The sequence below is a fragment of the Melitaea cinxia genome, chromosome 15, assembly GCF_905220565.1.
Source record: "Melitaea cinxia chromosome 15, ilMelCinx1.1, whole genome shotgun sequence".
Classification (NCBI taxonomy): Eukaryota; Metazoa; Arthropoda; class Insecta; order Lepidoptera; family Nymphalidae; genus Melitaea; species Melitaea cinxia.
In genome coordinates, this window is record NC_059408.1 from 4071640 (window position 1) to 4177229 (window position 105590).

The 105590-nt window shown below is 33.2% G+C and overlaps 5 protein-coding genes and 1 long non-coding RNA gene across 7 annotated transcripts; 3 read left to right on the plus strand and 3 right to left on the minus strand.

Moving 5' to 3' along the window:
* Positions 1 to 18825: 18825 nt before the first annotated feature.
* On the minus strand, positions 18826 to 19162 carry LOC123660447. 2 transcript variants are annotated; one of them, XR_006744193.1, is made up of 2 exons: positions 19074 to 19162; positions 18826 to 18933 (listed from the first exon to the last, which is right to left on the minus strand). It is a non-coding gene; the product is annotated as an uncharacterized LOC123660447 (long non-coding RNA). The 2 variants fall into 2 exon arrangements; XR_006744192.1 differs by having other exon boundaries at positions 19069 to 19162.
* A 3172-nt stretch (positions 19163 to 22334) lies between these two features.
* LOC123660445 lies at positions 22335 to 35938 on the minus strand. Its single transcript, XM_045595526.1, has 7 exons — positions 35863 to 35938; positions 35569 to 35715; positions 35013 to 35151; positions 34042 to 34202; positions 33353 to 33427; positions 24731 to 24887; positions 22335 to 23579 (listed from the first exon to the last, which is right to left on the minus strand). Exons 1-7 carry the CDS (start codon positions 35936 to 35938, stop codon positions 22418 to 22420), a joined length of 1917 nt encoding a protein of 638 aa, XP_045451482.1. The 3' UTR covers positions 22335 to 22417.
* A 934-nt stretch (positions 35939 to 36872) lies between these two features.
* LOC123660143 (X-ray repair cross-complementing protein 5-like) lies at positions 36873 to 39667 on the plus strand. Its single transcript, XM_045595246.1, has 3 exons — positions 36873 to 37351; positions 37487 to 37642; positions 37751 to 39667. Exons 1-3 carry the CDS (start codon positions 37061 to 37063, stop codon positions 39422 to 39424), a joined length of 2121 nt encoding a protein of 706 aa, XP_045451202.1. The 5' UTR covers positions 36873 to 37060; the 3' UTR covers positions 39425 to 39667.
* A 1883-nt stretch (positions 39668 to 41550) lies between these two features.
* Positions 41551 to 47414, minus strand: LOC123660699. The gene is made up of 6 exons (XM_045595750.1): positions 47393 to 47414; positions 45796 to 45989; positions 43049 to 43218; positions 42515 to 42605; positions 42027 to 42200; positions 41551 to 41949 (listed from the first exon to the last, which is right to left on the minus strand). Exons 1-6 carry the CDS (start codon positions 47412 to 47414, stop codon positions 41803 to 41805), a joined length of 798 nt encoding a protein of 265 aa, XP_045451706.1. The 3' UTR covers positions 41551 to 41802.
* A 3935-nt stretch (positions 47415 to 51349) lies between these two features.
* LOC123660622 (tudor and KH domain-containing protein homolog) lies at positions 51350 to 67099 on the plus strand. Its single transcript, XM_045595678.1, has 14 exons — positions 51350 to 51660; positions 51823 to 52009; positions 56466 to 56684; positions 57764 to 57921; positions 58525 to 58651; positions 61126 to 61286; positions 61660 to 61773; positions 62694 to 62792; positions 63128 to 63220; positions 63637 to 63751; positions 64681 to 64798; positions 65517 to 65578; positions 65780 to 65788; positions 65994 to 67099. The coding sequence occupies exons 2-14, from the start codon at positions 51826 to 51828 to the stop codon at positions 66239 to 66241; spliced, it is 1707 nt and encodes a 568-aa protein (XP_045451634.1). The 5' UTR covers positions 51350 to 51660; positions 51823 to 51825; the 3' UTR covers positions 66242 to 67099.
* A 26340-nt stretch (positions 67100 to 93439) lies between these two features.
* On the plus strand, positions 93440 to 99019 carry LOC123660672. Its single transcript, XM_045595725.1, has 3 exons — positions 93440 to 93484; positions 97407 to 97617; positions 98713 to 99019. The coding sequence occupies exons 1-3, from the start codon at positions 93482 to 93484 to the stop codon at positions 98940 to 98942; spliced, it is 444 nt and encodes a 147-aa protein (XP_045451681.1). The 5' UTR covers positions 93440 to 93481; the 3' UTR covers positions 98943 to 99019.
* Positions 99020 to 105590: the final 6571 nt, after the last annotated feature.

A 105590-nucleotide genomic window follows, 5' to 3' on the forward strand; every position in this document is an offset into this window, starting at 1 on the left:
TAAATATGAATTGTTTAATTTATAATGAATCAGTCATATTTTCATTCCCTCAATGAAAACTGACGTTTCTTTACCCATGCTCACCTGATGGTAAGCGATTCCCGTTGCTTATAGACGTCTGCAATACCAGAAGACTCCATCCCAAGTTCCCCCCAAGAGCTCTGGTCATCTTACTCACCAAAAGGAACACAACACTGCTTGAAAACATTTTTATTTAGCTGTGTTCTCCTGTAAGGTCGAGGCACTACCCACTCGGAATGCTCCATATTTTGAGCAGGAAATTGCATGCTGTACCTCAGTTAAACATTACGTTAGTAGTGCCAGACTACGCCAATAGCGCTTTACAACATTCAAGCTTTTTCAATATTAGTATGATAAACTTATTAAAAAATTCTACTTCTATAATACTACCTGTACCTATTTTATATATTATTATCTTGAAAATTGTAAATGTACCTAATGTTATATAAATTAAACATAGTACGCTTGTATTATGTCTTACGCAATACATTCAATATTTTTCAACCTTCAGAAATTTGCACACAAACAATAACAAGTAATTCTGTAAACGATAATGAATCATTTCTAATCTAACGTCAATGTTCGTTTAGCTATCATTGTTATGAGAATCCGTTTGCAATTGTACTTATCCCAAATGACAAAGTGGTTTTCATTATCAACGCACAAGATATAGGAATCTCAATTCAATTGTATATATTTGTAAACACTTTTTTTAATAAAGCTATTTATTATATAACGTCATTGAAACCATCGAGTATAATACATAATAGTAGTTTATCTAATATTTAAATTCTCGTGTCGCGGTGTTTGTAGTTAAACTCCTCCGAAACGGCTTGACCAATTCTCATTAAAATTTTGTATACATATTGGGTAGGTCTGAGAATCGAACCACATCTATTTTTCATACCCCTAAGTTACAGGGGAGGGGGGAGAATTAAGTGGGTTAATAATCTATATGGCAAAACAACGTTTGCTGGGTCAGCTAGTATTAGATTAAATCGACACGACTAATGTGGAAAACAAGCGTAGATACGGTTCGCTTGATGGTAAGTGGACGGTAACCAATAGACGTCTGCAACACCAGAAGTATTACAAGCGTGATCCTTGATCCTACATCCATTATTATATGATGTCAATACAGCACATCCCTAGAGTCCAGGGCACCTCACTACTTTGTTTACTACAGGAACATAACACTACTAATTCTTGCTTCTACTTCCAAAAGGTTGAATTAGGGTCTTCTCCAATTAGGTGACTATCGCTAGCGCGACTCCGTCTCGCCCCACCCAGGTGGACGACTGCTCACACGTGGTGGTGCTTTAGTCAGTAGGAGTCTGGCATAACCCTCTGGCGACCCCGCGCTGGAGGGTATCCATGATGGATTTTCCCCACGTTAAAAAAAGGGTCTTCTCCAATCAGGCTGCACCAGATTTTGAGCCGGAAGTTTACTGCTATACTAAATATACCTAAATAAAATATCCTAGCCTATCACTTATTACTATACTTCTTATATAAAACTTATAAATAATCTATTTATATATTATATTGTTTATCAAATAGCCATAACAATCGAAGTTGAATACCCTCAGACGGTTTGTCTCGTTATCGTATTTTTATGACGTTTTTCAATGCTCCCTTTGTAGAAAATCTTACATTATTTAATTATTTTTATTCTTGTAACCAATTTGAAGTTTCCAAAAAATATTTAAGAAATAGAAAATTTGAAAAAACTTTGTCATGGATTTGTAACGTAAAAGAAAAAAAAAACACTTCCAGATGTTGAAATCACTAAAAATTATTTTATATTTATTTTAAAATATATTAATATTAAGAATAAAAATCTCACATCATTGAGTTATTTTCTTAGAACGCTAGAAACTAAACTATCAAAAATAATAATATCAAAATCTATTATCCAGGATAGATACGCAATACCTACTTATTGACATTGAAAAAACGATAAACTTGCTATTTCGCTCGATAATACATATCTACTGTACTATTTGAATACGTAACGTAGTTAGGTAAGTTACACTATTTTAACCGACTTCCAAAAAAGAAGGAAAGAATTGAGAACTCAATTCAATTGTTTTTTTTTTTTATGTTACCTCAGAATTCATGAACCGATTTTGATATTTTTTTTTTCAATAGAAAGGTGTGTCTTGTGGTTCCATTTAAATTTAATTGAGATCTAATAATTACTTTTCGAGCTATATCTAATAATGTGTATTTACTTGATATTTTTTCGTCGACCTACTTTGTATTATAGCGCATAGCTTTTCACTGGGTATACCGATTTTGATAATTCTTATTTTAATCGAAAGCTATGCCCATTAAAACTGATTGAGATCTGATCACTACTTTTTGAGTAATCTTTGATACCGCTTATTTACTTGACTATTTTTTCGTCTACGTACGTGGTATTACTTATCGATATGATTGAAGTTAGCTTTTTTTTTTGTTTGCGTCTTTATTAATTATCTTTGTAAATGTTGACGGAAAAACGGCAACTCAAACAGCTTTAAAATGCCTAGGCGATCAATATAATACTGAGTAGTTCTAGGTAACGCACGAAATATTGTTTCTATTGTTCTTAACTATTCGCATCATCGGCTTGTCGATCAATACAACTCTTACACTTTACTTATTCTCTCTCACCTATAGGTGTACAAGTAAAGTGTGATTTTTTAATTTTTGGTAATTTACCTTATTTTCTTTTAGTCTTTTAAACATTGCTTGCTACACATTTTGCTTTCTCTACAATGCCTAGATTATGCATGAATTAAGAAACTTTTCTTTAATACTCGATTTGAACGTTTTAGATCTTCTATAATATATCTAATTCTATTAAATCCCAGATTATAATTATGGCAGTGCACATACACACACACATACTCACATACACACGCACACGTGTAGCTGTCATACACATTTGTGTAATACTAACTGTATTCACACAAATAGATATTACACATTTGTATAATATCTATTTGTGTGAATACACAACATAGACCCAGTCAGTCAGTCAGCTCAGCCTATTGCTGTCGACTGCTGGATATAGGCCTCCCCGCGTTCGCGCCAGACATCCCGGTTTTCCGTAATCCTCATCCAGCCTACACCGGCAATCTTACGTAGATCGTCGGTCCAACGAGCCGGAGGACGTCCCACGCTGCAACGCAGTGTTGGACATAGACCCATTTGGGTGAAATATCACCTGCCTGCGTATCTATTTAGAAAGTGTCTTATCTTGTTTCTATTATTAATATTGAAATTAGTTAGTTATAAATATCAAATTATATATTTTTCACTATTTTCCCCGTATATGAAAGACATTTAAATTATGGTCCACAAAACTCACGTGACAATTGCTTACAATTTTATTTCAAATTGTGTGAAAGATTTTATCTTTCTTAAACTTTTTGATTAAGACAAATTTGGGTGAATAAAAAAGTCTCTTTTTTTCTAAAAAAAAGACAAAGTATTATTTTTTTTTCACAACTATAAAATTTAACCTAATCCTTTTATCTTATGATTTTTATATGTTATCTAAGTGACAATGATATCTCACTGTCGTTTAGTTAGATAACAACAATTTACCAGTAGCAGATATATATATATATATATATATATATATCTGCTGCTGTAGATATATATATATATATATATATATATATATATCACTTTGTGATAGCCTAGTGACAAACAATATATAACATGTATAATTACAATGGGAAGTCAAAGAAAATAAAGCATAGAAAAACCTAGAAACAGACTGAGATCCTAACTAAAGTAAAACTGGAACAAGGGTAAGAATAACTCAATAGAGTAGTACCAAATTCTCACAGGCAGCTTAGATACTGCAGATGCTCTTTGAATAATGATGAAGAAAGACGGAAACCAATTTATTTGCTGCACCATTGGCTGGTCCATTGACGCTGTTTGCAGTGGCAGATTCGATTCCCGTCTTGACTATATGTGTAATGTCTTTTTTTTAAATTATTAATTACCCAGATAAAACATGACAGGTTACAGTTACCTACAATAAACAAGAGTATATGTAAACTTTAACAACTCAAGACTTCCTTATTTTCTGTTATATCTTTAAAAAGAAGAAAAAATACAACATTCAGTCGGTTTTAAATTATTAATTAATTTCAGTACTTTTCTTTATTTCGACCACGTGTTTGTAAATTTTAAACATAACCTATAGACGCATCGATGGTCGCTCCGATTATATAAAGTTCTTGAATAAGCTAAACGTGTTTTTGTACACGTAATATATGTATGTCACGGTGTCATATATTTTTATCTTGTTAGTCACGTGTTTTGAGCGACGACCGATAACGTAAACTACACATTGTTTCTAGTCTAGATGACAAGAAATGGCGTGAAATTGATTAATTTGTATTTACTTTTATTATTTTTTAAAAGTAGATGAACTGGTGAACTTCGTATCACTTACTTATTGTGAAATTTTTATTATTTATTGTTATTTGTGAAAAATATGAACAAAACACTTTCTGAACTTTTTTTTTTGGCAAAGGCATCAAATCACCACAAGACGCAAGGAACATTTTGTATAGGAAAATATAATTATCGTTTTCAGTAATTTCTGTTACTTATTATTTGTGTTTCTTAACGTTAAAACCTTCCCTGAACTTCCACAGATATTTCAAGATCAAAATTAGCGAAATCGGTCCAACCATTCTTGAGTTTTAGCGAGAAAATCGAACAGCAATTGATTTTTATACATTTATATAGACTAGCTAGGGTGTTTCGTACTACTATTTTTTTACTGTGAACTAGCAACTCGCCCCAAGCGGCTTTGCATGGGTGCAAAAACTATTAATTTTCCTCTACTACGAGTATATTACTGAGGTAGGGCACAGCAGGAATTTCCTGCTCAAAATATGGAGCAGCCCGACTGGGGTAGTTACTCGACCTTACAGAAGTAAATAATACTGTAAAGAACTCACTATAGACGGCGCCACGGTTCGCTTAAACCGAAAATAAAAATCATCATATCAAAAATTTCGCTCTAGCGGGTACATCGTTCCATAGCTTAATTGGCTAGAGCGCCGACACGGTCAGTCGGAGACGCGGGTTCGAACCCCGCTGGAGCGGTCAATTTTTGATATGATATTCAAAAATGTTTAGAATTCTTATGTGTGGGTAACACAAAAATAAAATCGTACATATTAAATAATACTGTTTTTAAGCAATATTGTGTTTCTGTTGATGAGTAAGGAGCTCCTTGAGGATTAGGGATTGGGGGTCGGCAACGCGCTTGCGATGCTTCTAGTGTTGCTGCAGGGCTATTCTGTAAATATCCATTTCGATATCGAGCTTCACCTGAGTGACAGCGCTCACTTCGAAAGCGAAACCACTTCACCTTGGTTTGGAATTCTGTAAACATTCGGTACGCACAAGTGAAGTGAAGTGAGTGTCGAATCGAAGTGCGGCAATCTAGAGTTGTGTTTGTTTTATCGATATTCTTTTCTTATAGCTTTATTTTAGAATATGTGCATGAAGTAAATGTCGAATCAAGTGTCGAATTGAGATGAGTGAAGCAGTAAATCACCTTACAGAATACCGAATTCATATTATTAATGCCAACGTTCTCACGCAACAGGGTTCGATTCGTCGCCGCACTCACAAGTGTGGCGCTACGGGACTGTCGAGTTTTAATGAATACGAATTTGATATCTCACCGCGGATTCCACTGTCGAGACACGAAAATGTTCTTACAGAATAGCACTACAGGCGTCTATAAGCTACTGTAATCTCTTACTATCAGGTGAGCCGTACGCTTGTTTGCCGGGCTAGTGTTATAAAAAAAAAATAAGAAATATTACGCATGTATTATACATATAAACCTCCCTTTGGAATCACTCTATTTACTAAAGAAACCCGGATCAAAATCCGTTGCGTAGTTTTAAAGATCTAAGCATACAGACAGCGGGAAGTGACTTTGTTTTATACTATGTAGTGATATATATTTCCCTTTTTTTTATGCAATTATTTATCCATTATAAACAATCGTGTTTGCTCGCAAACAAAAAAAAAACTAGTTACTTTTATTTACATTGACAAGTAATACGACGGAGTTATTTGAAAAAATCATTAAACAAATTCGAATTTTTTGGAATAACTCAAAAAGTAATTTTCAAGTCTCGTCCAATTTTAAACGGGGAACATACGAAAATTACCAGCTTTTAATTTAAAAAAAATATCAAAATTAGTAGACACACATAGGTAAACATTAGTACACACATAAAAATACAGTCGAATTGAGAACCTCCTCCTTTTTTAAGGACAGTTAATAAACAATAAACCAAATCTTTCATTATATAATATTATATGTATATGCTGAAAAGCGTTAGTCAAGTGACTTGAGAGTTGAAATAAAATAAATTTCATAAAAGATTGCTTTTTATCAATGTACGGTGTATTGTTTTTATTTTCAGCGGCAACTGCGCACAAAAAAAATATATTTAAAAAAAAAACGCAATATCTCAAGGTCAGTCGTTTTATTCGTTTCAAATATTTTTTACACACGATTAGTCTTTAGTTGACATTTTTAGCTCGTGTCTATAAAATAAGAATCCTTCTAGATTATATAGTTTTCCAATGATAAATAAATTAAAATCATTTTCACACTCACATATTTTATCAAATACAAATAAAACTAACAAAGATTTGCTATTATATAGTTATAAATTCTTCTCTGTAATTATTGCGTCACTAATCAAAATAGTTTTATCAAGAAAAAAATACTAGACAAAATTATGTAACACCCAACAAGTTTACTTACAAACGAAACAAACTGAATGCAAATGACCTTTTGATTGGGTACCTACGTGTATTATATTTTGCATTTCTATCACGTGTTTGCATTATTTTTTACTGGTCACTTAACATTTAATACTTTTAGTGTTGATTCAAATCTATTCATGCCCGATGCCTAATTTCAGTAAAAATTGTTTATCACTTCCAACGATAAAACAAAGTTATTTTATGGAAGTGCTGTGTACTTCTTTAAGAGACAAATTCACCATAAACTATTTCCTTTTTAACCGACTTCCAAAAAAGGAGGAGGTTCTCAATTCGACTGTACTTTTTTTTTTTTTTTTTTATGTATGTTACATCAGAACTTTTGATCGGGTAGACCGATTTCAACAAATTTTGTTTTAATCGAAAGGTGGTGTGTGCCAATTGGTCCCATTTAAATTTATTTGAGATCTAACAACTACTTTTCGAGTTATATCTAATAATGCGTTTTTACTTGACGCTTTTTTCGTCGACCTACGTTGTATTATACCGCATAACTTTCTACTGGATGTACCGATTTTGATAATTCTTTTTTTGTTGGAAAGGGGATATCCCTAGTTTGGTACCGTGATAAGGAAACCAGGATCTGATCATGGGATCCCAGAGAAATCGAGGGAAACTCTCGAAAATCCGTAATAACTTTTTACTGGGTATACCGATTTTGATAATTTTTAATTTAATCGAAAGCTGATGTTTATCATGTGGTCACATATAAATCTTATCGAGATCTGATAACTACTTTTTGAGTAATCTTTGATAACGCGTAGTTGCTTGACTATTTTTTCGTCGATCTACGTTGTATTACTTGTCGATGTAATTGAAGTCGGTTTTTTTTTCGTTTGCGAGCAAACATAATTTATCTATCTTCTATATTGTTCTTAGTAAATAAATCTTTGGATGAACCGTTCTTTTTAGAACACAACCTCTTTGAATTTGAATTCATAAACAGAACGAGTTGTTTTAAGAATATAGAAACCAGACTTAATGATTAGATAGGTTTATAACTGTTTTTTAGCGGACCAAAGGACCGAGCTTAACCTATTCAATAACCACTGATTCTCTACCCAGTAATCTTTGGTAAATCTAATTTTATCTATAAAAGATAGAAAACTTTATTTGTTAACAATTTTTATACGAATAATTGTCTGAAGTGCACGAGAAGTATAAGCTTGCCTACATTGATATTCCCCACTGGAATTATGAATACAAAACAGCTGTCAAATTAACATCGAACAAGTTAAATAGACCTTGAAAATTTTCCATCGCAAGTAATGATATAGATATTATAAAATATTTTTTGATTACTAATTTATCTATCTTAAGAACTGTTGATATATTAAAAAATTGACATTAATTTAATAAAGTAATAAGTAATAAATAAAATTAGTATTTTGAAGTATATTTTAGTAGTAGGTAGATAGGTATAGTTTGTATTGTGAAATTGAAATGATCGTTACGTTTTCTTAAATTTTCTAACTAAAATGCCAATTTCTTTACTTTTTCCTTCCGTAAGAATCTTCTACAACGTATAAGAAAACTTTAAAGGAAAAAAGCGAAACGTTCCAGCCGGAGGTCAGGGATTTTATATACCTATATATAGGTATATGTAGGACTGGTTAAGTTACAGTAAAACTAAACTTAATTTATTTGTAATCGTCAGTTGAATTCTAATCCACTTAAAGACGGACATGTATATTTTACAACGCAGTAAATGAAAGGTATTCTAACGATAAAGAAGATAATACTCCGGTACAATATTTGCTTTAAAAACGAATTTTTGAACAAAAAAAAAATCTATAGCTATCTAAAATATTACCTACACTTCTAACAAGTTTTATTAAACTCGAATAATTTGCTGCTAGCTTCAATGCATCACCGTATGTTTTTAATTTTTATAATTAACCAACTTTTAGCGATTATGTTGAAATATTTTAAATATTACTAGCTAATAAGGCAGATTTTCTTCTGTCTTTTTCTATCAAACGCGATATGATGAAATAATGGTTACGTTTATTAAAATTGTCTATGCATTTTTCTTATTTGTTCGTTCTGTAAGAACATTCTACAAACTATTAGAAAAGCTAAAAAAATCCTAGTTGGTCCAGGAGATCTTTAATCTTGTGCTTAGCACCACATTTAGCACTTTGTTAAATGGATTGTAAATATATGCTTATAACCATAAAAAGTCTGACATCACTAATGTTTATTTTTATTCGTAAACAGGACAAGATATTCATTTAACTTATCTATTAATAACTGTAACATTGAAATTAAAATACAATTTATTAACGTACGTTAGTTTAACGTTGATGGGAATTGCCTGCCCCATAAATAAATCCATCAACTTACTAAAAAATTAGGACAAATTTCGGCGCCAGCGCGTCGCCTTTGACACGTGCTTCATGTTTAATGTTTTTCCTCCATACTAATACTAATATTATCCAGAAATTTCTGTTTGTATACATAACTGATAATCTTTAGTAAACAATATATCTAGCGATAATCTAATATCTGACATTGTATGTTCGGATCTAATATTGGTTCAATTTTGGATATACTGCAGTTCTTGAAATTGTTACACTATTAGCCTTTTTTTGTTTCATGAACCGGGTAGTTCGAATAATTGCTTCATTGGCAATTTTAACTAAAAGACATAATTTTTTACAGTATTTGGAATAGGATAAACATGATTATTTATTTTTATTTGCTATCGTTTTCTGCCTGTCGTTTTAGGATTTAAAAAATTCAAGTAAAATTAACGAATCATAATAATTTATAGCTATCATTAAAATAATAAAACGATACAAGTAGGTACGGAGACCAACGCTATACAAAATTATGATATCACCAAAGTCAAGGTCTAACCTACTTTCTTTGTTTTTTGTTTATACAATACAAAGGAATGTCGGACAGAAATTATTAAACAGAAGTAATGGCGCCTATGTATAAACGGGCAATAAAATATTATAACATTAATAAATGAAACAGTCAATAAATGTATTATTTGTTACTTATATCTCAGCCATTTTATTAAATGAAATTGATTTTCAGCAGACGATAAGGACTTTGTGATTTACTGAGACTTTTTCAAATAACTAAAGACGATTCTTCATTCTTCTTTGACAATGTTCTTTAAGGAAAGAAATATTAATATTTATCACATTTTTTGACCCAAATTTATAACGATGCTTGCTAATATTTGCGATCTATAAGTAACTATTAGGCTTTGATTAATCCTATTATCTATTAAGTATCTTTGTTATTATATATAGATAAATTATTAATTATTACAATAACAGCTTCGATTTTAGATTGCATCTTATTATAATATACAGTAACCATCACATGCCATTTTGTGTCAACTATTGACGTGACGTGGTAGCAAACATATAAACAGCCAGTCAGAGGAACTTGCTAAGCTTTAAGATATTATTATGCTCATATAAATTCCTGATACTTGTATTTATTTATTTTTGTTTATTAGAGAGACATACAGTTTTTATACGCAAAATTAGAATTGGAAAATGGTAAAAAAAGGTCATGAGTGTAATGATAAGTTCCAAACAACGTTAAAGACAACGTTTAAAATAAATACAAACAAGAGGGACAGTCGAAACTTTGTTCCAATAAAACGACTGTAATTATTAATTAACTTCCTAATAAAGTTAAGCTTGTTTTAAATGTTACAATTTGAATATTTATGGGCTGTATTAATTTGCATATAATAACTTGTAGGTTTTTACTACACTATTCATAATATTTTTAATATATTTAAGAGATAATTAGCTTAAATATGAAACGATTTATCAGAAACTCGTTAGTCTTAGGATTCAAAATAAATTGAGTTTGAGCATTTTGGAATCGTCGTTTGTAATTAGTTTATTATAAAGTAAAACGATGCTGCTGATGGTGAACGAATGCTGTTGGTATAATTTATAAGGATAATATGAAGCGATCAGACCACGTGACTGATAGAATAATGCCGAAACTAGTCTGACTTTACGATTACGAGTATAATATATACTCTAAATAGAAACTGAAAACTCACATTTTATTTATTACTAGCAACCGCACGGTCGCAAAAACTATCAGTTTTCGTCTACTAGGTATATTATGCATGTATTATACATACAAACCCTCCTCTGGCCTCATTTCAATCACTCTATTTACTAAAAAAAACCGCATCAAAATCTGTTGAGTAGTTTTAAAGATTTAAGCATACAGACAGCGGGAAGCGACTTTGTTTTTTATTATGTAATTATTACATTGCAGTAAATATTAAATTAATAAGTTTGAACACCTGTAGCATTGTTCCAAACAAAACGTTAAAAACATTAGTCTGTTAAATGGCTACAATAATATTCTGACAGAGCATTATTAATATCAGTAAGTCGTGGAACCCATACTAGAAAATTTGCACAGCTAGGACTTGGAAAAGATGGCATTCGCAGAATTTAATATTTTTTGTACACAGTATTTTTTAATAACAACATTATACACCGTCTCATTTTGCAAGGTTTTGCCCAATAATGAATGACAACGCTGGGAAAGCGGGTTTTTCATTGCTGTAGTAGACTGGTCGCGCTGGTGTATGGCACCATCCTGTGTTACTTACTCATTAGCCTAGAGTTATAGGAATGGTTATGTAGACATCCATCATCACCCGACCGACATCCAGCGGTCGTCAGATTCTCGTTATAGTTAGTGGCAAGAGTTCTGTTGAAATGAGAAGATAGGAGGAACAGCCGCTGGATACAAGCGGCGTTAGACCGCCAAAGAAGGAAGACTTTATAAAGAGGAACCTATTTCCAGCAGTGGATGTCCATCTGTTCAAAATTATGATGATAATGAATCTCAAAATCAAATTATTAGAAATAATCTATGCCAACTCTAAGTAACAACAATACTTAGCTTTATTCTCAAACAACATAATTCCACAAATACGAAACAGTAAAAAAAATACCTAAAATATACCCTCGAGAAACACTTAAAAAATCTAATTTTCTCGCCTCTCCTTTTTGAGAACTTCGTTCCGTTTAACAAATTTAATACCAGTGACTCTTTATAGTACAATGACATTTTATAGTAATCATCGTAATTCAGTTCCTATGAGACTATTTCACACAAGATATAATCAAACTCATTAATAGTTTTAGAAACAAACACGCTAAGAAAATTTTAGGTTTCTAATATTCACAGGGCTTACATCCTTTCCAATGTCGCCGACAAATTAATTTTCAAATGTAATAATTATCATTGAAATCATTTCGGTATCAACGTTGAAAATAAAAGATTTTGAAAAAATGTGCACATTTTTGAAGAAGCTCTAAGACGTAGAGATACAGTCCCCATTGACGTAGCCTGGTAAATTCAGCTCTAATATTTCCCTTTAAGTGAACACAAGGTCTTTCCCTAGTAGTTAAACATTTTTAGGTTTTTATTCGACACTCTTAGACACTGTAAACGTGAGTGTTTTGCAAACAAACTTTAGAGGCATATTAAGACAAAACCATTAAATTTTGAATGAATAAAAGTAAATTCCGAAGCAAAAGTTTTATACAGAACAGTAACGCTGCCAATTTTCATTCGTATTATTTATAAACATCGCAGTAATTTTAGCCCATTGAAGACGCTCCTTAAACATAAATTCCTCTTCCGCTAGTCCGTGACGACCTTGACTTTATGAAAACAAGCCACCGAGCGATGTTATGTCATATAACGTACAGATAAAAATAAAATATAGATATTTAAAAAGCAGATGTACGTTACTCGTTTTTGTCATTAAAGTTATTTTTCGAGGTATTTTATGAAAACAAAACCGTAAATTTATTATGTCTCTGGAATAAATAGATATTTCTCAAAGTAGTATAATAAAAGAATGTATGACTTAATAAGTAGGAAAATCTAAAAGTGCTCGTCACCATGTTGTATATATTAGATAATTAATTATTGAGTCTACCACTCATATAAATCCCGTCGGTCCCAGTTAACATCTACGCCTGATAGCGATCGTTACTCATAGTAGGGAATATATCCGCAAACCCGCATTGGAGCAGCGTGGTGGATTAAGCTCTGATCCTTCCCCAACATGGGGAAAGAGGCCTATGCCCAGTAGTGGGATATTACGGGCTGAAGCGTAGTTTTTATTAAGTGAAAATAAAGCACAACCTCTTGGAGGCGTACAAAACTATAAGATATCTCCTTACATAAAATAAATATTAAGGGTTTTTAAAAAAAAATGTCTGACCCATTTAAAATCGTAAATGTTATAAGTAAAACTTTCTTTAGTTTCATTTAATTAGTCGATTGAATTATAAGCACTTATAATTTGAAGTAGCCAGTAATTTGATAAAAAAACGTGCTGAAGATGCAAAATTTAGTTCAATAGGTAAGTAAGTCATATAGCTTAGTCAATAACGAGTAAGCTCAAACGCTTCTTAAGTTCATTGACTGCTAAAAAATGTATCCTACATTTTATTTATGTATAAGTATTCGATAGACGTGTGAACAATTTTGAGATTGTGGCTATTATTTTAGTTACTCCACTAAATTGTTCGAGTATTTGATTAAATCCACTAAATTATTAGCGTTATGTGTACAAGCCAGAACGGTTTTTTTTAACTTAATTCAAACGATCATAAATTAATGCTATTAGTATGCTCTCTGAATAGTCTGTCTATTCAGCAGAGCAGAGCAGACAATTAAAAATAAATACTTAATAGCCTTTGTTCCTTTAGAATATACTTTAGCAGATTTAAAAAAAAAGGAAGATGTTCCCAATTCGCCTGTATTTTTTATTTTTTTGACTCTTTCTTCTAATGTGAGAGAGGACGAACAGTTTTTGAGTTATGCGTTAATGCGTATTTAATTGATTATTTTTTTTCGAATACCTATGTTGTATTAAGTTATTTTTTTTCGAATACCTATGTTGTATTTGTAACGGTAAGCCGTTATCAATTGAAGTCGGTTTTTTTTCGTTTGTGAGCAAACACAATTTTGCTATTAAATATTTATTATTTTATATTCATATTGCACATGTGTGTACTTTCATTAATCCAGACGTATACCAACTGTATCAATAGCTACATACATAATCATTAAATTTAATGTATATTTTTTATAAATTAATAAATTTATTGTGTCAGCAGTTTATGCTGTGTCAATAGTCCAAAAACACACACAGCAGACAAAAATGCCTGATGCGCCAATACTATGACAAACAATATTACGTATATGATTATATTTTATTATTTATTTTTATTATTCTTAATCCTTTCAAATTTCAAACACATATTGCGAATGAATTATGCATTCATTAACTTTAAAAACTTTTTAAATTCACTTTAAAAAACAAAAGCTCGCTCACATGTGCGAGGCTTTTGATGTAATATACATATACCTAATTGATATAATGATATCGTAAACATGAAGTTTGTTTGTATCTCATATTTAGTGGTTCTTATCTAAAAACTACTTTTGTTTGAATTTCTTGCTAAGTAAACGCAGCCACGCTTAAACTATATCCAATGTTAAAAGGATATAGGCGAACGTTAAGGTTGGGAAAAAGGTATAGATTTTCGCTTCCAGCTCATTGACTGTATGAAACTCAACTTTTGTACTATATATTTAACGCTTCACACTCAACGGCCCCCAGTAGGATTATCTCCTGTGTCAGGGGTCCGGAAACACACAATACACAAGCACAAATGTCCAGACCACGGCAAATATCTGTACAGCCAATACAAATGTATGCCGTGTGCGGGGATCGAACCCGCAACCGATAACGCAACAGCCACAAACCAGTGCTGTGACCGTTGCGCCAACGCGTCGTCATATTGTATCAGAATATTTATTTTAGGCCAATATTCTAGTAAAGTGTTCTAGTATACTGCTTGAGCCAGCTGTCTACATAGATATACTAAAATAACGTTACCAAAATAATAACAAACGGGAAATGGTCCAAGCATCTCAGACGAGCTAGACAGCTGTCTACAATCTGTACTAAATATTCTAATAGCTCTGTATTACTAACTAAACAAAACCATTGCTATTCATAAAAGTTTTACAAAGTTGCGATAAAAACTTCAAGCGTCGTTTATTCTCTAGCCAATACTAATAAATTACGGGAAACAATATCAAACATTTTGTTTACATCGGAAGAATACTAACCATTCTCTCGTTTGATATTCATAATACATTATATCAATTGTTCTCTGTATTTAGACTGGTTGAATTTAAAACAGTTCCATGTATTGAATCGCGTTTGTTAAAAGTAAAAGACAATTACCTTTTGTATGAATAAATAGCATTTATTAACGACTTCAAAAAAGGAGGGGTTACTTAATTCGACCGATGAACCGATGAATCGATTTGGATAATTCTTTTTTTGGTGGAAAGGAGATATTCTAAGTGTGGTACCATGACAAGGAAACCAGGATCTAATGATGGGATCGCAGAGAAATCGAGGGAAACTCTCGAAAATCCACATAACTTTTTACTGGGTGAACCGATTTTGATGATTTTTAATTTAATTGAAAGCCGATGTTTATCATGTGGTCACATTTAAATTTCATCAAGATCTGATTACGACTTTTGGAGTAATCTTTGATAATGCGTATTTACTTGACTATTTTTTCGTCTACCTACGTTGTATTACTTGTCAATGTAAGTGAATTCGGTTTTTTTTCGTTTGCCAGCAAACACATATGATATATATGATATGTGGTGACTATGGGCAAAACACATGAGTTCACGTTATTTTTGGCGTAAACTTGTGGAGGCCTATGTCCAGCAGTAGACTGTATAGGCTGTAATGATTATGATGAATGACAGCAAACACAATTATTGATTTTATCATTCAACTTATGTCTAATGTCAAAACTACTTCCATCATTATCTCATCATCATTTCGGCCTATCGCAGTCCACTGCTGGACTTAGGCCTCCACAAGTTCGTGCCAAAAATGGCGTGAAGTCATGTGTTTTGCCCATAGTCACGTTTCTCATAGTCGCAGCGAAGACGCTGCTGCCCGTTTTCGGTCTGTGTATTTCAAAACCAGCAGTTGGATGGTTATCCTGCCGATCGGTAGGCTTTTTAAGTTCCAAGGTGGTAGTGGAACTGTGTTATTCTCTTACGACTCCCACGGGAAGATAGGGGAATATAACCATATTCTTTACTGCCGTAGCCACACAGCGAAACAGCTACTAAACCGTATACAATAAAAGTGCTTCTAGAATCAGCGGTAAGTATTTAGATGAGGAGTCGTCGAATTATATTCTAAGCTCAAAATTTGACTGTTTATCGGCACAATTTCGTTACAGAAAAAAATCGCCCTAACCTATGTAACTTCAAAATTAGACCGTTTATCGACATAATTTTGTTACAAAAAAAAAAATAACCCTAACCTATCTAACTTTAAAATGATGGCTCTTAATATAAAGACTAGCCGGATCAGCTTCCTCGGTCAGTGGTAAAGTTTGTCTGGCATATAAAATATTGAGACGCTTTATGAGCATCTTTTTTTTCTGTGGGTAAGCCTGACATTCTTGGGACAATTAACTGGTAATGTGACCACAAAGGTACCACGAGCAATGAAACAGGCAACAAAATGAATAAGAACGTAACTCATCAATTAAGTACACAACAAACCTTGAACATGTTTACTTTTACTGTTTTCTGAGTAATTCTGACTCAACGCATACGCAGAGACACACCTCCCGTTTGAAAACACGTCTCGTTATTACGCAACGTACTACAAGCATGACAAATATGTTTGTCTATACATCGTGTTAATTAATGTAAATTGTATTTCATGCCCTTTAATTGATATTTTAATGATCCTATTCGCAGTATGAATACGCCACAGGATGACGCCGTATTGTTTATATTGTTAGAAGTACCTCGTTAGTTTTTAATTATACTTATAAAAAATTGTTATACATACTTTTAAACGATGGATAGATAAAATCTAAAACTATTAAAATTGTTGTATCCATGAAGGATTTTCCCCACGTAAAAAAAGGGTGCAAAGTTAGACTAAAATAAACAATTTAGGTACACCCTTGCCTCAATACACATAATATAACATACATAAAAAAAATACAGTCGAATTGAGAACCTCCTCCTTTTTTGGAAGTCGGTTAAAAATTTTATACTCACAATTAGTGATTGACATATTTTTGAGAATTCTCGTTTCATCGTAGACAAGCATAAACTATACACAAACAGCTAAATTAATTGAAATATTTCTGTCCTTATTATAGACCAGTAAGTATTATACATACGAAATATAAAAACTCAATAACCCTACAAACGGTCGTGTCAGTTAAAATTCGATATAGACAAGTTATTTTACTCTTTGTTCGATATTAAGTACTTATGTACATTTAGTTTAAGAATATAGGTAGGTATTTCCCATTGTGAGGTTTCTACGAACTCCTTTTTTGTACACGTCGTAATTGAATGTGATACTTCAATTCGTTTCATTTTCTTTTTAATTAACAATAAGCAATAATAATAAGCTTTTTTTTTAAATAATAGTATTTTCTTAGTAGGTTATCGTTTTTTACTATTCTTTTGTACCTACCTATGTAGTAAGGCTGTAAATATTTAAAACGTTATATACTATACTGTGTTATGAAATAGAACAAAAAAGTAGAACAAAACCCCGTCAAAATTGTATCCGAGCTATTAAATACAATTTTTCAATTATCTAATAAATTGAAAATTGCGTACTACTATTTACTTATATATTATATACTACATTATGTTATTAACGAATTCCTTAAATCTAAATAGATTATTAACAATAAAACACAAATTAATAATTTAAGAGAACATATTTTTTGGAATATTTAAACTATATATTTGTACTTTATAATTAATTCAAACACTACATTGTGAAACAAAAGTGAGAAAGAGACAAAAGACGTTTAGAGCGAGATGCAATGAGTGGCGTGATGTACCTGTTTACGTTTTCTATTAATATATATTCATAAGTATTCGCATTCAGATGCGCATACGCAAGTCAGTCACACCTACCGTAAACAAGGCTATCAATAACTATACGTAACCTTTCTAGCACATATACTTATATTACATATGCCTAACGTGACCAGACGTCCCGTTTTAACCGGGACCGTTCTGTTTTGCGGTTGTGTCCCGGTATCGTGAAAGATATGCCCGGGATACGAACATGTCCCGTTTTTTGAAATGACGCGAAAATGTTGTGTATTTAATAGGCCAAATTTAAAGTGTAGTACTAAACAGATAGATAACTCAAAAACTACTTGTCCAATCTTGCTCAAATTTAAATAGGCCTACACTCACCTGATAGCGATGAGAAGCGATTACCGTAGCATATAGACATCTTCAACATCAGAAGCTTCGCAAGCGCGTTGCCGACCCTATCCCCAATTTACCCCAGGAGCTCTGGTCTCCCCACTCACTAAAAGGGACACAGCACTGCTTGAAATCAGTAGGTATTATTTAGCTGTGATCATCTGTGAGGACGAGATACTACCTCAGTCGGGCTGCTCCATATTTTGAGCACGAAATTTCCTGCTATGCCCTAACGAACTTAACTAGTTACTTACTTGAACGTAACTTTAATGAAAATAACATTATCTATTATATAAAACAAGTACAAACATGATACTAAGTAATGTATATAATATTGGAGTAACTACAATTTAATAATTTCAGTAGATGCATATGTTATTAACACATAATAAAAACGTAGCAAGGTCTATGTCTGTATTACATAGTATAAAACAAATTCGCTGTCCGCTATCTGAATGCTTTAGATCTTTAAAACTACGCAACAGATTTTGATACGGTTTTTTTAGTAAATATAGAGGAAGGTTTATATGTATAATACACGCATAATATAGTAGAGAAACACTGATAGTTTAAGCGGTTTCTAATGTGATGTCGTAAATAAACACGTTTTTTTTGCGCTTACATTGAAAATATTTATTTTATATTTATTATCAGCATTGCACCCGTGCGAAGCCGGGGTGGGCCGCTAGTATTGAATAATCTTCAAATAATAGTTGCTAGGTACTCGTTGTAGTTTTGCTACTTGTGAACAAAATAATTGTTAAAAATGTTCTGTACGACCGCTCACATATCAAATCTCAAATTAATTTTAATATAATTTGGTATGAATATAGCATATTTTCCTAGTAATCTCATAACTTATACTAATATACTAACTTAACTTATAGCTGTACTAACTTGTAATAACTTAATTTATATGAACATAAGATGTGGACGATGTGGTGACAACGTAGGTATAACCGCAAGGGATTATAAATTTCCAGAAACGCGCAAAATAAAAACACGAATGCGTGTTTTTCCTGAAACCCGTTTTAATAATCTTTGTTTTTATATTAAAACTACGTTATTTGATACGTTTCCGTATTTCCCAAGGCATTTAACTTTCGTTATAATTTTATGAATATTAAGAAGTAGTATTAGCAACATTTTAACCACATACTTTGTATTTTATCAATTCTCGGTTAAGGCGTAACGCATTAGCAATGCGGGGCGAATGATTACAAACTTGGTCACTGCCAAGGTCATCATCTTATATTGAAATGTAGTAATAACTAACATAGTATGATATTTTGATAATATGTTTTTTACTACGCAATCACAGAGTTTTTAACCAACTTCAAAAAAGGAGGAGGTTATCATTTCGCATGGATTTTTTAAAGTGTACTATACTGTGCGTGTGGTTGGACCGATTTTGATGATTTGTCTTTTAATCGAAAGCTGGTACATGTCATGTGGTCCTATTTAAATTTTATTGATATATGACGCGTACTTTTTGAGTTATCCCTAATAATTAGTATTTGTTAGAAATTTTATTCGATTACCTACTACTAATTACAAAGTTTACTATACAACTAGGTCGGCATACAAGCGTACAACCCACATGATCGTAAGCAATTAATACACGCTTGCAACACCAGAAGCAAGCGCCTTGCCAACCCTTCCCACAACTATTCCCAGGAGCTCTGGCTATCTTAACACAGTAACGTGTCACTAAAATTTGAGAGCAGTGTTATTTAGCCGTGATCTTCTATAAGGTTGAGGTACTTCCTCAATCGGGCTGCTACCGATTTTAAGTGGTTATATTTCGCTGTGCCCTATCTCAATACTATACATTACTATTACGTATTAATCGTCGACGAAAATTGAAGTAGATTTTTTTGTTTGCGAGCAAACAACAAACATTCAATGAAACTGTTACGAATTGGTTACGCAATAACATGCGCTTATGTTTATATTATTATTTATCTGTGTATAAATATATTTTATCTGCAACAATCACCCTTGGCCAGCTATCTATTCTGATCTCTTCCTTTATTTATATTTAACTTTGCGGTTTTAATTTAGATAAATTCATACTAATCTTAGAAATCTAAAAAATTTGTTTGTTTTAACGCGCTAATCTTAGGAACTACTGTTTCGAAACGTAAAATTGTTTTCGTCTTGGATAGCCTTCTTACCGTGGAAGGCTAGTCTGTATGTTTCTTACAAATTAACGTGTGTGAAGCCGCGGGGCACGGCTAGTAAACTAACATGCAATAATTTACTTAATATAAATACATACATAATAAAAGAAAACATTTGGTTTTTATATCTATTCATGTTGACTATTTCTTGCGAGATTTAAGAATCCAAGCAAAACATTAATTCCGACACTACGGCTCTTAAGTTTAAAATTATGTTACTTATTGCTTCACACGAAAGCTCATTGCAATGAAACTTGATACGTAGGTAGCCGGAGACCCAGAATAACAAAAAGACAATTTAATCTTAACATTTTCACCTGATCGGTATCCGGAAACTATGGACAAAGTTAAATGTTTAGCCATTTGAAAGTAACTGAGGGATAATTAACAAAAACATTTTTTTACATTAAAAGTCAACGATTTATTAAGTCACTGTATTTAACCCAAAAAACTTTAAACAAAACAAAATAATATATAACGTCTTAAAAAAGTTATCTATCAAAATAATGGACGATGTGCGTTTCTTTACAGATAATTAATTCACAACATCACACATTCGCAACAGATAAAATAATTAAAAATATACAACTGACAAAATACTTCATAAACTTCATACATTATCTACACGCTATTTTTCAACATATAAGAACTTTCGTGCAGTATTTTTAATATAAATAACCATAAGGTTGTTAGGTTAATTATCAAGTCAATAAACACAATAGGAGTTATTAAACACTCCTAATTATAAAATTATTTCTATACCTTCAAAATTTCAATATTGTAAAGAAATTAAACTACCCTCAATACATATACAATAGTTATTCAAATTTCTTAATATTTTACTGAGATCAAAATTTGAAATATGGATTTTTTTCTTAAAATAAAATAACTATTAATAATATTTCAGCTCAGATCAGATCTCAAGTGCTATATTACTAGTACTAAGTACTAGTAATATAGCACTTGAGATCTTATTGTTATACAATAGTCAGTGGGTAAAAAAACTATTCGTTAAAAATTAAATTAATAATAAATATAGCTTCTATTGTAATTAGATCATTAAATAAAGACATTATATAAATTCTGGGAATTAAACATACTAAATCTGTTACTTGCATTACTCAATTCCTACTATAAGTCCACACTCTCTCTATGTGTAATTTTATATAATTTGTTCAAATTTTCAATCATTAATATGTCAATTTTTATCATTAAATCATTCACTTAAGATCAAAAACAATTTGAGAAGATTCCAAATTTTCAAATATTCTTTTTTTCAAAAAAATTATTTATTAATTAATTTTATTTTTGTACAGGAGAAATGACTTAGTAGGGCTGTATTTTTTTTTTATAAATGATCTGTTTTTAACCGTCCTTGTCAGGAATTAGTAGCGTACAAGCAATACAGAAATTGTTATAAAACCGATATTTTATGACAATACAAAGTTATCTCACAAAATAAAATAACGTTAGGATATTAATACAGATAACATAAGAATTAAATAAGAAAAAAAAATAATTTAATTTAAAATCAGTCTCCGGGTAATCTCATTAGTTAAAGTACATAAATAATTACACATTTTATTTAATAAATTACTTATTATTTAATATTTCGATATGCCTTTTTTGTGATTAAAATGTTTTATCTCTATCAATATTATTAATTAAAAATTGTTTAATTGTTTTGATTAAAAACATTAAATAACGATTAGGAGTGATATCTCTTTATTTATTGTGATGCTTTTTAATATTAGTTTTATTAATAAGTGTTTACCCGTTTTAAGACAATTAAGAATACCTTATGGCTGATTGGTTTTCATTCACATAACAGGCAAAAAACTTAATTGTGACATTTTTTGTGCTACATTTTCTATGATATCCAAAATAGTACATGTTATATTAAAATGGGACACCTAACAGTACTATAACAATTATCTTACCGCCAGTAATTAAATACTCTTTAATATATACTACTATTTTATTATTACTTAATGTGATATGATTACTTGTATCAAGTTATAAAGTCTAATTGTCAACTTGGTCTAGACGATGTGTTTACTGTTACCGTATGTAGCGCACGCATCTTTAAAGTTACTTACGTTGAAACCGGAAAAAAAATCGTCGTGTATGAACCTGACGATATTTTCTATCGGACATAGATATGTGTTATACGTTTTGAGATCGTCGATTGGGTCGTTGACCTTCATCACGATATTTTGACGATTCTTACAAAAACTCAATTTATTTGTTACATCCTCGCCGTTATAAACGGCGCGGAAATAAAAATCTTGAGCAACTGCTTTCCTTTTCGTAAATTTAAACTCGTCCCGCAAATCTTTTTTCCTGTAAACCTCGAAGATCATTCTAGATGCGTAATGAATATTATAATGCTTATGGCTATTTAGACCTAGAGCTAACATTAGCGCTTGCAACGTTTTATCATGTCCTGAGTAGACTACAAATTTTGGTCTGTTCTCTGATATTATCCTGATCATATTTTGAACAATATTGTGAATCAAACCGTACGCTATTAAAAGTCCACGTCTCCTGTTATAGATATTTTTAAATTCTTGCCTGTAGCTCCATTCCAAGTAAGCGAAAACAGACATGACATGTTCCTTCTTAATACAGAACTCCTCTTTATTCTCCGGCGTCGGATCTTTATAGTCTTCCTCGAAATCAGTTTCTCGAGCGTCATTTGGAAAATTAAAATCCGCGTCTAAATTCTTTTTAACAATCACAACGTCATCATAAGAATCCGCATTGTCCATATATCTCTGTTGGTAGTACAGAAGCTTCTCTCTTTCCATTTGAGCGTCAAAATCTAAAGGTGCTTTTTGCTTATCGTACCTACCGATAATATCTCTCGCCTTTCTACCAATTTCATTATTAAAATCTAGCTGATTGTTTATATAATCTAATTCCATATTCAGGGTGTCAATATCAACGTCTAGAAGGTGTCTGTTGGGAAGGGTTTCTGAGCGTAGTTTTCTCCTCTTCTTGATTGACTGTTTTGGCTTTGTTTTTAGTTTTTCTGTACATGGTAGAGGAGCGTCGTGACACATGTACGCTAGTAATGCGTCTCTAACAACATCCGCGTCTACGTATTCTTGAGATTCGAATAATACGTTCGAAAGTTTTCGTATCAATTCCTTGATGGCTGGATGAGATTCTAACCTACTTTTTGCTTGTAGACCGATTTTTCTGGAAAAGAAATTTGAATTATATTAAAAATAAGATTTTAATTTTTTTCAAATGGTTAGCAATACAACGAACTAAATATAGCCTAGTATTCCAAATATAGTTGCATATAAATATAAAATTGAGATAGGGCACAACACAAAGTATGGAGCAATACAACTGAGGACCTCAACTTTCCAGATTTTCGCTGCCAAATAATACGAGGGTGGATCAAAAAGTTCGTGGCCCGACGAGCAAAAACGATTTTATCTAGCAATTTTATCGACCGTTTGGATATGTTTTTGAACCGTTTTGTTACTATTGACGGAACCTGAGTCCATCACTATACATCAGAGAATGAACAACCGTCCAAGCAACGGAAAAAATCCGATGAACCGACCCCAAAGAAAGCCAAGGCAATTTCATTAGCTGGCAAGGTGATGGCATCAGTTTTTGAGATCCTCGTGGAGGCATAATGGTAGAATATTTTTCAAAAGGCCAAAAAATAAACTCAGTATACTATTGCGCCTACTGCGTCGTTTGCGTGAATAACTTAAAAAACCTTCCAGGGTTACTAATAAAGTGTTGATTCACCGGGATAACGCACGTGTCTACCCATCTGTCGAAAGTATGACTCAAATAGTCTAGTCGACAAGTTGAAAATGGTCGAAAATAGAGATACTGATCTTAAAATTATGTGTGATAGCACATTGGATCCGGAAAGACGCCTAGAAAATGTTCTAAGAGAGAGTATTACACACACACACATTAGAGTGTATAAGCACATAAAAAATTGCAAAAATTATAAACAATCAAAGATGAAAAAAAATGGCATTTCGTTTTAGCCAATATTTCATAAACTATTAATATTTGAGAAATTAAAAAAAAATCTGAAGGAGAAGGAAATTTCCAATAAAAAACTTCTAACTCTAGGAACTCTATTTCCATTATTTATAATTTTAATTTAGCAAATGTCTATAAGCTACGGAAGTAGCTTACCGTCAGGTGGGCCGAACGTTTGTTAGCTAACCTAGTTATATAAAAAAAAATCAGGTGAACCGTTTGCCTCCATAGTAAAAGTTTATTCAAATATTGGCGGAAGCAGAACGCCCCACGTGCTATACACCGAGCGAGCTACATAAGGGCGCACGTCAGGGGTAAGTTAGTGCACGTACTTGGCGAGCGCGTGGTGTGCGGCGCATGCGCAGTGCCGGAAGCAGAAGGCCACGCTGTGAGCCTCGCGCGCCGCCGCCGCCGCGCGCGTGCTGCCCCACGCCAGCGCCTGCGCCGACTGGAACGTGCGCCGGTACCGGGTGCTGTACAAGACGCCACCTGACGACAAGCAACGAGTAACCGATCAAATACGCTTCAGCTTGTAACATCCCACTGCTATACGCCTCTTTCCCCGTGCAGGAGAAGGATCAGAGCTTAATCCACCACGCTGCTCCAATGCGGTTTGGCGGATAAACAATAAGTGGACCGATCAAGTGTGTTAGTTATATAGATAAATAATTTTGTGTCACGATGTTGTCCGATGTTTGTCCGGGCTAATCTTAGTCCAGTAGGGACTGATTTTAATGAAATTTCGGTACAGATATGTCATTTTGTCCAACTTAAAATATAGGCTATATTTTATTTCGATTAATGACTGTGATATTTTTATTGCAAAATTAAAAAATGTACCGGTACGAAGTTCGCCAGGTCAGCTGGTATGTATATATATATTTTATCATTGGTCAGTTCTGGACTCACAACCAAACTAGAGACTTGTTTTCTAGTTTTTGAGAATGTAGCATGTGTAAAAAAATACAGATCACACATTAATGTTTGTTACGTCCGACCTGGAGTATATTGAAAACGAGTGGAAGCGTGATCTCAGGTACGAACGGGACGAACAATTGTCTGCAGTACGCAGAGCTAACACTCAATGTCTTAAATAAAAATCCTACCTTAGTTTCACTGAATACTGTTCGGTGAAGCCTCGCCAGGTATAACTTAATTAACATCAAACTATAATTGGCCAATCATTACGTCTAATGCTAATCAATTATACTTAACTGAAGTGGCGGGCTGAAGCAGGAACCAGCAATCAAAATGGCCGTTGTTCGGCGTAGTTCACTCACGTTTTTCACAATAATTCAACAAGGAATACAAGGAATACAATTTGCTATTAACAATTAAATTACTTCAAACAACAAAGGATGGTTCGATCAACAAAAGGCGATAATTTTTCGCGAGAACGAACAAGTAAAAACAAAAGCGTAACTTTTATACGGAGACCGGAAAAACGATGCAAATTTTTAAATTCAAAAGCGACGAATGACAGCTCATAGATAAAAACCATTTCGTAAACTATACTAACTGTCATAGATAATATAATAGTTTAGTGTTGCTACATTTGGTTCATAACATCTACCCGCCTCGGCCAGGACTACCTGGCCGCTAATCAATTGGCAGTCGTGACAAGGTTGATACCGCTCTCTTCAGAACAGAACCGTCCACCCGAACCTCAGCAAAACGGGGCACTCCATCTGCTCCAAAGACGAGGTTAAGAATGCGCCCTCTGCGCCAACACAGTGGCGGTGAGTTAGCGTCCTTAACCAGAACGAGGTCACCAACATGCGGTGGATCAGTCTTGTCAGTCCACTTAACGCGCTGCTGGAGAATATGCAAATATTCCAAATTCCAACGTTTCCAAAAGCTCTGAGTGAGTTGTTGGATCAATTCAAACCGCGAGAGACGATTGAGTTTCACATCAACATAGGGGTATTCCGGCAGGGCGTTCAGCGGCCGTCCAATCAAAAAATGGCCCGGTGTGAGGGCTTCCAAATCGTTAGGGTCTGAAGAGATCGGGCACAACGGGCGTGAATTCAACATGGCTTCAATTTTGCAAAACACAGTTGCGAGCTCCTCAAATGTTAATACGGACTCGCCAATTACTCGTCGCAAATGTGTTTTGGCAACCTTTACAACACTTTCAAAAATTCCTCCCCAGTGGGGGCATGACGCGGGACTGAACTTCCAAGTTATTCTGCGACTAGCTAGTCTAGACGCAATCTCAGTCTCATTAGACGCCAAAAATTCATATATCTCTTTTAAATAGTTATTTGTGCCTTTGAAGTTGGTACCGCAATCCGACCGAATCAAGGACGGTAGTCCTCGTCGTGACACGAATCTATCTAACGTCGCAACAAAGGCCTCTGTCGAGAGGGCTGAGACTAGTTCTAAGTGTACCGCCTTGGTGGACAGGCAAACAAAGACGCACAGGTAGGACTTGACCGTTTTACTGTTCCTGAGGGTCGAGGTCTTAACCGAAAAGGGACCTGCAAAGTCCGTCCCAACTCCAGCAAAGGGCCTTGTCTCTGTGACCCGATCCGACGGCAGGTCACCCATGATAGGCTGCATGGTAGAGGCCTTGAGTCTATAACAAGACATGCAGCGAAAGACCACACTACGGATCGTCCTTCGGGCCGATAAAATCCAAAATTCTCGTTGTAAAATGGCCAATAAGGCATTACAGCCGGCGTGGGAGTTCTTGATGTGACGATCAGTCACTAACAAACTCACTAAGTGGCCACTTTTGGGCAACAGGAGGGGATGACGAGCTCCATACGGGAGGTTTGCGTTCCTTAGACGCCCTCCGACTCGCAAAAGACCCGCACTGTCCAAAAAGGGGTTCAGTTTGCAAATGGCTCCAGACAGCTTACATTTGCCTTTTCTCAAAATATCAATCTCATTTTCAAAGTTCTCTTCTTGCACAGAACGAACCCAATGAAGAAGAGCATCCTGGAGCTCTTGTGGCGATAAGAACGCCTCCAAGCATTTGTTCTGTGGGTGTCTACAATTTCTGGTGAAGCGCTTGATCCAAGCGGTGACCCCCAGTAATTTGTCTAATGAGCTGTAGCGATTCATTAGGAAATCTGGGTCGAACGGATGGTCCCGCCGTTCAATCGCAAGGGTTCGCAACCCAGGCAATGTGACAGTATCCAAGGCCGGTGTTCGCGGCCAATTAGATTCTGACCTGGTCAACCACTCAGGTCCCCACCACAGGGAGTGCTCAACCAAAAAGGGGGCCATACATCCCCGTGATGCGCAATCAGCAGGGTTGACTTCGCCAGGCACATGCCTCCAGATTAACGGGGTTTCCGATTTCTGGATCTGAGAGACCCGATTTGCAACAAACACCTCTAAGGTGTGGACTGACGTCTTCAGCCAACATAGGACAATTTGACTGTCAGTCCATGCATAGACTGTCTCAATGTTAACTGACGGGCACAAGGTGGACATGACGTGATTCAAGAGGCGAGCAAGAAGGGCCGCCCCTGACAACTCTAGCTTGGGAATTGTCAAGGTAGTTCGAAGAGGCGCGACCTTGCTCTTCGCCATGACCAATGACACCTTCACTTGACCATCCATGGTCACGGTGCGCAAATATACGGCTGCTGCGTACCCACGTTCCGAAGCGTCCGAAAACCCATGAAGGGACGCTGTATGCTTCCCTGGTGGAAGCATAGCACGGGGCAACGATATCATATTGATAGCAGGCAATGAGGAAGCAAACAGGAGCCAGTCCTTCAAAATAGCTTCGCGGAGTGGCTCGTCCCATCCAAGACCTGCAGTCCAAAGTCTCTGCAGGAAGCATTTGGCCCAGAATATGACTGGGCATATCCAACCATTGGGATCAAACGTTCTCGCGACAGTCGACAGAACCAGCCGTTTCGTCCAAGTGCGAGGCGAATCCAAATCGACGTTGAACGTGAAGATGTCCTGGACTGGTCTGTACTGTATTCCAAGGACTGTCATCATGGTAGGATTGTCACGGTTCTCAAATAGGTGAGGATCCTGCTGGTGGTCATCAGGTAGCCCATCCAAGAGCGCAGGTAAGTTGGAGATCCATTTACGCAATTCATATCCTGCGGAGGCTAGGATGCCAATCAATTCGTCACGCAAAAGGAGAGCCTCTCTCTCCGTGGACGCACCAGTACATATGTCATCAACATATAGGTCCTCCTTCAAAATGGCGGCTGCGCGAGGAAACGACATACGCTCTCGATCTGCGAGCTCCCAAAGCGAACGTATGGCCAAAAAGGGGCTAGACCGCAGCCCGTATGTGTTCGTGTTGAGTTCGTAGACAAGTATGGGATCTTGCGGGTTTTCCCGCCACAATATCAGCTGGTATCGACGATCATCAGGGTGGATTACCGTTTGCCTGAACATCATCTTGATGTCAGCTACGAAAACGAATTGGTGACGCCGAAACCGCGTGATGACGTCACAAAGGTCCTTAAGCAATTTGGGACCAGAATGAAGACACTGGTTCAAGGACACTCCCGATGTGGTCTGCGCAGAACCATCAAATACTGTGCGCAGCTTGCCACTTGACGGCTTTATCACAGCATGATGCGGGAGGAAAAAATGCTCCGTCGAGCGCCAGTCAAGTTTTGACACAGACATGTGTCCCAAATCTTCATACTCCCGCATGAAGTCAATATACTTCTCTTTGAGTAGCGGGTCCCTGCTCATGCGGCGTTCCATTGCCAACAAACGCTTCTCTGCAGTAGGCCGCGAGTCGCCAAGGGGCGGTCGTACGGCAAGAAATGGCAATCTTGTCATGATCCGGCCAGAACGAAGATAACTAGTGTTGCTCTTGTAGAACCGTTCACACTCCTCGTGTTCCGGATCAGAGCGGGGTGCTTGTGGTGGCTCTTCCACTTCCCAAAATCTCTGCACGGCGTCAGAGAGGGCGGAGCCCACCATCAAAGCCGTTCCAGGTTCAGCAGGAGGGGGAGCCCTCAATACAGGCCCCATCAATGCGAACCCAAATATGGTCCGGAGGGCTACTAAGCCACCTGGCTGCAAAACACGATCCTTACCGAGTAATATTTTGCCCAGTACATCGGCGCCAAGCAACAAATCGACCGTGCCAGGTAGGTCGAATTTAGGGTCAGCCAAGTCCAAATCGGCGGTCAATTTTACCGCATCCGCAGACAACCGAACTTGCGGGTGACTGCCCAAGATGTTCTCCATCACAATGGCCGACGATCTCAGCGTCGGGCGTGGAGAATTTGAAGGCGAGAACTCAAACGAAACGTGGCCCTCAACCGTGGTTACAGGGGCGTTCCCGACACCTCTTATTACATCTGAATACTTTTTAATATTCAGGCCAGTCTGCCCCACCAACCAAGACGAGGCTATGCACCCTTGTGAGCCTGTGTCCAATATTGCTCGGACTACAACCGAGGCGCCCGTCCGTCCCCAGACCCGGACATAGGCCGTGGGCAAGAGGACGGTCTCAAAAGGGGGTGGTGCATAGCGGGGGCAGACGCCAACATCCTAATGTTGGCGTGGCGGCGATCTATCGCCGCTGTCCCGGGACGGCACGTCAAAACGAGGGAGTGGTTTAAACTCGCCCTCCTCTCGATGGCGACTGCCACGAGCCATAGTCGGCAGTTCGTAGCGCCGGGAGCGTCCGTACCGAGGGTTGCGCGGTTCCAAACGGGGACGCTTCGCCAAAGGGGGAGACAGCAAACGTACCGGACGTGCATCACGATAGTCGCGGTACATGACCGGAGGTGACCTTATTTGGCCACGCGGGGAAAGTGGGGGCGAGGGGGACACAAAGGTACGGGTTTGAACCCGAGGCCCTCTTTCATACCCGCCCGTGGGGCTGCGCACCGAGCCATGCTGGCGATTTACGGCAGCACAATCTGCGCGGCGGGGTGGAGGTGAGCCGGACTCCAAAATGCGGGACTGTTCCCGGCGTCCACTCACATACCCGCCCGAAGGCGACCCCGGGTGGTCGCGACGGCCATTCGCGTTGGCGCACAGCACCTTCAGATGCTGCCCTCCACAAATAGGACACGGGTGCGTGTCGGGGCAGGCGCGCTGGTAGTGGTCCCCCAGGCAGGAGAAACACCAGCCTCGGGCCTTAGCAATCCGCCTACGAGAGGCCACATGCAACGCTACAAAGTCCGGGCACTGCATCGTTCGGTGCCCCCGGGACTTACAGAACCGGCAGACCGGTCGCGCAGCCTGCGCGACTGCAAAGCGGGGGGACGCCCTTCCCTTTGGCGCCATTTGAGCAGTGCGCCGTTTGTTGGTGGGTCCGGAGCTTGATAGTCCCACCGGCGCATCCATAACGTCGCCCATGCGACACTCATTCTCCAGGAACGCCAACAATTGCTCATAACTAGGGAGAGGAGATGCCTCATCCCTAGTGTGCGCCTGTTCAAAACGTGCTCTCAGGGACACCGGCAACCGCTTGAGCATAATACGCACCAACCAGTATGACGACTGGTCAACCGGCAGGCCCAAGCGGCTAAGAGCATTGGTAGCTGCAACGAGGGGGTTAAGCATCTTGGTCCTCAACTGGGCGGTATTACTCACGACAGGAATGTCCATTATCTGGTCGATATGAGCATCGGCCAGACAGCGCTGGTTTTGGTAGCGCTTGGTGAGTAATGACCGTGCGACCGCATAGCTCCCTTCACAAATCGGGAGGTGCTGCACCAATTCTCTTGCCTCTCCATCCAGCACTGAGAGCAGGTAGGCCAGCTTTTGGGACAGGCTCAAATCCTCCCTAGAGTCCACAAGGCTTTCGAACAGGCCGATGAAACCCATCCACGCGTCGAGTCGACCATCGAAACGGGGGAGATCCAGGTTAGGCAGTCGGGTCAAAAGGCCCACGGGAGTCTTCAAAGAGGCCCTTGTAGGCGGTACTCCGGCGCGCGAGGCTAAGATCTCCCGGGCGCGTTGGGAGATTTCATCGGCGAGGCCCAAAATTTGGACGTAGTCCTCGTGGACTTGCTCCCGTCGCTCCTTCGGAAGCGACTCCATTGGCACATCGTCAAGGTGCAGAAGGAGGCGCTGGTACAGAGTCTCGACCTGTTCAAGTCGAGCCGGGCATTTCTCGTACCTGTCTATTAAGGCCTCCGTGCGGTCTTCCCTATTCACCAAGGCGACCGCTGAACTGAACCATCTCAGTTGAGCTGTGATTCCTGAACAAGATTCACGGACCATGGTGACCGCGGTCGAAGTCATCTTCAAAGGCACAGATATAACAACAGTAACAACAAACAATAATCAAATTAATTCCAATGAAACAACTGCTATCACTGAATTGAAATCAAGTATCAAATCTTAAATAACTTCAGTAATAATACAAGAAAAAATTAAAACTAAGTTTTTTAATCTAATATTTCAACAAACTAGATTCAAAGCAATAACACAATTTACTCAACAAATTAATGAATTTACTGATAAATACCCATTTAAACAGCTATTTCTAATCTTATACTAACAAACAAGAGTATTTATAAGAAATTAACCTTCAATAAAGCATAAGACAACAGCTGTTATTAACTCAAATCAAAATATTAGACCTTAAGTATCTAAATATAATATTTTAATAAAGAAAGAATTAAACAAATTGTGACCTAACTTATTCATACAATATAATAAACTGAGCAACAATAAGTTAACCACGCTCTGCTACCAAAACTTGTTACGTCCGACCTGGAGTATATTGAAAACGAGTGGAAGCGTGATCTCAGGTACGAACGGGACGAACAATTGTCTGCAGTACGCAGAGCTAACACTCAATGTCTTAAATAAAAATCCTACCTTAGTTTCACTGAATACTGTTCGGTGAAGCCTCGCCAGGTATAACTTAATTAACATCAAACTATAATTGGCCAATCATTACGTCTAATGCTAATCAATTATACTTAACTGAAGTGGCGGGCTGAAGCAGGAACCAGCAATCAAAATGGCCGTTGTTCGGCGTAGTTCACTCACGTTTTTCACAATAATTCAACAAGGAATACAAGGAATACAATTTGCTATTAACAATTAAATTACTTCAAACAACAAAGGATGGTTCGATCAACAAAAGGCGATAATTTTTCGCGAGAACGAACAAGTAAAAACAAAAGCGTAACTTTTATACGGAGACCGGAAAAACGATGCAAATTTTTAAATTCAAAAGCGACGAATGACAGCTCATAGATAAAAACCATTTCGTAAACTATACTAACTGTCATAGATAATATAATAGTTTAGTGTTGCTACATTTGGTTCATAACAATGTTACTATTTGAATAATTTTGGAAAACACAAACACAACATAGCCTAAAAGATCCAGCAACAAAATCATTAGGTTCATCATGTAGATAATCAAACTCTAATTTCTACAAAACTTAAACTTAGAATAGACGATTACATTGATAGCTGGGTGCTAGTCAAAAAGTGCGTTAAAATCATCATCATTAATTCAGAATATCGCAGTCCACTGCTGGGTCCACTGTGGCCTGGGCCACTGATAGGCCTCCACAAGTTCGCGCCAAAAATGGGGCGAACTCATGTGTGTTACCCATAGTCACCACGCTGGGCAGGCGGGTTGGTGACCGCAGGGCTGGCTTTGTCGCATCGAAGACGCTGCTACCCGTCCTTGGCCTGTGTATTTCAAAGCCAGCAGTTGGATGGTTATCCCGCCATCGGTCGGCTCTTTAAGTTCCTCTTAAGGTGGTGGTGGAACTGTGTTATCCCTTAATCGCTTCTTACGACACCCACGGGAACATAAGGGATGGCTATATTCTTTACTGCCGTAGTAATTCATTCACTTCTTGATTAAAACGTAAAGATTTAGCAATGGGATCTTAGACTAACACAACACATTTAGAGAGAAGATGCCTTGAAAATCATTATAAATTTGATCAAAATTTTCTTCGTGGTTATGAGTTTTAAATGTTATTGACAAAATTAGAAATTAAGAAATCAAATAATAAATAGACGCTTACCTGTATCACGTTTTCCCGTCAAATCCATATATTCGGGCCCAAGCTTATCAGCATATGCCTCTCTAAGAATGTTACCTAGAAAAAAATATATTATGTACCTATTTAATTTTCAAAAACATAAGATTGTTGTCAGAAGAAAAATAAACTACAAGTAAATAAATATAATAAATAAAATCTATAAGGTTATCAAAAGCAATTTTATTATTACAGGAGAAACTTTATATTTAACTTTTTTTTAAACGTGTACGCAATTTAATTTTGTTTTCCTGCTCCAAGAATGGTAAAAACCCATTTTATTTCATGTCCTCATGTCCATGTCATGTCATTTCATAAGGCAAGAATTATTTCCCGCATTATGAATAACTTTGCTGCTCAAGAAAAAAAAAACAGTTATCCCAAACAATGTAAATAATCTTACCAACACAATTTAGAAAATTTAAACAGATCAACCATATCTGTGCAAATATGTAAACCACAAAGATTAAAACATCGAAAGAAAACCATTATTTTTTGTTAAATATCTATAGAAGTTTAGCCAAGATTTTTTTTAATTATTTAAAAATTAACCAGACGGACTTTTGGAACTATTGGAAATCATAAATATTTCAAACTCAAAAATTTATAAATTTCAAACAAATTTTTCCAGAAGAATCTATTCACTTATCAAAATAGTAAAATGGAAATCTTACCAACAGTTATCATCTGCAGGACCCCAGTTGGTGTTAACTGACCCAATGCACAGTGAGTAGCGGCAGCACGGGGCAAAGAGGGGAAATTATGAAATGGCCCTGGACCGGCTACCCACCATGCACGACCTGACGCGCTTGCATTTAATACAAATTCTTCATAACTGCAACAAATTGTAATATATGAACTACATTAGATTTATTACTCTGGTTTCCCTTCAAAACGCATAAATCTTTCGCCTTTTACATTAGATTTATTGGCTAACTAGCCGGCCCGTGCCCACTTCGTTGGCCATTAATTATTTTTGTGATGCAAATATATACTCATATCATATCATACAGTTTTCATCTTGCTCGCATTTCTCTGACTTGATTTATGTATATTATTTTTTTTACTGAATTTTTTGTTTAATACCAATAAAATATGGCTATATTACTACATATAGCCTATATCACTCCGGAATAGTGTAGCTTTCTGTTAGTGAAAGAATTTTCATAATTGGATCAGTATTTGCGAAGATTGCCCCCTACAAACAAACGAAAGTTAAAATCTTTACCTCTTTATAATATGTTATAGATTAAAAATGTAAAAATCATTTTTATTTTTTATCAAACAAGTATGGTAAAGCAGTTACCGTAGCCTATGAACAGGAGCAGACTTTCAAAAAGCTCTGACTATCTTACTCAACACATGATCACAAAAACCAATTTAGAGCACTATTATTTAGCTGTGTTCTGTTCACTGATTGACTCCAGATTTTAACTAGGGTACTTTCTGCTGTGTCTTCAATAACCTATTGTGTTGTTTTTTTTTTGTTACAAAAAAAAAATATTATAGCTACACTAATGTGTTGTCAGAAATAGTAAAGTGGTTCTATAGTGGTTCTCAGGTTACGACGTGACATGAAATAAGGGAAGGGAAGGAAATATGGATTAATTTTATAAATAATAGATGATAATAAAGAAAATGATACCCTTTAAGTAGAGGAGACACAGGTACAGTGTCACAAGGCAGTTTATCCCCCCCTCTTAAGTGAGTGAGGGGTCCTCGGTCTCCATGTCTAGTTACCACCAGAACTCCTTGCAATAGCCATGTATCTGTGTCTACAGCGGCTGATAACAAATACCCATAGCATATTTTACAACTAATCTTATTTTTAAGGGAAAAACATTATTAAAAAAGGGTTAAAATAAACAGAATCATAATTTTAATTTCATAGTCTGCTTATGTTTTTAATATATATAATAACTAAATTAAATAATGAAAATACAAAAAACAACAATTTTAGTATACAAACTTTATTCCTAACTTTTACTTATAAATAAATTCAAAATTATAAAAATTGAAACAATGAATTATCATTATATAATCATATAGCTCATAAATATATTTACTGCCAAATTATATTAAATCTTATGATTAAAACTAGCCATGATTGTTGCATATAGGTTTCTAGAAGATTTATTTTTAAAACTTTAAATTTATTGTAAAAACTTTGAATTTAACACTAGTCATTAGTATTATATTACCTTCTGATCCTCTAACAATACTATCAGGGGGATTGCAGACTCGGAGAAATAGTTTTCGGTACTTTGAGTCACTTCTTGATATATATTCGTTTTGTGGTACCTTTAATGCGACTGTATCCTCCGCCACTGACATATATTTGTAAACAACTGAAATATTTATTTATATTTATTTTTTTTTAAATGTTAAAAATTTATCAATACCTCTTATAAACATAAAAGTACAAAAAACAACATTTTAATGTGATTCCGCTTTTACTTTTTTTTATTTTTTAAGTTCATTGTTTAAAAACATACCTGTAATTAGAAAAAAAATCCATACACTCATTCCTAAATAACAATAAAATGCTCTATGTTGAAAAGAAAACTTCATCATTTTAAATTTTACACGCGCCCAAGTCGGATTAAAATAATATCAAAGATTCTAGCAAAGGTCATGTTTATTTTAAAAATATTTTATCATATTTCATTGTAATTATCTAGCTATATTTTTTATCAATGAGCTATATTGATCAACAAATAGTTGACAGCTGTCAGTGTCAAAAATTAGTGACGTCTAAAGCGCTGCTTTTAAATCAGTGTTTTAAATTCTTTTAATATTTTGCAATAAAATTTAATAATAAATTAATTGTAATATAGAGAAGATATAAAATTCAGTTTCATTATTATTAAAATAAATGGCATTTAGTAGAAAAGTAGTTATACGGCCTTTTTCACCGGTTATGAATAAAGCTTATTTTTAGGACCTGTTTGTCCTCAATCAATAAACTACGACTATTAGATTTAGATTTACGATTAAAATATTACTATCTTGAAAATATTGTGAAATTCGTAGATATAAGAGAATAATATATCAATAACTTTTGTGTTGGATAATAATATACCGTCATCAGTCAAATAGCGTTTTCCACACGATCATACACGATATACGGGTCATGAAATTAAGTCCAATTTCAATGGAATTGAAAAAAAGAGAAATAGGCTCACTGAATTTGGCCCTTCTTTTTTCGATTTACGGTTGTTTTTTTAATTATTTGTTCTTCATTTGTTCGTTATTGTTCGATTGTAAAAATTGTTTGTTCGTCTTTTATTTATTTATAATTAATTAAACAAATGTTCACCCTTAAGTTGGCCCACCTAACTAAATATCGTGTGTAAATAAAGAATCTTTATTTTTGTCACTCAAATTAATTAATTTTGAACAAACAATTTTTACAATTGAACAATAACGAACAAACAATTAAAAGTAAAAAAAAATCAAAAATCGTAAAAAGTGGGCCAAATTCAATTTGCCCCACTATAGTTTTCGACCTATAGACTGCGATTGTTTTGGTTGTTGACATTGACAGTTAGTGTGGCTCAAACTCAAATCAATTTTAAACTTGTTGAAACTTGTAATAGTAATTAATTTTTTTTATTTCATGTTAGAAAGTAATACTGTTTTCTGATATACTATAGTCTCAAACTCGTCTAATATACAAAAATAGTTGTAAAAATGGCTCCTAAAAGAATAGAAAATGGTACAGTGATCATTTTAGACATAGGAAGAAACGTTTCGGAACCAGATGAAAAGAACGGGAAAAGTTTTTTTGAATTGGCTAGAGAGTGCACTATACATATAATAGAAAGAAAAATAATAAGCCAAGGCAGTAATTTACTCGGTATCATCTTATTAGGGTCAAAAAACACTAAAAATAATTTAGCTGCATCAGGTTGTAAATATATAGAAACATACGCTGACTTACAATATCCTACTTGGCAAATGATTCGTGACTTACCTGAGAAGGTATGTATTTTTATTATTTCTGATAACAATGAAGGTTCCTACATAGTGTACCAAAACCTTATAAAAATATTTATTTCCTTATGGCATAATTTTAGAACATATTGAATCTCCGTACATTATGCAATTTTTTTTCAGCCTTCAAAAGCAAGAGGAAATTGGTTTGATGCACTACTGGTAGCTGTTGATAATTTTAAAAGTGAAATAAGTGCTATGAAGATTATTAATAAGCAAATAATATTTATGACAAATTTCCAAAAACCATCTGGCATAGAGGACAGTGAATTGGAGCAGGTATTATTGTTAATCATTCAATTTTAATTTGTGTACCTATATTCTATGTTTATGTAGTTAAGTGTATAATATTAAAAAATCTCAATTTTGATTCTAAATTCTTTACAGATTCTAGCTGGCTTACAAGAAGAAGAATTTCAAATTGACGTAATTGGTCTAAATGTATATTCAAATGAATACAAAAATGAGGAAATAGAACTTGTAAAAAAAATTGTGGAATTGACAAATGGAGTCTCGGTAACATTCGAATTTACCATGAGATACTTACTATTTCATAAGAAGAAGGCTGTAAATGCGGTACCCTGGAATGTAGATTTAAATATTGGCCCCTCAATAAAAATACCAGTATCATCATATATCAGATTAAAAGATGAAGCAGTTGTAAAAAAATGGATTATGGCAATAAAAGACCCAGTCACAAATACTAAAAGTGCCACAGAATACATGCAGAAAAGTAAAATTTTCCTTAACCCTGAAAATCAAACTGTGATCGATAAGGATAAAAGCATCAAGGGCTATCAATATGGACAACAAGTCATACCATTCTCTGACTGTGATGAAGCTATGTTGTACGATTCTGGTCCAAAATCCTTATCAGTGTATGGTTTTACAAAGGCTTCAAATATAACATGGCAATGTCTAAATGGTGATGGTTTGTCGTATGTTTTTGGTCGAAAAGGTGATAAAAAAGCACAATATGCTGTCAGATGTTTAGTCGAGTGTCTTCATGAATTGAACTTAGTTGGAATAGTGAGGAGAGTGTATAACAATGGAAATGCACCAAAAATGTATGCTCTTATGCCTGTTCTTGATTCTAATAACTTTTTTTGTCTATCCATGGTTGGCATATGTTATAAAGACGAAATAAAGAATATGTCATTTCCCCCAACAGATATTAAAAAGTATGCATGCTCTGATGAACAGGTTAATGCTTTTGTTAATTTAATTAAAGCAATGGATTTAATGAAAGCATATGAAGAGAGTGACTTTGATGAAACAGAAGCATTTCCAATTGCAAGAATAGTTAGTCCATCGGCTCAGTATGTTTTAGACTGCATAGCTTTTAGAGCCATGAATCCAGGAAAACCTCTACCGCAACCAAGAGAAGATATAAAAATGCTGTTCAAAGTACCCCCATTAGTAGAAAAAAGGAGTAAACAGTCCCTGGAAAAATTAAAAAGTTTATTTGTTTTAAATAAAGTTGAAATAAAAAAGAAGGAAAAGAAGACAAGTGATGCAATGGATGTAGACCAGTTTGATGATGCCTCTACCTCGAAATCATTTGATAAAGATATGAAGAATATTCCTAAAATTGACCTTAACGCATTTAAGAAACCTAATTATCATATAAAGAAGATTGGAACTCAAAATCCACTTGATGATTTCGACACCCTCAAAAAAGAAGGTATCAGCATGAAAGACCTTGCTACCCAAATAACAGCAGTAATCGAAAGTATGGTTTATGGAAATATTGATGGAGACCTCACAAAAGTTATGGAAGTAATGTCACATTTTAGACAAGAATGTATTAAATCAGAACCTTCACATTACAACGATTGGCTAAAGAATTTCAGAATGGAATTAATAGATCGTAATAGAGACGATGTTATCAAAATAATTCATGATAATAAACTTAATTATATTTTAAAGAGCGAAAACATTCTAAGTAACACTGAGTCTGACTCATGTGATGATAGTCAAGTATATGAAACTGATACAATACCTAACTTGACAGAAGTCACTATAAGTTCAGAAGTTAACGATCTTTTTGATAACATGTAGTATTAATATAATTATATTGTTTGTATTTTTATTGTTTGCTTTTTGAATAATTGTTTGTGATATTTATAGTTACTTGACTTTTTAGAATTGTTAATGTTGTAAACTAATTTTCTAAAAAGTAGTACACTTATTATTACTTATTAAATAAGCAAAATAAGAAATTAATAATTAAAAAATATTATAGTTTTGGTATATCCATAAAGTAAAGCATAACTTGTCAAGATTTATTAAATATTTTATATAGTGTCTATTTTTAAATTTACCCTTTTTACACAAAACAAAACAAATAATTAAGTCTAAAACATTTAATAATTTCATAATATGTTCTAATCTCAATTTTGCACACAATAAATTCATTTTATCTTACAATTAAAAATCATTTAAGAAATCATTGTACGCCACTGGGGGATATTTTATTCTGCGAGTTTAAAAGTTCGAGAAATTCTTGCAACGAAAGGTCCTCTTGGCAGTCTGTATCAAGATCGTGTTCAAGTTGCGCTTCCATCGAGTTTGCTTCCGGACTAAGGACGATATTTTCATCAAGCACGACATGATTAAGACGTGACTTGAGGCTTTGAAGTATTTCCTCGAGTTCTAAACATTTGTTTCGAATCGAAGTGCCGAGGTCTGACGCCGGATCGATGTCATCGATGGTAGCGTTCTCTGATAAAGAATTGGCTGGCGTACGCGTCCGAGGCGGCTGTATCATGTCAACCGAATTGTCTGGTATACCGTTTGTATTGAATCCGTTTCTAATTTCTTCGGGTGATCGAGCATCTGTAAGCCCTGCGAGTATCTCGCCAATAACGTCTTCAGCGTTTTGTCGGGGATCAACGACGTCGTCGGTTGTCTCTTCGCCATTATCGTCATTAATCATCTTATTATTCGAGTCTAGTTTCATGATTAGAAGTTTATTTTGATAAAATATTGATTTGTTATCAAAATAATTCTTGTTTATATCATAGTACTCTGTGTAAATAACAAATAAGACCCAAAGAACACTTGTTATTGCAGTCAGATGATTTATGATTACAAAATGCTATGTTGCTAGTTTTAAAAATCCTTAGTAGTAAAAGCTTAAAGGCAATGTTATAATATATTTATTAAGATAATTTAATACTAATTTTTTGACAAAATATATTGTAAAATATTTGGAATATATAGTTTTTATAAAAAGGCATGGGAAAAAGTAATGACGAAAAGTAATCCTAAAATACGATAATTTCGAACACGAATACTGAACCTGATAAAGTGCAGGAAATGACAAAAAAACTTCGTACGGTATTTCTAAATTATCGTTACACCTGTAGATTCTGCTAAAAAGTTGTATTTTTATTAGTCTAAGATCCGAACTAGACCATTAGACATGGTCATCACCCATCTGCTTAATAATTAAAAATTAAATAATTATCTTCTTTGTTAAAGTAAAAAAAGTATGTTACAGATAAATCGCGAAAGGGTTGGATGGAAAATTCATCAATCAAAATTATTAAACAACTAGTTGTACCCGTGACTTTATCCGCGTGGAATTTAACAAAAAAGGTCAAAAAAGGTATTGTGCAGTCTGTTAGCACAGTTATAAAATAAATAAATTTCAAAAATAAAAGTAGCCTAAGTTACTCCTTACTATATCTGCCATTGAAAGTCCCGCCAAAATCGGTCCAGCCGTTTCTTTTGTTGTAAAAAAATCTTATTTTGGTAAATGTACCGTGTATATAAGTACATCCATATAGGTACATTTAGTAAAATAACGGTTATTTTAATATTACAAACAGACACTCCAATTTATATACTAATATAGATGGGCTAAATACAAGAAGCATTATACTAAAATTAAGCTTTTCGATAATTTTTTAAATGATTATAATTGTGTTCGTTTCCTCCAAGTAGAAAACAATCTTTAAAAATTTTATTTGTATGTTTTTTTAACATTTACTTTGCAATTCACATGTATGTCACAGCTTTGACCATGAAGATCATTACTATGGCCGCTTTCCACTAAGCGTCCGCAACGATTGCGGCGCCCATTCTATCGTTCCACCTAAGGCCCGCGGTCATAGTCATGATATTTGCTATAATAATGTGTCGTGAGATCTTTTTTTGAGAACCAATCTTAAATCAACAAATTATGTTGTTACGTTTTATTTTGTAGGTACCTACTAGTTTCATATAATTAAAACTAACTATACACACTTTTGTATTTAAAAACATAAGTTTTGCTGATTAATTGATATGTTTAACGCTTTCAGTTGTGGCAATGAAGCGTCATGTTATATAATGAAGAAAAGTTCCGTTACGTACTGTTCCGTTAAGTACGACTCTGTGACAGTGTTTTAATGTGTCATAATTATAAAATATTCCTAATTAAACAAGGATTGTTAATTGTTACAAAATCTCCGCTGCGGAAAATATAAGTCAAGATAGGCTTCTTTTCGAAGTTTCTTTTCTATTTCTTCAATTTTCATTATTTTTAAAGCAGCTTTGCAACTATTATGTGCGTGTGCGAAGAAGCAATCTCTCACCGACTGAAATTAATTCAAAAGTTTTGCATTATTTTGTAAAAAAAAAATTTAATAAAAATTAAAATTATAGCACTATATACCTTAAATTCAGCTAATTTTGCACCCTGAAATTTAGCCAAACAATGCTTAAACAATCGCGAATAATGTTTTCGACATAAAAATATTCTATTTTCGTAATGCCAATAGTCGCCCTGTGCAGAACATGAACAGCCGCAAAAACCACAAACATCCAAATTGTATGGTACGCATTTTATCTGTTGAAAAAAAAACATTAAGCAGAAGATTTTTATATCGAAGAATTTGTTATTAATATTTGAATTTTTTTATTAAATTGACAGATGTATAAAGTTCAGGAAATAGTGTATAGACTTGTAACATTGACTGTTACAAGGAAAAGTAACAATATATTTCTACTACTTCCTCCGTTCCTAATAGAAATAGTTATTATTCTACAAAGTAGAAATATTATTCTGAACAAGCAAATAAGCACACGGATTTTGAATCAGGTCCTACAACATTTTCTTGCAATGATATGTCGATAATTATATCAGTAAAAAAGTACACTTACCTCAACAGCGCACTTTAGAACCTTTTTACCGGAGAAACTATACGAAAATTTCATTTGTCTCTTCTTGTACTCCGGATAATAATCACAAGGCCTAGAAGAAATAAAACCTGTATAATATGTGCACTACTACTGAGGTTAAGGGGTCGTGTCCACTGAAGCAATTTTATTTCAGTCGTGTGGTCTAAAGCACACTCGTTTTTATTTATTTATAGAGAACGGTTTCTTAATTGTGTTATCGTATTGAGCTTCTCACAGACTGGTGACCCTCTGCAACGATTTTATTATGTAAAAAGCTTCTTTGTAATAATATAAATTAGAATTCAAAAAAATGGAACTCATTACAACGAAATTTGTTACACAGTAGTTACAGAGCCATATTCATAAATCATGTAGAGGTACGTACATATACCATTTGTGTCTCAAAATTTTCATTATATTATAATTATTTGAGTTAATATGCGAGGCGAAAGAACAGGCAAATAAATTATAATTATCGTAAAATAGCATATTTTATAATAAAATAATTTCACTTACGCTGGAACATCTCCTGATTGGAACAACGCTTTTCTCTTTGACGTGGAGTTAAAAGGTGCACAGTTTTGAGGTATTGGCTCCATTGGTGTAGGTTCTTTAGGAGGAGGCTGATATTCGTGCTTTACCTTCCATCTAGGTGACTTCGGGCCGTAATAACACTTGCTGTAAATCTAGACGGATATTTAAAGTATGTAATATAACACAGGCTTCACCTTCTAGTAAATAATGCTCATTATTTTTTTTCTTCAAGAAGGTAGACCTTAATTTTGACAACGTTTTTACTCAGAATTTATCAGTAGGCATTCCGTGTTCATTAGAAATCTGTCTAATATTTTATTTTATTACTAGCTGACCCTGCAAACGTTGTTTTGCCATATATGTTATAAGACCACTTAATCCCCCCCCCCACATTATAATCTAGGGGTATGAAAAATAGATGTTGGCCGATTTTCGAACTTAGCCAATATTCACACAAAATTTCATAAAAATCGGTCCAGCCGTTTCGGAGGAGTATGGTAACTAATATTGTGACACCAAAATTTTTTATATAAGATTATGAAGTTAATTTTATTAAACAAAAGAACTAAAATGACAATATCGAAATATTATTTTTTGATACTATTAAACTACTTGTAGATTAAAATCTTTTTAAGGGTAAAATCATCCGCCAATCCGCAGTGGAGCAGCGTGGTGGATTAAGCTCTGATCTCTATCTTAAATGGTAAAAGAGGCATATGCTCGACAGTGAACAATATGGTTTCACTAGAGGTCGCTCTACGACAGATGCTGGTGTGGCACTTCTCAAACATATATATGACGCCTAGGAGAGATCACAAAATGCTATTGGTATATTTTGTGACCTATCAAAGGCATTCGATTGCGTGGACTACGGGATCTTATTAAGTAAACATGAGTATTACGGCGTTAATGGTAGAGCTCTTAATCTAATTGCTTCATATCTATCTAATAGAATTCAACACGTATCAATAAACGGAACGAAGTCTTCTGGATCTGTGCTAAAAAAGGGCGTTCCACAGGGGTCGATTCTGGCTCCATTTCTTTTTTTAATATATATAAATGATCTGCCATTTTATGTTAAATATATTTGTGATATAGTCCTATTTGCAGATGATACTTCTCTAATATTTAAAGTTGATAGGAAAAAAGTAAATTATGATGACGTGAACGCTTTTTTGTCGCGAATTCAAGATTGGCTTAAAATAAACAACTTGGTTTTGAACGCCAAAAAAACCAAGTGCGTTGTGTTTTCGTTACCTAATGTTAAGCATCCAAATTATAATTTTATAATAAATAACGAGAGGCTTATTGTCAATGATACTACAGTTTTCTTAGGGATACATTTGGACTCAAAACTTCAGTGGAATTCCCATTTGTCATCCTTGAATGGTCGACTCAGCTCCGCGGCATTCGCAGTTAGAAAAGTACGACAACTGACCGACGTTGCAACTGCACGCTTAATATATTTTAGCTATTTCCATAGTGTTATGTCTTACGGCCTGTTACTGTGGGGTAATGCTGCAGATACTGAGACTCTATTTATCTTGCAAAAAAGGGCTATTCGCGGCATTTACGCTCTTGGAGCTCGAGTGTCCCTACGCGATGTTTTCCAAAAGGTGGACATATTAACGATCGCGTCGCAGTATATTTATAACAATATTATGTATATCCACCAAAATAATCATTGTTTTGAAATAAATAGTAATAATCGCATTGTAAACACGAGAAGAAATAACAAAATTGTAACTCCAAGTTTCCGACTGCGAAAAGTAAACGTTTCCTTTCTGGGTCATGGTATTCGCATGTATAATAAAATACCACAAACGATTTTGGAATTGTCTCAACATAAATTTAAAGTTTTTATAAAAAAAAAAAGATAAAGGTTATTACTCGGTGCAGGATTACATAGTTGATAAAGATGTGTGGACTTAGTGACGCTGCATTTCATGCAACATGTTTCTAATTTTGTACTAAAACACAGTTTATATATTATTTTCAAAAGAGTAACTGCGGAGTTTTTTGCCGATTCTTCTCTCCAGAATCTACATTCCGAATCGGTGGTAGCTTCACTTTTACAAAAATAATAATTTATTTTTAAAGTTTTAATTTGTAAAATGACGATTCGAAAGTGCTCTTGGAGCCTACTTGAATAAAGCTATTTTTGATTTTGATTTTGATTTTGAGTGGGGTATTTAGGACTCAAGTGAAAGGGTAATTCACAAAATAAAAATTATGTATTTTTTATACAACTAGGTCGGCAAACAAAGGTACGGCTAACCTATTGATAAGTGATTGCCGCAGCTTATAGACGCCTGCTTCATCAGAAGCATCGCAAACGCGTTGCCGATCCTACCCGCAATCCCAACAGGAACACAAGACTGTTTGGAAGTAGGATAATTTAGCTGTGTCTGTGTCGCGAGGTACTACCCCAGTCGGGCTGCTCCAGATTATGAACAGGATATTTCCGGCTATGCCCTACCTCAGTTATCCAGCTGATAGTAATACGCATGATTGCATTGTACAAATATGTAAACTTGTCTTGTAAGCTAACTTTTTTTCAACTTACGTTCTTTGAAAGAATTTTCAATATTACACTAAGCCTCCCAGTACTATACAGTTACCCTCATCATCTTAATTAGATATAATATTTTTCAATATAGAACTTCGCTCCTTTGTTATGCTTTGATAACATGCAAACAACTACAAATATACTCATTTTTGATAAGTACCCTGTGGGCAAGGTCGTAAAAGGCGTCACGATTATTGTCATAGCTGCCAGGGCCCAGGTTTGGTTTCACTTCGGGTGCATTCCGTCTCATAAAAGGACTAAGCATAGGTCCCTTTTGTGGTAATACTTCACGGTCTAGACCAGTACCAAAACATATACGAGGCGGTTTCTTCTTTGTTACAACATATTCAAAATCTGTGCATAAAATATAATTCATAATTATCAATATTTGTTAAGATTAATGGTTTTAATAGTGCCAAGATAGCACAAATAATTTCTCATGCATTTCATAAAAAGCTACTTTATATTTATTATCATAATTTTAAAATAAGATTATTTTTTTTGGTATCCTGTGTGTACCCTTTAAATTAAATATTGACATACGAATATATCTCAAGAATCTTTCTTCTGAAAAAGAAGTGAAAAAAAATTAAATAATTCTTTTTTACCACCATGAAACGCCTCGTGCATATTATTAGGTCGCAGATACTGACGCTTGTACGGTCGTTGCATGATCGCTAAGTTCACCGAACAACTGACAGTAGGATGAATCGGAAGGCTTTCGTGATATTAGCGACAGTTAGCGACAATAAAAAATATGATAAATATGGTTATTACGCTTTATTGGGTCGCACGCTCGCTTCGTTTGTAGGGTGCATATTTTTTTTGTTCAGGACAAAGTATTCAACCGGTGGGTAGATATTTTAAATATTTTTAAACGTGATATGCAAAATGTGTTTTTATTAATCACAAATGAATTTAGGATGCAATCAAAAACGAAGAGTTTTCCTAATCAAATGTAAATAGCAAAGGCAAGAAAAAGTCATGGAATATAAAAAAGTAAACAGATATACTCAAAACCAAGCAGGACTCAAAGCCCTTTGACCCGACTATAATTATTTTTTTTTTTTTTAATATTCTATTTAAGAGTATGTATTAAGTAATTAGTATAAGAATGTACATTTTATATAAATGTGATAATTTTATTTTGGTTTTAACGATAAAATATCATTTGTTGCATTGCTGATTGCAGAATTGTAAGATAAAAACGATTGTAGATTATATTACGTATTACACGCAGAAGCATGAAGTACAAGTTTTGATTTATACTTTCACTACTTTCAGTCGTTAGTTTTGTTCTAACTAAATCCTCAATTAAGTTCACGAAATGAAAAAATATAATATTTTTAATTAAATGTTCTACCAATATTACAGTGAAAAAAGTAAAATAAAAAATACGTAGATTATAATATTAATGCTGTTTAAATATAAATGTTTTTGTGTGTGTGTGTGTGTGTGTGTGTGCACTGTTTTAATTTAGGTAAATTTTTATCACTAATACATCAATTTTATATTTCTTAGACATCTAGTCATTATTAATAATTTGTTATTTGTATTTTACGTTACGTAGTACAGTAGTTGTTTATATTTCTGTGTCAAAATTTTAGAAAGTACATAAACATATTTAATAATTCTATCTTTTCCTTACAAGTGTGGTCAACATAAAGCGACTTTGATATAATCAAAATGGACGAAATGAAAAATGGCGAAGGTCATGAACGCAAAATAAAAAGAAAAAATACTAAATAATACCTTACCTAACGTTACATCCCACGTCATTGCTTTCAATAATAAATTAAAGTTAAAATATTATCAGTATTAATACGTCTGCATTAAAAAATAACAAAATCTGAAAATAAAAATATCATAATTTTTTCTAAGTGTACTAATTGCTAAATTGTTCATGTATTGCAGTCTAATTGGTACAAATCTTACGTTTTTAATTCATCAATTAGAAACTGTTTATCAATAAATGAATGTACTCAAAATCAATAGGTCGTTACCTTTTTTTTATGTCACTAGGTCGGCAAACAAGCGTACGGCTCACTTGATGATAAGCGATTACCGTAGCTTATAGACGCCTGCATACCGGAATCATTGCAAGCGCGTTGCCGACCCAATCCCCAATCCCCCCAGGAGCTCTGGTCACCTTACTCACCAACAGGAACACAATACTGCTTGAAAACAGTATTATTTTGCTGTGATCTTCTGTAAGGTCGAGGTACTACCGCAGTCGGGCTGCTCCATATTTTGAGACAGAAATTCCTGCTGTGCCCTACCTCAGGAATAATATAACCTATTGATTTTGAGCACATTTTGTTCTAATTTATTGGTTACAAAATCAAATTATATAGGTACCTACTAAAAAATACTTATTTATATTTAAAAAAATGAAATTAACTGATCAAATACAAGCTACTAAATTTTAATCGAAGTTATAGTAGTAGTTATAAGTAAGTAATAAGTAGACTTAATTGAATATTTATAATATGGTGGTTCGATAAATATTAATTAGAAAGCATAAAATTCATGGGTTTAAATCATGTCCAAAATTGAACCGAGCCTGCACTTCTCGGAAGAAATCCTGATGAATGTATATCTATCGATATTTTTTGCTTTTAAATTTAATAGAGGAGTTAGCCCAATGAATAAGGATGAATCATGGTGTAAAACTCATTATAAAAAAATCTGGAGGAAAACTCATAACCGGGTGTTAGGGGCAGCGATTAAGTTACAAACCAGAGCTGATATAAGAGAGGGTGACCTGCTTTAATACGCTTACAGGAAAGTATGCTACGGTCGGTATGTATATTATTCAACTTTAAAAAATCATTGTGTTATTACCTTCCATATTTAATTAGTATAAACTTCTTGATAACAAAAATTTAAATAATAACATACAAAAAATATTTCAAATAACCTTTAAGTATTTAGTTCACATCAACAGTTTGGAGTTTTCTTTTTGACATTTGAATTTAATTAAAAAAGACTAGACTGTAACCAACGGAGGATACATGGTGTTAAATGTTATACATATTTTTAATCAAGTCGAGATATACCTAGGTATATTAACGTCAATTGAAAGATAATTGCGATTGTAAATCGTAAAGGAACTCAGCAAAAAATATTCCTCTCAGAATAGGTATTTATTACAAGTTCAAATGCTGAATAATCACAACCATGTTACGTGTGGCGGATTTATAAATCTGCCTTCAGTAGGCAGTATTCAATTTTTACCGCCCCTAGTGACCACTGAAATTCAATATTTTATTTCCTGTAGGAGTAAAATCAGGCGCAGACTCATTCCTCAAAAAGGTTACACCACCCGTTGGTCACCACAAAACGGCCAGTTGCTAGTCGCAATTATTTCGGCTGACCTTGTTTTCTTAGGCCGTCCATTCCATAATTCCTTAAAATAATCGAATCTATTGCTGTCCAACGATTATAGGCATGCCCAATCATTATGTAGATCTATATAATAAAGTTTCAAAAATAAAATTCAGGCAAAATTTGCCGCCCTAGGCTTTAGCCTACTCAACCTGCATGTAAATCCGTCACTGATGTTACGTTATAATTCTTCTCTTTTCTTCTCTGCGCATATACTCTGTTAATCTTCTAAGGTAGTTACACATTACTGATAAGAACAGCAGTCGCAATGTCAAGCCGCGCCGACACGCGGTGTGGCGATTCCCACGCATGGAGTTGATTTTTTTTTACCCGGAGCAGAATGTCTAAGAGGTGCCAGTAAAAACATCTTTATTTAGTGACGTCAGAGGTAACGTTATCGGTATCATTACTAATCTCTGCTTATCACAAATTGTCTTGATATCTAAAAATAGAATTACGTGCTCTGAAAAATTACTCTTAACCCAAAAAATGTAACAATTAATGAACTAATCAGGATGTTATAGTTACTGTTAGATACTGGGTTTGAAATAATAAACTTGTGCGCTTTTAAGACTATATTAGCGTTTTAAAAAACAATTTGAAATTACATAAACTATATTAACGATTGGAGGAGTAGATTCAAAATTTTAAATTTTTAAAAGGGTATGGCGACAGTCATTGCGAAAGCCGCTGATTGGTCGAATTTGCATCCACACGACCCTCAATGTTGCCAAGTAATTTGGACAGTTATAAAAAGTAAAAACCTGATAGCGCTCTTTTTAAATATCTTAAGATAATTTCAATTTATTTATAAAGAATTCCCAGTTCCCACATTTTTGCGTCATATTCTAGACATTCTAGTAACAATTACCTACCGTCAGGCGTCAACTTCGATTCTGCAGAGATTCTGAGAGGTCTTGCAACAACAGCGGTGGGGTTACGTCGGCTTAATGGTTACGGTTTTTTTATAATTTACAGCCGCCAGAGGCATGATGATAGATGGGTATGCTGTGTAACAAAAAACAGAATAGCATTCTGTCTCTTTTTCTATCATACGTAACGCATTTATGTTTTAAAATATAACCAACTACAATGTAACGTCACTCAACTGGTATGCACAGTGTGCACCGTGCACCGCACCTCGTGACCGCACCCATCGAAAGCAGTGATGTACAGCGGCATTGACGCGAACGAAAATTTATGACACTGTCGTACTAATCTCTCATCATTGTAATTGTGCTCTGTTGCAAGACTTATATATAAGACCGTGATTATAAGAACATTGACAAGAACAACTAACAAAAATATTATCTGTGGATAAAATTGTGGTGCAGCGTTGCAAAAGCTACCGATTTATCGGTAGATCTACCGATTTTGGCCCTTGTCTACCGATATACCGATTTAGCTGTGCGATCTACCGAATTTTTGAATTTTCAACTAATGTAAAATAACTTTCTAAAAAAAAGGTAAAATAATATTCTCAATACGGTAACACTAAAAGAAAACGGTAACACAAAATCAATGCACGGGGACTTCCCGAAATTCTTCCCACTACGTCGAATATGACTGTTCAAATCCGCGGTGTGTTAAAACAAATTGTACTAACACGTCATATAATAGAGTTTATTATTGTCTGGTATACTAGGGAAAATCCCTGAAGATAGCTTTCTTCGGGTTTGTTTCTTGAATTAGGTATAGGACTAGTGATGGATTATTTTTGGATTATATAGATGGCTTAGGATTAGTATTCGGATTCATTATTGACATGGGAAGATTCAATTCGCATTTAACAAATTAAACATAGTTGCGAAATTTTGTGAGGTGTTATGCGAATTCATCGCTAATTTATACTTCTTTCGTGGCAGAGCTGCGGCTTTCGCTGTAGAGTGAGTGTGTGAGTGAGAGAAGTGATATGTTTAGTAAATAAGGCTGTTGGTTTTGTAAACAAAATAAATAAATTACTTCTTTCTGTCTCCATTGTATGGACTACTTCTATAATTAATGTTTCTTAGTGATAAAACGTATTGCTTTTGAGTACTTTCTTTTTCTGTAATGTAAAATAATTATAATTATAAATGGAACAAAAATTTGCACGCCGTTTAAGGTAGATTATATGAGACATTGTAACTAATAACACCTTATGTATTAATATATTCATGCAAATAAAGAATTTGATTTAATTTAAGGGAAAAAAATTAAATAAATGAACGCATTATTGACTTAAAATACTTTTGTTTTACTCCGAGTAAAAATCTACCGATTTCTACCGATTTTTCGGAGCCAAATATACCGATTTTTTATTTTACACTTTTGCAACACTGTTGTGGTGATCTTTGAATATACACGAAATAAATGCTAATAATATTTTGTTTCCAAAAATATTTAAAATAAAACGAACTGATAACTGTTTGTTATATCATTTGTAATTCATAACAAATTGCTGAGGTAAATTCGTATTTAGTTCTATTTTGTGCGTAACAGGTGTCATATTACATGTGAAGCAACTTTAATTATGTCATATCTGATAATAGATTATTATATCATTATCACAGTGTATTTATTTACATTTAAGATTATTTGATTACCTACTTTATAAAGAATAAAACCTATATCTTTGAAAAAACTTACGAGCTCTTTGGTGCATCTTTTCTGTGATAAACTTTACATATTGAGTCAGATTATTTTTGATAATAACATTATTTAAAAAAAATGCTATTTAATCAATTCAATAGTTTATGTAATTATTTTTAATATTCCAAATATTATTTTTCATAAACAAAAATAAACATTTTTATTCCAGAAAATGCCATTGAATACTAAGATACTGGTACCAGTAGCCCTTGGGTTCTCACTGGTGACAGTCACAGCATTTGTGGTGTATTATGTCTTTAAAAAAGATGAAGCAAATGAAGACAAAATAGTTAGATCTACAAGGATGGACATTATTGAGGTGCAAGTACCAAAGAGTATTGTTCCTGCTTTAATTGGTGAGTTTCTTCTTTCTATATACAATTAAACATTGAATGTATTTGCTTATTGGTATTTGCGCTGCCAGTCGTGGTTTCTAACCCTGCTCATGACAAATATAAGTAAATGCTTGCAGTAGTCTGAGTGTTTGCATTTGTATATTGTTCTTCTATCTAGACCCCAGACACAGGAATAAATTCTGAGACCGTTGAGTGTGAGGCATTATTTTTATTTATATTTAATCTGGAAATATCTTTAATAAATTCTTTAAATTTTTATTGTTAAAACTAGCTGACCCAACTTGTCCTGTCCTGCAAACTTACGAATGTATGAACATAAAATATTCACTACTTTCTCTCGAAATTTTCGACTTTTCTACACAATTTTTCATCCCGTAAAAACCTTATACAAAGTCAAAGTATCAGTCAGCTCTTATTAATGCATCAGGTCTGAAGTTTACATCTTGGCAACAAATATAGTGGTTCATTTTTGTTTATATATTTTATTGTTTTAATGTATGTATCGTTTTCCGTCAATAGTTGCAGGATCTGTGGGGATTTTGGGTTCGATTCCCAGTGCAAGTCTAGATGAAAATATATCTTTGAATATGTGTTATGTATTTGAACATTTATAACAAATAAAAAATGTATCCTATATATCGGTATTATCAAAAACATAGGAATTAAATTTCTAGCTTAGAACTTGATAATGATGATAAGATGATGAAATTTTGTGTGAAAAAAAAAGTTTTGACTATTGTTCTTTAAATTACTGACATAAAAAGTTTTATAGTAGATTTCAAAAGCTTACTATATAAACTTGGCAAAGATCTGAGTAATTTTTAGGTTGATTCTTGGCAATCTATTTTTAAGCACATCAGCTTAAAATTAAAAAAGTGTCTACAGTTTGACCTGTTTATTTCATTGCATGAGTCAGTGAGGTTTTTATATAGTTGGATTTTTTGAAACAGAGTTGGAAAAAATATTTACCAACTTTCATTTACAATGTGATATTGCTATTATTATACTAATCTTTTGATGTGGTTAATAAAATTATATTTCTTAAAACACGTCCCTAATTCTTTCATATATAACTGGCAAATATTAGTCAAATTTTCAATGACAAACTCTGTAATATTAGGATGTTTTGAAGTTAAATTTGCAGACATATTTCATGAAGATTCCCTTAGTTTGCTTAACTTTTGCCATTGTTTTGTATCATCTTAGATTTAGTTGGAGTAATGAGTAGGACCAATTGAGGCAGAGTATAACATGATATATCATGCTCAACGTCTGGAGCAGCCCGACAGGGGAAGTACCTCAACTCAATACTCCTCTCGAGTATTGTTGTGTTACTAAGGCTGGATTTAGGGGAGGGCAACCAGGCCTACAGCCCCGGGGCCTCCACGAGGGACGAGGAGGAAATTTTTAGTTTGACTGTATTTTTTTTCTGTGTGTCACCTCATAACTTTTATTGGGGGTACCGATTTAGGTGATTCTTTTTCTAATCAAAAACTGGTGCTTGTCATGCAGTCCTATGTAAATTTGAAGACGAATTTGAAGCAAGAAAGATAGAAATGTAAGGAGTCACATTTTGAGTTATCCCTAATAATAATTATTAATTGACAGTTTTATTGACTTCTTATGTTCTATTAGTTGCCAAAGTAATTGAAGTTGGTTTTTTGTTCGTTTGCGAGCAAATACCATCATATTTTATTACGCTTTCCACTTAATTTCGTATTATAATAACATAATCTTAATATCTGTGCTATAAGTGTTATGTACAATTTGTGATAATGTGTTGTCGTAATTGTAAAATGTTACTTAAATATATATAATGATGTCATTTTTAAATATTGTGTTCAGAATAAATATTATAAAAATGTCTACATTCTGAGATCATGTTTGCACAATCTTTTTAACTCATTTCATAGAAGGTCGTTACCATTTTACTTGTCAAGCATGATATTGTATACTTGATATGTTTTGCTTGACCTTAAATATTAAGTTACAGTAAAAATGATATCTAAAAGCAATTCTTGCTTATTCAGTGTCTAAGAATATTTATGTGAGTAATTTGATATAATGATGATGGTTAATTACAATAACAATTGACCATTGTTTATTAGTCGACATTAAAAAAAGGAGGTTCTCCATTCCATTTTTCAATTTGTGTTATGTCATGATTATTTAGTGGGTGTACCGATTTTGATGTTTTTTTTTTTAATCAAAGGTGTTGCCCCTGTGGTCCCATTTAAATTTGATCGAGATCTTACGAGTACATTTTGAGTTACTCATAATAATGTTTATTTAATTAATTTTTTTTTAGACTACCCACGTGTTACTTATCGATGTAGTTAGTCGTTTTTTTTCGTTTTTGGCGATTAAGATAGTTGCAACGTCTTTATGCCTATCGTGTTTATTTATATTGATAACAGTAGGATACACAGAACTTCTGAAAAATATATACGCGATAACGCTTTAGTGCAACGGTCGTAGCACTGGCGTATGTTATGGCTGTTGTACTGGCGGTTGCAGGTTCGTTCCCCGCACGTGGCATACATTTGTATTGATCATACAGTTGTTCGCCGTGGTCCGGGAATTTGGGCCTGTGTATTGGGTGTTTCAGGACTCCCGACACTGGAGTGCCCACCTAAATCCTAGTTCTATCCTAGCGTTTAATTTGTTATATTTTTATTCATACGGGTTGATTTACTCTGTAATGTGAATAAAACATATTTTTATCCACATCTTAATTTCTTTCCTGAATATCAATCCATAATATTGTAAGCAATATGTGTATTTAAAATGAACGTTAAATCAAATGAATGAATAGGGATTCACTTTCAACTAAATCTCAATTTGTATGCAAGTTGTTCTAGATCCTACAAGCAGAGATATTTTTAGCGTAGTGTTATTTTCTATTGTGACGTCCGTTTGCCTGTAATGATCATCAGACGTCAGAATTTTCAAATAGAAACATCATACAATATGAGTAATGTAAAACCAATTTAAACCCTTGAGAACTCGGACTTCAAATTTAATGCTGTATACGCTGTAAATTTATTATTGTAAACTACTTGAAATTTTATTAATATTTCAAATCACAATTGGTGTATATGTAAGCGAATTGAAAGTAAGTAAAGCACGTTTCAGCTCCCACACGCGACTGCAGTTTACACTATATATCACTCCCTCAATACTTTTCATATCACGGACCTTATACCGCTTCTAACTCCAATGAAATAATGAACGCTTCACGCTCAACGGCCCTCAGTAGGATTATCTCCTGTATCGGTGGTCCGAAAACACACAAGTACAAACGCCCAGACCACGACAAACATCTATAGGGCCAATACAAACGTCTGACGTGAGCCAGTGCTGTGATTGCTGCGCCAACGCGTCGTCAAATAGAAGTTTTTCTCTTATCTATACATATAATAAAATGGTAGGAAAGTTATAACTGTATACTGAATATTTTTTTAAAAGAATACTTGGGGTGTGATCTGCAATCGATACCGAAGCCAAAAATATAGTTTTTAGAATTTTTGTCTGTTTGTCTGTATGTATGTCCGGGATAAACTCAAAAAGTACTGCATGGATTTACTTCAAATTTGGCACGAATATTATTAAGGAGTCGGGTCAACATAAAGGCTACATACTATCACGCTATCACCTACAGGGAACGAGCAGAGAACCTTTATTTCTTCAACGCATTCTGTAACAACGTGTAATCTAACGACGCATATTTGAATGTTGTTGTTATTATGTTAATAACCATGTCATAAGCTAGCTACACACTATAAATAAAGACATTCTGTAGTATATTTAGTATCAACATTGCACCTGTGCGAAGCCGGGGCGGGTCGCTAGTAGTTAAATATAAATACAAAGTCCCATGTACGATAGGATTTTGTCTGGTTATGAAAACACCCACAAAGCATGCAAATCTTTAAACTTTACAAATATCTGTAATCAAAATAGCGCACCAGCAAGTTGTATCTGGTCGCGTCAGATCCATCTCTGATTTTTTAGAGAATTTTGTTGAGAATTATTTAACCGTCTGGTATGTCAAACCTATCGCATCTTAAACTCTTCAGATAGGGCACAGCCTACATCTTACTTATATCTTGGAGTAGCCTGAATGGGGAAACAATAAACCTTGCAGAAGAACACAGCTAAATAATACTGCTTTCAAGTTGTGTTGAGTTCCTGTGGACCCTGGTGGTGAATGAAGTAGCCAGAGCTCTGGGAGAGGGTTGGCAAAATGCTTGGAATGATTCTGGTGTTTCAGGCGTTCATAGCCTACGGTTTACGCTTACCATTATACCGTACGCTTGTTTGGTATCTTACTACTATAAATAGTATATAAAATGTGACATCTCAAAATATAAATTAATAAATGTACATTAAATCTCTTAATATTTAAATGTTTTTTTTTTTTTTAATTTAATCTCGTTATAATTTTCATTTTCAGGTCGAAGTGGATCAAACATTAAGCAAATAGAAGAGAAGTCAGGTGCAAATATACATTTCAAGAAGTTCGGCGAAGAAGATTACGGTGTCTGCATCATTCGAGGTCGCAGTCACACCACACAAATAGCCGAAACATTAGTTCACGATTTTATAAAACAACAACCAGTTATTGTCGAAGATGCGATGCCCGTACCGGGGTGGGCTTGTGGCAAAATTATCGGTGAGACTTTATTTTGAGTATATATTTTTAAATAGGCCATCAAAAGGTGAATTTCGCAAACTGCAGAATTTTTCGGGTTTTGAACGATTTTGTGGTCCTTGTTGTGATTGGTGTTTCCGAACCATTCAAGCTAAACCTATTTATAAATTTTTATTTATTTTTGAAGTAAAACTTCTTTACGCTCTCTTGACTTGGGGGGTAAGCTTGTGAATGCGTGTTGCGAGCATTACGAAAGGTTGTGTTCATACACATTTTCTTTCTTTTTCTCATAGCCAGTTACGTTTCGTATATCTAAAACACATTATTGTGGAGGCCTATTGCTAAAGAAGTTTTACTTCAGTCGTGTGGTCTAAAGCACACTCGTTTTTTTTATAGTACTAAATAGATTGTCCCTAGTATTTGTTAATATATTATGTATTTATCTAAGTGGTTAATTTTTCTCATAATTTATATGTATTTCTTCATAAAAAAGTTTCTTAAATATCATTCCGTTTCATGGATCAACTAACGTCATCAATCAATCAACAACACACGCATGCGCAAGCACGCCCGCACGCCCGCACGCCTGCACGCCCGCACGCCCGTACGCCCGCACGCCCGCACGCCCGCACGCCCGCACGCCCGCACGCCCGCACGCCCGCACGCACGCACGCACGCACGCACGCACGCACGCACACACGCACGCACGCACGCACGCACGCACGCACGCACGCAAGCAAGCAAGAAACCACGCGCAAATACAAACACACACACACACACACACACACACACACGCGCGCGCGCACACGCACACCACACACACACACACACACACACACACACACACACACACACACACACACACACACACACACACACACACACACACACACACACACACACACACACACACACACACTTGGGCAGGCGGGTTGGTGACCGCAGGGCTGGCTTTGACGCACAAACAAAAAAAAACAGGCAAACAAAAGCTTGACAAACCTGACTGAAACTTGATCAAATTATTGACTTCTATACCCACACGAATGGCGCAGGTGAAATGAAAACAACTATTTTAAATTAATTTTTTATTTCATTTCTAGGTACGGGTGGTGAAAATATAAACGATATAAGTCACCGCAGCGGTGCTAGAGTTAGGCTAGAAGGGCAGAGGGATGCCGATTTGAGTATTCAGAGGCAGGTCAAATTCCGGGGCACTGTGGAACAGATAGCTATTGCTAAGAAACTCATCGAGGAATGCGTAAGTTTCTTTTGCAAGAGTAACTCCGTGGCTACTTGCCGATTCTTCTCTGCAGAATATATATTATCCCAAATGGTGGTAGTCAAAAAAGAATAAAGTTTTAGTTAGTAAAATGACAATTCAAAATTGCGCTTTTGAAGTCTACTTGAATAACATAATTTCTATTTCTGATTTTGATTTTATATATCACTGAGTGACCGTTTTGATGTATTGGTGCCAGTAGGTGGCTCAATACCGCCGGTTTTTTGGGTACTGGTTTGATTCCAACGTCAGATGTATATGTAGTTGTATTTGTACAAATATGTTTCTTGTCTAGATGTATGTACTTTATAGGTAATCAAATTGTTCCATTGTGTCAGCAACTTTAACTAATTTTAGTAGTAATTGTTTTTTAGTCTTATCATAAAAATAGGTTTTCCTACATTTTCTACTCTGTTTCTTTGTATTATGAAATGAGGTTTTGTAGCCTATCGTAATTTCTGACTAGGAATACTCAAAAAAAAGAAAGAATAAACAATATTCATTCTTTATTATCGCTATGTGTGTAATGGGGCATATTGTGTTATTTTACAAATGTTTATTAAGTTAATATAAATCCGCAAGGTTGAACACGAGAGGTGTAGACGTGAAGTAGAGCAGGCTAAACGGAGTCCTCGAGTGGCGACGCCACCAACGACCCCGGCAGAGCAACCGGACACAGGTGACTCCAAGCATGCCAAGTACAGGACTGGTAAGATAACAGCATGCTTGCATTGATTTTGTTTTTACTTATCTATAATTCGGGAGGTCATTTTCAAAATTAAGTCATTCTTGTCTGGTAAGAAGATTTGTCTCCTCTTCCGTGATAATTGGAATTATTCTACCTAAAACAGCATTTGAAAGTACAATTATTGTCTAATAGGCATTTTTTTAAAGTAGGTACTAACTAAGGTTTACATTGTATTGAACTTGGTTTGAAAGGAAATATTTCTATTCCAATACTGATGCTGACTGATCTGAAAAATGTTGTTCAAAAAATCTAAATTTGGTGATGATCGCTTTTGAAAGTTACCTTCTGAATTATAAAATAACACGTGCTGACTGACTGACATTTGTCTACTAAGATATTTTCATAATCAAAACACATCAAAGAAAGAATTTTGGCTAGATTTATATTAGATAAAAGTATAGAGGAAATCTCATACAGGAGTTTTTTCAAGTTTTAAATATGAAAGTTTGTTTTAAGGACTTTAAATTTATTTTTACATAGGATTGTATTTTTAACCGACTAGTTCAAAAAAAGAGAGGGTTACTCAATTCGACCGTGTGTATATATATATATATATATATATATATATATATTAGATTACTTTTTGAACTTTATACTTAGTAACAAATAAACCTCTTTTTTTTTGTAACATGTTAAATAAATAACTTGGTGTGTACCGTGGTGTTTTGCAGCGTACAGATAGGATATAAGAAAATTGTTAGAGCACAAAATGTGATAATTATATTGAATTTTACTATATGCCATAAGTATGTAATGGTACAAATCTTTATTTAAAATGAAATATCCATTGAACGTATCAACAGGAATATAATATGCCCCTGGCGGCCCCTGGGCAAGCCATCTATATATATGCCATAAGTATGTAATGGTACAAATCTTTATTTAAAATGAAACATCCATTGAACGTATCAACAGGAATATAATATGCCCCTGGCGGCCCCTGGGCAAGCCATCTATATATATGCCATAAGTAATAAAGGTACAAATCTTTAATTAAAATGAAATATCCATTAAACGTATTAACAGAAATATAATATGCCCCTGGGCAAGCAATCTATATACTTCTTGGTAACTACTAAGGTATCCCATGTGAGTATGCTGTCTACTGTAATACGAGGATAAAAAAACTACTTAAAAAGTATGTAAAACTGTTTGTGATAATATAATACATATAGGGTTGAGTTATGGGATTGTAGTTGGGGCACTTGAGTCAGATATATTTAGGATTTTGTCTGAGTTTTGGTTCAACTCATTTTAGGCAAAAATTGAACTTATTCACTAACAAAACATAATATTTTTCTAACGACCAATTAATTACCTAATATTTTGTTTCTGGATAAAATTACCTAAATATCTTAAACATATAATGTTATTATTAATTGATTGATTGATTTATAATTTTATTGTTAATTTAGCCAATTCTAAGACTATTTTATACCTTGTAAATATTTTTTTATAACAAATTTTATAAAGTTTCCACTATCTGCCCCATCTACTATTTCAGAGTATGGTGAACGTCATTTTGATTATTTGATTTTTGTGTACTAACTGTGTGAATTTGCAAATAACATAATTAACAATATCATTATATTAAGTTGTGTATTTTAAAATAGTTTTTATTTTATTTCTAAATAAAAAAATAATAATAAGTCTTCGTAGTTTGACGAGTTAGGTTTTTTAAACGTTTAATGTAAAATCAAAATCAATATATTGTTTATAATTATTGATTTTAGGCTATTTCTGTCACAGTAAAGTTCAAAGAGTTTTTATGTTGCTACGTCAACAACATTACAAGTTAAATAAGTTTTTTTTGTTTCGTTATCTTGTTGGTGACGGGTGTTTATGAGTGTTTGTGTGTAGTCGTGTTTGTCCTTGGGGTATTTTGGTTGTGGCGGTTGTATTATTAAATTAGATAGCGGATGAGGTTTATTTATCTACCGTAAAGTAAAATGAAAAAAAAAATACAATGAAAAAATATAATATTAATTACATTGCATAAATGCAGGCTCTGAATAATATGATAGCTACTTCTATATTATTTTTGTAGATTTATGAAAATTATAGCTATACTTGAGTAAATAAAGAATTACATTATAAATGAGATCATCTCGAAACTAAAGATCCACCCAGTTTTACCACTTTTTAGTTTAGTGCCTTGCTTACAAGTCATACCCTGTATTTATACTGGTACCTTACTACTTTGTAAACAGCCGTTAACAAAGAAGTTATAAAATTAATAAGTAAAGAAACAATATCTAAAGTTAACAATATTATTAAGACATTCTATTTGTTGGACTTGTATAAGAAATAAAGGAAAGAATGATTTGAATCAAAAGTATTAGACTAAAGTGTTTCAATTAAATTATAACTTTAATAGTATAAATGTATATTTGTTTCCAATATGGTCTAAAATTTATAATATTAATATTCCACAGCGGAACCATCAAATTCATCGATCGAAGTATACGTCTCGGCATCGTCATCACCGTCTCGATTTTGGGTTCAGTTCGTCGGGCCACAAGTTGCGCAACTGGACGATTTAGTCGATCATATGACCGAGTATTATGGCAATAAAGAGAATCGTGCTAATCACGCTGTAAGTTATAATACATCTAATAACGTTGTTAGAAAGTTTTTTCTATATGAAATTTTTACAGTGTCTAAAATGTAAAAAAAAGCTAATTTTAAATATGATTATAAAAGTAGAACAGGTATCAGAACGAATATTGAGCGCTCGGCGGCAGAGTTGCAATCGCTTTGCATACCATCACACACAACACACACACAACAACACACACAACAACACACACAAAGACAAAATTATTTTGTTTGGTACAAAAATAAAAACAAAGTCCAGAATTTGTTCAGATATACTGATTTATAAGTGTGCATATAAAACACCTTGAATAAAAATTAAAAAAAAAAAATTACGCATGTGTAAAATTAAATTGGTATTTTTATTTGACCAGTTGGAGAAAGTGACGGTGGGGCAGGTGGTGGCGGCCGTGTTCCGGCACGACGGGCGCTGGTACCGCGCGCGCGTGCACGACCTGCGCCCCAACGAGTTCGACGCCACGCAGCAGGTACTGCGGTCACGGAGTGTTAGCTACTGGGGCACAGCAGCACCAGCCCGACTGGGGCAGTACCTCGACCTTATAGAAGATCACAGCTAAATAAAGCCTTCCAGTAGTGTTGTGTTCCTGTTGGTGACTAAGGTGACCAGAGCTCCTGAGAGGGTTGGAAGTAGGGTCGGCGCCGCGCTTGAGATGTTTCTGGTTTTGCATGCGTCTATAAGCTGTGGTGTTCGCTTACCATCAGGTTGAGACGTACGCTTGTTTGCCCAGTTGACCCAGTTGTATAAATTATAATATATTATTAAAATATTGTATATATGTGCAAAAGTATTTGTTTTATGTAATGCCAGGTGTATACTTCTGTATATACGTTGTATATTTGATTGCTCCATTTTTTCTTCACATTCTAGTTAATGCTGCCGATATTTATTCTCCTATCAAATGGTTATCGGTGATATATAAATAATCAGGAAAAACATTAGCACAGTCGAAGCGATGGTATTAATCTGTAGTGTGTACTATGTCCCGTAGAGTAATCTGTCGTGGGGCAGGTTGTGGCAACTAGTACCGGCTGCGTACTATCGAGTAGACACTATGGTGCATTTACCCTCACGTAAACGACTACTCTCGTGTATGTTTACGTAACTTAGACTTCTATATAAATAAAACTAAGTCGCTATATGTTTTGCCATGCGCTAAAATTTAGAGGTTTTTCATAGAATGAAATTAAGAAATTAACGCAGAATATTGGAAAAAAATTGTGAATATTTCAAGTTAATGCGTTTGGCAGATAACAGAACAAGACCACGTCGGTTGAGACAACTTATAATAAATAAACATTAAAATATGCTCATAACTAAGCATTAATGGAGAACGGCTTTTTCATATGGCTGGTATATGTAAATCAAAATTTCTTATTTGGTTTTTAGGTTGCCGATTTATTCTTCTTGGACTATGGTGATAGCGAATATGTAGCGACACACGAGTTATGCGAACTTCGAGCGGATTTACTACGTCTTCGCTTTCAGGTATTCCATTCAGAAATAATTTATTGTTTTAAAACTTTCTATTACATGGTTTATGTACATCTTACCTTTGAGGAAGAAACTCGGTTAGCTAATACTCTAGTGGGATTAATACTCTTCTTATCAATTATCGCTACGTTTCCATTTGTGATTGCATTTGCTATTATATTGCTATTTTACGACGGAGTTTCTTACCGATTCTTTTTTGTACATTTCGGTTCTGTGGTACTTATAACCATAATAAAATTAATTTAATAAAGACTAACTTAATATACTTTTGAAGCCTACTTGGGTTAAGAAATTTCAGATTTTGATTTTATTTCGTTTCTGGGTCGCAGGCGATGGAGTGTTTCCTGGCAGGCGTACGTCCAGCTAACGGTCAAACGCGTTGGCATCCACACGCCGTCGAACGTTTTGAAGATCTCACACAGGTAGGGGGGGGGGGGAGAATAAATTGAAAATACTCGCAATGTAAAAGTGACTTCTTTAATATTAGAACTTTAATTAGCTGTATAGAGTTTGTTATGAATTATATAGTAGTTTTTTTGACAAAGAAATTACACCAGTATTATATAAATTTTTAATTTTTTTTTTTTTTTTTTTTTTTGTAGTAAAACTAAGATTCATACATTAAATTGGCTTAGTCGAAAATTTCAATTATTTTTACGTTCATTGTTAAAGGTGCATTCTGTGTAAAAAAAGAATAATTGATTGAGTTTCAAGAATACCTTTTTTTATAGTATAGCGTCGGATTTACACTAACTGCCCCAATAAAAAAAAATCTGTACAAAAAAAAATGTTTTTGACAATAAATATTTGCATTAAAATATAAATAAATGATCTCTAGGTAGCAAGATGGAAACCATTAGTATCTCGTACGTGTACATATAGGAAGTCTTCAATTGGAATTAGAGATGAAGGGAAAGAGGTGCCCGGTATCAAACTGTATGACGTCAATGATGGTATGTTAATATCAATAATACACACGATATATACATAAGTTTTAGGGTTCACGGGGAAAGGGTAAAATGGGACCCTATTAGTAAGACACCACTATCTGGCCGTCTGTCACCAGGCTGTATCTCATGAACCGTGATAGTTAGACGGTATTTCTATTGCCGCTATAACAACAAATACTAAAAAAACTGAATAAAATAAATATTTAAAGGGGCTCCCATACAACAAACGTGATTTTGTGCTCATTTTTGCTCGATGTTGATAACGGTAATAGGGAGATGCTTGAAATATGTAGTTTAGTGGCATATTTTTGTAATAGATAATATATTTTATGCTTTGTGATTACGGTGTTAAAGAATATAGCCACCCCCTCTCTTCCTGTGGGTGTTGTAAGAGGCGACTAAGGGATAACACAGTTCCACTACCACCTTGGAACTTAAAAAGCCGACCGATGGCGGGATAACTATCCAACTGCTGGCTTTGAAACACACAGACCGAAGACAGGCAGCAGCGTCTTCCGTGCGATAAAGCCAGCTCTGTGATCACCAACCCGCCTGCCCAGCGTGGTGACTATGGGCAAAACACATGAGTTCACGCCATTTTTGGTGTGAACTTGTGGAGGCCTATGTCCAGCAGTGAACTGCGATAGGCTGAAGTGATAATATATTTTATACGTAAGTATTATTACTTTAGAAATACAGTGCACTGTTAAACTGTTAATTGTTTTTTTCTGCACTGTTTATTACATAAATTGTATTTTTTCTGTAAATAAATAATAATAATAATAATAATAACGAACGGAGAATGAATCTATCCTACATTGCTTCATCACTTAGCCAATTTTATTGAGGCACTACTTATGTCCAAATAAGGCTGGATATATGTTACTTATCTTATATATATACTTTTTAATAAAAAATAAAAACAATTCTAGAAGGTTCAGTCGACATCGGCGAGGTCTTAATAGCGGAGGGCTGGGCGGAGGCTTGCGAGACTAAGAACTCTCCCCCTCCTACCCCCCAAACGCCCTTCGGAGACCTCAGCAACTCTAGGTAAAATATTATTACGATTATTATATTTATTAATTTACTAACCAATTATTTATTATTTTTTAACCGACCCGACAGACTTTGTCCTGTCAAACGCAAAAACATGTCACAGCCATGGTTTGTACCTGTTGCGCTGGCGGTTGCGGGTTCGATCCTCACACATGACAAACATTTGTATTGGCCATACAGGTGTTGGCCGTGGTCTGGGTGTTTGTGCAGTCCTTGTGGGTCTCCCCACCGTGCCTCGGAGAGCACGTTAAGCCGTCGGTCCCGGTTGTCATCATGTACACCTGATAGCGATCGTTACTCGTAGTAGGGAATATATCCGCCAACCCCCATTGGAGCAGCGTGGTGGATTAAGCTCTGATCCTACATGACTGATGATCGGAGACTACATGGGGAAAGAGGCCTATGGCCAGCAGTGGGATATAACAGGCTGAAGCAATATAATTTAAATTATTATGGTCGACCATAATTAATGTGCGACCACTAGTCTGAATTAATTTTTATTAAAGTTGCAGAGTTTTTGTTGGTTGTTTTATTGGTTTAGAAATCGTGCGTTAAACATCTCAATCAGTAATATCTGACTACACCCCTCCTCTTTTCGTCATATTCTCTACTAACACCGGTAAATCATCTCATATCCGTGTTAAATCTGTTACTACTTGTATGATTAAGCTTATTACCCACAAGGTATAAACGATTCTTTATGGTTTCCCAGGGTGTTGGGTATGATGGTGGGGGGTACTCGGGCGTCTTCTATGCCCAAGGATGGTGGAGTTGGTATAGCTGGAGATGCTCTTAAGGGTAAGAAATTGATAATATTTATCAGCTGTGTACAAAAACGGGTCGATACAATATATTTAACAGATGCAGTAATCAGATACTTTGACAGTATATTCGTTGCAAGAACCTTAAAAAAATACTATTTACTATATAAAAATACTTTGTAAGACAAAAACTGTTGATGACTCAGAATGACAGACTTATCAGGTTCAAAAAATCTTTCAAACTATTTAGTTTTGTTATATAGATTTTACAATAGTGGAGAACTTTAAAATATCACATTTTTAAATGATACAGCGGATATTATGCTACGGGCAACAAAATTCTTTTAAATTTACCTTTTTATAAATTTCTTTAGATTTAATATTTATATTGTATTTTACTAGCATAATACTTTTCTTCTATTCCACAGATAACAACACAACATCGAGATCACTAGCGTCCGGTCTAGAATCTTCGGACAAGATAAAGTCTATCTCAAATTTCGATTTATCTTATCCGGATATGAACCAGCCGAGCAATGAAAACGGATCAAACGATTTTATATCCTCTGAAAGACAGCATTTAGAGCATGAAAGCCATTTGGGCGATGATTTAAAAGCAAATATGAACAGGATCGATTCACATCATGATAACTTGGAAGCGTTAGGAAGACAATAATAGGTACCTTAGTTTAAATTTATAGTGTATCCATATCAAGGAAATAGTGACTCAACAGTGCAACTGACAGATCCTAACGTTTGGTTAAAAATTAAACCATTAATAACAAAATTTTTATTACGTAATATAAACGGTAGTAGTAAACGGAATCGTCAGAATTTAGATCGATATTTGTAATAAAATGATTCTGTTCCGCGATTTCTATTACATCGCCTTAAGTTTCTTATTTTTTTTTTTTTTTTCACTAACCATTGGTCACAAAATCTCTTCAATTTGTAGTTCTGGTATTAATTGATTGGTTCATTTATACATTTACGAACAGGTGTAGTATTAGGCTTACTTTAACTTATCAATGTAAACATGGCTTTCTGATTTTCTTTGAAATAATTGGTAATTGGCGTGGCTGAGCTGAGTGATTTGTAGTTCTGATTTAATTTATTGATTATTTTTAAAAGATTGGTCAATTATCTTAATACTGTCGAGATGTTTTTGGTAATATTATGATCTTTGCAATATATCTTCAATACACCTTAAGCCAAAGCAAAAAGATATATATTTTGTGGAATCATTCTAAATGAATTATTATTGGCGCAAGTTTTAACATGTTCAAATTTGTTTAGAGCTTAGCAACGATCTTGATCTGTGTCTTAAAGGCGTTGAAAGTATAAGTAAATGAGTCATCTCGAATAAAATCTTTTTGATCTTCGTATTTTTACTTTTTCCTATTATTAATGTAAATGTAGTAAAAATTTTGTTGTTGTATTAACGCATAATACTTTTTTTGTGTATGTCTTAAAAATTACTATACCAATTTTGAGAGATATATTTTTGTACAAATAAAAATCTTTGTTATACCAACGATTTTGTTCCTATTTCCATATAAAAAATATACTATATATGTATGTTTTTTTTTCAAAACCGTAACCGTAATTATATATCTATCTTGGGGTCTATTTCACCGGCTGATAAAGTCTCTTGATAGTCTATTGTCATTTATGTGCGAGAAAACAACAAATTGACAGAATAAAATATTTCTATTAAAAAAAAAAATTATCATACATACTATATACATTCATCTGTCAAATAACTATCTGAACTATATCAGTGACTTGTGAAATTTAGCTCGTATATTTGTACTTATATTGTCTGTGGCTAATCTCCCACCTAATGATATTCTTCGATGTTTTAACACTATTGTGTATTTATATTGTTGTATAGTTTTATCTGTAAGCGTAATTAGATGTTATATATAATCTGTGATTGTCGGTAGAGGTTAGGCTTTGATGTTATCGCTTATTAGTTGCCAGTTAAAAAAAAAAACCATACGAATGGTATTGAACTGTTTAGATTTGAATGATTGTTAAGTAAATATTTTATGCGTTATATATGCGAAGATATTAATGCGGGAATATTTTTTTTTTGTTTGGTTTATATTATAAAACTCTTAAATACTGAACTTCTTATTTGAAATATTGAAGTTACTACCTTATGATATTTGGACAATAATATTTTAATTAAATAAAAAATGATTATGACGTCATAAAATAATACTGTTTTAGACTGCATACGAAGCCGAAAGTATAGATAGTGATAAAACTAAAAAATGTAACAACCCTAAAAATTAAAAAGGTTCTACTGCTTAACAAAAGCCTCTTCCTTCTTTTATGACATTAAAATTGATTGATTGATTGAATGATTGATTCAGCATTGAACATCCCACTGCTGAGCATATGATAATTAAATTATCATTAATATGTAAACTAGAAATAAATACAAGTTTCGCAAAAATTTTGCAGTGATTTTAGTCTTTAATCAAAATTTTTGAGAAAATTGTAAAATACGTGATATTTCAAGGTTGTAAAAAAAATTTAAAAGTAATATTTACATATATACATTTGCTATACACGTCGAATAGACAAACGTGAAAATAATAATAAGTCAGTTTTGATTTCTTACTTTGTCAGTGTTATTTTTTATATATTTTTTTTTAATTTAAATTATATATTTTATACATAAATAATTGCTTAAAAGCAGGAAAGAAAGTACCCATGGTAATAGTCCCTTAAAAATAATAATAAATGCAGACCGAAAATTCTCATAGAGTTATCTCGAGTTATGAGAGGCTATGAGATGTATGATAATTTGGTCTGCGTTTGTCCATGTTTCATGAAGTTTTTGATATTTTTTTCTATAGGGTAACGCTTACTTTTCTTTAAAGACATAGTATTATAAAAGACATTATTACGATTGCCGAAGATTGCTGTATAAAAAAATTTTAATATTCTATTTGTTTACTAATACTTAATATACAAAAAGAATTCTGTGTGTAACATTCAAATAGGTTTCCTAATTATTCTTAATATGAAGATACTTCAATAATTAAAACACTGACTTATAGGAGAAAAACTTAAGTTATAGATAAGGATCAATGCTCTGAAATTATATTTAAAAAAAATTGCTTCGTCGAAACTTAAAGACCAATCGTAACAACTGAAACAAAAGTGAACAAAAGATTCAATCTAAACTTAAATTCCCTCGTGCCTTTTATTTATCTAGGCTCAAAGTTTTAGCAAAAACCTAATAGAAAACTGATTATGTTGTGAAATCATTAAAATCAAAACACCCGTTTTATTGAATACCAATTTCTAATTACTACGGTCTACTAAATGTGTACAGTAATAACAGAAAAAAAAAATTAAAGTCAATATTGCTAGTATAAGTAGTAAATGTAATATTTCACCCGTCCAATCAATACACAAGTTCAATCATTCATTTGCTTATATTATAACGAAATAAAATAAAAATGAAACAGAGATTTCCTTTTTATTATTAATACACTAAAAATCGGGCCGTTAAACTTTTTAAAAATATATCGAATTCCCAATTTTTTTTAACCTTTTTTTTAAATTATCGTTTATAAATATATTAATATGTAAATTTATATGCACACGTATAGCTGTTCCTTATAAATATTGATGTCTCTAGATGTGTCTAAATGTAAAATTACCAACATGTTATATTAGTGTGAGCAGTTATCCGTACCAAATAAAAATTAATAAACACGTAACATTAATTGTAAAATATGAAATTAAGAAAATGCTGATTGTAAAAATTTCTATAAACTCAAAATAAGTATTAAAAAAAGGCTATAAATTTGATTGTTATTTTTAATAATTTCTATTGTATTTTTATAATTTGCAATAGGTTTATAATTATTGTAAAAATATTTGATAGAAACTGAAAGACCCCTTGGTGCTACATGAAAATAGGGTAGCGTTGTGTATGTACTTACTTTTTGTTATTTATATCCCGCATAATACAGACTTATGATTCAGAGATAATTTGTTTAGGTACATAATTTGTATGAAAATGTATGTAGACTATAGGGTGTCCCCCTAACCTAAAGGAGTCTATCGTATTGGATGAATGATAAATCTTTAGTATGTGTATATTGACACAAAATATTATGATATTTCTATTATCATTCAGGCACAGATAGTTTCATATACCTGCACAAACTTGTAAAAACTTGCACAATAATGTATAAAGTTAATTAAGTCGGTAAGTAGTTTTTGTCAATTTTGTATATACATACGATTTTGATGTGCCTGAATTTATTTAATAATAAAAATATCTTCCCATAATATGAAGCCCATCGAAATGGACACTGTTAATATACAATATACCTATTATTAATGTTATAAACGTCTTATATGTCGAGGGTGGCAAAAAATCTCATTCATTTCAGAGGTTAGAAGAACCGTCCCTGTATAGCAGAGTTCCCAAACTTATTTTGTCTACTACCCACTTGGAGAATAAATTATTTTACAGTGCCCCCATTTTTTCACCAACTTAAAACCACTATAACTTCAAATTAAATTAATTATTGCGAGCTATATTAGCGGAGATTAAACATCAATTCGAAACGAGACTTACTATTACCCACAAGAGTTAACTTGAGACGTGAGCGCAGTACACAGCGGCGCTCGGGTTTCAAGTTAACTCTTACGGGCTACACCTGCCAATGAGAATGATTATTGAAACGTAACTTTATATTATTTAGACAGTATCTTTTTTTTCAAAATAAAACAAACGAGACGATCGATTCTAACATAAAAACTAATGTAAAGGGTGATTTAAATCGTCACTCAAGCCTCTACACAACGCCACCATTTTTTTCTGGGTCTTTTACCGCCCCGCTTTAGGCCTGCAGCGCCCACAAGGGGGCGTTATCGCCCACTTTGGGAAAGGCTGCTGTATAGTATTGTCCATTGGAACGCGTCCGTAAAGGTGGCGTTGCCGTAGATTAGGATAAACTTGATTTAAAATTTTACAACTGGCGCTTCTACCGTAAACGGTAAATTTAAATTATTCAAAAAAAAAAATATTTACAACAAAAAATATTTTCAAAAGTTTTTTAAGATCCAAAAAATGTTAAATTTTCCAAATTACCGCTGAAAAACTTCAACTATACCTCTACTATAATCTATAATTCGTCAATTTGTATTAATGGCTTCCATATATTGGATGTCTCAAATTTAAATGCGTATGGTGCCATTCTAAAAGTACAAAAATAATTATATCAGCGTCTTTACAAATACTCCGATTATTGCGTTTTATTTTCTAATTTTTTTATCTTTTTATTTTAAGATTTTTATTGTAATCTCAAAAGTCGATGATGTTTTGTTAAATTTGTTTTCAATAAACACATTGAACATTGTACTGTGTTTCCTTTTAATAACTGTCAATAATTTATAAATTAAATATTACGTAATTCTAATAAATGTAATATGTGATTGACGACCGCCCTGGTGTGGTGAATGTTGTGGTACGTGAAAATAAAAGCGACGATCATCGGTTCGACGACGGCTAGTTACTTAACCAGTGATTTTTGATATTTTGATACACAGTGTATTGTTTTCATTTTTTTTACACATACAAATAGGTCATCTGATAAATTGTCTCACCTGATGGTCAGCGATTACCGTAGCCTATAGACGTCTGGAACACTACAAGCATCGTAAGTGCGTTGCTGACCCTACCCCCAATCCCCTCCAGAAACTTACTCATCACAGGAACACAATATTGCTTGAAAGCTTTATTTAGCTGTGATCTTCTGTAAGGTCGAAGTACTTCCCCAGTCGGGCTGCTCCAGATTTTGAGCAGGATATTTCCTGCTGTGCCCTACCTCAGTTAAAATAACAACCTGAGAGAAGTAGGACATAAATTTTTACCGAAAATGCTTGAATGATTTTTAAAGTATCTATACACCAATCCACATAGTGCATAGTCAATTTAATAAACCAATTAAAATGAAATATGAAAGATTGTTTCTGTAATTATTTTTTATATTTGTAAAATAAATATAGGCGTATAGATATGTCATTAAAGTAAGTACGTAAAAAACGAATAATAATAATTATGTTTCTTATATTACATAATTTTGTGGGTAATATTTAATTTTATCTTATAGTTTGAATTACATAATACTTGGCATTAGTACCTAGATAAGTTATTTATTCAGTACTTGCATATAAGTTCTGTATTTCATAATAAAAACCATTTCTCTCTTTCTATCTTCACTAACATAATATATCTCTCTCTTAACTTCCGATCGCCTCGCCCGATCACACTCGTAACCAGGGCTGCCAGATGTACGATTTAAATCGTACTCATACGATTTTTTTGCATTTTTACATGTACGATCCCTAGACAAAGATCGTACACAAAATGTACGATTTTTATATTCCTATTACCTGGAAGCATTTCATAATTAAAAAAACGTCATCCACCGGCAAGCATGAATTTAGGAGAACTATCCCAACTACCTAACGCGTGCCTAGATCTTTTACTTGATTGAAGTATCTTTGAATTATCATATAAGAGCTGTATTTGTTTGCTTTCTAACAAAACTAATATCACTACATAGTATAAAACAAAGTCGCTTTTTCTGTCCCTGCACATGTATGTACGCTTAAATCTTTAAAACTACACAACGGATTTTGATGCGGTTCTTTTTAATAGATAGATTGATTCAAGAGGAAGGTTTATATGTATAATAACATCCATTAAATATTGGAGAAATACTGTTATTTTTGAGTTTTCTAATGTTATGTCGTAAATAATTATTATTTTTTTCGCTTAAATTGCAAACGCAGGCTGAACCCTACGAAATTTATCAAAATAATGTACTAAGTATTGTACACATTGAAAAGGTCTACAGAAAACTCCGCGATAGTATATACCTATCTCTTATGGATATCCCACAATAACATTTTTTTGTCATTTACTTTTTACGACAAATAATGGCTAATTTTCGAAGCGATTTTAACCAATACAGCATTAATCCTTATCCAATTAAATACCTTAAATACATTGTTAATTGAATATAGATCTATATGGCCCTTTACAGCATATGATTTAAATGAATATTTTCGAAGATATCACAGATTTAAAAATTGCGGGACGTAGCGTTTGCGGCGGTACCGGCCGGCGGGCGGTGGCGGCAACGTGCCTATAAATAGCGCGTCGGAGGCTGCGATTCTCCCGATAGCATTTTGAATTTAGCAGCGATTGGATGCGTTTATTATCGGAGCTCTCTAGCGAGGAAAATAACAATACTTAATAAAACAGTGCTTTTCAGGGCGACAACGTATCAGTAATTATAAGTAACTTACGATAAGTAATTGTATGATAGTATTTTTAAAATATAAATTACATTTTATTGTAAGGTTAATTTTTAAATCGTACTTATAGTAATAATTAGTATAAGTACATACGGCTGGATAAGCTTAACCATAATTTTTGTATTGGAATTTTCTATTATGATCTTGGTTAAAATTTAGAGTTAGATCAATTTAATATTAGGGAAATTATTTTCAAAAATCGTAATTTAAGTTGAGGTATGTAAGTTCAGAAAAAGAACTTAATAGAATAGGTATCTTTTGTTGTTGATGATTGTTGATTATCTTTTGTTTTTAGTCGAACGAATAGCAAAGTATTTTTAATTAAATTAAAATCGTAGTTTAAGTTGAGGTATTTCAGTTAAAAAAAAAACTGAATAGAATAGGTATCTTTTGTTTTTCATGATCGTTGATTATCTTTTGTTTCTAAAGTAAAAAACGTAGTGTATATTCCAAAGATATATTGTATTTCTGTAGTGTATTTAGCATCAGCAATGCACCCGTGCGAAGCCGGGGCGGGTCGCTAGTATATAATATAGATATTTTCTCTTTCGGTATTAATTGCGACTTGAAAAAAAAAATTTGAAATAAAAATTGAACATTTTGAAATAAAAAACAATTTGAAAATTATAAAACACTGGCTCAATTTGCTTCAAATTTGTTATGTTTTCCCCATTACTGTGCAGATTGTGAACGAGCATTCAGCGAAGTTTATTTAATCAAAACAAAACTAAGAAACAGTTTATCCAATGATACACGTAAGTGCAAATTATTAGTTAAGCAATCAATTAAGAAGAAACGAAAATATTACGAAGTTTAACCCAACAAATTCTTTTATTAAAAAATATGACCACAGAAAATTTTGTATGACTGTAACAAATAGTTTTATTACATTTATTTTCTAAAACTAAACGAATTTTGATAGTTTATAATAAAAAATTAGTACTTAGTCTTAAAGGGCTGTACGATCTTTTTATTTCAAAATTTCCTTGGTATACGATTTTTTTTGTAGTTGACGTACGATCACACTTTTTGTGCACCTGGCAGCCCTGCTCGTAACGCTCTCGTCACGTATTCACCAGCTAACTCCCCAAAGTCAAGCGTGCGTAAAGAAGTTTTACTTCAAAAATAATAAGCTTGTTATACTAATCATCATAGCCTAACCTAGTATCGCATCTACCGAAACACCATACATTACACATAATAACAGTCATTAGTTTAAACTTTAAAACATAGACAATGGTCAACAAACCGACGCAGAAAGCGAGCTCTCTCCGCAAATTGTTATCTATCCGCTTCGGAAACGGTCTCGGACCGTCGCGAAGCGTCGACCCGTGGAAATAATACAGGCGTGTGGTTTAAGTTACAAAATATTAGATAATTACGCTCTGAATATTTTGTTTTTATTATATTTATAATATTAACATAATAAGATTTGATTGTTAGAAAATATTTGAGTAGTTAGTACAAACCCTACCAAGCTTTTTTTCTATACAATTTTAACAGATGAATAACTATTTTAAATAGTAAAGAATGACTTTACTTTGTCTAGTTTTTGCTTAAATATGTAATTTTCTTGGTGTGCATAAGTAATTGTTTGAAAAATTAAAGAGATTTTTTAGTAAAGCTTAGATGGTAAAAACAAAGTGGAAGGTTAAATTTCAAATTGCAGAATTAGCGTTAACTCATTTAAATACCGTAAATACAGAAAGAAGAAAAAAATATTTAAAGAAGTTATAAAGTATAAGGTTGTATTACAAATAGAAACGCAAAACAATGGCTTTATAACATCTAAAATCATGCACAAAAAAATGTACATAGGTACCTACTTTAAATTGTTTAAGCGTTTAGTTCATGACACGCGTCCGTTTGGTACTTTGTCACGACTTAAAAATTGCAAACGAAAGTGTTATGCAAAATGCGTAAAAAGTAGCTAATCTTCGCGTCTTAATTCCGTTTTTAATCTACCGTAAAAATCGTTTTCCTCTGTTTCTTTCATTATTTTATATAACTAGTAACTTCTCTCGTTGCTTTACTTGCGTTAAATTTAATTAATTTTTTTTTGTTTGCGTTCACGATAATTTGGTGTTATAAATTTTGAATAAAAAGTATATTCAAAATATGATCAAAATTAATTGACAAAATTAAATAACTCACAATTCGATTGTATTTTATACTAGCGGCCCGCCCCGGCTTCGCACGGGTGCAATGCTGATACTAAATATACTACAGAATGTCTTTATTTATAGTGTGAAGCTAGCTTATAGCATGGTTATTAACATAATAACAACAACATTCAAATATGCGTCGTTAGATTACACGTTGTTACAGAATGCGTTGAAGAAATAAAGGTTCACTGCTCGTTCCCTGTAGGTGATAGCGTGATAATATGTAGCCTATATGTTGACCCGACTTCCTGATAATATTCGTGCCAAATTTGAAGTAAATCCATGCAGTACTTTTTGAGTTTATCCCGGACATACATACAGACGACAGTTCGTTTCGCCGACGATATTGTCATCTTTGCGGAGACGCTGGATGAGTTAGGCCAAATGCTGGCCGGCCTAAACGAGTCCTCCCGACGTGTCGGTCTCTGTATGAACTTGGATAAGACGAAAGTTATGTTTAACAACCAAGTCATACCGATACCGGTATCGGTCGATGGTACCCTTCTCGAAGTTGTTCAGGATTATATCTACCTAGGCCATACTATCCAACTAGGCCGCAACAACTTCGAGAAGGAGGCCGATAGGAGGATTCGGTTGGGCTGGGCGGCGTTTGGCAGACTCCATCGAGTCTTCACTTCGAAGATTCCGCAATGCTTGAAGACAAAAGTTTTCGAGCAATGCGTCCTGCCTGTGTTAACATACGGAGCCGAGACGTGGACACTGACGAAGGGACTGGTCCACAAGTTTAAAGTCGCTCAACGTGCAATGGAACGGGCTATGCTTGGGGTCTCTCTCAAAGACAGGATTAGAAATGAGACTATCCGCGAGAGAACGAAAGTAACCGACATAGCCCACAGAATTAGCAAGTTGAAGTGGCAGTGGGCTGGTCATCTGTGTCGCAGGACCGATGGCCGTTGGAGTAGACGGGTCCTAGAATGGAGACCGCGTCTTGGCAAACGCAGTGTGGGACGTCCTCCGGCCCGATGGACCGACGATCTACGTAAGATTGCCGGTGTAGGCTGGATGAGGATTGCGGCAGACCGGGATGTGTGGCGCGAGCTTGGGGAGGCCTATGTCCAGCAGTGGACTGCGATAGGCTGAAGTGTGTGTGTGTGTGTGTGATACATACAGACAAACAGACAAAAATTCTAAAAAGTATATTTTTGACTTCGGTATCGATTGTGGATCATAGCCCAGATTTCTTTTAAAAAAATATTCAATGTACAGTTTTGACTTTCCTACCATTTTATTATATGTATAGATGTATGTTATATATGTTTTTTTTAAGCGTATTTAATTGGCTATTGTTTCGTGTACTTACGTTGTATTAATTGTCGATGTAATTGAAAACGCTTTTATTTTTCGTTTGCGAGCAAAGACAATATTATTGGCTTTACTTATCAAAATTTGGATTTCTTAATTATTTAGATTTTACGAAGAAATTACGTAATATATTATATATATTTTTTAAATAGTAACCCATCAGTAATTGAAACGACTTACTCTATTTAAACGATTACGTATTATTTGCTTTCAACACTTTTTTTAATTATTTGAAAAAATCTCGAAACTTGTCTTTACTACTTACTGTAAAAATCGTTATAAATACCTTCATTACCTTACTTTGTTCATTTTATTAGCAATAAACTTTCGAATATCGCAATTTTAATTACTTTTTATGTAACCTCCACGTAATTAAACATTTTAGTTAATTATAAACTCTTACCTAGACAAATCATTTTTGCAATCATTTACTACAATAAATATTATTAAACACAGTTTTCTAGCCCCGCCACACGAGGACGACGAGAGTGTGGAGCTGTTGGAGCCTGTTGCGCAATGACATCTTCTTTCCGCCGGCACCTTAGTGGGGACGTCATGGGATCGCTTTCACACACTACCACGACGCCCCCGGTGATGACGCTCGACCTTCCAAGTCAATCTCTCCGCCGTCTACAGGAGGGAGACGAGGTCCAGGAGCTGCCCACCACCTGACTTCAGGTGACCTTGAGGTCTAGCTCGTCCTCAACCACCGGGCCACACCTAGCAGGCACAAGCCGGCATGCGCTTGCGCGCCTTAGAGCGAACGAGCGAACCTGCCCACCCCGTCCTCCGCGTGGGGGAAGAAAAACCCGACCGCCACGTCTCCGCGCCATCACAGTGAGAACTCTGACACTCTGAGAACTAGAGCAGTACCCGGAGCGCACCATCACCTGCTGGTTTTTGGTCCGCGGGAGTCCGAAGACCTATACCACTCGCAGGCGAATGTCGTTCTCCTATCCGCCACCTGGGCACGCACCCAGTAGGAGATCCAGGTAGGTTCGTAGGTTAAACACAATTTCCGTTCTTTGTGAAGTCATACACTTTCATAAGGAAGAATGCGAAGATATAAAAGCTATTCTATCATTTAAAACCTGAAGTATTTGTCGTTTTATTTTAATTATTATTTTATAGTTTATTGTACACTATAAATGAAATCAAAACGAATCGTAGAAATCAACGTACGCGAATAACGAAATACTGCATCGAATTGGGTAATTCTTTTATGTCTTCATTTTTGTCAGGACAAGTTTTTAAAAAAAGAAAGAAACGATATATTCCTAAAAATAACAGTCCTTAGACGATGCAAAGTTTACTGGGTGCGCTAGTAGGTAAGTAATTATTATAAACAAAGTGCAGTACCTACTTTCAATTTACTAAACTTTTGAAGGATTCGTTTGATACAAAAAAAATATTACACAATATGTATAATCTGTGAATTACTTTCATTTTGGTAAACTTAAACAGAGTAAGTCTTTACATAGAGTGTGAGGTTACTTTTATCATTGAATAATATAAACACCTGAGATAAACACATAAGTAGTATAAACACATAGTATTTGCCTATCAAGGTATAATCTATTTGTAAAAAATAAATAGTACTAGTCAGACAAATACAAATTAACATCAACCAAAATGAGAACATCTTTCTTACAGTCAGTAATTACCTTTTAGTATAAGCATTCGACGCTGAACCGTAACAACTAAATAATATTTAAATAAGTAACGTTAAAATACTTTAATCGAATACTTTGCGTCTAGTACTATATTAGACTTTCACAAGACCAGACCAGACAACCAGTTACTGCACGGCCAGCTATGAAATATAGTTGAACTTGCGAAAGCACGCCCTGATATCAATTACACTAACGGCTACCATTCATGAGAAACCCTAGATGTTTGTGGTGTTTGTGAGGTATAGAAAGGAATACAATATTGTTGGTGGACAAACAAAATGACAACCTATCAGATACCTACAGTAAAAAAATACTGTTTTAGATGCGCCATTCTTTGTTTTTAGTGATACTTTTTTTCTATCGTCCCAAAATTTTTCGTTGAACTATCGCATGTCGCATTATAGCTGGCCGTGGAGTAGGGATAAAATTAGAGGCGCCTTATGGCGGCGCCCATATTAGCTTGCATCCGGTGACCGTTAGCATTTATTTTCTCACTTATCAGCAAGCGTTCAGCGGTATTTGTATGTTTTGATCTGTGTAATAATATAAATATTTTTATTTACTAAATTTTGACTTGCATCGTGGTTTTATAAAACCGCACAATTCTTTTTTTTTAAGTGTATCTCTCGTACTCTTAAGAGTCATATTAATTCAAAATTGATATCCAAACTTACGCACAATAACATAATGTTATAGTTTTTAAATTGTGTGATATTAGACACTTTATTACTTTCTCCTCTTTATGGTAAATAGCTCCTTTAGTACAATCATAAATTATTATAAACTATTCGGGCTCACACGTAATTTTCATTCAGGTACATAAGATCTAAAAATACAACCATAGACATAAAGATAAATAGAGCAAAACGAGTTGCATTAAATTAGCTCATATTTCGATGTAAAGCATACTAAACAGTGCTCATGACGACACAGTGACACAACTACATCACTGTAATATGTTTAAAAAACAACAAATTACAATATAATTAGATAGCAGGTATGAGTAGTTTCATTGTTCGATTATTTTAGAATAGAATTTAGTTGTTATTTAGTAACGCACTTTCGATACTATTGAGGTTTTGTATTATAGGAGTTCATATGCCTGTATCCGTGCCGGATTAAGGTAACTTGATGCCCTAAGCAATCTTCCCCTGTCCTTAAGTGAACTGCAAAAAATAATTGAAATTGCTTTAACTTTCGCTTGCTCGTTTTTTTTTTTCGGTCGTCTCTGGTGCCCCTCTAGACAGGATGCCCTAAATAATTGCTTAAATAACTTATAGGCTAATCCAGAACTGACCTGTACGGTATCTGCTTACCATCAGGCGAACCGTACGCTTGTTTCCCACATTTGTAATATAAGAAAAAAAGGTGATTCCGGGTTACCGGTAACAGACAACATGCGACGCGTGTACCTTACATGCTTAGAATTTAAATTTAATATTACTCAATGACAGTTTCATTATTGCGTAGTGTTACGCGGTTCCCATACAAGGGAGGAATATAGAAAGTTTTATACATTAAGCGATTCTAATGATTTTATCGCCTCTTTCATGTATCATAGTCTAGGAAATAGACGGAAATGATTTCATGTGGTGTAAATTATAAATCTTTGAAAAAGTCATTGTTATCAATAGTGCTGGAGAAAGTGTTATAATTATGTATAACACTTCAAAGAAGACAATAAACTTACGAATATTTTTGTAACGTAAATATGTAAAACTGACTACAAAGACTGATTTATATAATATAGAAAATAAATAACTCCATGTACAAATCTGTACATAAATATATAAAATTACATCTATCTATCATAACGTAATAAGAAATATGCCAATTTATCTTTGTCCAATACAAATGTGACCATTACGAAGATCAATTTATTCTCAATAGTCAACGAAATGAGCTGAACTAGATAAAAGCTCAAACAACGCTCGTATCCATCAAATAAGTTGCAAGATTTACCTACCTTTCAATGTCTACTATAATAATATCGGATGTGAATAGTAATTTGTTTGTTGAAGTGAAACTTCTTCAGGCACATGAGGGTAAAATTTTTACGGATGACAACGTATTGATGAAACGGTAACGTTTTTGTCGATGGCGCTGGAACGGAAATCTAAAGCTTTAGATTTGTGTAAATATAAACGAGACTTTTAAATTAGTTTCCCAAAGAAGTTTCTCTTCTGACATGTGTCACTTTTTTTTGGTTGATTTCGAAACAATACTTACATTTTGTTTTACTGAAACGAAAATATATACTTGTATCCTACACGCTGCCCACTATTGTCAGATGACGTTGATGGTTCATGTCGAGTTTCAAATCTCTCCACTACATCTAAAACCGCTACATACTTAAAATAACACCGGCCTACAAAAAATGTACTCTGTACTTTTGGCCAGACCCACCTAGGGTTATGTATTACGATAAGTTAAATCCGGCCTGTAACCAGGGTAACCTCCACGTGGTAACAGGGGGCTCCGAATATTGAGAGTCTACCGGCTGAATCGACTGGTGAAATACATTATTACTTGACCTAGTTCGAGCAAAAAAAAATTGATTTAATTTTTTACGATGTATAGCGATTATAGGGGTTTTTGGAATTAACTCTAAATGTAGTGAACTGACGATCCAAACAACTTCCGATTTGGGTTCAGCGCAATGAAATTCATAAGAAACATACTTAGGCTAGTTAAAAAAAATCATTGACATAAATGCATTTGCTTGCAATTTTAAGCAATTTTAGGTGATTTTTTGGAATTTACTCAAAATTAGGGAGTGTAGGGGCCAAACGGACCTCAAATTCGGATTCAGTGCATCGATATACTTACATACCATAGGTAATATTTAGTTAGCTTAGCTAATATCTAGTGTAACCTAAAGTCCCTATATAGTGTCAGCCGACAGGGAAAAAGGTCGAAAAAAAAAAACGAGTGTGCTTGATCACACGACTGAAGTAAAACTTTCTATTTTCACTAAGTTATATCTATCTCTTGACTTCCGTTCACTTCGCCCGATTACACTTTTCGTAACGCTCTCACGCATTTTCCAGTTTACTCCCCAAGTCAAGCGTGCATAAAGAAGTTTTACTTCAATACTCTCAGTGAAAAATCTAAATAAATATCTACGTACAAAAAAAAGTTAAAAAGAAAAGGTTGAAACGACTTCGAGTATATTTATATAAGTATGTTTTGATATGTTATTACATAATTTACATATCTATTAAACTATGTTTTAAGTATATATTAACACTACACGTCTTTATATAACAGCTATTGTGTTGTACTACACATAGGTACATCATCTCATATATCATGATTGTTGTATGTGATATTGACTTTGAAATGAGAAACGGTAGACAGTATTTGAAAGAAAATGCAAATAAAAAGAAAGTTTCTCAGTTACCATAGTTTCGGCGTTTAACTGTTCATTGCTAACATAATAATAACACCGTCAACATTGCAGTGTTACGTTATAAGTGTCGGCAGATGACGGCTGTTACGTTACGAAATACTCTCACCGTATTCGCTGACAATGCATAATCAAAAACAATTTATCTCGCTAAACGTTTCATTTAAATTTTAATTACAATATTTAGAATTTGATAAAAATTTGGATTTTTATTTTTATTGTTATAGTTTTTTAAGGATAAATTTTATTCTCTGCGAAATATCAACTTAGTAGGTACTGGTCATTATTACCTGGCCTTCGTGTGACACAAAAATATAAGAATGTTATTTTTTTATTTAAACGTGTGCTGTTAGGCTTAAGATTAGTTGTAAGCTTTTGAAGTAATTATTGATTTTTTTGTTGGTAACTTAGAAATTGTACTTATTTAATACAATTATGTGGTTTAATTCAATGATGTATATTTATTTATTAAATGCATCAAATTCTAGATTTAACGACCAAGCTTTATATAAAGTTTAACCAGGCCTTCGTGACAATACATCTGTCTAGCTATTAACAGTAACAGTAAGACCATTAAGGTATTAGGTTGCAAATGCGGCTAACATTCCTGGGACGAAGGATTGAAAAACGTTTAACGTTTAAATATCGTTACAGTGATTTGAAAATATATAAAAGTATAAAATGTATTATTCTATTTCTTCATTAATCAATGTATACAATAATTTATAGAAGTGGGTGGAAGTTTCCAGTAGGTGTAACGGAGGCTAGCCTTAACTTGGATATATTTCTCAGCGCGTTAGCATGCGCGTTTTTCACGAAATCATTATATCAGTATTTGAAAGTTTTTTGAATACTTTTATAAAGAAAGTTATTAGTAAATCGTGTGTAAAAAATAAAAAAAAAAACTTGTAACATGTGAGCAGAATTGGAATAATTGGTAAAGCCTTTTATGATAAGCCGAATCAAATCATTTTAGCCAGTTGTCTAATATGTCACAATAATTCGCAGTGGTTAGAATCTCACGCACACGTAAAAAACTTCAGTTACAATTGTTATAAATCCTAATTAGGTTTCTTACGAATTCTATATCTATGCTGTGAAATTTAAATTTTGCCTTGACTAATTTCAATTCAAGATTCGTTTCTCAGATATCTTGACTATTACAAAAAACACTTTGTTTTGATTCAACGAGGCAGTTTTCTTAACAATTGAGTAATAGTTATAACGCAATGAAATGTATTTTATCAGCTTACCATGTGTATGATGTGTGTATGATATGAACTTTCGTGCAAAAATATGTTAAGGTCAAACTATAACGTAAATTACAATGACGATAACATAAACAATCAGAATTTATGGAAATCGATTTTTTTTATCGAGTAATAAGTGTTTCGAAAATTGTTTATTGGTAATTTATTTATCAATAAGGAAACAGAATACTTATCAGGCCTATTAAAAAATTTAACATCCCTCATACTAGTATATTATAATCATCGATACCATGAATTCATAGTTAGTTAAGATTCGGCTCTGAGCTAGGTGTTTGTACTTGTAGATCTTCCCGCCGAATTTTGGAGAGCACGAAAAGCTCTTCGTTCTCTCTGTCATCATGGACGGACACACAGTTAATGGTTAAAAATTTACGCGCTAATCCACAGTAAAGTAGAATAGCGAATTTTGCTTTAATTGTTCTAGCACTATACTATCCGCCAACCCGCAATGGAGAGGCGTGGTGGACTAAGCTCTGATCCTTCTCTTACATGGGGAAAGAGGCTTATGCCCAGCAATGGAATATTACAGGCTGAAGCGTTCGTTCGTTCTAACGAATAACGAATATTTTTTTATTAGTGCGACGGTTATTACTTATTACCACATTATTTTTTGCGAAAATTTGCGTAATTTCAAGTCATGTGTTAAATATATAGACATTTTTTTTTCTTACACAAAAAGTTGTCCAATGTGACAGTTGCAGCGAATAAATTATATATTATTGCCTAAACCTAATTAAAGTCATGTGTACCTATTTTCAGCACCAAAACAGGTATGGATTTAAAATAAATATGTATTTACTTTAGTTTCGACACAAAAAAATGACCATATTTCCATAATTGTGTTTAGTTATGGACAGTTAAATCATTTTTTGCTCACGACACGCATTTAATTACTAATACCCACTCTATGTACTAGTACTACTGTGTGCTTATATAGAATAATGTTTATGGTTACCTTTTACCTATTGCAAAGTCCCTCTCATAGATTATACACTTATATACTGTCCCTCTTACGGCCGATTTCGATAAAAATATATCTCTGGTTATGCCTACTAGATGCCCCTTTATGACACAATTTGTATGGAGTTTATGTCAAATTTCTTTCTCTTGTAAGCAAATTCAAAAATAGAGTATTGAATCTGGCTTTATATCTATAAAACGTGTATTTTACAATCTATCCTATTATATATATCGTATAATCATATTTATTTATGAATATTTAAGTATGAATTAGCGCTAAATAGGTCCTTACTAATTTATTTTTAATGGAAGAGCGACTCCATCTGACTCAGTTGCTTTCTGCACCTCTTTGAGGGAGTCAATCACTATGTGTAAAATAATTCGATGGTGCTGAAATAAATATTGTTCAATTTTTTCATTTCATTTTCAAAATAGTTTATCTAATTCAAACTGTTTAAAATCGACTACTAAATCATGAAATCAATGAATACTAAAAAACAGATAATAAATTTTCTATTTGACACACTACTCGCTACTAATTATGTATACCGTAAATTATTTCAAAATAATTCAATATTTTTTATAGTAAATCTGCAAAATAACATCCTTCTTTTCAGTTTCTTTTTTAATAGTTTTAATGTGAAAACTTTAACTTTATTTTAATTAGAAAGTATTTTTAATGATTTTTCCTTTGATCTTCTTCTAAAAATAATTATTTTGTAACTAGATATAAAAAGAATGTTTAAAGCCGGTCAAGTGCAACTATTCTTGCGTAATTGTTCTGTCTGTATCGCTAAGTACGAGTACAAATGCTTATCTTAATAGACACTTTTAAATAGCTACATTATTATTTTTAAGTAGTGCATTGTTCATTCATTTTTCAGACTCATTGTGACATAATATTTTTTTTAAAACAATTGATAATTTATCTTAAATCAAAAGCTTTAGTTTACTTAAAATCACAGAGATATCTTAAATTAATTATGTATCGCCAAATTTACAATACCACAAAATTATTACAAATTGAGTACTTACTGCCAAATATTCCAACAACTTGCCAACATCTTGACACCATGAACATGTAACATTAAAGCTAAATAGAAAATTATAGCACATCGTTAAATTTGTAATCGTAAAAATGAAGAGAGTTGAAGATATTCTGAGGAAAGAAAGATAAAATTTACTCGTAGCTCACATCACACTTCAGACTTACTTAGCTTCTATTCGCGTTAAGGAAATAGTGACTCATCGCTTTTTTTTTAAATATATAGACTAGCGCTTTACTGCGATCTCACCTGATGGCAAGTGAAGATGCAGTCTAAGGTGGTGCGCGCTTGCCTAGAAGATGCCTATTCACTCTTGATTTACTTACTCGTTGTCACTTAGATTAGCTATGTCCAATGCAAGCGTAATAACCCTATTCAAATTGACCGGTTGTAGTAAGCCAATAGAACGGATGATGGAACGGCTTACTTGAATAGGTGAATACCTAAAATAATCCACTACTATACCTAACCTAACATAAATTTACAACAGCACGTTTTCACGAATACTTTAAACATGAACCTATTGTTTCTAAAATACTTTGTGATATACGGACTAAAAGCGAAGTATTTGTCATAGAAAACTGTTGACATCCTTTTAGTACGGACCCTTGAAAAGCTTGATCTCTAATGAATCACAAATAAATTTTATTCTTGCGAAAATTCTCGCAAAAAAATTTTTTTCCTCACGGGTATTATTACACAGAAGAAAAGCATTTGCTGAATGCCAGTAGGTACTATTAGTTACCAAGTTGAGAAATTATTCCACACACGTTAAAATTGTAATAGTAATTCAAACTATAATGGGTGACTCTTTTGAAAATATATTTAATATATGTCTTGTTTTTATTTTACTACTTCTTTGTCTTATCTCTAAAATGATCACAACTTTCGTTTTAAGGTAGACGCTATCCCTTCATGCGAACTTTCAAACGCGGAAAACTTAAACACAAAAAAATCTGGGTTGTCCCTACACTATATGTATATTCAACGGTATGAAATATACTTCATACCCTATTCACATACTTCTCAATTATACATAATAATAAAAATCTGTCGAGTAGTTTGAGAGAATTTTTTTTTTTTGTATTTATAACTTACAATTTAAACTATTATCATAGCATTATAGTTCTAATCTTAAATAAGTGTATTTGTTGTATTTTTAAGTGATTCGTTAAAAAAAATCAACTGTTAAAATTAATTATCTACATCGTATTAAACAGATTTCCAATATTATAATGTTAAAGTATTTGTCACGATTTCTATAAGCGATTGTATAATATAATATTGACTGACTACTTATAGGCGTTGGAAAAGTTATTATGGCCTTGTGTTCATTGTATAAGATATAAACGGTCTTAGGCTTAATTGAATATTTTATGGTCAATCACAACACAACAGATGCGAGGCGGATTAAGACTTCAATGCTATTGCTATAATTTAGTGGATTTTTTTGATGAATTTGGCATCTTTAATTAGATATAACGTCAAACCTATTTATCAACTGTGATTCCAACAAATTCGCAAAAGTGTTGAATCGGTTAAGATAAAACTTAGCATAAATATATCTTATACATCTGAACAAAGCTAAAGCTATAAAACATCACATTATGACTTATATGACTGGAGCAGTAATCATAAATGTCGCTGATAAACTTCGGTATAACTTAAGTATTTTTAAATACTTATTATAAATACTAAAGTAACAGAAACATATATACACACATACCTACGTAAAAACTTCATATATACTACTATAACTATATATATATTTAAAAATGAATGTCTGTATGTCCTTTATAGAATCGTGAACTATGCATTTGATCATGTCATGATCTTCAGCAAAGTGTTGTGTATGAGCCCACAAAGCTTTCTGAGTTAGGACGACCAAAATAAATAAATAAATAAATAAAAGCGTAGCAACGCGCGCAGGGTACTAAATTTCTATCAATATGTTCATACACGTGTTACGTCCATATAATTATCTCCTCGTCTTATTGACTCTACTACCTGTCAAGTTTTTGTTTTACTTAGAGTGTAGTTTGCAATTAACCGAACAAACGCAGCATTCTTGCCATCATTTTACGAAAACAATGAAATATAGCTCGTTATAATCATTATATTACCACAGGATAAACAGGATAAATAAATACAATTTAGAGAGTTTTATTTTAGGACAAACATAATACTTTTTGGAAAGAAGTTCCTTACGGCAGGCTTGACATTTGGCTAGGCGACCGAACTGAAAAAAATATTAAATTGTCTGGTACACGGATAGGCCAGGTGGTTTCCTGAACAAATATACTTTCAGTCAAAACTCCCGTTGCAGGCAAATTTACTTTTAATGGCAATATTTCTTCTTCAAATAAAACAACATACCCAAGCCCAGCGCTATTACGCTTCGGATCGCATCTTGGCAATGCTTTATCTCTTCTTTTAATTTTTGAATGATCATTGATAAATTTTAATATACTTGGTATATATTTATTAAGACAATTATATAAAACTAATAAAATACTTACAAAAAATGTGCTACAATAGCTAACGCTTTTAGACATACCCCTAGAATGATTTCTGAAAGCTTGTAAGGCGTTGGGAGTAGCAGCTTTCACTTGTTTCACCTTTTGTTACGTCAAGACAAAGCTCGTTCACCCTGCAATGCTAAAGGTTTTAAAAGTCTGGATTTATTAAAGTGCTCTCGCGTATACCTACATTTAACAATAACTTCTGTTATTTAATAGATCCGCAAGACAAACTTTTTTGACGGGTTATAGCTGTTGCGCTGCCGTTTACGGGTTCGAACTCGCACATGGCATAGGACTTGATAATAATTCCTTTGTCCGTATAAATAACTAAAGAGTCGATCAACGTCAGCTGTCGTCGGTCCCGCGCTGGCCACCTGCCTCCCTACATTGACAGATAAATTGACTGCAACAGCTATAACACTCAAATTTTTATATAAGAAACCTGCTTTCAAACAAATTAAAAAATAATAATGCTTTACTTTCGTGACCTCGACGGGATATCCTATTTATACTGGATGTAGTTACAAAAAATAAGTTGTAGCTATAATGTGATTCAGGTTTCAATAAATTTGTGATTTACATTAAACAAAGTCTTGTCTCAAACTTGTAATCATTACAGCCTATACAGTCCACTGCTGGACATAGGCAGTGCCTACGCCATGTGCATACGCCAAAAATAATGTGAACTCATGTGTTTTGCCCCTAGGTTTTGCCCATAGTCAAACAAACTCAAACTTGTAAAACTTAGTACATTTAAATAATTATACCGATATAGACTGTTAGTTTCAAATACAAACACATAAAAAGTCTGAATAAAATTAAATGTCACGCCCAACGAAACAGGCCTTTCAACAAGGAAGCAAGTACATGAGCAATTTATATTGTAACATTTCTCGTACAGTCAAGGCTGGCGTCGATCTCTATATTATTAAGGACAGTTAAGGTTACACGTACACGTACATATTACCTTACATCGCTATATGTGGTGGCATATCCGGTTATTTATTGAAAAATCGTTATTACCAAATAAGAAATATTTGTGTATATTATTGATAGAAAGGATATTTAACTTAATGTCCATGTCCTTACTACGTAGAATTAGTAAAAATATATTTTTTTTTTTAATTTTTCTGACAACGTTTGGAGATAAATATAGTATAATACAGTATGTCCTTTTTATAATTCGGCATTTTGTTCTCAAAATCGATCAAAATCAATGAAAAATTGTTGTTGAACAAAATTGTTTACTGTTGCTCGTATAAAAAAGGCTCTACACTACTTATTGAATATAAAAATATTTTTAATAAAATTTTTAATTATTTCAATATTTTCAAAATAAAACAGACACGTTAAGTTTTTTAAAATCTTTTAGGCCTATTTAAATATAGAATATTAATAATTTTATCGTTAAAAATCGCTTAAATTTAATTTAAGAACGTCTGGTACGATAGAACTGGTTTTTTTTTTTTAAATATTTAAACAAGATTAATACCATAATTACTTAATCACTACGTATCCAAGATATTTTATACTCGTAGCTTGAATAAATAAATTTAAATATATTTAAAAGCATGCGGCGTGGCTTACAATAACTTTGCACAAGAAAATCAAGTAAGTAGAAGTATTGACTCCTACTCACACTTGACTAAGAAAGATAAACTACTTGTCATTTAAAATTAAATTAAAATCGCTAAAGTTTTTATCACATAGATATTACTTTTATAGTGCCCATTATTATTATGATTCTAAGTTGGATAACTTCGTAAAAGACACCAATAGGCGTAGAGTGGAGTCCAGTAATAAGGTTCCTTTGACCTGGATTGTCTTTTGCAAATTGAGCGTTGCTGCCAATTCCGAATTTTATCTTTAATCTCACAAAAATAATATATTAGAATGTGTAATGCTCGAGCCTATATGTTAAGTACAAACTCCTATATTATTATTTATTATACTCATTTCTTATCTCATTTATTATCTTTTCAATGTTATTTGAACTTAGCTTTCAATAGAATTTCGCATTGAAAGTTTCTGTCCGAGGTCGACTTTGCGATATTTATTCAATATATATTGTTTATACTATATCATGAAAATCATCGACTTCAGCAACAATTACTACATTGTTTAATTAAATGTTGCTCTTTTGTTAAGTAAATATCTCATACTTTATGTGTTTCGAAAGTTTCTCAAACAAACAGAAACCCACCAAGGGTACGTGGGTAGACACTCATAGCTATATGCTAGACGTTCCTCGCGGCTTTACCCACGTTATATTCGAATCTGTCGAAATATTCGAATGAAATACAGCTGACGTATTGTTTTGGAATTTCAATTATCTACCAAATGTCTATTCGTATAAAGTGTCATTAAATTTGGTGCAGTTGTTTTTCAGTAAAATAATAAAAAATATCCGTCCAAACTTTCGCATACGTAGGCATAAGTATGTAAAGTTCAAGGCATTTAACGGTGATTATGGCAAAGTTCGATTAATACACGTACTTAACATTAATATACTTAGTAAGATGCAGGGGCCATATTGTTATGCCTCTCACAGAGGAATATTCGTACGGAAATAGGGTGTCTACCATCGACTACCTTTTGACATTTAGAGGACAGAAAAGATAAGAGACATAAGAGAAGTTGCGGCTGCCTTGCTAGTCTTTAGGGAAAAGATATCTGCACACTCAACGCTTAAAAAAGCATAAATTATAGCGCTGATAGAAAACCCCATATTAATTCCACAATGCACAGTCTGCACTGGTGTGGATGATTGATGTCTAGCCCTGTATTTATACTCGTATACATAATATAGTATTAATAAAATATACCGAAGAGTTCGTTAGATCATTAGTTAAAATATTTGTTGTCGGTATGTAAAATACAATTTCAAAATTATTTTTTCATTAATCAGCATGCTATTTTACGAAAGATTTAGACTACCTAGAAATAATTAGGTATTTATCTTTAAGATGAACTATATTCCTTTTAAGAATAAGTTAACTTACATCTTTGTTTTATGTTAAGAGCCTACAATCTCAATAAAGAAATATTATACCGCAGCAAATTTTATTATAATAAATATAATAATACAGAACTGTTACGATTATTAAAGTTATTCGCCCCTTTTTGAAGGCTAAATGATTATAACTCACTGTTTAACTTAGGATCTAACAAGTTTTATTCATATTTTATTGAAAAATCTGGTAATGGATATACGACCTCTTTGGGGTACGTAAAAATGTTCGGTTCTAACACGAAAAGTAACTCAAAATTATCTGTTTTATCATTAACGTAAAATAGGAACTAACTAATAGTTAATCAGGATATTTTAATTATTTGCTTTCAGAATAATAAACGCAACAAATCTTTTAATAATAGGTATGTTAGGAGTTCTCTGGTAATTCGAAAAAGCTCGTATAAATTGACGTCAAATAATATTAAATATTACAGAAAATTGTACTGTAACACCCACAAAGCAAATACATTCAAGTTACGTATACTGTGAGTAAGGACATAATTGCGAGCGCGTGAACAATCTCCATCTCTTAGCTGTTTCGTTCATTTTTGTTTCCACGTGTCATTTTAATGATATTTTACATTTTTACTTTAGCGTGAGTAAAATCCAATATGATTTACATCTAATCTGAATCAAAAATGATGCGAGAAATGAAATAAATCTAAATATGATGATATATATGATAATAATGATATAAAACACAATCATTAGTGACGACGCGTTGACGCAACGATCACAGCAGAGGTTTGTGACTGTTGCGCTGACAGTTACGGGTTCGATCTACGCACATGATAAACATTTGTATTGGCCATACAGATGTTTACCGTGGACTGGGTGGTTGTGCAGTCCTGGTTGGTCTCCCCACTGTGCCTTGGAGAGCACGTTAAGCCGTCAGTCCCGATTGTTATCATGTACACCTGATAGCGATCGTTACTGATAGTAGGAATATATCCGACAACCCGCAGTGGAGCAGCGTGGTGGATTCAGCTCTAATCTTTGTCCTACATGGGAAAAGAGGCCTATGCCCAGCAGTGGGATAGGCGTAATCTTTAATTATTTTTAGAACTCTACATCTCTCGCTATCAGGTGTATATATGATAGCAACCGGGGCCGAAAGCTTAACGTGCTTTCCGGGGCACGATGGAGAGACTCACAAAGACAGACGTCCATGAAATATTTTTATAATTACAAATATCCATCCCGAGCCGGAATCGAACCCTTAAACCGCCCGGTACGTACATAACACACAAATCACTACACCAGCAGGCCTAGCATGCACGCCACGACAAAATTTTGTCGACCCCTTTTCTCGTATTATCTCTCTATGTCTACAGTAGCTAACATGCGTGCACGCGATACTCTTCTCGTTACGTCAAGAAGAGATAATCATTAAATTTTAGTGATCTGTGATATTTATCTCTACGGAAGCTAACATGACATCGTAATTTTGTCGAATTTTGTCGTTTTAGGAAGAGAAACTTCTCGTCTTCAATATTATCGACGAGAAAGACGATAAATAAAAAATAAATAAAACCGGGTGCCTATTTTTTGTATACCATGGCGTTTCCCTATTATAATTATATAATTTCGGTATACGAAGAGCGGGAAATGCGAAAAGTCGAGTGAAGTGTGCCATATAATGACACAAAAAACGTATTTGCGCCCTGTTGCTTCTTATTCTAAATAATAATAATAATAATAATACTTTATTTTAGACCAAAGTATAAGTCCATATTGGGTTAGTACAACAAGACACGACAACATTCAGAATAAAAAACAAAACAAAATTATATTAAAAAAATCAATAACTAAAAATAAAATTAAATAGAATAAAAGTAAAATCAATAATCAAAAAAAAAAATTCAAAAATTCAAAAAATTTTAAAAATTAAAAAAAAAAAACAAACAAACAATGCGTGATAGAATTACAATTATCTAATGTGCGACAAGATATAAAGCACAACACGAGCATATTGTTTTACATATATAATTAAATTCATTTACTTACGCCGTTTTATTTTCCATATTAGAGTTTTTTAAATTAGATATACACTTTTTATCTTAGCCAAAAGGCCGAGAACATTTTTAAATAAAACATGTGTCACTCGTTTGAAATTGGTCAATAACCTTGTAAATTCAACTTTACGACATAAGAAATAAGAATGATATTCAGTTGTGATTATGGTTGATAATGTTTCTCTACTCGACAAGGCGAAGTCTTCGGAAGAGAATTTTGTCTCTCGTAGTGCGCATGTTAGGGTAATCGAGAAAATACTCGATGTAGACATTATCTTTCTCTCTCGTCAAGAGATATCTCGTTGTATGCATGCTAGGCCGGCTGAACCGTAGTTTATAATTATTATAGGTACCTAAAACATTGTAATTCTAGAACTTATTAATGACAAAAATATTGAACAAACGATATTTCATTTCATTATTATTTATAGTTGCTTAAATCTATACTAACAATGAAAGAGTAAATTTAATTGATTGTAGCTTATTTTAAAGCGAGAGAGTATACATTTCCAGATATCCTGGTTAACACACTTACGCCGAGTTGCACGAAACAAAATTAAAATTTAAGTAGAGATTAAACTAATTTAATCACAAGAATTTCATACAATTCTTGCGATTAAATTAGTTTAATCACTACTTAAATTTTAATTTATTTTCATGCAACTTGGCGTTAGACAATAAGCTTAAAGCTATTTCTTGTTTCTCTAAATACCTATATTGCACTGTATTACTAAATGCTACAGTACAAAAAAAAAAAAAATGAAACAAAAACAATATGCAATACAGTTTAAACAATTTTAAAAAATTTTACTTAAACTTAACTTAGCACCTAACAGTCAGTGCTGTGGTATTTTTATTGTTAGTAACCTAAAGCACTCAAATATTTTCGAAGTATTTGCAATGTCCACAAATGCCTAACATACGTCAATTGTGAAACGCCATTAGTTCAGCTTACCTTCGACCCCTCGGAGACGTACTTTGTTACAATCGCCTGGGGGTTGCCTTTGTGCCTTTAAAGGCGTAAAAAAGTAGATCATGTTTGACTGGACCGAGTAGAAAGTGAAACTTTGAAAGGTTGGTATAAAATTGTTGCAGCGGCAACGTGGAGCTCAGTTGAGGCGAGCGTACCCTGCGATAGTGAAGTGGCTTCGGTCAGCATGGTCAGTTCCATTTGTGTTATATTTATTTCACGGATCATAAAGTATTTATTGTGTTCTTTCTTTTCGTAAGTCATTAAAAATTAACTAGTTTTTTTTTTGTTTTTTTTTTTTAATTTTTTGGCCTGAAGTGTTTAATTTCATTTTGATAATTGCATGCATTGTTTGATATAATTTACATTGCATTATGAATAATTTGACGCATCATAACCGCTTGGTTAATAATTGTTTTCGTTTCTTAATTTAAAACGATCAAAACGGAATTAGAGCGTTAACAAATTAGATCAACATCGAAAATGTTCTAAATGTTCTGAAATGTTCTTTTTTTGTATCACAACAGTCACAACCATATTTTTAGAATAACTTTAATATTATTACATAGATTTTACTTTTCTTATAAAGTACTTTTCAATGATTGTTTAAAAAGTAATTTAAAAAAAGTAACAGTAGTCTTGAAGGAAACTTCCATTGTGGACTGAAAAGAGTATTTATTGTCCATAACTTTCGAAATACATTTTTATAATTTGTTTCTTTTGGAAATAAATCTTAGTTTTTTTTTTTTTAATAGAAAACGAAAAACTTTAATTATTCATTTCATATCATTAACAAATGTTTTAAATAAAATTCATTAAACATAACTGTAGAAAGAAATGAATACGATAGGGTAATAACGAACAAATAAAAATAAAAAGTGAGAGTTTTTCCGTTAACACCCAATCACAAGTAATTCGGTTGACAAAAAGTATTTGCTCCTAAAGGGTTTGTCTTAATTATTCTCTGTTACTTATACGTATTTAAGTTATATTTTCACAGCAACTAATTTATATAATACTAGCTGACCTGGCGAACTTCGTATCACCTTATTTTTTTCTGAAATATAATAATAACATAATATATCAAAATAAAATATAGCCTATCTTTTAAGTTGGATCAAACTGCACACGGTGTGCAAATTTGACTAAAATCGGTTAAGTAGTTTAGGAGTCCATTGAGGACAAACATTGTGACACGACATTTATATATATTAAGATTTAATATAAAATCTGAATTTCTTAACAATTGAACTTTTATTCTTTTTATTATTAATCATGTTTTTGTTAAAATTTCTGACAAATATACCATAAGCTTTTTTTTAATATTTTGTATTCTGAAATTACAATCATTTCACAATGTTCACCTTGGTCCGTTTAAAGGCAATACTGTTGAATTGGATTTTCGTGCCAAATATTTGTGTTTTTATTTTTCGCATTTTTAACAACTTCATGGCGATTTACCTTATTCGCGATAATTGCGAATAATAAAACCGAAATTTATAATATTAATATATTTATTAATTTTGTAGACTACATTTTTCAATTTAAAAACTATCAATTCCACTTTAGACTTATCTAGGGAAGAAACAATAAACATTCTACTTCTTATTTAATAGTAATATAACAAAAAAAAAAGAAAAAAATAAGAAAAAGGTTTTAATGAAAATTATGTTGTGGTTAAAGTTTCAGGAAAACTGTATTTTTTATCTCTGTGACATATATAACCTGTAATATTATCTTTTTTTTTAAATATCATTACCTCACTACAACGTGGTCACGTTACGTTCTCGATTATAACGAATAAAAAAAGCTATTTAACAACGAGACCTTGATTCTGTTTTACTCTTTGTCGTTTGTTTTACTTACAATGGACACTGCTTGTTATTGAAGCCTTTCACTATACGGAACCTTTTGAAGGTTGACGGGAGTGGGCGACCGTTAAACTTAATAATTTAAATTATAAATGTCGCTTACCCCATTAGATTGCACGACCAAAAAATAATATAAATATAATAAAAAATAGCTGACTCGAACTTCGTACGGACATTTCTTTTTCAGGAATAGATTTTTTTACTTTTCTTTTAGACAAACCTTGTCCTGACAATGACGAACACAAAAAATAATATTTAATCCACTTTCATGCAGTCTTTCGAAAATTTCGCGCGTACCTACACATTTCAGCAATTCATTTTTATTTATTCATCTGTAAACATCTTAATTACGTACCCAATATTTATTATATAAATGTATTTTTTTTTTATCTGTATTAAAATTACACGTTACACAATCCATATTGATTTTGATATCGATTTCTTCGTTCTACATTATTTTAAATATTTTTTATATGAGGTCGTTATAATTATATTACCATCGTCGGTATATATTACATATTATGGCTTGAACTTTTTACTTTCTAAAATAATGAGTGCAAGTATCTTAATATTCAGTTTTATTGTGACGTCGTTACAAAATGACCGCGTGATAGATTACGTAAAATGGTTTCACTTTTTCACCTTTACTTGATAATTCAGAAGTAATAATATTATCACGACTTATCGTGGTAATGTCTGAGCTTATGTAATATTTATTTAATGCATCAAACACATACCACATTTCTTCTGTAACATCATTGTTTAGCCTTACAATATCAGTCATATGCCTCGTTGCTAGTTTTTTTTTTTTTTTTTTTTTTAACTTTTTTTAATCTTTACGAAATCAAACTACCTATATTATTTTTTTCAACAATCAAACAACTTATTTAATTGTTTCATACAAAACGATATAAAACTTACTTAGTTTCATGAATCAACGCTTATCAAAAGTGTTTTGCAATCGCTAAAGATAGAAATTAGAAGGGCCGCGTGGGAGGTTTGAACCGCAGCTTGTTTATGAGCGTGTCGAAAACTCGGCCCACGTTTGATGAATAACAGATACGTTAGCGTTTAACCAAGTACACAATCAAGACAGACGAACTTAACAATAACAAGCAAACGAGCTATGTTCTAACGACATTTTCCGAAGGTGAAAATTATGCTCTAAACGTACTGATAAGATTTTTTTAGCAATAAAATCTTGCACATAGTAAGTATATGAATCTTTAGAGTATTGGTGTATGTTTAGAACGATAAAATACCTAGGCAAACGTTAAATGGGGAACACTTGTTTAAATTTTTTAATCAATCTAAATGAATCAAAGTCTGCAATTCAATAAACTTTAAAACTCATTCTTAAGCAAAGAGCATTCTTAAGTCATAATAATACGTTATTATAGAACGTTCTACAATTAGATACGTTTATTTTGTCAATACGTTATTTTTAGAAGATTATTTAGTCTTTGTAGGCTGTAGGGTACTACAGTTATACATTAGTTATTACTAATAAATAGTCTATAAGGTATATTACTTTACAAGTATTATATATATAAATTCCATGGTCTCAATGGAAGTGGAGATCGTATCGCAATACAGTTCGCTATCAATCCGATCAGCTGTACGTTCATAACGTAACCGGAAAGTGAAAACACTTAGCACGGACGACGATAATTGTTGCAACCGCTTGCGAATTATAATATTATACTTTCAAATCTTAATCACCCGTACTCTAACTATGTTGAACGCCTTGAAGTTCAAATTAGCATTAATTTTTAAGTTTGATAAAAATACAACAATAGTGTCTGGCGGTAACCGTGCGAGCGTAAGCTCCAATTACGTTGGTTGCGCAAGCGCATCGGTCCGTAACCAGCCTTACCACATCTCGTTACTGCTCCGACATACTTCAATTACTCTCCGTGCTTTCTGTACACGCAACACCATAGCTTACGAGATGATAGACGTTTAAACGTGTTTTACATATACTTGTAATATTTCAAACGCATCAAAATACGTACTCGCCTATTAGAAAGTAATCACATCTATATATGAACATTTGTATGTCGGAATCATATAACTTTAGCTTAACGACGTACGTTTTTACTCATATTGCGATTTAACTAAACTTTCAAATATTTAAAATATTAAAGTGATAATTAAAATTAAAATCTAATTTGACGAGACAACGACAACTTTTTTCTTGATTACTGTAAAGATTAAGCTAAATTAAGAATTTATTTACAGCGTTATCTGATAATGGCGGCTTGTGTAGCCGTGGCATGCGCGATGCCCTCATACATAGCGGTGCCGGCGGACCAGATCGCCTTCGTAGACCTGACTGCGTTAAGAGCTCGACGGGTTCCAAGGCAAACTCTATCTCCTCCACCGCAACTACCAGAAGCTTTGTATGAGGACAACTATCAACCGATACCGCTGCAGAACTATCAGCAAGGAAGTAAGTCAAATTTTAATCACTTCTTAAAGATTAAAGATAAGAAATCAAATCCCACTCAAGGTGTACATGTATATCAAGGAATTAAAAATTTAAGACGCGGAAGTTTACTGGCAATACTTTATTCCTAAATTTAAATACTGCTACGTTAAACTTTTTGGTCAAAGACATATAGCTTCAGACTTTAAGTTATATAAAGACTTAGATCAAATCAAAAATGGAAAATGATCAATCCCAAAGAAATATTACATTAGGTAATCTTATAGATACGTATATCTAGCAACAGATAAACGAAAAGGTTATAGATCCAATCGTGACTATTTAATGATATAGTCTCGAAGTACTACGATCAGTTTGGTAAATGTCAAAAGAAAGCGTAATAAGCGAGTCATACGGTTATCAATCATCATCACTTTCACCTTGACAAAGGATTACCGACTTTCTAGTACACGGAGCAATTTGTTACACAATTCGTACTGCATTTCTAAATGTTGCAATAGAAACTTTCTGCTATTGTAAATCTTATCACTTGCGTCTTTGAAACTGAATTAAAATCAACAGCAGTATTACTTCCGGAAATCTTGTCATACTATTGACAGAGAAATTGAATTTGTATTCAGAATACTTCTTATGGCGTAAGAGTCATCGTTAGTTTCAATTTAAAATTTGCTGTTTGATTATGTAAAATGGATGCAAGAAGGAGTTCGATACTTAGAATTTTAAATGACGTTATGCAAAACAAGTACCGTTGCTATGAAGTCAAAATAGTTAACTGCTTTCGATGGCGATAGTTTGTACTTTGCCAGGTTGATTTCCGTTATTTCTTATTGAAATAAAGTAGGCTATAAAATACGCTACAAATTAACTTTCTAACAAAATGTTGTTTATAATGGCGATACTATCATATAATTGATTAAATTTTTAAACTTTTATATTTTATCGTTTACGATATTGATAAACATCATAAGTACATAAAAGTGTTCTTATCCGAGCGAAACAATTTATTTTATGGCTTTTAAATATACTGGCTAACCTAAAGTCAGCTTTTTAATTTCTTATATTCAGTCGCTGGTAAGTAAGATTATTTATTTATTTCAGCTGTAGCGCTCGCTCCTCCTCCTGCGCCTGTAGCCCCAGTAAGACTGCAAGGTCACCAAGATGGGACTCCTAGTGAAACCAACAATGGCGCAGTCTCCCAATACGCTGAAAGACCACCAGATTTTGGAGAGTACGTCGATTTCGGTGCTCACACAGGGGACAACGGTGCTTTCGGCTGGTATGCCGATTATCCCATAAATAACCGGGACTCATCCGGATATAGAAAATAAATTATAAACAAACTTAAATTTGAAGTGCTCGCAAAAATTTGATCAACAAAACGAGCAACTAAATTGAGTAGTAGTAGTGATAGTTGATATCTTAATGAAAACAATTAAGACTTTTAGTATAGTAGGAAATATTTTCTTGCCAACATTTTGGAGATGGCGCCGGAACTCATATTACCAAAGACAGTATTTTCAAGTGATATAAATAATTTTAAGCTGAATTACCGCACATTTGTTTCAAACGGTTAATTCCACTATGCACTTTTTCGATAATGTTCCTCAACATTAGATTTAAGTTGACAATGTACACTGTGATACTGTACCAGAGTAGTTCGAATTTATTTTTTATGCTACCTTTTTATTTTGTTTTACTTCACTTCAATTTTCGTGCTTTGCTCTCTTGCATCTACACTAATATTTCTTACTATCTGTACTTTATCTTGCTTTATAAAAATATTTACATATATATTTCCACTTCTTACGCTGCTTCTTCGTCACTTTTGCCTTTATATTCTGATGTAATGTGTGTGATGTCTGATTAACTAACTTGAAAACAAAATTGTGCTTTTATGTGACATCACTTGTGCTTTATAAATCGTTTTTCTTCACACTATTTTACTTAGTCACATTTATATGAATTACTAAGTTTAATTATTTACTGCTATTACTTTTTAATCTTATTATATATTTCAGTTTCTCATAGCTCCTATATACTATGATTTTTTATTTTTTTCATTTAATTTTTAGTTTATTTTTCTCTATCTTCATTTCGAAAATCAACTTCTAAAAATTTTCTATATTTTACTTCTTCATTCGTATAAATTATATTTTTGTATTTTCATCATTTTATATATACTTGACCTTATCATCTTAATCTCCAAATCAACTTCTTTACTTGTTTCATTTACATACTATCATACATAACTATCTCTTCTCCAAATCTCTTATTTCAAACTATTCACCTAAATCGACTCTTTCAATTTCACTTTTATTATACAAACACTTTGCTATCGTGTTTTCATAGTAGTAGTAGATAGTCACTATTATTACTTAACTTTTAACTTCTATCTTGTTTCGCCATTCTCGTTTTCGCCTGTGTCCTCTACACTTTGCTGTACTATTTTTACTCCTTGTTCATCCTTACTTGAATATCTCATCATTTCAAGCTGTTCACTTCTTTAGTTCCTTCTCAATTTTCATCCTTTTTTACATTCATCAAACTTAAATTCTCTTTCTTTTTAACTCTTGATTACATATAATATCTTCTACTCATCAACTATACTAAATATTCATTTAATATCATTACTACATTGCTCTATTTTACATCTTTTTTTACTTACTTTCCTTTTTACGTTGCTTAAAGTGACTTCGTATCATCAATTTTTATCATCAATTAATCTCTTATTGTACCACTTTTTTACCTCGCTACTCTCTGTTCTTGATTAACATTTTAATTACAACAAGTATTTACAAGTATCTCACTAAAAGAACACACGCACTATTATGATCATTTTTATTCAACTTACATTTTTTCCAACTATTTATAATACAATTATTATTTTTTTCTTTATCATATATAACTCTTTTACTACTATTCTTATCACTTGGTCATCATTTTTTCTTATTTCTATTGCATTCATTTTTACACAGTCATTATGAAGTATCTTTCATCATCACACAATTTATAATTTCCTTTATAGAAGTTTTATTTCTTTCAAACTCTACTTAAGGCTTTCAATTTCACCTTTCTGCTATATTTTCAAATCTTGTCATTCACCATAAACTGTTTTACCTTCATAACATTTCTTTATACTCTACTACTACTCTACTCAATTGACATCATTTTCATTTTACTTTTACTTTTACCTTCATTTACTTAATTCGCTTCTTTTTCCTTTGCTTGATCTTTATTCTACTACATCTTCTCTACACTTTTATTCTTTCTCTCTTTTTCACATCATTTTTCTTTTTCTTTTTTTTCAATTAATCTGACTTTCATAAAAATACTCATGTCATCATTTCATAATCACTGTAACGTTTCAACGCATTTTGTTAAACATTAAAATAATTGACATTCTTTTTCAACTCTCATCTTAAACTTCATACTTCTTAGATTTCTGGATTTTCATCTTGATATTCATATTTTATATATTTCTATTACAACTATTTTACTGACTCATTATCTTTTCACATTTGTTTTTCTTTTCCTTTGTGTTAATTTTCATTCTTTTCATAACCCTGTCTCTACGTTTTTATCAATCTATCTCAACTTTATGACTTTACTCTTCAACATCGTTCTTTTTCTGTTTTATTCATATCTTAATCAATCTAAATAAAAAAATACTTTGTTCAAATAAGCTTCAAAAGCATCTTTGAATCGTCAAAAAAATAATATCTAATCTATTAACTTCTTTTACATGAGTTATTTCGTATTATTTTCTATTACTTTCTTTTACTTTCTAATATCTTCTCTTCTCTCTTTTTTCTATATTTTACTATTCATTCTGAAAATATTTTTCTTCTGCCTTTATTGTTCTTACAATTTTATTGCTCATTTGAAAACGTTTTTCACTACTATTATTTTAAAAACTACTTATTTTAATTTCTGTCTCTGTTTCTATTACATCTCACCTAGATCTTTTCATCCTTTTACCTTCATCTTATTTCTTAAATACAATATTTACTTCAAAAATATATTACATTATTTACGTCTTTGTTATTTTCTCTTGAACATTCTATTTATACATACATATATATTTGTTTTTATTTCTTTTATGATGTGTATTTTTTACAAAAATCTATTGTAATTGAACTTTCAAATGAAAAGTTTAAAAGAATTGCACTATATTATATTAGGTCTATTAAGAGATCGTTAATATCCGAACAATTTATATTATCGTGTCATCTTTCTTTTATTTTAAAAGACTTTAAAACTATATGTACTCATATGTCTATATAAAATGTCTGTTTTTCTTACTACTACTTCCTTTTTTATCTACCTTCTTTCTTCTTCTATACTACTTTATTGATATGCTTATTTTTTTTTAATCTTTATACTTGATACTTTCTATAAAATATACTTCTTATTTTGTTCTTATTTACATATAAAACATATTGTACTACGTTTTATATAACTTACTTCTATTTATATTATATTTTTTCTACTAGTGGATAGATATTTTATCTATAAACAGTTTTAATTGTATGCTTATTTATTGTTTAGATTTCTTTTATGCTTTCTCTCTAAATATCTTTTCTTTTCTTTTTTCTTCTCTGCTTCTGCTTCCCTTCTGCTTTTCTTTATTTTTTTACTTCAATACTCTATCTATCCTTTTTATATATTTCTCTATGTTTCTCTTTCATTATAATCTATCATTTACTTGGAACTACCTGGTGATTTAGAACAAATTAGGATATTATATGTACTAAAAATGTTGTTATTTGTTATTGTTATTAAACAAAAGTTGTTTTCGATAATAACATTATTACAAAACAAAGTATTTTTATTACAAAACCCTCCCTCTTTTATAACATTAGAAAATATTAAAAAAAATATTTACGAAATTTTAACAGCAATTAGTTATATCTTGCTTGTAAAACTGTGGCTTTATGCAACAATTTGCAAGCTACAACGGATCCTGCAACTTTTAATTATGGTGATGTTTTCAAACAAAGAAAACGACTTCAATTTACTTCGACAAGTAGGTACAATACAATACATAAGGATCACTCAATAAACACGAATAAAATAACAAATAACACGACAAGAACCAAGTAAGTCATGAGGTAACACAAAAAATGCAGTCATGTTGAAAAACTGCTCCTTTTTTAATGGATTAAAACGAGAAAAAAATCCATCAACTCGTATATCTCAATCAAAATTTTCACAATCACCATCTTAAATTGACTAACAACATGGTTTATAGTTACGCTAAAAAAATTGTGTGTGCAATTCGCACACGGCAGTAATGAAACTTCTGAAAAGTTGCCTACGAGAGTAAGATATCATCATCATCATCATCATCATTACAGCCTATACAGTCCACTGCTGGACATAGGCCTCCACAAGCTCACGCCAAAAATAACGTGAACTCATGTGTTTTGCCCATAGTCACCACGCTGTAAGATAATAGATATAACGAGTAAGATATGTGTTTGTTTATTTATCGTGATGCATTATCGTTTCATCGAGTTTCGAAGAAATCGCTATTTAGCGATTAGATCGCCTTTGTACATCTTGTATTGTATCTTTCCTTATATGTGTCTTTATTTCGGTGTATTTTAAGAATAAATAAATAAAATAAATAAGTTTCAAACCTTCAAAAAACAAATTTTTGGAACAAAGTTCCTTACGGCAGGCTTGACATTTGGCTGAGCGACTGAAGCTGAACTGAAAAAATGTGATACTAAAACCGTAAGAAAAATATATAACGGAAGTGACGTAATATCAGTCACACGACTGTATAATATGACGTTTGTAAAACTACAATATTACTAGTAAACTGTTTTTTAATTATTTATGTAATTTTACACTGACGACAAAAATAAATAAAGACATGTTTTTTTATTTCACTTAATAGTTTGAATTACTATAATTATTATTTTGTTTGACTTATTTTATTTTACTATATATTTGTTATTTTCTAAAATACTTAATTTCCTAAATACTTTTATGTAGTTAATTAAAAACCAATCAACAAAATTCAAAAATATATAGAACTATAAAATATATATAAAATTCAACTTTTTTTTCAAATTGTGTTGCTTCTATACTATCATAATATATTCTTTATTACACTTAAAAAAAAAAAAAACAAGTAAAAATCATATTCACAAAGAAAGTTGGCAAGGGCGAACTTATACATAAGGTATAAAATAAAAAGCCACAGAATATTTTTACAGTTTATTATGATACAGTTAACATATATTCTTATACAGTAATATTTAAAATATATTTCTTTATTTTCATAACAGATTTGATGAATATGCAAGTCTATGAACTTAAGAATAATGCTAAAGATTTTAAAAGTTAAGATTTTAAGACTGATTAGCTGTTAGGCTTCCAGATGTACGACGGATGCTATAAGACGAAAAAACATGTATCCATCTATATGTCATTTGGTTTTTACTGCATTGCAGCAAACCTTTACTGCACTGTTTAAAAATCTAGCGTAAGATAATATTCGAATATTTCTTGCCAAAAATCCCAATCCTTCTTTATACGCATCTTTTTCAGAATTTCTTGTTTTACTTTTAAAAGAAGTATTTTACAATCCCAAGCATAGGTGCTTGATTTGCGGAAAACATGAATATATCTGTCTTATCTTTCTTCTTTTTAATTTTTAATGTCGCTACTTAATTCTTCCATAATCTCATCAAAATTGCAAACTAATTTGCATTAATTGCAAACTAATTTTATAAAAACAGCAATAGAACTGCAGAAGAAACACCTGACCACGTGTTTTTTTGAAAGCACACATGTATTCCGTCTTTTAGCACCCAGACTACATATCCGGGATTAGCTCCGTGTTTTATTTAATTTACAATAGTAGAAACAAATGCATTTTTAGTTCAGCGGCACATTTAACACTCAATAACATCTAGCCAATCTTTTTGGCACCTGTTCCACGGAATCGAACATACTTACAACCAGTTGAAACAGAAGCAACCATACATTATTACATTTAAACAAAGATCAAAAACACCAATAACCATAACCTCACTAACGGAGTCTAAAAACTAATCTACCTTTGACTTTGCTTACTAACGACATTTTGTATCGGACTTTACGCTATAATTCTATACCTAGTAAGCAAAATTAGAGATAGATTCATCAGATTAAACCTAAATCTTTCATTAACACTATCTTCATGGCCTATCTACACTTGATATTTCCTTCCCTTTTTGATTCTCCCTTCTCTTAGTGATATAACATGTTCGATATACGTATAAGGTGTTCGACTCCTATCTGTGGTCCTTTAAATGGGGGGTTCTGTAGGTGTAATAGATTACGTTGTGTATGAAGAAAAAATCCTAGACTATTATTTTAATACCTCATTATTTAAATAGTTTAAATAGACGAGCTACTTTGATAGACTCGTTCCGCATGAAACCTTTTGTGAGCGCGAAAGCTCGGCTGTAGTAATTTATAATGATAACATTCAATGAGAAAAAGAATTCGCCTCCATATGAAGTTCTTTAGTTGAATGCGGCAGTTATTATTAATATTCCACTTTATCGTTGTTTTTAGGGCTCAAAAATAGTAATAAATTTTTTCACGTCGAACACCTATATAACCCCATACGAAGAAACGCAGTTAGGAGTCAAACAAACACCCTTCATAATTTAATTATCAACTAATATTAATGTTGTACATTCCTTATTTTAAATAGCATAGGTTAATTATTTATTTGTACTACACACGAAGCCTACATGTGTGTGTTTAGTTAAAATCATGAAATAGGAAATCATCTTCAGAAGTCATCGAGTATAAGACTTAATTACTAACGACAAACGCTGTTTACATAAACGAACTTATTCATTTAAAATGTTTTGGAAAAAAATCTTGTCTATTGTATTTGTCGTCAAATTGTATTCATCAATCAACAATTTTTTACATCCTTGTTATTGGACATCGGTTGAATATTACCT

Bases quoted from the DNA above. Each gene is read 5' to 3' on its own strand.
- LOC123660445 (XM_045595526.1), bottom strand. From the start codon at position 35,938: ATGAAGTTTTCTTTTCAACATAGAGCATTTTATTGTTATTTAGGAATG. The intron at 35,716-35,862 runs GTATGTTTTTAA...TAAATATTTCAG, and splicing joins GATTTTTTTTCTAATTACAG to TTGTTTACAAATATATGTCA. The intron at 35,152-35,568 runs GTAATATAATAC...ATTTGTTATCAG, and splicing joins TATTGTTAGAGGATCAGAAG to CCGCTGTAGACACAGATACA.
- LOC123660143 (XM_045595246.1), top strand. From the start codon at position 37,061: ATGGCTCCTAAAAGAATAGAAAATGGTACAGTGATCATTTTAGACATA. The intron at 37,352-37,486 runs GTATGTATTTTT...ATTTTTTTTCAG, and splicing joins TTCGTGACTTACCTGAGAAG to CCTTCAAAAGCAAGAGGAAA. The intron at 37,643-37,750 runs GTATTATTGTTA...AATTCTTTACAG, and splicing joins AGGACAGTGAATTGGAGCAG to ATTCTAGCTGGCTTACAAGA.
- LOC123660699 (XM_045595750.1), bottom strand. From the start codon at position 47,414: ATGACGTGGGATGTAACGTTAG. The intron at 43,219-45,795 runs GTACTTATCAAA...ATATCCGTCTAG, and splicing joins TTTACGACCTTGCCCACAGG to ATTTACAGCAAGTGTTATTA. The intron at 41,950-42,026 runs GTATATAGTGCT...AATTAATTTCAG, and splicing joins CAAAATTAGCTGAATTTAAG to TCGGTGAGAGATTGCTTCTT.
- LOC123660622 (XM_045595678.1), top strand. From the start codon at position 51,826: ATGCCATTGAATACTAAGATACTGGTACCAGTAGCCCTTGGGTTCTCA. The intron at 58,652-61,125 runs GTAAGATAACAG...AATATTCCACAG, and splicing joins GCATGCCAAGTACAGGACTG to CGGAACCATCAAATTCATCG. The intron at 64,799-65,516 runs GTAAAATATTAT...ATGGTTTCCCAG, and splicing joins GGAGACCTCAGCAACTCTAG to GGTGTTGGGTATGATGGTGG.
- LOC123660672 (XM_045595725.1), top strand. The intron at 97,618-98,712 runs GTAAGTCAAATT...TATTTATTTCAG, and splicing joins GCAGAACTATCAGCAAGGAA to CTGTAGCGCTCGCTCCTCCT.